Here is a 144,179-nt window from a genome sequence, read left to right as displayed (position 1 = left end):
CTCCACCTAATTTATCCACCTACTCTTTCACTACTCCCACTACTCCCACTACTCCCAGCTACTACTCACCTAACATACACCACTTACCTCCCTCAAAATAAGCTGTCACCCACTACCACCACTTTAAAGCAATCAAGTGCTCCATAACTCCTACTACCACCACTTTAACGCAATCAAGTGCTCCATAACTCCTCTGCATCCATAAGTATACCATATCCAAGCTCTCCTTTACTCAATTCATACAAATTATTTTTCTGAGCCAAGTTGAGACAGAAAGCAATTCATTCTCCTCACAAATCAAGCAATCGAACCATTTCAGCAATCGAACCATTTCAGATTTCAACGGCTCAACTCAAAGCCCTTCCTCAAACTAGTAGAACACTCAGGCATAACATCAAGAACAAGCTCAGCCTTTCCTATCAAGGTTTTTCTTCCATTCATAGCAGTAAACACACACATATACAGAAACTAATCCAGAGAATCCTTATAAAAGTTTCACTTCCAAATTCTACTCTATAAATTGTAATGTTTCCTTTCGTTCATTCACAGAGAAACACATATGCATACATTCATTTATATATATATACAAACTCATATATGTGTTTAAGCAAACATATCAAATGTTTTACAATGATTAAAATCGAAATGAATAAAAGAGAAGAAGAAGAATGCTATATGTTTGTTGGGTGTGTGAGCCGAGTCTGGGGAGTGATACGGCGGTCGGCGGCGGCTCATCGCTGTTGTCCGTCCGGCGCAGCAGAGCGATAGGGAGGTGGCGGCGCCCTCGCCGTTGCCAAGGAGGGAGGCGGACGAAGGGTGGTGTCTGGGCGTGAGCTCATAGTTGGTGTGTGCGTGAGATGATAGGGAGAGAGATGAAATGGGGGTGGACGGCGGCTGGACAGCGGGGCTGTTCAGTGGAGGGAGGCAGGGCACGGCGGCTGTGCCGCTGCTGCCCGGCCACGGTTGGAGAGAAGGAGGTGGGCTGGTCGGAGCTGGGTTTAGCAGAGGGAGGCCAGAGCTCGGCGGCCATGGCTGCTGTTGCTCGGCCACGGACGGAGGGAGAGATGGGAGTCGCGGTCGGCGGTAGCTTCCTGCTGCGGCCGCCGGAAGAGGATGTGCGGTGGTTTTGAAGGAACCGTGAGAGAGTGATTTGGGGAGAAGAAGAAATGAGAGTGAAGGTGTGTGTGCGTGAGGTGTTCGGCAGATGGGGGGGGGGAAAAAGAGGTGGAATGTTGGGCTAGGGCTTGGGGGTGTTGGGCTTTGGGGATGGGTTTGAAATTTCGAATTGGGCTTGAGCATATGGGTCGAAACATATTAAAGGTTGGGCTTTGCTTTTCTTTGGGTTGGGCCGAGTTTTGCATTGTTTTAAATTTCAGTTGGGCTCTTTAATTGGGCCGAGTTTTGTTTATATTTCAGTTGGGCCAATGTTTTTATTTAATGCTTTGGGCCTTTAATTTATTCATTGGGCTGTGCAGCTTCTCCATTTAATTGGACTGCACTATTTTAAATTAATTAGACTTATTAAGTTTGATTAATTATTTTAATTTGCATAATAATATCATATTATTATTATGTGAATATTTTAAGTTATTACTTATTATATGCTAAGCATGACATGAAATTGCATTATATTTTGCAATAAAAGTATTTATGATTTAATTGGTTTTATTTATAATTCCAATTATTAAAGAAAGATGAGTAAGAATATTGTTAGTGTTCTTAACTCAAGAGAAATGTTTTCAATTATTTATTCATTAAATTTTGAAAACCCGGCTAAGTGAATCATAGAATATTAAGCACTACACCATGACTTAAGATTAGAATTCAAGAAGACCTATTGAGAATAGATTTCTTGTAGGCTTTGTGATGACCAGGAGGATTAGCGCTACTTTTCCAAGACAGGTTTATATGTGTATGATCTTCAGGCTTTGCCTATCCAGGTGGGCTTACTTTCCAAATGTACAAAGTATGATTGAGTTATTAAGCTCTAAATGTTTCAATGAAATGCAAATTGTTTATTTAATGTAATGAAAACTGTTTATCCAATAAAATGTTTATGTGCACTCTGCTCTGTTTAAGGCTCGCAATTCATGGATCGATCGAGGTTCTCTTATGGCCTAACACGTTATTTGAGAATTGTGTACACTTGTTAGTTGTTTCGGTGGGTTGATCTCCATCGGGCACTAATTCATGTAAGAGGCGTTATAAGGGTGCTTGGCTGGATGTGTTCCGGAGCATGTATCATGTAAGGCCTGCCTGGGTAGCGTCCCGAGGTCAATTCAACTTGTCTGAGTTACGTCCTCAGGGCAAGTGCAATGGGAAAAATGGATCCGTCGGTGGCTAAAAGGTCCGGGATCACAGCGAGTAACAGAAAGGGAGTGTGACATGTGCGCACAAATGAAAGAAAATGTTTTAACATGCTTAGAAGTACTTCTTTCAATTTAAAACCTTCTAAGTCATGTCAAGTATGATTGGATAAACTGTCTTTAAGAAAATAATGAAATGTTTATGAAAATGCATGCCCACTAAGTACATTAGTACTTAGCCCAAAAATACTTTCAAATGTTTTCAGGTTGGCTGGCCGGTGCTGACGGGACGGAGCTGAGGCTAGAGATAAATTCCTATGTTAGACTTCCGCTATAGCAATTACTCATATCAGTCTTTTGTTTTCCCAACTTAAGATCTTCATGTTAAATTTCAAATGATATATCTGACCGAGCTTAGACTCTTCACTACTTAATTTATGCCAATGAATGTCGGTTGTCAGAAGCATGAAACAAAACTTGTGATCCAAAGGGGCATAGCCCGACTTTCTATCCTATTTCGGGTTTTTACAAGGTTGTTCCTTGTTTATTTCTATGAATTAGTTGCACCTCGATTATATTTATTCATTCAAGAATTGGGGTGTGACACAACCACACATCTCATAAAGTGGTGGAACCCTTTGTCCACTACATCAAAATCATCAACAATTTTATTAAATCCCGTGCCCAACCAAAGTAGTCTAGTTTTGGCGGACGGAGGGACTAGTATTTTCTATATTAGTAATCCTTAATTGAATATTTTTATCAAGGAGTTCTTCTTCGATTTTGAGATAAGGTAATTCTTCTTGTAGAGTTTTAATATGAAATTCTTTTCTTTGAATAGAATTTATTTGAAAAATATAGTGTTGTTGAAGTAGAGATATTTCTCTTTCTTTAATAGGTTTTATGAATTTAAAGGAGATAGAATTCCCTAAAATATTAGTGGTGATTCCTGTTCCGTTCACTTCGAAAGGATAAAGGATAGTAAGAAATGGGTTTCCAAGAATTATATCTTGATTGAGATCTTTGACTAATATGAATGGAGTTTTAAAACAATATCCTTCGTTGCATATATGAGCATTAGAAAGTTTATATTTTATATTAAGAGGAGTGGCATTTGCTGCAGTTAATTTTTCATTTGTTTTTTCATAATATTTGGAAGGAATAAGTCCTTCTCTAATACAATTCTGATATGCTCCACTATCAATTAAACAAGTAATATTAATTTTGAAATCATCTATAACTAAAGTGATAACCGAATACCATTTCTGAAAAGATATTTGCTCAATATTGAGTATAGAAGAGTCAAAATTATCAATAGTGTGATGTTCTGATGATTCAGAAATATCTTCTTGATTATCTTTGAGAAGGGATATTCTTGTTTCTAATTCGAGATCTTTTATATGTAAATTGTTGATTTCTTTATTAAGTATATTAACTTGTTGTTTTAAAAGATTATTTTCCATTTATAGATCATTAGTATTAATACTTTTATTGTAAATAGATGAAGAAGGAGTCTTTTCAAATAATTTTGAAATACTAAAGGGTTCAATAGATTGGATAATTTTATCTTCCTTAGGAATTTCTTCTTTCAAAATTATTTCTCTGAGTCTGTTTAAATATTTTTGTTTATCTTCTTGGTCAGGGATCTTTTCTATAAGGTCAAAAAGTAATTCTTTTTCATTTTTATTTTTTGTAATAACATTAATATTAAGAGGACAAAATCCATTACAAGGATCTTCATCTTCTTCTGACTCATCACTATCAAATATTTGATTTATGAAATTGTTTTCAGGATCAGTTGAGGAATTTTCATTCGAATATTCTTGATCTTCATCAGATGATATTTTTTCTGAAATTAATAGAGATGAGATTTTATTCTTAAGATCTTCATTGTCGAAAAATATTTCATCAATTTTGCTTTTGAGAGGACAGACGTCTGTTTTATGTCCTTGTTTATGACATTTCCAACAAGTAATTTTTGTTTTTTCAAATTCTTTAAAAGGTTTTTGTTTAGAAAAATTTCTGGATTTATTGAAAGGTTTTCTGAAGTATTTTCTTTTATGGGGTTTATATTCAGTGTTTTTTGAAAATCTTTTCTCTTTTTGTTTAAGTTTTGAGGATGGAGCTTGAATCTTTTGTAGACCAAAAGACTCACAAAAAGTCCCTATTTCTTTTTTGAATCTATTCTTTTCAGAACCATATTTGGATTGTATTTTAAGTTTTGTGCAAAGTAAAAGACTGTCACGACCGGCCTTAATTAAGGATAATTAATCCGGGAAAACCATGACTGGGGAAGGGAAATTAAGAAGCGGGTTTAGAAAGGGGCGCATAAAAGAATACTCAAAGAGTTTGAATACGCGTGAAATATTCCTTAAAAAGGAAAAAGGCATAGTTCGCATAAAAAGGGTACTAAAAAAAAAACTTGTATACGCGTTATATTCCTTAAAAGGAAAAAGGCATCGTTAGGGCTTGGCTAAAACATTATCAGAGTTTGCAACGGAAGGTGTAACTAAAATAATCAGTGTTTACAGCGGAATGCATAACTGAGATACATGTATGAAGACATGTATCCTTTCTGAGCCTACTTTAAGTTCGACAAAAACTCCACTCAGCAACAACACTTCATCGCCCATCACAACTCAACCTGCACAAACATAAACATCGAAGGGCTAAGTACAAGAGTACTTAGTGGGCAGTTGCCAAGCATATAACATAACATCATTAACAATTTCACAATATCGCATAAGAGGCATGAGTTTCTTTCATATCATTTGCTCATTAAACATTTCCAAATTCTTAAATAGTATAAGGGCATTCTTCATCATCAATCTTCATTAACAAACATCGTGTCGTGGAGAAGGCCTTCCCCAACGAACACGGGCATCGCGCCGTGAAGGGGAGCCTCCCTCAGCGGTCACGGCATCGTACTATTGAGGGAGGCCTCCCCCAATAGACGCTGTAACACTGGCATACTGGCATCGCGCCGCGAGAGAGGCCTCTCTCAGCGGACACGGGCATCGCGCCGTGAGGAAGGCTCTCCTCAGCGGACACGGCATCGTACTGTTGAGGGAGGCCTCCCCCAACAGACGCTGTCATCAAACATAGGCATAAACTTATCAGCGTAAAACATTCAAGCGTAAATAAGCGTAATCAAGCGTAAATCATTTAGCGTAAAGCATAATAAAGCATACCACACTTGAAGATCCAATTTGCATTTTAAAGCATAACACATGCATAGCATTTTATTTACGCGTAAGAAATTGCCCACCTGATAGCAAGGTTTTGCTAAGGTACTCTAACTCCTTGTGTAGTTCTTACTCTTGCGCTTGACCTTAATCACGATAATATAAAATAAGACATTGCCTCGAGGAAAATTCTCAATTAATGAGAAAGCGTAAAATAAATATGCATGACTCTCTTATGCATGATTTATTATTCCGGCTTAATAATCAGGGAATTTCTATTGTTAATCCAGGCTATCGGATTTAAACAAAAGCTAAGTCTCGTCTCATGATTCCGGGTAATTAACTAAAATTAATCCGTTCTCTTCAGGGTGTTCTAATCCGTCGATTAAATAAATCCCGCTCCTCGTAGTCGATAGAAAATAATTAAATAAATACTTCAACTTATTCGCCTTATAACCTCAAAAACTCAATCGGCTTAATAAATGGAAGAAAGTACTGTTGTGAGTTTAATTAATTAAAAGGCTCGACATAAGGCAGCCTAATAATTAATTAAGTAAAAGTGGGCCTGAATAATTTTATAAAAGGCCCAATTGAAATGAAGTAATAGAGGCCCATCTGAATAAAATAAATAAGGCCCAACTGAAATAATTTATTGGCTCAAGTAATTAAATAAATCTTGGCCCAAATGATTAAATCATGAATAGTTGGGCTCAAATAAATAAATCATGTAAGGCCCAGCTAAATAAAATATATCGGCCCAAACTAAAATAAAAGAAAGCCCAAATGATAAAAAAAACAAAAGGCCCAAAAGCTCTACTTCTCCTCCCCCTCTCGGTTATCTCTCTCTCAACTCCCAAACCAGTCGCTCGTCCTCCTTCTTCTCTCTCTCGCTGAAAATCCAATCGAGCTCTCTCTCTCGATTCACGGCTCCGACGAGGTTGCCGGCGTCGCCGCCGCCTAAGCCCGGCAAGGTCGTGCCTCCTCCCTTCCCTCTCTTCTTTTCTTACCCCTTTTCCCGTCTCTCTCTCTTTTTTTAAAACTGAACTCTAATAATCTCTCTCCTCTCCTCCCAATTTCCGACAGAAAAAGAAAAAGGCAGCGGCTTGCCGCCGAGCCGTCGCCGGCCGTGAGCAGCCCCCGGCTGTTCTCACCCACTTCTATTCCGGCGAGTAGCAGCGAAAGCCGCCGCCGATCCCTGTGTTCACGGCTCAGCAGCCTCACAATCTCAGCCCTCTCCTCGCCGATCGACTGCAACGAAGGTCGCCACCTTCGACGGCCTCCTCCAACAACTCACACATCCCGACTCACAACAACAACGACAACAGCTTCATCTCAACACTCACGCCCACACACAATGCATAGATACTCCCTTTTCTTTTCTTTAACCAATTTGTGATAATTCTAAAATGTAGTAGAAAGAACATTTTATGGAACTCATTTATCAGAAAAAGAACAAGGTATGCGTGCTGATTTCTGTGACATAATATGTGTGCGTATCCTCTGTGAATTGTGCAGTCCTAGTTAGTGTTGATTATGTACATGAACATGTCATCGGTGATGGTTTTCTTTATAAAATGAATGACTGATTTTGAGTGTATGTGTGAGTTGGTTTACCTCTTATGAAAATAAGTTGATTTCTCCAGGAGTAAGTTGCTGTAAATTGATGTTGGCTGCTGTGGTGTTTGAATCAGTGGATAGAAACTGAAATAAATTGCTTATTTGCTTAACAATTGCAGGATGAACTTAATCAAAGGAGAAGAAAGCATTGAAGCCAAGCATTACCTTGAGAGCTTCGGCTGAAACGAACTGGAATTGATCCTCTGAACTGTTGGATGAAAATGAAATGAGAGTGAATATTGCATTTGTTGGGTGGGGAGCAAGTGGTGGTGGAGTTGATAATTAAAGGTTTGGAGATATTGGAGATAGTGGTGGTGGTTGGCTGAGGGAGGAAAGCAAAAGGTTGGAGTGGTGTTGGTGGAGTAAATACGTGTACATCATTAGCAAAAGATGGAAATAAAAATTTTATCTAAACTTTAATTGATTGAAGAGCTTTTGCTTTTGTAATATACTAGACGATTTTCCCCAAGCTGGGAACTAGACTGTAATCTGTGAACTGTAAATAAATACTGGCTTCGATTTTAAATCATCGCATTTCTGTATCCGTTTAGTATCTGCTTCCTTGTTTCCAATATTGAAAAATTATAATATAACTTAAATTAAATCTGTAGATTTAATCTGCGTTGCAGTCGGAATAATTCCTCGACTTCTAGTAAATAATAGAAATAATATTTCTATCGCATATAAATTAATAACTTGACTTTGCTAAGTCAGTTATTAAACTGGATAATAAATTATTGAATGACTCAATAATCCTCGTCGCGTTTTTCTCATACTTTATAAAAGTATAAAGCTAAAATAATAACTCCGTTTCTGATAAAAAAAATCAGGACCATAAACTGGATTTATTTATAAAAATTTGCATTTACTAGTTTTAATCATAAATAAAAAAGCGGGCTACTACAAAGACCTTCTTTTTTAATAAAAGCAAAAAGTTGACCGTAAGTAATAGTAGTGAAATTGTCACGACCGGACCTAATTAAGGATAATTAAGTCGGGGAAACCGTGACTAATGGAGGGAGATTAGAAGCGAGGTAGAAAGGGGAATAATCAAACAAGAAAGGATCGCATTTCATCATTGTTAACAACATGGATATTTATAATATAACGGAGTTTTAGTCGTATAGACTCAAATAACTAGTAAGTTCAGATAACTCTGACTTAGCCAAAATAACATAAAACTTCTGAGTACGCAGCGGAATAAGGTTCTGATTACATGTATGAAGACATGTAACCCTAGAGTCTTTCATAGCATATAATATTGCGACAAAAGAGGATTCCACTCGTCACTTCATCACCATCGTCTACTGCTCAACCTGCACATTTAGAAATACATGCAGGGCTGAGTACAAAGGTACTCAGTGGGCACATATGCCTACTATGAAATATAACATGCTTCGTAAAAATTTAAATTGTCATGCCATCATAAACAGTACATCAAGGGGTTTTTCGCTAAAAAGGCCCAAGCTTACTAAATTCAGTTGTGATTCTTAAAGTTCGACTGATCAGTCTAAGTTCTCTTGTATTTTATCATATCTGAAGCTTGTGTGCCGGAGAGGTGGCCACCTCTCACGGTCACTTGACCGGCCAACCCGCTAGATGACTCACGGTCACTGGTGTACACTAGCCCTGGCAGGATAGCTATCAACTGCTCAGGACCCGAATTCGATTACATAACTGGCAAAGCCACATCAGATAGATATCATACCAAACATTGAAACATTTATGGCAAGACAACAGTTGAAATAATTTTCAGTTCAATGATTTTGCAATGAAATAACTGTTCAAACATAACATTAAACTCATTTGATATATATATGAAAGTAATGCCCACCTGATAGCAAAGCTTTGCTACATATTAGTGACTCCTTGACGAGCTCTTATTCTTGCGCTCGACCTTTAATCCGAGAAAATAACGTAAGACTTTAAATCGAGGGAAAATTCTCAATTAAATGAGAATGCGTAATTTAACTATGCATGAATCTCGTATGCATGAACTATTATTCTGAGATAATAATCAGGGAATTTCTATTGTTAATCCAGATTATCGGATTTAAACAAAAGCTAAGTCTCGTCTCATGAAGCCGGATAATTAACAAAAATCAATCCAATCTCTTAGGGTGTTCTAATCCGCCAATTAAATAAATCTCGCTCGCTATAGCTGAATAAAAGGCAGTTAAACTGAACATTCGACATATGATCACGTAAGAATTAATCAGGCTTAACGAATATGAATGGAAATAATAATATAATTTCAAATAATTAAAAGGCTCAACATAAGGCAGCCTAATAATTAATTAAGTAGAAGTGGGCTTGAATAATTAACATGAGAGGCCCAATTGAAATAATTCATCGGCTCAAGTAATTAAATAAATCTTGGCCCAATAAATAAATAATTTGATTAGCTGGGCTCAATTAAATAAATCAAACGAGGCCCAACGAAGATAATATAACAGCCCAATAAAATAGATGGGCTTCAATTTAAATAAATTCGGCCCAAAGAAATAATGTAATAGAGGCCCATCTGAGTAAAATAAATAAGGCCCAACTGAAATAATATAACAAAGGCCCAATGAATTAAACTAAAGCCCAATTAAAATAGAATGCAGTTGGGCTTTCATTAGTAAACTCGGCCCAAAGAGACACAATAAAGGCCTACATGAAAATAAATACAACAAGGCCCAAAGAAAATAAATAAAAGGCCCAATTTTCGGCCCAAATATTAAATAAAGCCCATACAAATCAAAACAACAAATAAAGTCAAAGCCCATTTCTCTCTCTCTCACTATCGGTCTCTCTCTCTTCACCAAAACAGACGACCCCCCTTTTTTTTTTCTTCTCAAAGCAGACGCCCTTCTCTCTCTATTTCTCCCTCTCGCTCCGCCTCTAACCGGCCTCAGCCGAGGCGCCTGCCGCCGCAGCTCCGGAGCCCGTCGAGGTCGACGCTTCGCCGCTTCTCCTCGTCAACGTCAATCCCTCAACGTCCTTCTTATCCTCTCCAAAACAGAGCTGTCACTCTCCCCTCCCAATTTAGAAATCGCCGCCGTCGCCGCTGCCCATGGAAGGACGGCGAACGGTCGCCGGTCGTTGCTCTGCCTGACTCGGACACTCCCTTCGCCCATCTCCTCTCGGCTTCAAACGTTCATCTCTCCCTCGAATCTATTGAAGGAACGAAGAAGAAGCCCTAATTTCTCCATCATCTGAATCTGCCACCTCCACTTTCGAAATCCGGCGAACGGCCGTTGTCGGTGAGTGAGGCCGCCCCTCCTTCGTCTGTCGACCTCTCCTCTCTGAACTCAGTTCTGGTCGAGCACTAGTCCCCTCAGCCCACTCTCAATCTCGTCGTTGCTGCTGCGTTCCTCCAGTGAGCAGGTAAAAGTTCGACGCCTCCGTCGATTCCCCGAGCCCCGACGCCGCTGCTGCTACTGGAAGGCCGACTTCGCCGTGCCGCTGCACTCCAGAATCGGCGAGATTCGCCGCTGAGGTCGGGAGTCTTCTACCCTTCACCGCTCGACGCCGCCGCCTGGGAGCGCCGCCAGCCGCTGTTGTTAACAGCAAGAGTCCGGCAGTCGCCTCTTCCGGAGCCGCCGTCGCCGTGAGTCGCAGAGCTCCGACAGTCCAGTACCACTCATCCTAAAGCTAAGTTCTCTAGTCTCGTTTGTTTTCGTTTACGCGATTGGTGTCGAGGAGTATGCATATTGATTCAGTTGAGTGAGAAAAGTCAGTGCTAACATCTAACAGTGTGAGGATGTCATAGCTAAAATTGTCCGATCACGAGCTAGGGTGTATCCTTTCTTATTAAACTGTGGAGCCTATTTTCATGTGTATACTGATCATACTTGGATGGAGAATATGCATTATAGGACATAGCATATTGAGCTCAGTAAATACCTCGAATGTGATCGAATTGATTGCTTGTTGTTGAATCGAATGAAGTGTGAAATAACTGAAATGAATTTGAAGGTGCTGTTGTTTTAATAAATGCAGGTGAATAAAGGAGGAATTGGGGAAAATTTAGCCAAGACTTACCTCCTTTGAAGTTGGCAGCAGTTTTACAAACTCTATCTCTTTCCTTCAAATTTTCTGGTTTCTGGTGTCAAAGGAAATGAGTGAAGGGAGTTTACTGACTGAAATGTTAAAGGACATGGAGGGAGTAAGTGGGAAGTTTGGTGGAGTGGAGAGCTAAGTGGAGGATGAAGGAATTATTGGCGTTGTAATGGTGGCAAAATGAAGTGGAGTTGGTGGCAAAATGATGTGGGGAGCAAAGGTAGTGGAAAGAAAAAGAAAGAAGAAAAAAATATATAGTATAGGATTAATGATGTATTTTCTATGTCTCGGTGATTCTGTAACTGTAAAGTGGATCGCGTGCTCATATCTGCTTGGTACTGTTTATTTAAATAAATCTCGATTTCGACATGTGATATCTCGCTAAAATCGATAAGTTATAAAATGAATCTAAATTAAATCCGTAGATTTAATTCGTTTGTTTTTTTAATATTTAAATTAAATCCGCAGATTTAATTAACTCACGAGTCAGAAATAATCCACGACTTGAGTAAAAATAAAATCTAATTCCATCTCGCTTAAAAATAATAACGTGACTTTGCTAAGTCAGTTATAACTCTGAAATAATATCATTGACTGCTTTAATAATATGAATTCAGGATCATAAGCTGAATTCATATCAGGATAATAACCGTTTTCATTTACTGATGAACAAAAATAAACACTCATTACTGGATTTAAAATATATAAAAGAGCGGGTCACTACATACTACCCCTCTTAACAAAAATTTCGTCCCGAAATTTGCATATTTCTTCTAAAACAGTTCGGGGTATTTCTCCTTCATTTTGTCTTCAAGCTCCCACGTGGCTTCCTCTTGTCCGTGGTGTCTCCATAAGACTTTCACTGATGTGATTGCCTTATTCCTGAGTTGTTGTACTTTTCGATCTAGAATGGCCTCTGGTCTCTCTTCATAGCTCAAGTCTGGGCAAAGGATCATCTCTTCTTGGTGGATTATGTGCTTTGGATCGAAAACGTATTTTCTGAGTTGTGATACGTGGAAAACATTGTGAACGTTTCCAAAGCTTGGCGGTAACGCCAACCTATAGGCTACTGGGCCTATTCTCTCCAAAATCTCATAAGGTCCTACGAATCGGGGCCTAAGTTTTCCCTTGACACCAAACCTAGTTATCCCCTTGGTAGGAGATACCTTTAGGAAGACCTTGTCTCCTATTTCAAACTGTAATTCGGTTCGGCGTGCATCAGCGTAAGATTTCTGTCTATCTTGCGCCTCCTTTATTCGCCCTCTGATTTGGCGGACTATCTCAACCATCTCATTGACCATGTCTGGTCCTAAAACTTTTCTCTCACCCACTTCATCCCAATAAAGCGGTGATCTACATTTTCTTCCATATAATGCCTCATATGGTGCCATATCGATAGTCGCCTGGTAACTGTTATTATAGGCAAATTCAATCAACGGCAGCACTGCTTCCCAACTTCCACCCCTGTCTAACACCACTGTTCTCAACATATCTTCGAGGGTCTGAATTGTCCTTTCAGACTGCCCATCTGTCTGCGGGTGGAAGGCGGTGCTGAAATTTAACCTCGTGCCTAACTCTTTCTGTAAGCTTGTCCAAAATCTAGATGTGAATTTTGAGTCTCGGTCTGAAGTGATTGACAAGGGTACACCGTGTAAGCGTACAATCTCTCGAACATATAACTTAGCTAACTTGTCTGACCCATGTGTGATCGGTATTGGTATAAAATGAGCACATTTTGTAAGTCGATCCACTATTACCCAAATGGCAGTGTTTCCTTTCTTTGTTTTGGGCAAACTGGTCACAAAATCCATTGCTATGTGCTCCCACTTCCATTCTGGGATTTCCAACGGTTGTAGTTTTCCATATGGCCTTTGGTGTAAGGCCTTCACCTGTTGGCATGCCAGGCATTTCTCCACAAATGACGCTATGTCTCTCTTCATGCCTTCCCACCAAAAGTGTTTCTTTAGGTCCTGATACATCTTAGTTTTCCCTGGGTGGGCAGTATAAGGGGTATCGTGAGCCTCACTCATGATTTGATCGTTAAGCTCATCATCGTGGGGAATGCATATTCTTCCCTCAAAGAGGATAGCATTATCTGCTGCTTCTTGATAATTCTTGACTCCTCCTTTCCTTACTGCTTCCCGTAGTTTCTCCATTTTCTCGTCTTTTCTTTGTGCTTCTACAATCATCTTTCTCAAGCTAGGTATTGTTGCAACAACGCTTGCTATCGTCCCTGGTGGTTTAACCACTTCTATGCTCATTTTTCCAAACTCTTTGATGAGCTCATTCTTTTGGGTGACGAGACATCCCAACCTAGATTGAGTTTTACGGCTCAATGCATCAGCTACTACATTGGCCTTACCCGGGTGGTAGTTAATACCGCAATCATAATCCTTCACTAGTTCGAGCCATCTCCTTTGTCTCATATTAAGGTCCTTTTGCTCGAAAAAGTATTTCAGGCTTTTGTGGTCTGTGAATATCTCACACCTAACTCCATATAGGTGGTGTCTCCAAATCTTCAGCGCATGCACCACTGCAGCTAACTCCAGATCATGAGTCGGGTAATTCAGTTCATGTGGCCTAAGCTGTCGTGACGCATATGCTATCACTCTTCCTTCTTGCATCAGCACACAACCAAGTCCATTTTTGGACGCGTCTGTGTAGATCACATATTCCTTGTCAGCTGCTGGGACGGCTAACACTGGTGCCGTAGTCAACTTTTCCTTGAGTTCTTGGAAGCTCTTCTCGCACTCCTCTGTCCAAGAAAATTTTATTCCCTTCCTGAGTAGTTGCGTCATTGGCCTTGCAATTTTGGAAAATCCTTCCATAAACCTCCGATAGTAACCTGCCAATCCTAAGAAACTTCTTATCTCATTAGGGTTAGTAGGCGATCTCCATTCGCGCACCGCTTGCACTTTCTCAGGGTCCACTTTAATCCCTTCTGATGACACAATATGTCCTAAAAACGTGACTTCGCTGAGCCAAAACTCGCACTTGCTGAATTTGGCATAAAGGCGCTCCGTCCTCAACGTTTCTAGGACAATTCTCAGATGTTCCTCATGGTCTTTCTCGTTCTTCGAGTAGATCAGAATGTCATCTATGAATACCAAGACAAATTTGTCTAAGTACGGATGGAATACTCGATTCATGAGGTCCATGAACACAGCTGGCGCATTGGTTAGCCCGAATGGCACAACTACAAATTCGTAGTGACCATACCTAGTTCGAAATGCTGTCTTAGGTACGTCTTCTGGTCGAATCTTCAGCTGGTGATAACCAGACCGCAAATCAATCTTTGAGAACACGCTTGCTCCCTTGAGCTGGTCGAAGAGGTCATCTATCCTTGGTAAAGGATATTTGTTCTTCAGTGTCACTTTGTTCAGTTCCCTATAGTCTATGCACATTCGCAATGTGCCATCCTTTTTCTTCATGAAAAGTACGGGTGCACCCCAAGGTGATACACTTGGTCTAATGAATCCAAGTTCCAAAAGTTCTTGCAGTTGTATCTTGAGTTCTTCCAACTCTTTAGGAGCCATTCGGTATGGTGCCTTCGAAATGGGAGCTGCCCCGGGCTCCAAATCAATGGTAAACTCAATTGGTCTGTCCGGTGGTGGCCCTGGCAGAATCTCTGGAAATACATCTGAAAAGTCCCGTACAATTGCTACATCTTCTATGCTCCTTTCAGTTCCCAGTTCTCCGTGCAAGTATACGAGGTAAGCTGGGTATCCCTTATTCATCATTTTCGTTGCTTGGAGGGCGGAGATGATCATCTTTCTTCTTCCCATACTAATTCCGTGGAAATGTGACGGCTCCCTTCCTGGGGATCGGAAGAATATCCGTCTTTTGTTACAAAGGATGGTGGCATAGTTCTCGGCTAGCCAGTCCATTCCTAGGATTATGTCCACATCTCCCATCGGTATAACATACGAGCTGTTCACTACAATCTTGAGTGACCCTATGTTCAGTTCTAGGTTCAAGCACACATGGTCTACTGTCGTCATCCCTCCTATAGGTGATGATATACTCAACTCCTGGTCAGCTCTTTCCATTTTAAGTTTTAAGGTGTCGACACATGTACTTGAAATGAAAGTATGCGATGCGCCCGTATCAAATAGAAGTACAACAGGAGTATTGAGTAGCATGCCCATACCTGCCAGGTTTCCCTGGTTGTTCTCGGGCTGCTTCTGCCTCATAGCATAAGCTCTAGCATGACGAGGCTTTTCATGTTGTTTCTGTTGTCGCTGCTGTTGTTGGTGGCCTGTTGCTGATACTGTTGTTGAGGTTGTGGTTGGTACGGTAGCTGTTGGTGCTGCTGTGGCTGCTGATACTGTGGTTGCTGCCTTGGGTATGGTTGGGGCAAAGCTTGGATTGCTCGCAGATGTGGAGCCTGGATAGGTGGGTTTGGTCTTGAACCCGTTCCATGTTGCTTATTCGGGCACCGGTTTGCATAGTGCCCCTTCTGGTTACAGATATAACAACTATCACTGCCGGCATTACAGATTCCCACATGATTTTTGTTACATTTGGGGCAATGTGGGGCTCTCTGTTGGTTATTTCCCATCTGTTTCGGTGCACTCTGGCCTCCATAGCCCTGTGACTGGAAGACCCGTCCCTGCCATGGCCTCTTCTCGCCTTGGTTCGGTTTACTGTTGTCCCATCTCCTTTTTCCGTTAAAATTCTGATTATGATTTTGATCCTGTGGAGGTGCTGGCGCAGGTACAATTGCAAGTCTTTCTCCAGGCATGGCTGCCTCAATGTCTAACTGTCACAGCCCGCCCTAACTAGGGATAGTTAGGCCGAGTGATCCACAACTAGGGATGGGGTTAAAGAAGAAGGGGAAGAAAAGGGGCGTCATTTATAGCCGTAAAACTTACTCATCTTAATAAAACTCGTCATTTTTATTCATTAATACTCAATTGAAAACAGTCTATGAAAGACAGCATAAAACTTAATTAATATCATTAATCAAGTTATACATCATATGAAACCATTCTCTTAAAACTCAAAGTATGACATAACATACTATAACATCAACAACATCTTGCAGCGGAAAGTAGCTAGACATATGTATGAAGACATATTCTAGACAGGTTAACTATTTATTAACAACCCTGGAGACTCCGCTCATTGCAGCACCATCATCACATCAGCTCAACCTACACATTTAGAAAACATATGCAGGGCTGAGTACAAAAGCACTCAGTGGGCACGTATGCCTAGGTATAAAAATACATGCTTCAAAACTGTAAATTGTCATGCCATCATAAACAGTACAGCAAGGGAGTTTTTCGCTAAAAAGGCCCAAGCTTACTAAGTTCATTTGTGATTCTTAAAGTTCGTCTGATCAGACTAAGTTCTTTTGTAATCTATCATATCTGAAACTGTGTGCCGGAGAGGTGGCCACCTCTCACGGTCACTTGACCGGCCAACCCGCTAGATGACTCACGGTCACTGGTGTACACTAGTCCTGGCAGGATAGCTATCAACTGCTCAGGACCCGAATTCGATTGCATCATTGGCAAAGCCAAAGCAGATAGATATCATACTAAAATTTAAACATTTTATGGCAAGACAATACTTGAAATAACTTTAACTCAAATATTTTGTAACGAAATAACTTGCTCAAATGTAACATTAAACTCATTTGATAGATATATATAAAACTGAAATTAACAGTCAAATCATCTCATGCATTCATTCGTATAAGAGGCCTACGACACGCAGGGGATCTCTATATACGTATAGTAAAAGTAATGCCCACCTCGTTGTGTCTCTGTATCAATGAGTAACGTCACTCTCTCCCTCAAGTCGTTACTTCCCAAAAGGACCTTCATCGTTATGAAGAATTGGTGAGAAGTTATAAAAGAAACCTCGATTAATAATCTAATCTCTTTTATGAAACATTAGTATCTCTAATGTTCATCTCTCTTGATTGTTAATCAATATAACAATTATTATCTCTCGTCATTACTCATTAATTATAACATCCTTATGTTATAATTAGCAGCGCTTCAATTAAAAGAAATATTTAACACATCGAAAAGTCCACTTTCTTAGCAGATCTATTCGCTCTCATCTCGTCTAATTAACCGATTAGAAAGTTAAACTTTCCATTAGGCATGTATTTGAGTCACGGGTCAACAAGAATTGACTATGCTCAAATTCTAATTTCACTAAAAATTTCGGCATGACCTATTCATATATAATGTCAGCCACGAGATTTCAACGCGTGAATCTCACTACGTGAACTCGTCTCTCGACTCAAAACTTAACATCTTGACATCTTTTCAACGCAAACCAAACAATTCAAAATCATCAAAACTCTTTATCAGTAAACTATCATTTATACTCGACACCAATTGTTCGAGTGTCAGATACCAACATTTATGTGCGTTAATCATAACTCTCACAACTCACACCATTTAGTCATATCGTATCATCCATCAAAACAAATATAATCAAGTTGTTTTCTAGAAAGTTTTGCTGTTTTTGTGTCATCTTTAAAAATTCATAACAACCAACTCAATAATCATAAACTCTCATATCAATTGATCTCAAAAACTTCATGAAGTGTAGTTCACTCTAAAAATGGTAGTTAACCAAAAAGGTTAAAGGTTTTTGGAGATATTGCTCTTTTAGTGCAGGCTGTCAAAGATTGACAGTTTCTGCCAATTTTGTTTAGGCCATTAGAAACCAAGGCAAACCTTAATAAAATTCCATCAAATTTAATCAGCCAAAACTAAAGGTATCCTTGAAGATTTGGTTAAAATTTCACAAGAGAAAACGTTCATATGATCTGCCAAATAAACAATGAAACTCATACACTTTTACTGTTGGAAAAATATGACAGCAGAACAGGGCATTTTTGAAATAATAAACTGCTCTGTTTCAGAGGTCATAAAAATCGAAATCTTATGTTTTTAGAAAAGTATTGAAGTATAGTTTCGTTTAAAAAAAACGGTGATGCAAAATCCTTCATGGATTAATAGATATAAACGTTTTTGTGAAGTCTACCAATAGTTGACAGATTCTGTCAAGGATTTTTCAAAATATCTTTAAAATAGCAAACATCATCCAAAAGACATGAAATTTTGCAGAAACGAAATACACATATCATAGATAAACATACTAAAATTTCAGAGCCATCAAGCAATGAAAACTCATCGAAACATAAGCTTGAAACTGCTGTAAAATTTTGACAGAATTCCAGTTTTAATTTCGTTCAACAATTATCATCCATAAATTGTAAATCAATTAGCATGCTCATGTGATATCGTAGAACACATATACGCAATAATATTCATTATGCAACGTCTCAAACTTCACGAATTTAAATAATCATACTCTAAAAATTTATACAATTTTCGTGCTTGGAAAAATACGAATTTAATATATATCGATTCTAGCATACCCCTAAGCACAAATATCAAGTCAAAACGATCAAACAAAAATCGAAAGACAAGCTAATATGTGAAAAACGGGGCTGCCCTCATGGGTTTCATAGCTACGGTTCGTTCCGTTCTTACTCCCTTCATTAAACATGCTCAACATCTACCCAAGAACAACATACTAAAATTTCACGACGATCCGACGTCGTTTCAAAATAAAGTCGAGAATCGACGTTTTTCGACGTCGACGAAAATCGAAAAGAAAACCATCAAAACGTAGGTAGAGATGTTACCTACTTAAATACGTGATCGAAAAGATGATCGGGGCTCGTCTCGGCACTCAAATCGGAGGTCAAAAGCTCCAACTCCTCAACAATGGTGTTATGCGTGAGTTTAGTGTGTGTTTTAGGTGTTGTGTGTGTGAGTTAAAAGTGTTTGGCTGAAACAAACGTGTAATATGTGTGAGTGAGTGAGTTTGGGCGGTTGGGGGGGTGGTTAGGGGTAGGGTAGGTTAGATATTTAGGATATTAACCCGTTAGTCGTTAAATATCTCGTTTCATCTCGTTTTAACGACTAACTACCCATATTATTCGTTACTCGCCCTCTCAACCTCTACTCACTTTCATTACACTCGTAATTCTATATAAATATAGAAAATACAAGCTCGTTCTCGAAATTCTGATAAACGAGCTCGGTTCGTTTATCGAGAAATCCCGGTTTACTATTCACTCATCGTCCAAAAATAAAAACTTTCATTATTGGACTCGTATCGAAAAACTAAGAATATTTCTCGACGAGTTGCACGTAAGATTTTGAAAGTCGACAAAAAGACGAAATAGCCGTATTTTACTATTCATCGTCAAAAAGTCAAAAATTTCAAAAACGTCTTAACGGACTCAGATTTCACTTCCGAGTTCACCGTTCTCATTCAAATAATTATCTAGAATTATTTGAATACTCAAACTCAAATACGGATATAAAATCCCACATCATTCTCACATCATCAAAAGAACATCTCAACATCTTTAAAATAATAAGAAAACTTCATATAACTCCTCATCTGTTTACAAAGTAAATCAAACAAGGGATCTAAACCCTAATTACTCAAACTTAAGCAATTAAACACGTCATCAAAAGCCCGGGTATTACATACCTTCCCCCTTAAAATAAATTTCGTCCCGAAATTTGTACCTCTTGTAAATGTTTCAGGTACTTCTCTCACATCTTATCCTCAAGCTCTCTTTCCACTTCTTTGTAACTATCATATCTCCATTGGACCTTATCCAATGCAATCGACTTATTACTCAATTGCCGAATTTTATGATCTAGCATCATCTGAGGTCTCTCTTCATAACTAAAGTCTGGTTCTAAGATCATTTCTTCTTAGTAAACCTCATGGTTTGGGTCGAAAATATATCTTCTCAAATATGACACGTGAAACACGTTATGCACGTTTCCAAAGCTAGGTGGCAAAGCCAACCTGTACGCTATTGGACCTATCTTTTGCTGTATCTCGTAAGGACTTATAACTCTGGGTCTAAGCTGTCCTTTAACTCCAAATCTATTCATCCCCTTTGAGGGTGAAACCTTCAAGAAAACTTTGTCTCCTATCTCGAAACTTTGTCTCACATCTTATAGGCAAACTCAATTAGTGGCAACACATTCTCCCAATGTACTCCTCTATCAAGGATAGTAGTTCTTATCATATCTTCTATCGTCTGCTATGCTAAAATTCATCCTTGTACCCAACTCTTTTTGTAACTCATCCAAAAACGTGATGTAATATTTTTTTTTTTGATCTCTCTCTGAGGTGATCTACATCGGTACTCAAAGCAATCTTATAATCTCACGAACGTACAATTGTGCTAACTTATCTGGTCTATACGCGATTAGGATCGGTATGTAATGGGCAGATTTTGTTAGTCGATCTACAATCACCCAAATTGTTGTATTTCCTCTTTGACTTTTGGGTAAAGTTGTCACAAAATCCATCTCTATGTGATCCCATTTCCACTTGGGAATCTCCAACGGTTTTAACTTCCCATAGGGTCGTTGGTGTAATGCTTTCACTTGCTGACAAGCTAAGCATCGTTCTACAAACGAAGCTATGTCTCATTTCATTCCGTCCCACAAAAATCTATTTTTCACAACCTGATACATCTTTGTGCCTCCTGGGTGGGCGGTGTAAGGCGTGTCATGAGTCTCACTCATGATCGTATTCTTAAGTTCATCATCGCGGGGAATGCATCTTCTCCCCTCAAATAAGATAGCATTGTCTGATGTTTTTTTTTTTTTTTGTAACTCTTGAGATCTCCTGCTCTTATCCTTTCTCGTAACTTGTTCATTGTCTCATCTTTCCTTGTGCTTCAATCACCATTTTCCTCAAACTAGGCATCGTCGCAACAATACTCGCTATCGTCTCTGGTGGTTTTATCATCTCTATCCTCATGTTGTCAAAGTCCTTTATAAGCTCATCCTCTCTCGTGAGAAGACATCCTAACTTTGACGAGACCTTTCGGCTCAATGCATCGGCTACTACATTGGCCTTGCCAGGGTGATAATTAATGTCGCAGTTAATATCCTTTACTAATTCGAGCCATCTCCTTTGCCTCATGTTAATATCCTTATGCTCGAAAAAGTATTTCAAAGTTTTGTGGTTCGTGAAAATCTCACATCTAACTCCGTAGAGATGATGTCTCCAAATTTTCAGGGCATGCACAACGGCTGCAAGCTCTAAATCATGCGTTGGATAATTTATCTCGTGGGGTCTAAGTTGTCGTGATGCATAGACTATAACTCTTCCTTCTTGCATCAAAACACATCCTAGCCCACTCTCTAACGCATCTGCGTAGATGGTATACTCTTTATCCATTTCTAGGACTATCAGCACTGGTGCTGTAGTCAATTTCCTTTAAGCTCTTAAAAACTCTCTTTACACTCCTCTTTCCAATTGTACTTAACTTCTTTTCTCGGTCTTGCTATCATGGAAAATCCTTTAATAAACCTCTGATAGTATCCTGCTAAACCTAAAAAGTTGCGAATCTCGTTAGGCATAGTTGGTGATCTCCACTCATGTACAACTTGTACCTTGACGGGGTCAACTTTAATTCTTTCGGATGATACAATATGTCCTAGAAAAGTTACTTCGTTCAACCAAAACTCGCACTTGGTGAATTTGGCAAAAAGCTTCTCAACTCTTAGCGTTTCCAACATCGTTCTCAAATGTTTTGGCGCTCCTGCTCATTCTTCGAATAGATGAGAATATCATCTATGAAAACTAGGATAAATTTATCCAGTTATTGATGGAACACTCGATTCATGTGATCCATGAAAACTACTGGTGCCTTCGTCAAACCGAATGGCATAACTATGAACTCATAGTGCTCATACCTCATTTGAAAAGTTGTCTTAGGTGTATCCTCCTGTCAAAATTTGAACTAGTGGTATTATGATCTCAAGTCAACTTTCAAGAAAAACTCGCTCCTCGTAATTGATCAAACAAGTCATCTATCCTCGGCAAAGGATATTTGTTCTTGAGTGTCAATTTATTCAGCTCTCGATAATCTATGCACATTCTCAACGTGTCATCCTTCTTTTTTGACAAAAAAAGACTGGTGCTCCCCACGGGGATACACTACGTCTAATAAAACCTAACTCGAGCAATTCTTGTAGCTGAATCTTCAGCTCTTGTAGCTCCTTAGGCGCCATTCTATAGGGTGCCTTCGACACTAGTGCTGATCCAGGTTCTAGGTCGATAGTGAACTCCAACTATCTTGTTGGTGGCAATCCTGGTAAGACCTCGGGAAATACATCTCTATATTCCCTTACCACTACTACATCCTCAAAGTTTTTACTTGATTCTCCTTCATCATTCAAGTAAACTAGGTAAGCTTGTGCTCCTTTCTTCTTTACCAATTTCGACGCCTGAAGTGCCGAAATGATTGGAATTCTCTTCTTTCTATCAATGTCGTGAAAACATGTCTGTTCCTTCCCAGGTGGTTGGAAAGTTATTTGTCTCTTCTTACAATCAATCGGGGCAAAGTTCTCTGCTAACCAGTCCATCCTTAGAATAATGTCTACGTTCCACATAGGCATTAAGTGCAAGGTTCCTATTTTCATCTTTAGTGATCCTAACTCAAACTCTAATTTAGAAATCATGTGAGAAACTGTAGTAGCTCTTCCTACAGGAGTGATTACTCTCAACTTGGGACTAGCTCGTTTTGGTTCGAGTTTGAAGGTAACATGCTTCAAACACTTAAAGAATGCGAGGCTCCTGTATTAAACAGGATTCTAACTGATGCATCCAATAACTTGCCCAATACTACCTTAAAGTCCTGCCTTGAACCGGCACATAAAACTCAGACATCTCATCATCAGTATCCATCTTCTGATGAGCAAATCGGGATAGCTCACAGAATTCTCGGTTATACTCTACAACCGATTTCTTTCCTTGCATCAAACTTCGATAGTCAGCCTCTTGCTGCTTACTGTACTCCTTGGTACATATTTCTCAAGAGTAGCCTTGAATTGTTCTCAGGTGTAGTTTACCAGTTGCTTGGGTGTTAAAGTCTTCTGACGTGCCTCTCACTAGTCTTATACATCAAAAGAATCTACTAGGATAACTCAAAAGTTGTAAGGGTTCAACACTAGAACGACATCAAAACAAATTGTTCAAGAGACTCAAATGAATGACCAGAGGGTAGAATGAAGTAACTACCAGGTCGAACAAAAATGACCTAGAGTAAGAACCCATCTGGCTTTTCAACCGAAAGTTGAAACACATGGGTTTATAAACCCAAAACACGTCTACTGATATTTGGATCATGCGGACTGGCCAGGTCCAACATAATCACTCCCCAGTCACACGGGATATACTATCCCGAACTTGGAAATTCTGTGTCTTCTAAACCCTCAACATACTATACATAACAAAACTTAAGTTCACACCAGCAAGCTAAAAGCTTAAACTCAGGGTCCTATGTTCTAGACTCTTGTTTCGAAAGTTCAATATTTTTCGACTCTCCTCTCATGTTGCGGTGGTGGTGGCGGAGTATTATCCCGCCTATCCTTCACATCACACTCTTGATGACATCTTTGAGGCATTTTTGAAATCACAAAAGGAAAACTCAACTCGACCAACGCTCTAAGCATCCTCAAAACTCAAGTTCAATTTACTAACTCAACTTTAAGGAAACCCTCACGGTCACCTTAACATTCATCTGTAAGGCAATAAGCACTCACGAAATGCTAACAAAAAGACCACTCTGGTCAACCTAATATATCCATCAGTAGAATGCCTCTTTTTAGAGGGCTTACATAAAGGGGTTATTTAAACCCTACAAAAACCATAGTATCTATCGTAATGTCCCTTCTAAATCGACACCATTAATAGTACTATGTCTCGGTCTGGACCTCCTACGGTAATTGCTACCAGTTAACTCATCTAGTTGCTACTTTAGCACACTAGGAACATCCATCTATTTAACATCAGTAGGGTACTAAATTCGCATGCTTATCTATCATCATGTCAAAATCTCAAGTACCAGTATCTCCTAAGTAAGTTATATACATCGCAATGTAATTGCAACTAATCAAAAACGAGGGTGTACCGCGCATACTCTCAAGATCATCCTTAGCTCTAGCCTACATCGACTTCTCTTCTCATCCTCATCAACTCTAGCCCTCCTCGGCTACTTCTCGTCCTCATTATCGTTTATCATTTTATCATCTTTGGTAACTGATACTCAAGGATCGACTCGATATCTACTACACTCTTCTAGAGTCCCTGGTAGAAAACAGGCATCCGGTCAGTAGATCCGCATAGAAAATCTGGGTATCTGTAACAAATCCCATCTCCTGTGGGTCCAATGCTCAAGACGACATGTCCCATCATATTGAGTGGCTTTCTTCCTTGCTCAATCCTACCACTCAATTGGTAGCACGGGGACTAGGTGCACGATGCCATCCAGTCTAGTAACAACCATAAGGCTTTCATCCTTTCATAGTCTATGAACATGTGTTTGAAAATCTGCTAGGGTATCTCTGTACCACATACTGTACGCCTCGTCCTCGTATCCGATCTTTCCTGAGTTCGATCTCACAACAGTCCACTTTCGTGCAGTGCCAACAGTCCTGGCCAACCTATAAGGAGAACTTAAAGGTGACTCTAGGAACTAACTCTACTTGGCTCCAGCAACAGAAATAAACAAAACATAACTTAGCAAAACTCATATTAAGTAGTACTGTTATCTTAAAACTCAAGCTCAAAACATCTAAATTCTCATCTCGTCCCGTCTTTACTTAGTAGGGAATCTCTCTAAACAATGATATTAGATCCCTTAATCTAAATCATCGTGACTCAGTAAGACAACTCAACAATTCTCTCTCAAAGCCATCTCCAAAGACTATGGCTCATGATACCTCCTCAAGTACCATTAAGGTTGCGTGAGCAAAACTCGCGTCACAAAATAACTCAACATATCGTACAATATCTCATTGCAGCATGCTAATAACTCATCATTAATCATGCTATTATACTCAAGCTCATAACTCAAACTCATAACTCAAACCAACAAGTACTTAAAGCAATTGCTAATTCTCTCAAGCTTTAGCTCTAAGTTCTCATTTCATCCTTCTACTTAGTAAAAAAAATCTCTCTTAACAATGACATTAGATTCCTTCATCTAAATCATCGTGACTTATCACAACTGCTCAAACAATTCTCATCACAAAACATCTCAAATACATCACATCATAACTCATAATTATGCATCCTCAATCATATAACATCATATGATATAAACGCTCTCATGATTCATCATGTAACATCAACATATGCTCTTACAACATAATAACTCATTATTAATCATGTTGTCATCCTCAAACTCAAACTATGCACCTTTAAAGTGTAACATCATAACTCATCATATAACCTCAACATCATGCTCTTCAAAATTTAACGTCAAATAAACTTTGAAATTTTACATACCTCGTTGAGCCTGGTGTGATGGTGCGCTGAGCTCACGGTTGTTAATAACTATTAGTCTAGTGACTCATTCTAGACTAAACTCAAGACTTCTAATTCAGAGCTTTCCTTCGCTCTGATACCACTCTGTCACAGCCCGCCCTAACTAGGGATAGTTAGGCCGAGTGATCCACAACTAGGGATGGGGTTAAAGAAGAAGGGGAAGAAAAGGGGCGTCATTTATAGCCGTAAAACTTACTCATCTTAATAAAACTCGTCATTTTTATTCATTAATACTCAATTGAAAATAGTCTATGAAAGACAGCATAAAACTTAATTAATATCATTAATCAAGTTATACATCATATGAAACCATTCTCTTAAAACTCAAAGTATGACATAACATACTATAACATCAACAACATCTTGCAGCGGAAAGTAGCTAGACATATGTATGAAGACATATTCTAGACAGGTTAACTATTTATTAACAACCCTGGAGACTCCGCTCATTGCAGCACCATCATCACATCAGCTCAACCTGCACATTTAGAAAACATATGCAGGGCTGAGTACAAAAGCACTCAGTGGGCACGTATGCCTAGGTATAAAAATACATGCTTCAAAACTGTAAATTGTCATGCCATCATAAACAGTACAGCAAGGGAGTTTTTCGCTAAAAAGGCCCAAGCTTACTAAGTTCATTTGTGATTCTTAAAGTTCGTCTGATCAGACTAAGTTCTTTTGTAATCTATCATATCTGAAACTGTGTGCCGGAGAGGTGGCCACCTCTCACGGTCACTTGACCGGCCAACCCGCTAGATGACTCACGGTCACTGGTGTACACTAGTCCTGGCAGGATAGCTATCAACTGCTCAGGACCCGAATTCGATTGCATCATTGGCAAAGCCAAAGCAGATAGATATCATACTAAAATTTAAACATTTTATGGCAAGACAATACTTGAAATAACTTTAACTCAAATATTTTGTAACGAAATAACTTGCTCAAATGTAACATTAAACTCATTTGATAGATATATATAAAACTGAAATTAACAGTCAAATCATCTCATGCATTCATTCGTATAAGAGGCCTACGACACGCAGGGGATCTCTATATACGTATAGTAAAAGTAATGCCCACCTCGTTGTGTCTCTGTATCAATGAGTAACGTCACTCTCTCCCTCAAGTCGTTACTTCCCAAAAGGACCTTCATCGTTATGAAGAATTGGTGAGAAGTTATAAAAGAAACCTCGATTAATAATCTAATCTCTTTTATGAAACATTAGTATCTCTAATGTTCATCTCTCTTGATTGTTAATCAATATAACAATTATTATCTCTCGTCATTACTCATTAATTATAACATCCTTATGTTATAATTAGCAGCGCTTCAATTAAAAGAAATATTTAACACATCGAAAAGTCCACTTTCTTAGCAGATCTATTCGCTCTCATCTCGTCTAATTAACCGATTAGAAAGTTAAACTTTCCATTAGGCATGTATTTGAGTCACGGGTCAACAAGAATTGACTATGCTCAAATTCTAATTTCACTAAAAATTTCGGCATGACCTATTCATATATAATGTCAGCCACGAGATTTCAACGCGTGAATCTCACTACGTGAACTCGTCTCTCGACTCAAAACTTAACATCTTGACATCTTTTCAACGCAAACCAAACAATTCAAAATCATCAAAACTCTTTATCAGTAAACTATCATTTATACTCGACACCAATTGTTCGAGTGTCAGATACCAACATTTATGTGCGTTAATCATAACTCTCACAACTCACACCATTTAGTCATATCGTATCATCCATCAAAACAAATATAATCAAGTTGTTTTCTAGAAAGTTTTGCTGTTTTTGTGTCATCTTTAAAAATTCATAACAACCAACTCAATAATCATAAACTCTCATATCAATTGATCTCAAAAACTTCATGAAGTGTAGTTCACTCTAAAAATGGTAGTTAACCAAAAAGGTTAAAGGTTTTTGGAGATATTGCTCTTTTAGTGCAGGCTGTCAAAGATTGACAGTTTCTGCCAATTTTGTTTAGGCCATTAGAAACCAAGGCAAACCTTAATAAAATTCCATCAAATTTAATCAGCCAAAACTAAAGGTATCCTTGAAGATTTGGTTAAAATTTCACAAGAGAAAACGTTCATATGATCTGCCAAATAAACAATGAAACTCATACACTTTTACTGTTGGAAAAATATGACAGCAGAACAGGGCATTTTTGAAATAATAAACTGCTCTGTTTCAGAGGTCATAAAAATCGAAATCTTATGTTTTTAGAAAAGTATTGAAGTATAGTTTCGTTTAAAAAAAACGGTGATGCAAAATCCTTCATGGATTAATAGATATAAACGTTTTTGTGAAGTCTACCAATAGTTGACAGATTCTGTCAAGGATTTTTCAAAATATCTTTAAAATAGCAAACATCATCCAAAAGACATGAAATTTTGCAGAAACGAAATACACATATCATAGATAAACATACTAAAATTTCAGAGCCATCAAGCAATGAAAACTCATCGAAACATAAGCTTGAAACTGCTGTAAAATTTTGACAGAATTCCAGTTTTAATTTCGTTCAACAATTATCATCCATAAATTGTAAATCAATTAGCATGCTCATGTGATATCGTAGAACACATATACGCAATAATATTCATTATGCAACGTCTCAAACTTCACGAATTTAAATAATCATACTCTAAAAATTTATACAATTTTCGTGCTTGGAAAAATACGAATTTAATATATATCGATTCTAGCATACCCCTAAGCACAAATATCAAGTCAAAACGATCAAACAAAAATCGAAAGACAAGCTAATATGTGAAAAACGGGGCTGCCCTCATGGGTTTCATAGCTACGGTTCGTTCCGTTCTTACTCCCTTCATTAAACATGCTCAACATCTACCCAAGAACAACATACTAAAATTTCACGACGATCCGACGTCGTTTCAAAATAAAGTCGAGAATCGACGTTTTTCGACGTCGACGAAAATCGAAAAGAAAACCATCAAAACGTAGGTAGAGATGTTACCTACTTAAATACGTGATCGAAAAGATGATCGGGGCTCGTCTCGGCACTCAAATCGGAGGTCAAAAGCTCCAACTCCTCAACAATGGTGTTATGCGTGAGTTTAGTGTGTGTTTTAGGTGTTGTGTGTGTGAGTTAAAAGTGTTTGGCTGAAACAAACGTGTAATATGTGTGAGTGAGTGAGTTTGGGCGGTTGGGGGGGTGGTTAGGGGTAGGGTAGGTTAGATATTTAGGATATTAACCCGTTAGTCGTTAAATATCTCGTTTCATCTCGTTTTAACGACTAACTACCCATATTATTCGTTACTCGCCCTCTCAACCTCTACTCACTTTCATTACACTCGTAATTCTATATAAATATAGAAAATACAAGCTCGTTCTCGAAATTCTGATAAACGAGCTCGGTTCGTTTATCGAGAAATCCCGATTTACTATTCACTCATCGTCCAAAAATAAAAACTTTCATTATTGGACTCGTATCGAAAAACTAAGAATATTTCTCGACGAGTTGCACGTAAGATTTTGAAAGTCGACAAAAAGACGAAATAGCCGTATTTTACTATTCATCGTCAAAAAGTCAAAAATTTCAAAAACGTCTTAACGGACTCAGATTTCACTTCCGAGTTCACCGTTCTCATTCAAATAATTATCTAGAATTATTTGAATACTCAAACTCAAATACGGATATAAAATCCCACATCATTCTCACATCATCAAAAGAACATCTCAACATCTTTAAAATAATAAGAAAACTTCATATAACTCCTCATCTGTTTACAAAGTAAATCAAACAAGGGATCTAAACCCTAATTACTCAAACTTAAGCAATTAAACACGTCATCAAAAGCCCGGGTATTACACTAACGCTCGGCTGAGCGACTCAGTGTAAGACAATCTTCCATGGCTTGCCAAAGCCATCCTAATCTCGTGCCTCAGTCCGGCACAAAACTTTTCAGCCATCTTCTCATCTGTGTCAACTTGTTCCGGCGCATATCTAGACATATCGCAGAACATCCTGTCGTATTGAGTTACCGACATCTTCCCTTGTTTTAGATTGTAAAATTCAGCCTCCTTTTTCTTGCGGTAGCTCTTGGGTATATACTTGTCATATATACCGGCTTTGAATTGTTCCCAAGTCAGGTTTTCTAACTGCTCTGCTGTCATCGTTTTCATCCTTGCTTCCCACCAGAAATCAGCTGACCCAGTCAACTGAAAGGACATACAAGTCAGACGTTCTTGGTCGGTGCAACGCAGGAAATTGAAAATGCGTTCAATAGCGCGAACCCAAGTTTCAGCTTCTGTCGGGTCTCCTGTCCCGTTGAAGGTAGGTGGGTTCTGTCGTAAGAATAATTCTTCAATCCGTCGTTCTGGCTGAACAGGTGGTTGAACTATTTCGGGTTCTGGTTCTGGCCCTGTTTCTGGGCCTCTTCTTTCATTTCGGGGAATCCTGCCCCCTCCTCTTGGTTGTTCTCGTTTTGGCGGCATTCTATTAGGTCAAAACACAAGTTGTCAGCGCATTAAAATACAATAAGGACATACTATCATTTCTATGGTTACTCCTTAACTCATCGAGTTCTGCTCTTGCTAAAACTTAAGCGAATATATAAATAAAACATAGCGGGATGACTTGCCGCGAAAGACCAATAAGGTCACCATATATAACATAGGAAAATTGCCTCAATGAGGACTTTACATCATCATAAAAGTCTAGATTCAAAGATCTATTTAAGTACCACACATGATGAACTGGCTACCTAGCGAAGCCATCACAAAAAGTACTCAGTCACGGAACGCCCCAAGGTTTCACGTCTCCGTACTTAATACTAGTCAAAATAACTAAGCCAACATAGGGGCATACGAAAACATCGAAATGATCATCGTTTTCGAAATATACAAATAAGATCCTACTAAATGCACAAGAGATTGTTTGTATGCATTACGTGCTTGACCCTTGGGTTGAAGCATACGTGTTTGACTGATTTAATCTGATGAGTATCTGTTTGTCCTTGGGTCACAAAAAATCTACCAACAGCTAGTAGATCGCAATTATTCAAATCAAAAATGGCAATTAGGCAAAGTGTTTCAATAATTTGCCAAACAATTGAAAATGAATAACCATAGGATAGAAATGAATTGACTGTAAGGTCGAAACGAAATGACCTAATAGTCTGAACTCGTTTGGCTTTTCAGATGAAGGTTTAAAATATATAGGTTTAAAGACCCATATATGACGACTACTGAGATTTTGGCCATGTGGACTGGCCAGGTCCGACACAACTACTTCTCAGTCATTCGGAAATACTTTTCCGAACTTGGCAACTCTTGTTCCTTGGCTGCAAAAGGTATATTTGGTCTAAAATCACCACTTTCTTCTTAATATCTTGAACATGTCCTTGAGAATATTCTAGAGCTTCTCAAACTTGGAGTCTACCTCCTAGTTTAATGCAATCCTTAAACATCTTCTATAGGCGAAATAAGGTAGGCTCGACCTTACTCAACAATGTTCCTCTATATGATCTTAATGTATAGTACTTCTAGTACTTAGTGTTTCTTCACATAGCGCTTGAATGCAACCATATAATTTGAAGCACTCTTTCATTTTATTGAAAAAAATCGTTTGAATCATCACACATTCAATAAGGAAATAGCTTTTGCTCATCTGAGCACCTTTATAGGGTATGTGTCTCCATGTGTAATGCTAAGTCATAAAATGACCTTAGTCAATGCTCTCATTGCGGCTACCAGACTAAATGCATAATCCAAGACGTTCTAACTGAGGCGATGTCCTCGATAGGTTAAGGTATATATATTTATATTGAGTATATCCTTAAGGTCTCATTAGAATCTTAATTCTTTTGTTTCAGCATTGATCCACTGTCGGCGCTTCTAGCTATTATTAAACTCTAAACCATCTTCGAGAACTTCTCTCGTCTTACACACTTGCGTAAACTTTTATGATCAATCATAATGGTTGGTAACTACTAGTACCCATATCACATCTCGTCTTTCTAATTCGTAGTAAGTGATCGTAATCAATAGGGATTCTCAGTCATGTCCTTATCTATTGCGATAGGTACTGTAAGTAGAATGGTTCCGAATATCTGAAACTATAAGCTGATAGCTTTAATCGTAATATTATAACATCATATACAAAGCATTTTGACCCCTCGTAAGTCTAACTCTGAAGTTCATACATGAATCATGAAGGTTATCCTCAAGCCATAGCTAGTGATAATCGAGGCTAGAAGCGAGTCTCAGCTTATTAGGAATTAGCTAACTGATTACATCAGTCGCACTCATCACTTATAATCAATATTGTACTTAAACTATCATCGAAGGCAATAGTCGATTAGGTGTTCCGTCTCGCGTGAACAATCTGAATGAAGAACTATGCCTGCTTCAGTGATTCGTGCGTGGCACTCTGCTTGCACTGCTTTCATTGAATTCTCTTCCTCTTTCTTAGCTCTTCACCATGGCTATAGTGAAATATAACTGAGTTTCTAGCTTCTATTGTTCTTCTCGTAACAGTGATCATGCATTCTTAACGCATCTAAGTTCATTGAGATATCTAATCAATCAATAAAGCATAAAACTTGAATGTAAGCATCAGTACATTCATATAGAACGTGAACTTCTCAATGTTTTAAAATCATTACCACCTTCTTTCTTGCTGAGCATGACGATGTGATGAAGTGATGAGCTTTGGTCGACTGACTCTTTCATAGCAGTGATCATACTAGAAAAATTGGTTAACTCTAGGGTTCAGAGCAAATAAACTGCTCTGATACCACTCTGTCACGACCGGACCTAATTAAGGATAATTAAGTCGGGGAAACCGTGACTAATGGAGGGAGATTAGAAGCGAGGTAGAAAGGGGAATAATCAAACAAGAAAGGATCGCATTTCATCATTGTTAACAACATGGATATTTATAATATAACGGAGTTTTAGTCGTATAGACTCAAATAACTAGTAAGTTCAGATAACTCTGACTTAGCCAAAATAACATAAAACTTCTGAGTACGCAGCGGAATAAGGTTCTGATTACATGTATGAAGACATGTAACCCTAGAGTCTTTCATAGCATATAATATTGCGACAAAAGAGGATTCCACTCGTCACTTCATCACCATCGTCTACTGCTCAACCTGCACATTTAGAAATACATGCAGGGCTGAGTACAAAGGTACTCAGTGGGCACATATGCCTACTATGAAATATAACATGCTTCGTAAAAATTTAAATTGTCATGCCATCATAAACAGTACATCAAGGGGTTTTTCGCTAAAAAGGCCCAAGCTTACTAAATTCAGTTGTGATTCTTAAAGTTCGACTGATCAGTCTAAGTTCTCTTGTATTTTATCATATCTGAAGCTTGTGTGCCGGAGAGGTGGCCACCTCTCACGGTCACTTGACCGGCCAACCCCCTAGATGACTCACGGTCACTGGTGTACACTAGCCCTGGCAGGATAGCTATCAACTGCTCAGGACCCGAATTTGATTACATAACTGGCAAAGCCACATCAGATAGATATCATACCAAACATTGAAACATTTATGGCAAGACAACAGTTGAAATAATTTTCAGTTCAATGATTTTGCAATGAAATAACTGTTCAAACATAACATTAAACTCATTTGATATATATATGAAAGTAATGCCCACCTGATAGAAAAGCTTTGCTACAGATTAGTGACTCCTTGACGAGCTCTTATTCTTGCGCTCGACCTTTAATCCGAGAAAATAACGTAAGACTTTAAATCGAGGGAAAATTCTCAATTAAATGAGAATGCGTAATTTAACTACGCATGAATCTCGTATGCATGAACTATTATTCTGAGATAATAATCAGGGAATTTCTATTGTTAATCCAGATTATCGGATTTAAACAAAAGCTAAGTCTCGTCTCATGAAGCCGGATAATTAACAAAAATCAATCCAATCTCTTAGGGTGTTCTAATCCGCCAATTAAATAAATCTCGCTCGCTATAGCTGAATAAAAGGCAGTTAAACTGAACATTCGACATATGATCACGTAAGAATTAATCAGGCTTAACGAATATGAATGGAAATAATAATATAATTTCAAATAATTAAAAGGCTCAACATAAGGCAGCCTAATAATTAATTAAGTAGAAGTGGGCTTGAATAATTAACATGAGAGGCCCAATTGAAATAATTCATCGGCTCAAGTAATTAAATAAATCCTGGCCCAATAAATAAATAATTTGATTAGCTGGGCTCAATTAAATAAATCAAACGAGGCCCAACGAAGATAATATAACAGCCCAATAAAATAGATGGGCTTCAATTTAAATAAATTCGGCCCAAAGAAATAATGTAATAGAGGCCCATCTGAGTAAAATAAATAAGGCCCAACTGAAATAATATAACAAAGGCCCAATGAATTAAACTAAAGCCCAATTAAAATAGAATGCAGTTGGGCTTTCATTAGTAAACTCGGCCCAAAGAGACACAATAAAGGCCTACATGAAAATAAATACAACAAGGCCCAAAGAAAATAAATAGAAGGCCCAATTTTCGGCCCAAATATTAAATAAAGCCCATACAAATCAAAACAACAAATAAAGTCAAAGCCCATTTCTCTCTCTCTCACTATCGGTCTCTCTCTCTTCACCAAAACAGACGACCCCCCTTTTTTTTTTCTTCTCAAAGCAGACGCCCTTCTCTCTCTATTTCTCCCTCTCGCTCCGCCTCTAACCGGCCTCAGCCGAGGCGCCTGCCACCGCAGCTCCGGAGCCCGTCGAGGTCGACGCTTCGCCGCTTCTCCTCGTCAACGTCAATCCCTCAACGTCCTTCTTATCCTCTCCGAAACAGAGCTGTCACTCTCCCCTCCCAATTTAGAAATCGCCGCCGTCGCCGCTGCCCATGGAAGGACGGCGAACGGTCGCCGGTCGTTGCTCTGCCTGACTCGGACACTCCCTTCGCCCATCTCCTCTCGGCTTCAAACGTTCATCTCTCCCTCGAATCTATTGAAGGAACGAAGAAGAAGCCCTAATTTCTCCATCATCTGAATCTGCCACCTCCACTTTCAAAATCCGGCGAACGGCCGTTGCCGGTGAGTGAGGCCGCCCCTCCTTCGTCTGTCGACCTCTCCTCTCTGAACTCAGTTCTGGTCGAGCACTAGTCCCCTCAGCCCACTCTCAATCTCGTCGTTGCTGCTGCGTTCCTCCAGTGAGCAGGTAAAAGTTCGACGCCTCCGTCGATTCCCCGAGCCCCGACGCCGCTGCTGCTACTGGAAGGCCGGCTTCGCCGTGCCGCTGCACTCCAGAATCGGCGAGATTCGCCGCTGAGGTCGGGAGTCTTCTACCCTTCACCGCTCGACGCCGTCGCCTGGGAGCGCCGCCGGCCGCTGTTGTTAACAGCAAGAGTCCGGCAGTCGCCTCTTCCGGAGCCGCCGTCGCCGTGAGTCGCAGAGCTCCGACAGTCCAGTACCACTCATCCTAAAGCTAAGTTCTGTAGTCTCGTTTGTTTTCGTTTACGCGATTGGTGTCGAGGAGTATGCATATTGATTCAGTTGAGTGAGAAAAGTCAGTGCTAACATCTAACAGTGTGAGGATGTCATAGCTAAAATTGTCCGATCACGAGCTAGGGTGTATCCTTTCTTATTAAACTGTGGAGCCTATTTTCATGTGTATACTGATCATACTTGGATGGAGAATATGCATTATAGGACATAGCATATTGAGCTCAGTAAATACCTCGAATGTGATCGAATTGATTGCTTGTTGTTGAATCGAATGAAGTGTGAAATAACTGAAATGAATTTGAAGGTGCTGTTGTTTTAATAAATGCAGGTGAATAAAGGAGGAATTGGGGAAAATTTAGCCAAGACTTACCTCCTTTGAAGTTGGCAGCAGTTTTACAAACTCTATCTCTTTCCTTCAAATTTTCTGGTTTCTGGTGTCAAAGGAAATGAGTGAAGGGAGTTTACTGACTGAAATGTTAAAGGACATGGAGGGAGTAAGTGGGAAGTTTGGTGGAGTGGAGAGCTAAGTGGAGGATGAAGGAATTATTGGCGTTGTAATGGTGGCAAAATGAAGTGGAGTTGGTGGCAAAATGATGTGGGGAGCAAAGGTAGTGGAAAGAAAAAGAAAGAAGAAAAAAATATATAGTATAGGATTAATGATGTATTTTCTATGTCTTGGTGATTCTGTAACTGTAAAGTGGATCGCGTGCTCATATCTGCTTGGTACTGTTTATTTAAATAAATCTCGATTTCGACATGTGATATCTCGCTAAAATCGATAAGTTATAAAATGAATCTAAATTAAATCCGTAGATTTAATTCGTTTGTTTTTTTAATATTTAAATTAAATCCGCAGATTTAATTAACTCACGAGTCAGAAATAATCCACGACTTGAGTAAAAATAAAATCTAATTCCATCTCGCTTAAAAATAATAACGTGACTTTGCTAAGTCAGTTATAACTCTGAAATAATATCATTGACTGCTTTAATAATATGAATTCAGGATCATAAGCTGAATTCATATCAGGATAATAACCGTTTTCATTTACTGATGAACAAAAATAAACACTCATTACTGGATTTAAAATATATAAAAGAGCGGGTCACTACAGAAATTTATTTCATTTGATCCAGTGGCCTCTGTTAGGTCCCGGGGGTCTCGAATAGGTGTATGGGGGGGAATACATGTAATACCCCGTTTCCTCGAGCTAAATTTAAAATTTATTTTCGAACTTAGAAGTAAGATGATTCACGCCGGATATAAAGAAAATGAATTTATTTTTAATTCCAACAAAAATAATGTACAAAAACATTTGTAAATTTAGTTATTGAATTAATATGCATTGCATATTTATTTAATTTAACATTTAGCATCTACACGAGCTATTTGTTTAAACGAACACTGAACGATTATTACAGTTTTCATAGTACAAACCGGAAGACTTTTTATTATATTTTTATTTCACTTTCACTCACACTTTTCACTCTCCCCACTCACACTTTTCACTCCCACCCACTCACACTTTTCACTTCCACTCACCCTTTCCACTCTCCCCACTCACACGATACCTTGCCCCCCTTTCCCTTCCACTCACCATTTCTCCTACATACCAAGGAACTAAGTGCGGAGCTACACCCACAGAAGTTCAGCTATACCACACGGACTCCACAAACTCAGCTGAAAGCTCTAAAGACTTCATCTACAAATCACTCTGCCCATTTTACCTCCATTCACGGTTAGCACCCCAAATTCAGTTTCAGTGATTTCCTCCAGTACTCAAACCTCTAATGTACAGCAGACAACAATTCATGTTTTTGTGTATGCACGTCACTTACTCTCACTTATAAATTGAATGAAGACTTTTGAACAAAGCATTCATATACATGTGCATACCATCTGTGTTTATATACTACATATGAAACATGTTTTTCTTTAATAAAATGAAAAGAAAGGATTTAGTCTTGAAGCCCTGTTTTAAATCTTTGGTCTTGAGCGAATGGGAAGGGCGCCGGTGGCAGCCCGCCTCATCTGCTGCTGCTGTCGACGGTGGCGTGGTGGCTGCGACGCCGAGGGTGGCGCGGCTTGTCGCTGCTGCTCCTCCGGCGAGCACCACGGAGGGCGGCTGTTACCAGCCGAAGAGAGAAAGGCAGAGAGGGCGATGGAAGAGAGGTGTGCTGACGGTGGTGGCGTGGAGCCACTGACCGCGGCTGCCGAACCTAGAACAGGGGGAGTTGAGAGAGCTGGGGTTGAGAATCGAGGGAGGACGGAAGAGGGAGGATTGGCGACGGCGGCGGTGGCTTGATGCTCCTGCTTCACGTCGATTCAGAGAGAGTCGGAGTCACCGGTCGGCGGCAGCTTTTGTTGTTGCGTCGCCGGAGAATAGAGAGAGTATGAGGGATGGCGTCTGTGGGTGTTGGTGCGATGAGGGAGATGAGAGAGGGGAGAGCCGAGCGTCGTCAGCGGCTGCCGCTGTTGCTCCGGCAAGCTTCGGCGGCGATGGTGGCGGCATGAAGCTGCTGCCGTCGGCCAGAGTTGAGCAAGGGCTCGGCGAGCCTGAATCCGAGAGGGAGACAGAGACGGTGGTTGGTTCCAGATGCTGCGGCTGTCGGGTTGTGCAGGTAGAGGGAAAACGAGGGAGAGGGAGAGGTCCAGTCGCCGGCTCTTCGCCGGAGGAAGGCTGCGGCGGCGGGTTGGCGTGAACCGTGAGAGAGAGAGAGAGAGAGGTTCAGCTTTTGTGTGAGTGTGTGCGTGTGTTTTTCGTGAAGAAGAGTGAGCGGCGTGAGTTTGAGGAAGAATAGATGTAGGTTTTGGTTATTGGGCTTGAAAGTTGGGTTTGGGTGATGGGCTCTCATTTGGGCCGATTTATTTCAATGATTTGGGCCGAGTATTTGGGCCGATTTTTTTGTGAGTGATGGGCCGATTTTTAAATAGATTTGGGCTGCGATTTTTAAAAGCCTGGGCCGATTTTAATTTTATTTAGCTGGGCTCGATTTATTTTATTCAGTTTGGGCCATTCCTATTTTATTGAGTTGGGCCTCATCTTTTAAATTTATATGGGCTATTATTTATTTAAGCATGGGCCCTATTTCATCTATTTAAATGGTTTCCTATTTTAATTAATTGAACTATTAATTAGTTTAATTAATTTATTTCAAAGACTAGTTTTCATAATAATATTAAATTATTATTATGTGCATATTTTAAGTAAATTACTTATTATATGTTAAGCATGACATGAAATTGCATTTTTACTTGCAATAAAAGTATTTAATTGGTTTTAATTATAATTCCAATTATTAAAGAAATATGAGTAAGAATATTGTTGGTGTTCTTAACTCAAGAGAAATGTTTTCAATTATTTATTCATTAAATTTTGAAAACCCGGCTAAGTGAATCATAGAATATTAAGCAACTCACCGTGACTTAAGATTAGATTCAAGGAGACCTATTGAGAATAGATTTCTTGTAGGCTTTGAGCATCAGAAGGATTAGCACTGCTATTCCGATTCAGAGATAAGGTTAAACGACAGGCTTTGCCTATTCAGGTGGGCATTACTTTCATATATATCAAATGAGTTTAAATGTTACGTTCAAGCAAGTTATTTCATGACTAAATTAATTGAAGTTATTTCAAATATTGTCTTGCCATAAAATATTTAAATTTCAGTATGATATCTATCTGATGTGACTTTTATTATGCAATCGAATTCGGGTCCTGAGCAGTTGATAGCTATCCTGCCAGGGCTAGTGTACACCAGTGACCGTGAGTCATCTAGCGGGTTGGCCGGTCAAGTGACCGTGAGAGGTGGCCACCTCTCCGGCACAAAGTTCCAGATATGATAGATTACAAGAGAACTTAGACTGCAGTCGAACTTTAAGAATCACAAATGAATTTAGTAAGCTTGGGCCTTTTAGCGAAAAACTCCCTTGCTGTACTGTTTAATTATGGCATGACAATTTACAGTTTTGAAGCATGTATTTTATACTTAGGCATACGTGCCCACTGAGTACTTTTGTACTCAAGCCCTGCATATATTTCTAAATGTGCAGGTTGAGCAGCTGCCGATGGTGATGAAGTGACGAGCGGGATTCTTTTGTCTTATTATGTATTAATGAACTCTAGGGTTACATGTCTTCATACATGTAATCAGAATCATATTCCGCTGCGTACTCAGAAGTTTTATGTTTATTTGGCTAAGTCAGAGATATCTGAACTTATTAGTTATTTGAGTCTATACGACTAAACTTCTGTTATATTATAAATATTCCTTTTATTAAATGATGAAATGTGATCCTTTCTTGTTGGATTATTCCCCTTTCTACCCCGCTTCTAATCTCCCTCCATTAGTCACGGTTTCCCCGGCTTAATTATCCTTAATTAGGACCGGTCGTGACAGAGTGGTATCAGAGCAGTTCATTTGCTCTGAACCCTAGAGTTAGCCCATTTTTCTAGTATGATCACTAGTATATACGAGTCAGTCAACCAAAGCTCATCACTTCATCACATCATCATGCTCAGCAAGAAAGAAGGTGGTAATGATTTTAAACCATTGAGAAGTTCACGTTTTATAAGAATGTACTGATGCTTACATTCAAGTTTTATGCTTTATTGATTGATTAGATATCTCAATAAACTTAGATGCGTTAAGAATGCATGATCACTGTTACGAGAAGAACAATAGAAGCTAGAAACTCAGTTATATTTCACTATAGCCATGGTGAAGAGCTAAGAAAGAGGAAGAGAATCCAATGAAAGTAGTGCAAGCGGAGTGCCACGCACGAATCACTGACGCAGGCATTGTTCTTCATTCAGGTTGTTCACGCGAGACGGAACACCTAATCGACTATTGCCTTATTCAATGATAGTTTAAGTGTGATATTGCTTATAGCGATGAGTGTGACTTATGTAATCAGTTAGCTAATCCCTAACAAGTTGAGACTCACTTCTAGCCTCGATTATCACTAGCTATGGCTTGAGGATAACCTTCATGATTCATGTATGAACTTCAGAGTTAGACTTACGAAGGGTCAAAATGCTTTGTATATGATGTTATAATATTACGATTAAAGCTATCAGCTTATAGTTTCAGATATTCGGAACCATTCTACTTACAGTACCTATCGCAATAGATAAGGACATGACTGAGAATCCCTATTGATTACGATCACCTACTACGAATTGGAAAGACGAGATGTGATATGGGTACTAACAGTTACCAACCATTATGATTGATCATAAAAGTTTACGCAAGTGTGTAAGACGAGAGAAGTTCTCGAAGATGGTTTAGAGTTTAATAATAGCTAGAAGCACCGACAGTAGATCAATGCTGAAACAAATGAATTAAGATTCTAATGAGACCCTAAGGATATACTCAAGATAAGTATATATACCTTAACCTATCGAGGACATCGCCTCAGTTAGAACGTCTTGGATTATGCATTTAGTCTGGTAGCCGCAATGAGAGCATTGACTAAGGTCATTCCATTAGCATTACACATGGAGACACATATCCTATAAAGGTGCTCAGATGAGCAAAAGCTATTTCCTTATTGAACGCGTGATGATTCAGACGGTCTTTTGCAATAACACGGAAGAGTGCTTCAAATTATATGGTTGCATTTCAAGCGCTATGTAAAGGAACACTAAGTACTAGAAGTACTACATTAAGATCATATAGAGGAACATTGTTGAGTAAGGTCGAGCCTACCTTATTTCGCCTATAGAAGATGTTTAAGGATTGCACTAAACTAGGAGGCAGACTCCAAGTTTGAGAAGCTCTAGAATATTTTCAAGGACATGTTCAAGATATTAAAAAGAAAGTGGTGATTTTAGACCAAATATACCTTTTGCAGCCAAGGAACAAGAGTTGCCAAGTTTGGAAAAGTATTTCCGAGTGACTGAGAAGTAGTTGTGTCGGACCTGGCCAGTCCACATGGCCAAAATCTCAGTAGTCGTCACATATGGGTCTTTAAACCTATATATTTTAAACCTTCATATGAAAAGCCAAACGGGTTCAGACTATTAGGTCATTTCGCTTCGACCTTTCAGTCAATTCATTTCTACCCTATGGTTATTCATTTTCAATTGTTTGGCAAATTATTGGAACACTTTGCCTAATTGTCATTTGTGATTTGAATCATTGCGATCTACTAGCTGTTGGTAGATTTTCTGTAAACCGAGGACAAACAGGTACTCATCAGATTAATCAGTCAAACACATATGCTTCAACTCAAGGGTCAAGCACGTAATGCATGCAGACAATCTCTTATGCATTTAGTAGGACGTTAGTTGTGTATTTCGAAAATGATGATCATTTCGATGCTTTTGTATGCCTCAATGTTGGCTTAGTTACTTTGACTAGTATTAGTAGGGAAACGTTGGTTCATAGGGCATTTCGGACTGAGCTCGTTCATGATAACCTTGCTAGATAGCCAGTTCATCATATATAATGCTTGGATTGATCATCAGATCTATATTCAATTGTTGATAAAATAGTCTTCATTGATACTAATTTCCCATGTCTATGTAGCAACCCTATCAGTCTTTTGCGGCAAGTCACTTCCGCTATGTTATTTTTATACTTTCATGAGGAAGAGTATGAGCGAGATTTGAGAATCAAGAAAACAATTTACAGAATCGATGATACGCATATGTGTATTACATTGTTGACTATATGTCGACTCATCGAAATGCCAACAAAGCAAAGGCGTCCAAGAGAAGGGGAAAGAATTCTTTGAGATGATGGAAGAGGCCAGTACCAGGGCTAGAACAAAACATGGCCTCACCACCCATACAACCAGAACATAGAATAGATGAACTATTCCTATAACAAAGTCCACTTGTCTTCAGTGGGACAAGAGATCCAGCCAAGCTGAGACATGTGTGCGAAAGATTTAGTGCATTTTCAGCTTTTTCGCTGCACTGACCAAGAGCGCCTAACTTGTGTGTTCTTTTCAGTTGACTGGGTCAGCTGATTTCTGGTGGGAAGTAAGGATGAAAACGATGACAGCAGAGCAGATAGGAAACCTGACTTGGGAACAATTCAAAGCCGGTATATATGACAAGTATATACCCAAGAGCTACCGCAAGAAAAAGGAGGCTGAATTTTATAATTCTGAAACAAGGAAAGATGTCGGTAATTTAATACGACAGGATGTTCTACGATATGTCTAGATATGCGCCGGAACAAGTTGACACAGATGAGAAGATGGCTAAAAAGTTTTGTGCCGGTCTGAGGCACGAGATTAGGATGACTTTGGCAGGCCACGGAGGATTGTCCTACACTGAGTCGCTCAGCCGAGCGTTAGACATTGAGGCAGCCATGCCAGGAGAAAGACCTGCAACTGTACCTGCGCCCGCACCTCCACATGATCAAAATCATAATCAGAATTTCAAAGGAAAGATGAGATGGGACAACAGTAATCTGAGCCCTTAACGATAAGATGAGTTAAAGTCGTGTTTAGGACTATCGAGCCTTTCACGAATACCAGATGTATGGTCGAGTTAGATTCTTTGAATCTTTTCGGCACAAGCAAAGTTTTCATGAAAGGGACTTTAAATGTCCATATATGTTAAGGTTTCAAAAGAAACAGAAGTATGTATGTATGTATGAATGAAAGAGAAAGCTTTATGCTGTCGTTTTAGGCTAGCTGCCTATACGATTAGAATGATGGGTCCTCTTACAAACCGTTTGAGTATCATCCAATAATGCTTTGAGAATGTTAATCGTGATAGCACCGTTTGATCGATTTAACCGTTTGAGTAAAGACTGGTAAGATAAAAATGTTTAACATAGAGATGTTACAACATAGAGGCACTGTCTTAAGACTAAGGATTCATTTGAGCTATTTCAATAGCGGTGAGATTAAGTTTTTCACATAAGAACTTATGTTGCTTATGATTATGATGTCAGTCGTGATAGCTTTGCTAGAACGGCATAGAATGGACTTTCATGGTATCAGTGACTTATGATGAAGTACTTACTAGTAAGTTTTAAGTTAGAAGTTTGATCAGAGACTTACATGAATAAGAAGTTGACATGATTGGGGGCGAAGCTCCCATTTGACTGAGTGATTCGTTTTGTTGGGTCTGGCCACATGACTAAGATCTCAGTGATTGTCAATTAAGATTTTTGATCTCGAGGTAGAGCATCACTACAATATATATAGACTCGCACTATATAGTTGTCACAATAGAATATTTTTATCACGATAAGTATAGTAGCGATTAGAATTACTCAGTTTGTCATTAGTTTTCAACCAGCTGTCAATATGTGGTCCACATGGTGGACAATAATGAGAAATGCGTAAAGGTGTTCGTAAATGAATCGCGGCATGAGATATTCAATTTTCTTAGTGAACCAGAGAGACATTACGAAGGAACAAGCAATTAACGAGACTCTCACCACCGAGTCACCACAACAATTGGAGAAGGAGAAAGTTCACGCACAAACAAGATATGTACACCACCTCAAGAGGGAGGTAAAGAAAATGAAATGGAATGAAAGAAATAGAGGAAACCCTGAAATAGAAGGAAAACACTGGAACTAAACTTAAGATATAACCAACCCCAAGGCTAGTAGGCTCAAGCTAAGAGAGTGAATGCTTTGGCTAAAGTGCCGGAAGCTACAACAAGAATAAAGTTGGAACGCCACCACAATGGAAACTTAGAAACCCCCATTAAATAACCATTTGGAAATGGGAAAATGAGTTTACATGGCAGAAGGAGTGCCATTAATCCTCGAAGTGAAAGTTACGAAGACGATGAGAAAAGTTTGATGTTAGAATTCCCTAGTCAATCTGAGAAGGTGACTTAGGACGAAGGAAACAATTAAGGAAGTTCAACAGATTTGAGAGTACAAAGATATTTTTCCCAATGAATTACCAAATTTTCACCAGACCTAGTTTCATGCAACATAGTATGTCACTATGGGGAGCACTAATTAAAGATGTCAAAGAAAAGATGATACACTAAGGATGTGTATTGATTATAAGAAGTTGAAGCAAGCTCATAAGAATAGATATCCTCTTCCGAGGATAGACGACCTGTTAAATCAGTTGAGAAGAGCCGGTGTGTTTTCCAAGATTGACCTAAGATCTGATTACCACCAACTCAGGATGAAAAGAGAAGACATTCCAAAGACAGCGTTTCGAACGCGTTATGGACTTTACGAGTTCACAGTGTTGCCCTTAGATTTAACGAATGCCCCAGCAGTTTTCATGGACCTAATGAACAGAGTTTTCCATCAGTATCTCGATGGTTTTGTCTTAGTGTTTAATGACGACATCCTCGTATACTCTAAGACCGAAGAACAACATGAAGAGCACTTACGCATCGTACTCAAAACCCTGCGCAATGAGAAATGGTTTACCAAATTCAACAAGTGTGAATTTTGGTTAAAGGAAGTTATGTTTCTCGGTCACATAGTGTCGACTGAAGGAATCAAAGTAGACCCCGCCAAGGTCGAAACAGTCAAGGAATAGAAGGCACCATCAAATGTCAATGAGATTAGAAGTTTTATCGGTGTAGCAGGTTACTACAGAAGATTTATCGAAGGATTCTCGAAATTGGCTAGGCCAATGACTCAACTTTTGAGAAAAGGGACTAAATACGTTTGGTCTGAAGCGTGCGAACAAAGTTTTAAGTAATTCAAGACTAGGCTGACTACTGCACCAGTGTTAGCAATACCAGGAGAGAATGAAGAATTTGAGGTGTACACTGATGCCTCGAAACTAGGAATGGGTTGCGTGTTGATGCAAAATCAGAAAGTGATAGCATATACGTCTCGTCAATTGAAGCCCCATGAGCTGAACTACCCGATTCATGATTTAGAACTAGCAGCCGTTGTGCACGCGCTGAAGATTTGGAGACACTACCTCTATGGAGTTAAGTGTAAGATCTTTACAGATCATAAGAGTTTAAAGTACTTTTTCGAGCAAAAATGATTTAAACATGAGACAACGAAGATGGCTCGAATTAGTAAAGGATTACGATTGCACCATCAGTTACCATCCAGGAAAAACAAATGTAGTAGCTGACGCCTTGAGTCGAAAGACGAAGGCTAAGCTAGGGTATTTCATTACCCAACAGAAGGAGCTGATTCGTGAGTTCGCCTCACTCAGTTTAGAGATTGTTTATTCCCCAGATTCAGTATCGGGTTAAGTAGTTGCGCTGACAACTAAACCTGATTTGAGAGAAAGAATTGTGCAAAGCACAAAGAGAAGATTGGTTCTTGGAGAAGATGCGTCTCGCGGCAAGAACGAATGAAACGAAAGGATTCACTGAAGCAAATGATAACTCACTTATGGTTGGTGAAAGATTGTGTGTGCCACACAAAGAAGAATTAAAGAACGAGATTATGAGCAAGGCTCATGATACTCCATACACTGCACATCCAGACAGTAGAAAGATGCACCAGAATTTAAAGAAAATTTTCTGGTGAACAAGAATGAAAAGAGATATAGCGTCATAGTAGACCGATTATCAAAGTCAGCGCACTTTCTACCAATTCAAATGACATTTGGATTGGAGAAATTTGCAAAGTTATATGTCAAAGAGATAGTACGCCTTCACGGTGTACCTGTATCTATCACGTCAGATCGCAATTATCGCAGACAAAGGTAGAAGTTAGGAGAATTTGTTACCTCTCGAAGAATTTGCTTATAACAACAGTTATCAAGCAACATTTGGAATAATCCAGATGAGGTCTTGTATGGCCGAAAATGTAGTTTACCACTTTACTAAGATGAAGTGGGTGAAAGAAAACTGTTAGGTCCTGAACTGGTCCAACAGATGGTTGAGAAAGTCGACCACATCAAGCAAAGAATCAAAGAAGCTCGAGATAGACACAAGTCTTACGCCGATAAACGCCGATCGAAGTTAGAATTCAATGTTGGGGATCGATTTTTCCTCAAAGTTCCTCCCTCAAAGGGAGTTATACGTTTCGGACAGAGGGGCAAGTTGCAACCCCGTTATATAGGACTTTTTGAGATCCTAGATAAGATAGGCCCTGTAGCCTAAAGGTTGGCATTGCCACCCAGTATTGGAGACGTGCACAATGTGTTTCATGTCTCTCAGTTAAGAAAATATGTGTTTAATCCAAAGCATGTGATTAAGCACGATAAAGGAGTCCTAGCCAGGACCTAAGTTATGAAGACAAATCAGTCCAGATACTTGATCGCAAGGTTCAAGTTTTACGAGGCAATAATATTGTTCTCGTCATGTAGTGGAACCATCACAGGATGGAAAATGCCACAAAAGAGATGAATGAAACGAATGACTAGTATCACAAGCTAGAATACCAGATATGCAATTCCGAGGACGGAATTTTTTTTAAGGAGGGAGGAATGTAATACCCCGTTTCCTCGAGCTAAATTTAAAATTTATTTTCGAACTTAGAAGTAAGATGATTCACGCCGGATATAAAGAAAATGAATTTATTTTTAATTCCAACAAAAATAATGTACAAAAACATTTGTAAATTTAGTTATTGAATTAATATGCATTGCATATTTATTTAATTTAACATTTAGCATCTACACGAGCTATTTGTTTAAACGAACACTGAACGATTATTACAGTTTTCATAGTACAAACCGGAAGACTTTTTATTATATTTTTATTTCACTTTCACTCACACTTTTCACTCTCCCCACTCACACTTTTCACTCCCACCCACTCACACTTTTCACTTCCACTCACCCTTTCCACTCTCCCCACTCACACGATACCTTGCCCCCCTTTCCCTTCCACTCACCATTTCTCCTACATACCAAGGAACTAAGTGCGGAGCTACACCCACAGAAGTTCAGCTATACCACACGGACTCCACAAACTCAGCTGAAAGCTCTAAAGACTTCATCTACAAATCACTCTGCCCATTTTACCTCCATTCACGGTTAGCACCCCAAATTCAGTTTCAGTGATTTCCTCCAGTACTCAAACCTCTAATGTACAGCAGACAACAATTCATGTTTTTGTGTATGCACGTCACTTACTCTCACTTATAAATTGAATGAAGACTTTTGAACAAAGCATTCATATACATGTGCATACCATCTGTGTTTATATACTACATATGAAACATGTTTTTCTTTAATAAAATGAAAAGAAAGGATTTAGTCTTGAAGCCCTGTTTTAAATCTTTGGTCTTGAGCGAATGGGAAGGGCGCCGGTGGCAGCCCGCCTCATCTGCTGCTGCTGTCGACGGTGGCGTGGTGGCTGCGACGCCGAGGGTGGCGCGGCTTGTCGCTGCTGCTCCTCCGGCGAGCACCACGGAGGGCGGCTGTTACCAGCCGAAGAGAGAAAGGCAGAGAGGGCGATGGAAGAGAGGTGTGCTGACGGTGGTGGCGTGGAGCCACTGACCGCGGCTGCCGAACCTAGAACAGGGGGAGTTGAGAGAGCTGGGGTTGAGAATCGAGGGAGGACGGAAGAGGGAGGATTGGCGACGGCGGCGGTGGCTTGATGCTCCTGCTTCACGTCGATTCAGAGAGAGTCGGAGTCACCGGTCGGCGGCAGCTTTTGTTGTTGCGTCGCCGGAGAATAGAGAGAGTATGAGGGATGGCGTCTGTGGGTGTTGGTGCGATGAGGGAGATGAGAGAGGGGAGAGCCGAGCGTCGTCAGCGGCTGCCGCTGTTGCTCCGGCAAGCTTCGGCGGCGATGGTGGCGGCATGAAGCTGCTGCCGTCGGCCAGAGTTGAGCAAGGGCTCGGCGAGCCTGAATCCGAGAGGGAGACAGAGACGGTGGTTGGTTCCAGATGCTGCGGCTGTCGGGTTGTGCAGGTAGAGGGAAAACGAGGGAGAGGGAGAGGTCCAGTCGCCGGCTCTTCGCCGGAGGAAGGCTGCGGCGGCGGGTTGGCGTGAACCGTGAGAGAGAGAGAGAGAGAGGTTCAGCTTTTGTGTGAGTGTGTGCGTGTGTTTTTCGTGAAGAAGAGTGAGCGGCGTGAGTTTGAGGAAGAATAGATGTAGGTTTTGGTTATTGGGCTTGAAAGTTGGGTTTGGGTGATGGGCTCTCATTTGGGCCGATTTATTTCAATGATTTGGGCCGAGTATTTGGGCCGATTTTTTTGTGAGTGATGGGCCGATTTTTAAATAGATTTGGGCTGCGATTTTTAAAAGCCTGGGCCGATTTTAATTTTATTTAGCTGGGCTCGATTTATTTTATTCAGTTTGGGCCATTCCTATTTTATTGAGTTGGGCCTCATCTTTTAAATTTATATGGGCTATTATTTATTTAAGCATGGGCCCTATTTCATCTATTTAAATGGTTTCCTATTTTAATTAATTGAACTATTAATTAGTTTAATTAATTTATTTCAAAGACTAGTTTTCATAATAATATTAAATTATTATTATGTGCATATTTTAAGTAAATTACTTATTATATGTTAAGCATGACATGAAATTGCATTTTTACTTGCAATAAAAGTATTTAATTGGTTTTAATTATAATTCCAATTATTAAAGAAATATGAGTAAGAATATTGTTGGTGTTCTTAACTCAAGAGAAATGTTTTCAATTATTTATTCATTAAATTTTGAAAACCCGGCTAAGTGAATCATAGAATATTAAGCAACTCACCGTGACTTAAGATTAGATTCAAGGAGACCTATTGAGAATAGATTTCTTGTAGGCTTTGAGCATCAGAAGGATTAGCACTGCTATTCCGATTCAGAGATAAGGTTAAACGACAGGCTTTGCCTATTCAGGTGGGCATTACTTTCATATATATCAAATGAGTTTAAATGTTACGTTCAAGCAAGTTATTTCATGACTAAATTAATTGAAGTTATTTCAAATATTGTCTTGCCATAAAATATTTAAATTTCAGTATGATATCTATCTGATGTGACTTTTATTATGCAATCGAATTCGGGTCCTGAGCAGTTGATAGCTATCCTGCCAGGGCTAGTGTACACCAGTGACCGTGAGTCATCTAGCGGGTTGGCCGGTCAAGTGACCGTGAGAGGTGGCCACCTCTCCGGCACAAAGTTCCAGATATGATAGATTACAAGAGAACTTAGACTGCAGTCGAACTTTAAGAATCACAAATGAATTTAGTAAGCTTGGGCCTTTTAGCGAAAAACTCCCTTGCTGTACTGTTTAATTATGGCATGACAATTTACAGTTTTGAAGCATGTATTTTATACTTAGGCATACGTGCCCACTGAGTACTTTTGTACTCAAGCCCTGCATATATTTCTAAATGTGCAGGTTGAGCAGCTGCCGATGGTGATGAAGTGACGAGCGGGATTCTTTTGTCTTATTATGTATTAATGAACTCTAGGGTTACATGTCTTCATACATGTAATCAGAATCATATTCCGCTGCGTACTCAGAAGTTTTATGTTTATTTGGCTAAGTCAGAGATATCTGAACTTACTAGTTATTTGAGTCTATACGACTAAACTTCTGTTATATTATAAATATTCCTTTTATTAAATGATGAAATGTGATCCTTTCTTGTTGGATTATTCCCCTTTCTACCCCGCTTCTAATCTCCCTCCATTAGTCACGGTTTCCCCGGCTTAATTATCCTTAATTAGGACCGGTCGTGACAATACACCTATGGGCTATTTTTCTTTTCTTCAAAGAAAGAGATCTCAAGATAGAGATCTAAACGAAACTTTTCATGCAAACAGGGTTTACGACTGATACTGAAAGCTCTTCAGTAAGGAGTTATCAGTTAAGTTGCTGGAACTTAACTGATGCACTTATGGGCTTCAGTCGAGTTTGCTAAAACAGAGATGATAACACTCTTCCTGACTATCAAAAGATAGATCAGTCAGACTGATATCATACACAGCAGAAATTAAACTTAGTTTCGCAATAGCCTCGGTTGAGCACGTTGTTGGTCTTAGGTTTCTCTTTGCAGTTATTCAGTATTCAGTTTATCAATTGAAATAACACAAGTAGGAAAGTAAAACTGAAAGCTATAAACAACACAGAGACTTTTACGTGGTTCGGAAAAACCCTTTCCTACATTCACGGTCGGTTGATCAGACCAACAATCCACTCCGCAAGTGCTTAACAGGTGCACTGCAAACCAAACCGTGTGCTTGCCGGGTGCACACAACCGTACCACTGAAGAAAACCCTTCTTCAGTACCCACACTTCACTCGTGTCGGATTTCTCTTGCTTAGCACAACCCGCGCTAAGACTCTCAGAGACAGAAAACCTTTCTGAACTCCGAATCACTCAAAACACTCAAATCTTTCTTTTGGAAATGAGGTTTGAACGAGTGCCAACTATACTGCAAAGAACAAGTTCTTTGTAGCAAGTTTGACCTTAGCTTCTGGGTAAACAAAGGTTTGCTTAAGGTCTAAGAGAATGTATGTAATCAGCAGTGACTGATTTTGGCTTTGGAATTCTCTTCTTCGATTCAAGCTTTGGGGAGGTTGAGCTTTAGGCTGAGTAGCGATTTTGGCAGAGCTTCAGCTTATGTCGTTGAATCGGTGAAGGTTGAAGTGATCCTCGAGCGCTATTTGTAGGAGAACTCTTGCATAGATCCGTTGGCGTAGAACGTCCTCAAGATTTCTTCCGTTGGAGAGCAATTCGAATTTAGGTTGAGGCTTCAATCATCGAGGTTCCTTGTCTGGCGGAAACGACTCTCTTGAGGGACAGGAGATGTGACGTCTCTAAAAAAGTAACCACCAAATAGGAATGAACTCTGCAGAGATAAGATCCTGAGATCTCTGCATTTAATGCGGCTGTACTCTTGTGAGTACGTGGCTTCCTTTGAACGTTGGAAGATCAGTCCGAGGAAGAATGTTCAACTGATACTTGACTTTAGTATCAGTCTGTGGCACGCATTAAGTAATCAGTTCCAAACTGATTCTTCAACTGATACTTCAATTGGTATCTTCAGTCTTCAGTCTTCAGTCCTTCGTCCTTCAGTTTTCAGTCTTCAGAACCGCATACTAAACTTGAAACGAACTCTAACACTTGAGTTCAAAACTGTTCTAGTCTATTACAATTAAGACCAATGAATTTTGGTATCATCAAAACAAGGATTAGGATTTTCCACAAGGTTCCCAACAGCCTCTTTGAGTTTTTGATGTATTCTTTCCCCAAATAATTTGGGGAGTCCTGCTATGAATCTTTCTTTCCATAATGAAGCATTGCAATCACTTCTTTTAAGGATATGAGTTAAAAAGGCATCTTTATACCATCTATAATCAGATAGGGTAGGACATCTGAGATTAGATAGAACTATTTGAGTAGAATCTAATTCTTCTTTAGGATTTCCTATGAAATACATACGTATGGTGATTATTAAGAAATCACAAGCATTGTTTTTATCAACAAAGGTACCGTCTTCTTCTTCAAATGTGGTTACGTGTTGAAGTATTTGTTGCTTATCATTGATGTCTAATGAATTATCCCACCAATTTTTAAGTTGTTCGGTAAAACCCGTGACTATTAATGCTGCAGCATTTTCTTCAGTTAAATTTTGAACTTTATAAGCAATTCTGCCCATGCCCATTTCTTGAAGTATATTAAGAATTTCATATTCTGATCTGCCATCTATATTCCATTCGTGAATGGAGTGACCATCATATTTGGAATTATTTTTGAATTGAGGTCTTTCCTCGAATTGAATATCTGGAGGAGTATATCTATTATTATAATAGTTTTTTGTTCCAAATTTAAAATGTATTCTATTGATTTTATTATTATCAGAATTATTTTCTTGATTTTCTAAACAATTAATATTTTTTGTTCCAGAACTAGAAGGACTTTCTAATTTTTTAGAGATTCTATCAATAAGATTATGAGTAGTAGATAATTTGAGTTTGTTTTCTATTTTCTCATGAAGACTTCTAGGAATAAAATGAGGATTTGAAGTATTATGTGGAAAATTATTTATTTGTTTTTGTGAATCATTTTTTGTTGAAATATGATCTATTTGTTCGGCGATGGTATGTAAGATTTGATTTGAATAATTATTTTGTTCGTGGAGTTTTTTGATATCGCTCATTTTTGGACCATCCTCTCCGTCTCTTCCAGTACGAAATGGAGTAGCAGATATTTCTCCATTGGGAATTTGTATTTTGATATTTTGTAGAGGTGGATGAATGGAAGTCAATATTGAACCAGTAGCTAATTTCTATTTTTTATAAATGTTTGTTTGAACATTTATTTGATCCAGAATGTAGACATTATTAATATCATTAAGCTGACAGTATCCTTGAAACCAATCTAAAATTGGAATATTAGATTTTAATTTATGTAATCCTTTTATCCATTCAATTTGAAGTTTATCTCTTAAAGGTTTTTCTAGTTTTAAAAACCATTCTTTTCTTTCAATTTCTTCTGGATCATTGAATTCTTTTTCAAGGTAATTGAAATTAATAGAGAAATTCATATTAGAAATCATATTGATTTGATCTTCCATTTGAGAAATAGTAGGAGATCCTACTTGAGGTGTTTCTTCTTCAGTTTGATAACTAGTCGAAGGAATTGGAGATTTGTAATTAACTTTAATATTAGGATAATTAAATTTAGAACTTTCAGAAAATGAATTCCTTGAAGAGACTTCTTGAATGTGTATTGAGGGTTTTCTTTGTTCTCAATATGAATTAAATCTTAGAAGAATTCTCCCGTCATCATCTTCTTCATTCTCAGAGACTTCTCGTTTTTCAATTCCTTTTGGTATTTGAGGATTTTGAATTATGAATTCATTAGGAATTGTTGTTTCATTCCATTTAAGTCTTTTAGGAACGAAAGATGTTGAATTGTCTGCTTCAATTTGAAGTATGACAGTTTCATCTTTTAAAGTTGGAGTGAATCTAAATTATGGATTTAAATGAGATGACATAACTCTAAAGTAAACTCGATATATGACAGCAAAATTTTTACAAAGATTTTTAAATTCATCTCCTTGAAGATGAATATCAAGAATCAAAGAATCTAGAATTAAAGGATTCGTGAGATCTATGGAATAATTAGGAGCACAGTTGAAATTATAAATAGGACCATTACAAACATTGGTTTGAATCATTGCTAATAGAGATGATTTATACTTCTTTAATATATTATCTCTAAGGGCAAGATAAACAGGGGCATCAACTCCAATATGAACTAAGGGTTTGACTGCTACTAGAATTAACCCGAAATGAATATATCTATAGCCTTTTTCTATGTATTTTCTTATAGAAACTTTTGAAAGTAATTGCATACTTTGGAATTCTTCTTGAAGAGAAATAGTTTCTTCATGAGTTTTAATAGAAAAGGCAATTTTGAAATCAAATGCATCGATTTGATACATAGATTCTATTGGTTGTTCAGGAATAGTCCAATTTGAATAATTGTTTGGTATGCCAATCTCACTAGAGTGAACAATACCAGAATTATTCGCATTATTATTTTTAGAAAATAGAGTTCTTATTCTAGACGCCATAAATACTGATGAAATTTCTTAGGCTTTAGTGAACCGATTCAATTTTAACAGGGACCACCTAATCGGGACCACCTCACTTGGGCTGACCAAACGAAACAAGGCTGACCAAACCGTTAAATTGATAGACCAAATAAAGCTTTGAAATTAGAAATTCCCTAATTTAGAATAATATCATCATTTTAGTGTAAGAGATGGTGACTAATAAAACTCTTTGTCGTGGTAAATTTGTAATCGAATAATGATTACTCTAATAAATCCTATATTTGATATCCGATTTCTTGCTTTACTAAAATGCGGAGACTCGTAACACAAATCTAAATTAAATTCGCAGATTTAATTTGCTTTAACGAGTCGAAAAAAAAATCCATGACCTAAGTATCAATAATAGATGGAAATAATATTTCCATTTGCAATTAATGTATAACATGACTTTGCTAAGCCAATTATTAAACTGCAAAATAAATTATTGACTGCTTCAATAACTCAATCATTGTCTGTCAATAATTTAATTGCGATTATCTGACGCGAAAACATTTAATTAAAAAATTTGAGCTGAATAAACTGAATACTAAGCATTGAGCTGATATAACTGAAACATGCAATAATTAAATATCACATTTATTGGTCTTAATTATAAAATAAAAGGGCGGCTATTACAATTCCTGCGAATGAATCCACCACCAAGGTATCCACGTGTATGTCGATTCGATGCAGGAACAATTCCAAGTGCACGATTCAATCTTCGACAGCTAGGAAATCTCCGATTGAAACTATAGTGCTCTTTATTGTTTTTGTAAGCCAAAGTCACCTTTTATAAGCCAAAAGAATTGTCTTCCTAAGGGAGCCAATCTTGAATTGTCTTACTAAGGAAACCAATCTTGAATTATCTTACTTAGTCTAATATTTCAACTAAGGAAGCCAATCTTGAATTGTCTTTCTTAGTCTAATATTTCAACTAATTTCTAAATAATTAAGTGTTATTGGAATATATCATAATCTAGTCCATAATATCTTTCACAATAAATAAATATCGCATTTATTGATCTTAATCATAAATAAAAGAGCGGGCTACTACATAAAAATTATGGGTATTACAATCTCACTCGTCAAGATATAATCGTAGATCTTTTATATAGCAATAGACCCGCGCGGTTCTATACTAAGAGCATCTCCATCGCTAGTGTGAAGGTCAGCTCGAGCTGATACCATGGGAAGGGTGGCGGGCTGACGTGCCGCTGCGACTCGAGCGCAGCAGAGCCCATCACGTGGGGCTGTAATAGCCGCCATTTTTCTTTATTTTTCGATATTTTATATATATTAATTATTTAGTAGAAATTTAAAACTTTTGAAATTTTCTAAATTAGGGGATTTCTAGTTGTATTTAAAGGTATTCTACCTCCACTGAGAATGTAGTAGCCCGCTCTTTTATTATATTTAAATCTAGTAATATAATAATTATTATTTCATCTTTCAGTAAATCAAGCCCAGTAATTATTTATGATTTAAATTCAGCTTATGACACTGGATTATTTTCTAATTGAAGCAAGGTTATTATTTTATTTCTACGCCAGTTAGCTTCGCGTGAGTAAAACCACGATGAGAATTATTGAGTAAGCCAATAATGATTCAGTTCAGATTCATAACTGACTTAGTTAAGTCATGTTATTTATTAATCACAATAGAATTATTTTTCTATTTTTATTTCTCGAGTCGTGAATTTATTCCGGCTTGTGAAGAATTAAATCTACGTTATTAATTTAGATATTATTCCGTGTATTAAATCTAGCACGCCATGCTCCCTCAGCCACTCTATTCTCACCCGTGCTTAGCTTTTCTTTTTCCACTCCTACATAGTCAAAAAGAATTCAGCAAACAAATCTCAAGAATGTCGACAGCAAATCTCATCTTTAATTCTTCAACCACGCTCTACAATTTAGCCGTACTATTCATCATCTTTTCACACTAATCAGCTCTCCATAAGTTCAGTATAAAGTCATCCTCATTCACCTTCTTCATCACAGCAGCAAATCTACTCCTTCCATCGAGGAATCACCAAGCATCATTCAAGGTAATTATCATCTCAGTTATTTCAAGTTCCATTTACATGCTTCACGTTCCATCAGCATGAGTTCAACCTTAGAAATACTAGATATGCATTGATTAGCATGATCATTTCAAAAAGAGAAATGCATAAACAGTTTACTTCTATATAGAACCAACAGCATAACCTTGCACAGACTCATGATTTAGAACCACAGCAAGAGGCATGTAAGTATCATGCTTTTAACAGAACCACAGACCTCACAAAATTGTGTATGAATGTTTAAGAGATTGAATGAATCATACAACTTAGAACATAGCTCCCTTGTATCTCCTACATAACTAAAACTTCAAGTAGACAAGTGTAACAACCCGCTCTTTTATTATATTTAAATCCAGGAATACGATAATTATTATTTCATCTTTCAATAAATCAAGCCCAGTAATTATTTATGATTTAAATTCAGCTTATGACACTGGATTATATTCAATTAAGCAGGATTATTATTTTATTACCAAGTCAGTAGCTTCGCGTAAATAAAACCGCGATGAGAATTATTGAGTAAGCCAATAATTAATTATTTCAGATTCATAACTGACTTAGTAAAGTCATGTTAATTATTAATCACAATAGAATTAATTTTCTATTTTTTTGAGTCGTGAATTTATTCCGGTTTATGAAGAATTAAATCTACGGGTTTAATTTAGAATTTATTCTAGCTAAGAAAGGAAGCAGATATCGAGTAGTTTCATAAACACGCGATATTAACAAAACCCGGTAGTTGGATTTTATTTAAAAAAAAAAATGCAATACAATATTACAGATATAGGAATTCCAAGACAAGAATTATTGCTTCTGTTTATACTTCACTTTACAAACCCCTATTTTTCTATCTATCTATCAACGCTTAAAAAAAAAAGGAATAGTGTATGTGTGTGAAAAAAATCTGCATCTATCCCTTAAGCGCATGCTCAGCCATCTATTCTGGACATTTTTTACTCCAGCTCCACGCCTATGTAATATTCTTTTTTGACTCCAGCTCCAGCAGCATATTTGCAAAATTTTCACACCCGAACACCTTCATTGGGTTTCAGATTTCAAGCATATAAATTACTCATTTCATACCCATTCCATACTTAAACGTTTTCATCATTCTCTGCCAAAGAAATTTTCAAGTATCAGTTAATTCTTGCTTCATTCAACTGCAACCTTCAACCAAAGCAAACATTAAGGTATTCTGTTTCTTTTCAATTTACTTCCTCCTGTTACATGATGCACACCCACAGAAATCATATTCATTAGATTGAAATGCATCATACGAAGGGAGTAGCATAACTAGTTACTTCTATAGAATCAAACACACTATGACTTACACATGAAACTCAAATCGTGAATCACCATTTACGACGAAGTTAATGATGTCAAAAAGGAGACTAGTATATGACTTAGCTTATAGGGAAGCATCGAACTCTGTCCTGCCCTATCGAGTCGAGGAGATGACGGAGGTGAGCTTCTCCAGCACGATGGAACCAGACCTTGACAGCAGCGGCATCGACGGAGGGACGCGGCCCTGTTCAGTCGAACCGAGACGACGACGCGACGATGGAGTTCTCACCGTCTTCGGAACTCGGAGAAACGCTGGAAACGGCGGACTCCCCGGCTCGCCTTGGTGCTCCACGAACAGCAGTCGGCCCGACTCCATGAACAGCAGCGGTCGGCGCGACTCCGTGAACAGCAGCAGTCGGCGGTTTCAGGCGAGAAGCTCACCTTGGTGCTCCACGAACAGCAGCAGCCGCGACTCCGGGCGAGCAGCAGCAGTTCCAGGCGGCTGAGCGGGACGGCGCGGCCAAAGGCCAAGCGCCGCTGGTCGCGAGCAGAGAGAAGCAGCGGCAGCCGACGACGGTGGTGGCTGTCGGAGCTCTGCAACAACAGCCCGCGACTCCGGCGAACAGCAGCAGTCTGCGGCAACGGGAGAAACAGCAGCCGCTCCAGACGTCGGCGATGACTCCCAGTCGACGATGTTCGCTGGAACTGTCCGCGGTGGAGCTCGTGAGGAGGCGGCCGGAGGAGATTCGAAAGAGAGAGAGTGAGAAACGTTGTTGCAGCGTTTGTTTTTCTTATTTTTGAAGAGAGAATCAGTTGAGAATGAATAAAGATATAGACAAAGGTTTGAAAAAGATATGGATAGAAAGAACCGACAACTTTAAAAAAAGGGGCTTTTGTTGATTAATTAAAAAAAAAAAAGTGTGTTAGTGATTGATTTTGAAAGAAAAGGGAGTCGGGTTTGGGCCGGGTTTCAGCCGGGTTTGAGCCGGGTTTGGGCCGAAAATTTTGGGCTTTCTTATTGGGTCTGGTTCAGTTTAATTGTTGGGCCGGATACCAATTCATTTGGGCTTGTTTTTTTTATTTCTCAATTGGGCCTAGTTCATTTAATCTGTTGGGCTTTAGAATTTAATTGATGTTGGGCTTAATGTTATTTATGCATTGGGCTTTGAATTTATTCATTTAGGCTCGAATTAAATTCCTATTGGCTCGAATTAAATTCCTATTGGGCCTTGATTATTTATTTAGGCCTTCATATTATTCTATTAAGTTTAATTAGAGAAGATTTTAAGACTTACTAATTATTAATTAGTAAGTGAATTAGATTATTTTAAGATGAGTAGATTATTAAAGATTAATAATCCGACCTCATAAGACGAGCTTTAATTCCTTAAATAGGATTAGCATCTCATAATTTAATTAAAGGAATATGAGTCATGCATAATCATTTCACGCATTCTCATTTATTGAGATTTTTTTTCGAGAATTAGAATCTTATTTTGTTTTCTCGGATTAAAAGGTCAAGCACCAGAGTTAGAGCTAAATCACGAGTCTGCTATTCAGGTAGGCTTTCTATGTATAAACTAAAATTATATATTAGAATTGTTAAGACTTTATGCTTATGAATTTAAATGATATTGTCAATGCCTAAATGCTTTATGTTTTATTATTAATTGCCTATCTGATGTTAATCGAATTCGGATTCTGGATGGGACCGCAAATCCCTTCGGAATTAATGTACACCTTGTGATCGTGAGTCATCTAGCGGGTTGGCCGATCATAGTGTCCGTAGAGGGAGGCCTCCCTCTCGGTACGAGTTACTGATATGGTGATTAATGATATAAAATACCTGCGCGGGTTATTGATGAAAGAAATGATATTATGTTTGGTAAATACGAGTCTTTAAAGGAAAACCCTCGTATATTACTACTGTTGAAAGGCTTGACAATAAAATATTATGCATATATGTAAATTTCGGCAAGTGTCCACTAAGTACTTTTGTACTTAGCCCTGCATGTATTTTTAAATGTGCAGGTTGAGCTGTGATCGAGGATGTAGTGTGCAAGCGGAGCTTTTGTCGATCTAGGATGATTACCTCATAGTAGAGTATATGTCTTCATACATATACTCAAATTGTTATTCCACTGCGAACACTGATTATGTTAAGATATTATGTCATTTGTCAAACAATATGTATTATTTAATAATGTACTAAAACCATTGAGTACCCCGTTTTGGGATAATATTATGTACGGTCCCCTTGTGGCCTTCGTTGAATTCTAGTTAATTTCAATTGTTTTCCTTATACAAGTCGAGTCATCAAGAAACCGAATATGCCCCTTTCTAACTCCCGCTCCTAAATCCCCTCCCTTAGTCGCGGTTTCCCGAATTTGCTATCCTTAGCAAGTGCGGTCGTGACAGAATGGTATCAGAGCATTTCTTTTGCTCTGAGTACTACTCATTCCTTCTAAGTTGAGTCTAGATTAAGTAAGTAAATACACTTTGAACTAGTTGACAAAAGCTTGGCACTACATCTCGTCACGCTCAACGGAGGTTATGGTAAGTACTTTCAAGTTTTAATTAAGTTAATTTCTTGAAATGTATGAAGCAAGAATAAGTATGACTATGGTATGAATCACAAGAACTTAGAACTGTTAAGTCATATATGCTCACTCTCACGACGGAACATAGAAGAGAACTTAGGGAGATGCCTTAACTTTTTCTTCATGTTACGATGACATCGACAATGATGGTCGAAATAGAGAAAGAAGAATCACACGAAGGGTCGCATGATGAAACCACGAGCATGAAGATTGAGCAGCGTAACGAACGCCAATAGTACGTTGATGGCATGGGCATAGCTTAAATATTCGAGTGTTTTTCTACGATGAGATCTCGAATTTGGCTTGGCCTTTTGAATATATTTTGTTGAAACTTTTATTGCTCGTTGCTAGATCTAAGAAAATATCATCATCACATAACAAGCCCTAAGTTCGGAAAACAACGACACTAGAACTATATGATAGTCGAATTGGTAATCTGTGATTAAGTATTAAGAACCTGTATGGCTTGTGTAAATGTTAGATTTAGATGATGAGGTGTTTTTGCACGTTATGGTTATTGAACCGAACTTGTTTTCCGATTTTAGATATTTAGAACCTTATCCCCTTAAGTTACTTGTCGTGTGCTACTTTTGACGATAGAATTTCCTTTGTTAGATGGCGAGGACTGTTTTCACCCGACGACGACCACTGCCCCCATGGGCTAGTCCAGAGGAGGTCGAGCGGTCCTACCGCACCTATGCTCCATGTCACGGGGATAACCTCGGACAGTTCCTCGCAGGTTTTCACAGACACTGGGTCGAGGCGAGTGCACATGGAGTATCAGGATATGACGGTATCCAGAGGTTGATCTTACTGTTACCTTCCGAGTGGCAGGGATGGGCTAGACAGATTTCTGCCCACTACATCTTCCGCCGAGAAGATTACCACGACCTCATGGGAGACTTCCCTAGCTTTATTGCGGAGCTTCAGATCTGTTTCACTTTGTGGGGCCGCGCCCCTCTAGGGCCCTACATCCTTCCGGGAGACTACGTACAAGTGGGGACGCCTTTGCCAGCGGAAGCACCCACTACTGCTCCCGAGCCCTCGATGGCCTTGCCCCGAGATCCTCCACCACGAGCCTCAGTTCTAGGGCGCCGTGGTAGGCACGATGACGAGGCAGGCCCTTCTCGTCCACGGGCTCGCAGGGATTTCCCATCGCCTCCTGACTCATCAGCCCGGGCTGCTACTCCTCCACCACCAATGATACCTACAGCAGAAGCAAGGCTTTCGACTGCCATGGCCAACGCTGACAGGGTCATGTCCAACCTGAGGGAGTTCATAGATAGGGGCAAAGCCCCTATGCAGGAGGATGATGGTACAGTACCGTATGGTACGATGAGGAGTACTCATCCCGAGCCCGTGCCAATTCCAGCTCCGATCAAGCCTCGTGCCACGGCCAGGATCAGCACCAGAGACGATCCGATCCGTGAGATTGTGGACGATATCTTCCGCTCAGCCCAGATCATGCAGGAGACAGGCGAGGGCCAGGGAGAGACTCCGTTGCCCAGCTGGGAGCCGGGCGAGGATGAGGAGGAGGACCCCGAGGAGGATGAGGAGGAGGACCCCGAGGAGGATCCAGAAGAGGACCCCCTGGCGTCACCGAGGAACAGTCGTACCGCGACTCAGAGTTCACAGAATTGATAGTTTTAGCTTGTGGATGTACTCCGAAAACGATAATTCGTTCCAATGACTATGTTTTTATTTATGTTGTTTCTAGCTAGCATTAGTACGGAAACGTTGGTCTCTAGGACGTTCCGTGAATAAAAAAAAAAACCCTTTTGTGATTGCTTAACTAGTAAGCCGGTACATCATAGGGAGTACTGGATAGACTTTACTTACATTTTGGGTTGACAATGTAAAAGCCCTCGATGAGGCAATTTTCCATGAGATATAAATGACCCTAGCATGGGTTTTCTACGACGATCTCGTGTATGTTTTATGTTTCTCTACGGGTTTTATTCTTCACGAGTCAGTTAAGAATGTAGTAACTTTGAATAATGTGACTTGTGTATGCAACGGTTCCTGTTAATATCTTAGTTTTGGAGTTATGATAAGTTAAATTTAACAAACAGTTCTTTATTAATTGCCTTAGAGATTCCTGTATAGAATGTATTAAAAAGGGTGTTTGTAATTTGCAGAATACCGCCTAAACGAGGTCGCCCCCCTAGGAGAAACGTTAACAATGATGGAAATCGCGATGAAATACCTGAAGGGCGGCGAAACGACAGGGAACCTACCCCACCCCCTCCACCCCCTGCTAGAAGGACTGAAGAACTATTTCTTCGACAGAATCCGCCCACATTCACTGGGACAGGCGACCCAGCCGAGGCCGAAGCTTGGATACGCGCCTTGGAGCGTATCTTCACCTTCCTACACTGCACAGAAGAAGAGCGACTCTCGTGTATGTCTTTCCAACTAGCCGGATCGGCTGACTTTTGGTGGGAAGCCCGCCGAAAGACTCTGACTCCCGAACAATGGGCAGCATACACTTGGGAAGACTTTAAGACGGGATTATATGATAAGTATATTCCCAAGAGCTACAGAAAGAAGAAGGAGGCTGAGTTCTATAGCCTGAAACAAGGGAAGAAGACGGTGACAGAGTATGACAGAGAGTTCTGCGATCTATCGCGTTATGCTCCACAACAGGTGGATACTAATGAGAAAATGGCGGAGAAATTTTGTGCCGGTCTGAGGCACGAGATTCGGATGACTCTAGCTAGTCATGGTGGACTCTCATACACTGAATCTTTGAACAGGGCACTGGACATCGAAGCTGCGATGCCAGTAGAAAGGTTGGCTCCATCACAGACCTCAGCGCCAGCCAACCCACCTGCACGCCCTCAGAACTTTAAAGGGAAGCGCAACTGGAACGACCATAGAGGAAATGAAAACCAGACTAACAAGAGGCCATGGCAAGGAAATGCGCCGTTGGGACAATATCAGCAACAAGGACAAGGGAAGCAACAGGGTCCTGCCCCGGCTGGAGGCAGCCAAAGACAAAATGAAGTTCCCCTTTGTCCAAAATGCCACAAACCACATCGTGGTGTCTGTAAGGCTGGAACTGACAGTTGCTACACGTGTGGCCAGAAGGGCCACTACTCCTCACAATGCCCCAACAAACAGCAGGGCGCGGCAATCAGGGCCACTTATGCCCAGCCCCTGCAAGCAGTTCAAGGGCAACACCAGCCCCGCCAACAACAGCCATACCAGCAGCAATACCAATACCAGCCCCGCCAACAACAGCCATACCAGCAGCAATACCAACACAGGAACCAACAACGCCAACAACAACTGAGGCGGCAACAACCATTGCCGCAGCAGGCGAGAGCCTTTGCTCTCACCCAAAACCAGCCCGAGAAAAACCAAGGAAACCTGGCAGGTATGGGCAAGCTTAAAGGTTTTTCCATAATGATTCTGTTCGATACTGGTGCCTCGCATTCTTTTATATCTGCCCCTTGCGTAGATACCGTAGAAATCGAATCAGAACGAGCTAAGTGTGCCTTAAGAATCACTACACCCTCAGGAGAAAGATCTACCACCACACATGTTTGCTCGAACGTAGAATTTGAAATAGGAGAACTTAAGATGGTAGCGAACAATCTTAATATTCTGCTCATGTGGGACGTAGATATGATCTTAGGAATGGACTGGCTAGCTGAGAATCACGCCACCATCCTTTGTAGTGAACGAAAAATTTCTATTCGACCACCTGGAAAGGAACCGACGGAATTTCACGGCATAGGTATGAAGAAAAGAGTACCAGTGATATCCGCATTACAAGCCAGAAAAGAGATGATGAAGGAAGGGAGCACAGCTTATCTCGTCTACCTAAACGGGGAAGCTAGTGAAGACAAGAAGGTGGAAGATGTGGCAATAGTACGAGACTTTCCAGAAGTTTTTCCTGAAATATTGCCAGGACTACCTCCAGACAGGCAACTAGATTTCACCATTGATCTAGAACCTGGATCTGCCCCAGTATCAAAGGCACCGTACAGGATGGCCCCAAAGGAACTACAAGAATTAAAGGTGCAACTACAGGAACTCTTGGACTTGGGTTTCATCAGACCCAGTGTCTCGCCTTGGGGAGCGCCTGTACTCTTTGTCAAGAAGAAAGATGGAACCATGAGAATGTGCATTGATTATCGAGAGTTGAACAAACTGACGCTTAAAAACAAATACCCTCTTCCAAGGATAGATGATTTGTTCGATCAACTCAAAGGAGCCAGTGTATTCTCAAAAATAGATTTAAGGTCTGGTTATCATCAACTGAAGATCAGACCAGAGGATATATCTAAGACCGCTTTCCGCACAAGATATGGTCACTATGAATTCATTGTCATGCCATTTGGTCTAACCAATGCACCGGCAGTATTCATGGACCTCATGAATCGAGTTTTCCATCCATACTTAGACAAATTTGTCTTAGTGTTTATAGATGATATCCTCATCTATTCTAAGAATGACCAAGAGCATGAAAATCATTTAAGAATCATCCTGGAGACATTAAAGACGGAGAAGTTGTTCGCCAAATTCAGCAAGTGCGAATTTTGGTTGAAAGAAGTAATGTTTCTAGGGCACATCGTATCAGCAGATGGAATCAAGGTGGACCCCGCCAAGGTGCAAGCCGTGCGCGAGTGGAAATCACCAACCACACCTAATGAAATCCGGAGTTTCTTAGGTTTGGCAGGATACTACCGGAGATTCATCGAAGGATTCTCTAAAATAGCGAGACCAATGACGCAATTACTTCGCAAAGGAATCAAGTATAAGTGGAACGAAGAGTGTGAAGCCAGCTTCCAAGAGCTGAAGAAGAAATTGACAACGGCACCAGTGCTAGCAGTTCCAGCAGCCGATAAAGAATACGTGATCTTCACGGACGCGTCCAAAAATGGGCTAGGTTGTGTGTTGATGCAAGAAGGAAAGGTCATTGCCTACGCCTCGCGACAACTAAGGCCACATGAATTGAACTACCCCACTCATGATCTGGAACTGGCAGCAATTGTGCATGCTTTGAAAATTTGGAGACACCATCTATACGGAGTTAGATGTGAAATCTTCACTGATCACAAAAGCCTTAAGTATTTTTTCGAGCAGAAAGACTTGAATATGAGACAGAGGAGATGGCTCGAACTCGTAAAGGATTACGACTGCGGTATCAACTACCACCCGGGAAAAGCTAATGTAGTAGCTGATGCTTTAAGTCGTAAAACTCAATCCGAGTTAGGACTTCTTCTCACTCAAGAGGACACGCTTGTAAGGGATTTTGACAAATTGAAGATAGAAGTGGTTCAGCCACCGGCAACGACAAGAGCAATTATTGCAACTCTAGTAGCCGTCCCAGACCTCAGAGAAAGGATCGTCAGTGCCCAGAGAGCGGATGAGAGCTTGGAAAAAGTTCGTCTCAAGATCCGAACAGGCACGCCAGGAGGCTACCAAGAGGCAACGGATAACGCAGTTCTTTTTGAAGGAAGATTGTGTGTTCCCCATAATGAGGAACTGAGAAACGAGATCATGAGTGAAGCTCATGACACGCCCTATACCGCTCATCCCGGAAGTACCAAAATGTACCAAGATCTAAAACAGAAATTTTGGTGGGACGGGATGAAACGAGATATAGCCTCGTTTGTAGAGCGTTGCCTTGCATGCCAGCAAGTGAAAGCTTTACATCAACGACCATATGGGAAATTACAGCCATTGGAAATTCCAGAATGGAAGTGGGAGCACATAGCGATGGATTTCGTGACGGGTCTACCCAAGACAAATAGGGGCAACACATCTATTTGGGTAATAGTAGACCGTCTCACAAAGAGCGCTCATTTTATACCGATTCCAATTACCCATGGATCGGAGAAACTAGCCCAACTGTACATTCGTGAGATTGTACGGCTACATGGAATACCAATATCCATTACTTCAGATAGAGATTCAAAATTTACTTCTAGATTTTGGATCAGTTTGCAGAAAGAGTTGGGAACGAGATTAAACTTTAGCACCGCCTTTCACCCTCAAACAGATGGACAATCAGAAAGGACAATTCAGACCCTTGAAGATATGTTGAGGACAGTGGTGCTAGACCGAGGAGGAAGTTGGGAATCAGTGCTGCCGTTAATCGAATTCGCCTACAACAATAGTTACCAGGCAACCATTGATATGGCACCTTATGAGGCGCTGTATGGAAGGAAGTGTAGATCACCACTTTACTGGGATGAGGTGGGTGAAAGAAAAATCCTTGGGCCAGATGCAGTAAGCGAGATGATTGAGACCATCCGCCAGATTAGAGCAAGAATTAAAGAGGCTCAGGACAGACAGAAGTCTTATGCTGATACCCGACGAACTGAACTACAATTTCAGATTGGAGACAAGGTTTTCCTTAAAATATCACCCTCGAAAGGGATCGTTAGATTCGGTGTTAAGGGTAAGTTGAGACCCCGTTTTGTAGGACCTTATGAGATCCTTGAAAGAATAGGTCCCGTAGCGTATAGGTTGGCACTGCCACCTAGCTTTGGAAACGTCCACAATGTGTTCCACGTGTCACAGCTGAGACGGTACGTGTTTGACCCCAAACACGTGATTCACCAAGATGAAATGATTCTTAACCCAGACTTGACGTACGAGGAAAAACCTGAAGCCATTTTGGACCGAAAGGTGCAAGAGTTAAGGAATAAATCGATCGCGTCAGTCAAAATACTGTGGAGACACCATGGACCGGAAGAAGCAACGTGGGAACTTGAGGACCAGATGAAAGAAAAATACCCAGAACTTTTCACATAGGTATGCAAATTTCGGGACGAAATTTTTGTTAAGAGGGGTAGTATGTAACAACCCACTCTTTTATTATATTTAAATCCAGGAATACGATAATTATTATTTCATCTTTCAGTAAATCAAGCCCAGTAATTATTTATGATTTAAATTCAGCTTATGACACTGGATTATATTCAATTAAGCAGGATTATTATTTTATTACCAAGTCAGTAGCTTCGCGTAAATAAAACCGCGATGAGAATTATTGAGTAAGCCAATAATTAATTATTTCAGATTCATAACTGACTTAGTAAAGTCATGTTAATTATTAATCACAATAGAATTAATTTTCTATTTTTTTGAGTCGTGAATTTATTCCGGTTTATGAAGAATTAAATCTACGGGTTTAATTTAGAATTTATTCTAGCTAAGAAAGGAAGCAGATATCGAGTAGTTTCATAAACACGCGATATTAACAAAACCCGGTAGTTGGATTTTATTTAAAAAAAAAATGCAATACAATATTACAGATATAGGAATTCCAAGACAAGAATTATTGCTTCTGTTTATACTTCACTTTACAAACCCCTATTTTTCTATCTATCTATCAACGCTTAAAAAAAAAAGGAATAGTGTATGTGTGTGAAAAAAATCTGCAGCTATCCCTTAAGCGCATGCTCAGCCATCTATTCTGGACATTTTTTACTCCAGCTCCACGCCTATGTAATATTCTTTTTTGACTCCAGCTCCAGCAGCATATTTGCAAAATTTTCACACCCGAACACCTTCATTGGGTTTCAGATTTCAAGCATATAAATTACTCATTTCATACCCATTCCATACTTAAACGTTTTCATCATTCTCTGCCAAAGAAATTTTCAAGTATCAGTTAATTCTTGCTTCATTCAACTTGTAGTGACCCGCTCTTTTATAAATATTAAATCCAGTAATGAGTGTTTAATTATGTTCATCAGTGAATGAAAACGGTTATTATTCTGATATGAATTCAGCTTATGATCCTGAATTTATATTGTTTAAGCAGTCAATGATATTATTTCAGAGTTATAACTGACTTAGCAAAGTCACGTTATTTATTTAAGCGAGATGGAATTAGATTTTATTCTTACTCAAGTTGTGGATTATTTCAGACTCGTGAGTTAATTAAATCTGCGGATTTAATTTATATATTAGGACAACGAACGAATTAAATCTACGGATTTAATTTTTATTCATTTTATAACTTATCGATTTTAGCGAGTTATCACATGTCGAAATCGAGATTTATGTAAATACAGTATCAAGCAGAATCGAAGCCAGTATTTTATTTCAGTTACGGAATCACCGAGACATAGAAAATACATCATTAATTCTTCTCTATATTTTTTCTTTTTCTTCCCATCAATCTTTGACCACTCATTTTTCACCCCAACCATTCACTCTTTCCCAACCACTTTCCCCCATCACTCATCATTTTTCCCACCACTACTCAATTTTTTTTCACTACAATAATTCTTCCACTTAGCCTACATCAACTCACGTAAACCAAATACACTTAGTTGACTCCATCCAAGAACACCATATTCTTCATCTTTCACTTAACAATTTCAGAAGAACAAAGATCCTTCTTCATTGCTCCTACCAACATTAAGGTAAAGATTTATATTGATTCATCATCTTCTCCATGTTTTCACCTGCATTTTTAAAGCAATAACACCTTGATCATATTTCAGTTATTCCTCATCTCAATCATCAATATCACAACAGTCAACCAACACAAATATTCTCAAGGTATTACTGTTGTACCACATATTCAATCCAGTTTGCATTCATACCATTAAGCATGATCCGATTCAAATGATAGATGGCAATAAGCTTGATAAACTTAGCAAAGTTACATACTCTATATGAAATAGCATTAGTTACTTTCCTGTTGTATTCATATCTATAGAGCTCATAACAAACCACATATGCGAACTCATGATTTATGGCATTTCACGAAAGTAGTATGATTCATACATTGAGATATTACCACTGTACAACCAAAGCCATAAGAGCTCCCATCATGTAGCAACATGAATCGAAATACAATAGCAGAGAATCGAACTTAGCTTTGGGAAAATGGGCCGACTGCCCAAGCAACTGCCGAGCCTAACTGCCGGAGAAAGAGGAGGGCGACTGTCCTTGGCGGTGGCAGCCTCTGGCTTGCTACCTGCCGGACGAACACAGTGAGGAGAGCACGGAGATCTCGCCGATTCTAGAACCCGGCGGCGGCGGCAAAGGTGCTAGCGAGACTTGAAGGCGACAGCTACGGCGTTAACCAACTAGAGGGGAAGAAGCTGACCGACTCCAGAAATCGGAGCAACGCCGGGAACAACGATAGCAACGGTGAAGCCGGCCTTCCAGTAGCAGCAGCGGTGTCGGGGCTCGGCGGAAATCAGTGACAGCACGGCGGCGCTGGAAGGCTTAAGCAGCGGGCGGCGGCAGCGCTCCTCCAGCAGGCGCTGACCACCGGACGAGCAGCAGCAACTCCAGCCGGCGACGACTCCAGGCGAAGCAGCAGCCACTTCCAGACGACGACCGACGCCATTTGAATCGTCGGATCCCAGACGGAGGTGCGGCAGCAAGCTTTCCCCTCCACTCGCCGATTTCGGAGAAGCGACAGCGGCGACAACAGATCGAAGAACAGGCGAGAATTTCCTTAAGAGATGTGAAGTGAGAGAGGGAGCGAAGCAGCGCCGCTCGCCGGCCTTCACAAGGCGGCGGCGGAACTTCAGCGTGAGGGAGAGAGATCGAAGCCGGCCAGATTTTACCGAAGGAGGAGGGGCCGATCGACTGGTCTAAGAGAAAAAGAGAAGCATCGACTGGTTTGGGGAAGAAGGAGTGCTCGACTGATGCTTGAGAGAGGGGAGAGAGGCGACTGATTTGGGGATGAGAGAGAGAACCGAGAGTGTTGTGGAGATGGGCTTCTATTTTTTTTAAATTGGGCTTCTTTCATTTATATTAAAGTTGGGCTTAATTATTTTAATTGGGCTTAATTATTTAATTCTTTGGGCCTTGTTGATTTATTTTTAGTGGGCTTGAGTTGGGCTGGCTTATTTATTAATATTGGGCTTCTGATTTTATTTAAATGGCCGATTTTAATTACTGATTGGGCCTCCGATTTTATTTATATGGGCTTTGATTTAATTGTTGTTTTGATTTGTATGGGCTTCAATTAATTGAGTTGGACTTTATTTATTTTAATAATTGGGCCATTACATTGGGCCATTTCATTGGACCGGAGTTTATTTAATTATGTTGGACTCCTTATTTGGGCTTCGTTTCAGTGGGCCGATTTTATTTTAAATTACAGTGGGCTTGAGTTGGGCCGAAAATTTGGGCCTTTATTTTTTTCTTTGGGCTTCATAATTATTTATTTTTGGGCCTTGTTGTATTTATTATAATTGGGCCTAATTCAATTATTTTGCTTGGGCTTTAGTTTAATTCATTGGACCTAATTTAATTAATTCATTGGGCCTAATTTAATTAATTCATTGGGCTTTGTTATTTTATTCTGATTGGGCCTCCTAATTATTTTCTTTAGGCTTTGGTTATTTATTCAACTGGGCCCTAAAATTTTTTTTTAATTACTTGAGTCCATGAATTACTCCAACTAAACTTTTCAATTTAATTATTAGAATGCCACGATTTATTTAATTCAAGCCCACTTTTCTTAATTAATTATTAGGCTGTATTATGTTGAGCCTTTTAATTATTTGACTTATATTATTACTTCAAGTCATATTTGTTTGGCCCGGTTAATTAGACGCAGCTGCCCAATTACGATTAATTCTTACGAGATTACGAAGCGAATGAGCCGACTTAGTTATTTTCTTTTAATCGATTAAATAGAGCGAGATCTTTTAATCCCATTTAAGTTAGAACACCCTAAGAGAACGGATTAATTTTTATTAATTATCCGGCTTCATGAAACGAGACTTAGCTTTTGTTTAAATCCGATAGCTTGGATTAACAATAGAAATTCCTTGATTATTATTTCAGAATAATAATTCATGCATATAGATCATGCATAGTTAATTCTGTATTCTCATTATTTGAGGATTTTACTTGAGCAGTATCTTATTTATATTCTCGTAATAAAGGTCAAGCACGAGATTAATAATCAGTCAAGGAACTACTGTACCACAGAAAGTTTATATCAGGTGGGCATTACTTTCATATATATCAAATGAGTTTAAATGTTACGTTCAAGCAAGTTATTTCATGACTAAATTAATTGAAGTTATTTCAAATATTGTCTTGCCATAAAATATTTAAATTTCAGTATGATATCTATCTGATGTGACTTTTATTATGCAATCGAATTCGGGTCCTGAGCAGTTGATAGCTATCCTGCCAGGACTAGTGTACACCAGTGACCGTGAGTCATCTAGCGGGTTGGCCGGTCAAGTGACCGTGAGAGGTGGCCACCTCTCCGGCACAAAGTTCCAGATATGATAGATTACAAGAGAACTTAGACTGCAGTCGAACTTTAAGAATCACAAATGAATTTAGTAAGCTTGGGCCTTTTAGCGAAAAACTCCCTTGCTGTACTGTTTATTATGGCATGACAATTTACAGTTTTGAAGCATGTATTTTATACTTAGGCATACGTGCCCACTGAGTACTTTTGTACTCAAGCCCTGCATATATTTCTAAATGTGCAGGTTGAGCAGCTGCCGATGGTGATGAAGTGACGAGCGGGATTCTTTTGTCTTATTATGTATTAATGAACTCTAGGGTTACATGTCTTCATACATGTAATCAGAATCATATTCCGCTGCGTACTCAGAAGTTTTATGTTTATTTGGCTAAGTCAGAGATATCTGAACTTATTAGTTATTTGAGTCTATACGACTAAACTTCTGTTATATTATAAATATTCCTTTTGTTAAATTATGAAATGTGATTCTTCTTTGTTTAATTATCCCCTTTCTACCCCGCTTCTAATATCCCTCCATTAGTCACGGTTTCCCGGCTTAATTATCCTTAATTAGGACCGGTCGTGACAGAGTGGTATCAGAGCGAGGTTCATTTGCTCTGAACCCTAGAGTTAATAAATTTTTCTAGTATGATCACTAGTATGAAAGAGTCAGTCGGCAAAAGCTCAGCACTTCATCACATCGCTATGCTCAACAGAAAGAAATGCAACAGAAAGTTTTGAATGTTGAAGTTTATATTTCGCCTTGATGCAAATGTTAATTTTACTTATGCCTTTTTATGGAGATGTTACTCAATGAACTTAGATGCGCTAAGGATGCATGATCACTGTTATGAACACAACAATAGAAGGAATTTAGCAAGAACATTTTTGTTTTTCTCTGTAAATTGAGGCGATAAGTAAGTTACAAAGTTAGTGAACCAGACGAGAAATCAACAAACAAAATACAATGGGGAGTAAAGAAAAGTGTCACACACGAGATAGTGACACGGGCATAGATCTTCGTTCGGATTATTCACGCGAGGCGGATACCGAATCAACTATCGCCTTAGTCAGAGTATAGTGGGAACACTTTTCATAGTAATAAGAATACCCTACATAGTTTGGAAACTGCAACATAGCGGAGTTATCTATTTTCAAAAACCTAGTTAGTACTAGTTGCAGCATATTTAAGACTTCACGAATTATATTCGAGTCTAGTGTTAGGCTATTATGATTATAATACTGTGGTTTGAATTTCGAGACCTCAAGTAGAATTATTACCTTACTGTTGTAGATATGTTTGAACCTTACTGTTTTTGCCACCTATTTTGATATTCGTGAGTTTGATTATACGACCTTCATGTATAGATGGCAAGGATGCGCTTTACCAGACGACGGCCGTTGCGTCGAGATGCTAGTCCGGATGCTATCAGGAACTCATATTTTACTTATCGTCGATGCCACGGTGATGACTTAGGCCAATTCTTGGCCGGCTTCCATCGACACTGGGTCGCTGCAAGAGACCATGGGATATCGGACTATGACGGAATGGAGCGGCTAATGGATTTGCTGCCATCAGAATGGCAGGGATGGGCGAGGATGATTTCCGCTCACTACATCACTCGTTCTGGCAGGTCCTATGACTTGCATTATGACTTCTCTGGATTTACTGCTGAGATCCAGGCACAATTCACTCGTTGGGGAAATGCTCCTCGAGGGCCGTATATACGTCCGGGAGACCTTGCTCGAGTCGGAGTACCTTCGCCCGACGAACTACTGGACCCACTTCCGGAGCCGACTCCACCAGCAGCCCCTATCTTAAGGCAACCCAGGAGGCACGACGCTGAGGCAGGCCCCTCTAGGCCTCAAGCCTACAGAGATTTTCCACCTGGCACGGGTTCAGTGCCATTAGTCTGTGAGCCACCATTGTCATCGAGGCAGTTGAGCAAGGCAGAGATAGCAGCCGCTATGGCCGACGTTGACAGAGTCTTAGCCGATACCATTGATTTCCTCAATAAGGGAAAAGCCCCGGCCATGGACGACCGCCCAACTCTTCGAGTCACCTTGAAGATGATTCGCTCAGCCATCATTGGCCAGGCAGCAGGTGAAGGAAGGGGTGAGTCGCACCCATCTGGCGGAGAAACAGATGAGGACCCAGAGGAAGATCCGGAAGAGGATCCAGAGGAAGATCCGGAAGAGGATCCAGAGGAAGACAGCCATGCCCCGACCCAGGGATCTTGTACCCGATCTTCTTAGACCGGTTTATATATATATCTAATAGGATGATATTTAAATATTCCAGAAACATAGATTGTTCTGATGCTTTTGTATGCCATGTGTCGGCATAGACTTTTGACTAATATTAGGACGGAGACGCGAAACCTTGGGACGTTCTGTGATTGAGTACTTTTTGTAATGGCTTCGCTGGATAGCCAGTTCATCATGTGTGGTACTTACATAGATCTTTGAACCTAGATTTTTTTTATGATGATGTAAAGTCCTCATTGAGGCAATTTTCCCTATGTTATATATGGTGACCTTATTGGTCTTTCGTGGCAAGTCATTCCGCTATGTTTTATTTATATGTTCGCTTAAGTTTTAACAGGAGCAGAACTCGATGAGTTAAAGAGTAACTATAGAAATGATAGTATGTCCTTATTGCATTTTAATGCGCTGACAACTTATGTTTTGACCTAATAGAATGCCGCCAAAACGAGGACGACCAAGAGGAGGGGGCAGGATTCCCCGAAATGAAAGAAGAGACCCAGAAACAGTGCCAGAACCAGAACCCGAAATAGTTCAACCACCTGTTCAGCCAGAACGACGGATTGAAGAATTATTTTTGCGACAGAACCCACCTACTTTCAACGGGACAGGAGACCCGGCAGAAGCTGAAACTTGGGTTCGCGCTATTGAACGCATTTTCAACTTCCTGCGTTGCACCGACCAAGAACGCCTGACTTGTATGTCCTTTCAGTTGACTGGGTCAGCTGATTTCTGGTGGGAAGCAAGGATGAAAACGATGACAGCAGAGCAGTTAGAAAATCTGACCTGGGAACAATTCAAAGCCGGTATATATGACAAGTATATACCCAAGAGCTACCGCAAGAAAAAGGAAGCTGAATTTTACAATCTGAAACAAGGGAAGATGTCGGTAACTCAATATGACAGGATGTTCTGCGATATGTCTAGATATGCGCCGGAACAAGTGGACACAGATGAGAAGATGGCTGAAAAGTTTTGTGCCGGTCTGAGGCACGAGATTAGGATGGCCTTGGCAAGCCATGGAGGATTGTCTTACACTGAGTCGCTCAGCCGAGCGTTAGACATTGAGGCAGCCATGCCAGGAGAAAGACTTGCAACTGTACCTGCTCCAGCACCTCTACATGATCAAAATCATAATCAGAATTTCAAAGGGAAGAGGAGATGGGACAACAGTAACCCGAACCAAAGCGAGAAGAGGCCATGGCAGGGACGGGTCTTCCAGTTACAGGGCTATGGAGGTCAGAGTGCACCGAAACAGATGGGAAATAACCAACAGAGGGCCCCACATTGCCCCAAATGTAATAAAAATCATGTGGGAATCTGTAAGGCCGGCAGTGATAGTTGCTATATCTGTAACCAGAAGGGGCACTATGCAAACCGGTGCCCGAATAAGCAACATGGAACGAGTTCAAGGCCAAACCCACCTATCCAGGCTCCGCATCTGCGAGCAATTCAAGCTTTGCCCCAACCATACCCAAGGCAGCAACCACAGTATCAGCAGCCACAGCAGCACCAACAGCTACAGTACCAACCACAACCTCAACAACAGTATCAGCAACAGGCCCGCCAACAACAGCAGCGACAACAGAAACAACATGAAAAGCCTCGTCATGCTAGAGCCTATGCTATGAGGCAGAAGCAGCCCGAGAACAACCAGGGAAACCTGGCAGGTATGGGCATGCTACTCAATACTCCTGTTGTACTTCTATTTGATACGGGCGCATCGCATACTTTCATTTCAAGTACATGTGTTGACACATTAAAACTTAAAATGGAAAGAGCTGATCAGGAGTTGAGTATATCATCACCTATAGGAGGGATGACGACAGTAGATCATGTGTGTTTGAACCTAGAACTGAACATAGGGTCACTCAAGATTGTAGTGAACAACTCCTATGTTATACCGATGGGAGATGTGGACATAATCCTAGGAATGGACTGGCTAGCCGAGAACTATGCCACCATCCTTTGTAACGAAAGACAGATATTGTTTCAACCCCCGGGAAGGGAGCCGTCACATTTCCACGGAATTAACATGGGAAGAAGAAAGATGATCATCTCCGCTCTACAAGCAACGAGAATGATGAAGAAGGGATACCCAGCTTACCTCGTATACTTGCACGGAGAACTGGGTACTGAAAAGAGTATAGAAGATGTAGCAATTGTACGGGACTTTTCAGATGTATTTCCAGAGATTCTGCCAGGGCCACCACCGGACAGACCAATTGAGTTTACCATTGATTTGGAGCCCGGGGCAGCTCCCATTTCGAAGGCACCATACCGGATGGCTCCTAAAGAGTTGGAAGAACTCAAGATACAACTGCAAGAACTTTTGGAACTTGGATTCATTAGGCCAAGTGTATCACCTTGGGGTGCACCTGTACTTTTTGTGAAGAAAAAGGATGGCACATTGAGAATGTGCATAGACTATAGGGAACTGAACAAAGTGACACTGAAGAACAAATATCCTTTACCAAGGATAGATGACCTCTTCGACCAGCTCAAGGGAGCAAGCGTGTTCTCGAAGATTGATTTGCGGTCTGGTTATCACCAGCTGAAGATTCGACCAGAAGATGTACCTAAGACGGCATTTCGAACTAGGTATGGCCACTACGAATTTGTAGTTGTGCCATTCGGGCTAACTAATGCGCCAGCCGTGTTCATGGACCTCATGAATCGAGTGTTCCATCCGTATTTAGACAAATTTGTCTTGGTATTCATAGATGACATCCTGATCTACTCGAAGAACGATAAAGACCGTGAGGAACATCTGAGAATTGTTCTAGAAACGTTAAGGACAGAGCGCCTTTATGCCAAATTCAGCAAGTGTGAGTTTTGGCTCAGCGAAGTCGCGTTTTTAGGACATATTGTATCATCAGAAGGGATTAAAGTGGACCCTGAAAAAGTGCAAGCAGTGCGTGAATGGAAATCGCCTACTAACCCTAATGAGATAAGAAGTTTCTTAGGATTGGCAGGTTACTATAGGAGGTTTATGGAAGGATTTTCCAAAATTGCAAGGCCAATGACGCAACTACTCAGGAAGGGAATAAAATTTTCTTGGACAGAGGAGTGCGAGAAGAGCTTCGAAGAACTTAAGGAGAAGTTAACTACGGCACCAGTGTTAGCCGTCCCAACAGCTGATAAGGAATACATGATCTACACAGACGCGTCCAAAAATGGACTTGGTTGCGTGCTGATGCAAGAAGGAAGAGTGATAGCATATGCGTCACGACAGCTTAGGCCACATGAACTGAATTACCCGACTCATGATCTGGAGTTAGCTGCAGTGGTGCATGCGCTGAAGATTTGGAGGCACCACCTATATGGAGTTAGGTGTGAAATATTCACAGATCATAAAAGCCTGAAATACTTTTTCGAGCAAAAGGACCTCAACATGAGACAGAGGAGATGGCTCGAACTAGTGAAAGACTATGACTGCGGTATTAACTACCACCCAGGCAAGGCCAACGTAGTGGCTGATGCATTGAGTCGTAAGACCCAATCTAAATTGGGAGCTCTCATCACTCGAGAGACGGTGCTCATAAGGGAATTTAGTAAAATGAGCATAGAAGTGGTTAAACCACCAGGGACGATAGCAAGCGTTGTGGCAACAGTACCTAACTTGAGGAAGATGATCGTAGAAGCACAAAGAAAAGACGGGAAGATGGAAAAACTACGGGAAGCAGTAAGGAAAGGAGGCGTCAAGAATTATCAAGAAGCATCAGATAATGTTATCCTCTTTGAAGGAAGAATATGCATCCCCCACGATGATGAGCTTAAGGATAAAATCATGAGTGAGGCTCACGATACCCCTTATACTGCCCACCCAGGCAGTACTAAGATGTATCAGGACCTAAAGAAACACTTTTGGTGGGAAGGAATGAAGAGAGATATAGCGTCATTTGTGGAGAAATGCCTAGCATGCCAACAGGTGAAGGCCTTACATCAAAGGCCATATGGAAAACTACAACCGTTGGAAATTCCAGAATGGAAGTGGGAGCACATCGCAATGGATTTTGTGACCAGTTTGCCCAAAACAAAGAGAGGAAACACTGCCATTTGGGTAATAGTGGATCGACTCACAAAATGTGCTCATTTTATACCAATACCGATCACATATGGGTCAGACAAGCTAGCTCAGTTGTATGTTCGAGAGATTGTACGCTTACACGGTGTACCAGTGTCGATCACTTCAGACCGAGACTCAAAATTTACTTCTAGATTTTGGATGAGCTTACAGAAGGAGTTAGGCACGAGGTTAAATTTCAGCACCGCCTTCCACCCGCAGACAGATGGGCAGTCTGAAAGGACAATTCAGACCCTCGAAGATATGTTGAGAACAGTGGTGTTAGATAGAGGTGGAAGTTGGGAAGTAGTGCTGCCGTTGATTGAATTTGCCTATAATAACAGTTACCAGGCGACTATCGATATGGCACCATATGAGGCATTGTATGGAAGAAAATGTAGATCACCACTTTATTGGGATGAAGTGGGTGAGAGAAAAGTTTTAGGACCAGACATGATAAATGAGATGGTTGAGATAGTCCGCCAAATCAGAGGGCGAATAAAGGAGGCGCAAGATAGACAGAAATCTTACGCTGATGCACGCCGAACCGAATTACAGTTTGAATTAGGAGACAAAGTCTTCCTAAAAGTATCTCCTACCAAGGGGATAACTAGATTTGGTGTCAAGGGAAAACTTAGGCCCCGATTCGTAGGACCTTATGAGATTTTGGAAAGAATAGGTCCAGTAGCCTATAGATTGGCATTACCGCCAAGTTTTGGAAACGTTCACAATGTTTTCCACGTATCACAACTCAGAAAATACGTTTTCGATCCAAAGCACATAATCCACCAAGAAGAAATGATCCTTTGCCCAGACTTGAGTTATGAAGAGAGACCAGAGGCCATTCTAAATATTAAATCCAGTAATGAGTGTTTAATTATGTTCATCAGTGAATGAAAACGGTTATTATTCTGATATGAATTCAGCTTATGATCCTGAATTTATATTGTTTAAGCAGTCAATGATATTATTTCAGAGTTATAACTGACTTAGCAAAGTCACGTTATTTATTTAAGCGAGATGGAATTAGATTTTATTCTTACTCAAGTTGTGGATTATTTCAGACTCGTGAGTTAATTAAATCTGCGGATTTAATTTATATATTAGGACAACGAACGAATTAAATCTACGGATTTAATTTTTATTCATTTTATAACTTATCGATTTTAGCGAGTTATCACATGTCGAAATCGAGATTTATGTAAATACAGTATCAAGCAGAATCGAAGCCAGTATTTTATTTCAGTTACGGAATCACCGAGACATAGAAAATACATCATTAATTCTTCTCTATATTTTTTCTTTTTCTTCCCATCAATCTTTGACCACTCATTTTTCACCCCAACCATTCACTCTTTCCCAACCACTTTCCCCCATCACTCATCATTTTTCCCACCACTACTCAATTTTTTTTCACTACAATAATTCTTCCACTTAGCCTACATCAACTCACGTAAACCAAATACACTTAGTTGACTCCATCCAAGAACACCATATTCTTCATCTTTCACTTAACAATTTCAGAAGAACAAAGATCCTTCTTCATTGCTCCTACCAACATTAAGGTAAAGATTTATATTGATTCATCATCTTCTCCATGTTTTCACCTGCATTTTTAAAGCAATAACACCTTGATCATATTTCAGTTATTCCTCATCTCAATCATCAATATCACAACAGTCAACCAACACAAATATTCTCAAGGTATTACTGTTGTACCACATATTCAATCCAGTTTGCATTCATACCATTAAGCATGATCCGATTCAAATGATAGATGGCAATAAGCTTGATAAACTTAGCAAAGTTACATACTCTATATGAAATAGCATTAGTTACTTTCCTGTTGTATTCATATCTATAGAGCTCATAACAAACCACATATGCGAACTCATGATTTATGGCATTTCACGAAAGTAGTATGATTCATACATTGAGATATTACCACTGTACAACCAAAGCCATAAGAGCTCCCATCATGTAGCAACATGAATCGAAATACAATAGCAGAGAATCGAACTTAGCTTTGGGAAAATGGGCCGACTGCCCAAGCAACTGCCGAGCCTAACTGCCGGAGAAAGAGGAGGGCGACTGTCCTTGGCGGTGGCAGCCTCTGGCTTGCTACCTGCCGGACGAACACAGTGAGGAGAGCACGGAGATCTCGCCGATTCTAGAACCCGGCGGCGGCGGCAAAGGTGCTAGCGAGACTTGAAGGCGACAGCTACGGCGTTAACCAACTAGAGGGGAAGAAGCTGACCGACTCCAGAAATCGGAGCAACGCCGGGAACAACGATAGCAACGGTGAAGCCGGCCTTCCAGTAGCAGCAGCGGTGTCGGGGCTCGGCGGAAATCAGTGACAGCACGGCGGCGCTGGAAGGCTTAAGCAGCGGGCGGCGGCAGCGCTCCTCCAGCAGGCGCTGACCACCGGACGAGCAGCAGCAACTCCAGCCGGCGACGACTCCAGGCGAAGCAGCAGCCACTTCCAGACGACGACCGACGCCATTTGAATCGTCGGATCCCAGACGGAGGTGCGGCAGCAAGCTTTCCCCTCCACTCGCCGATTTCGGAGAAGCGACAGCGGCGACAACAGATCGAAGAACAGGCGAGAATTTCCTTAAGAGATGTGAAGTGAGAGAGGGAGCGAAGCAGCGCCGCTCGCCGGCCTTCACAAGGCGGCGGCGGAACTTCAGCGTGAGGGAGAGAGATCGAAGCTGGCCAGATTTTACCGAAGGAGGAGGGGCCGATCGACTGGTCTAAGAGAAAAAGAGAAGCATCGACTGGTTTGGGGAAGAAGGAGTGCTCGACTGATGCTTGAGAGAGGGGAGAGAGGCGACTGATTTGGGGATGAGAGAGAGAACCGAGAGTGTTGTGGAGATGGGCTTCTATTTTTTTTAAATTGGGCTTCTTTCATTTATATTAAAGTTGGGCTTAATTATTTTAATTGGGCTTAATTATTTAATTCTTTGGGCCTTGTTGATTTATTTTTAGTGGGCTTGAGTTGGGCTGGCTTATTTATTAATATTGGGCTTCTGATTTTATTTAAATGGCCGATTTTAATTACTGATTGGGCCTCCGATTTTATTTATATGGGCTTTGATTTAATTGTTGTTTTGATTTGTATGGGCTTCAATTAATTGAGTTGGACTTTATTTATTTTAATAATTGGGCCATTACATTGGGCCATTTCATTGGACCGGAGTTTATTTAATTATGTTGGACTCCTTATTTGGGCTTCGTTTCAGTGGGCCGATTTTATTTTAAATTACAGTGGGCTTGAGTTGGGCCGAAAATTTGGGCCTTTATTTTTTTCTTTGGGCTTCATAATTATTTATTTTTGGGCCTTGTTGTATTTATTATAATTGGGCCTAATTCAATTATTTTGCTTGGGCTTTAGTTTAATTCATTGGACCTAATTTAATTAATTCATTGGGCCTAATTTAATTAATTCATTGGGCTTTGTTATTTTATTCTGATTGGGCCTCCTAATTATTTTCTTTAGGCTTTGGTTATTTATTCAACTGGGCCCTAAAATTTTTTTTTAATTACTTGAGTCCATGAATTACTCCAACTAAACTTTTCAATTTAATTATTAGAATGCCACGATTTATTTAATTCAAGCCCACTTTTCTTAATTAATTATTAGGCTGTATTATGTTGAGCCTTTTAATTATTTGACTTATATTATTACTTCAAGTCATATTTGTTTGGCCCGGTTAATTAGACGCAGCTGCCCAATTACGATTAATTCTTACGAGATTACGAAGCGAATGAGCCGACTTAGTTATTTTCTTTTAATCGATTAAATAGAGCGAGATCTTTTAATCCCATTTAAGTTAGAACACCCTAAGAGAACGGATTAATTTTTATTAATTATCCGGCTTCATGAAACGAGACTTAGCTTTTGTTTAAATCCGATAGCTTGGATTAACAATAGAAATTCCTTGATTATTATTTCAGAATAATAATTCATGCATATAGATCATGCATAGTTAATTCTGTATTCTCATTATTTGAGGATTTTACTTGAGCAGTATCTTATTTATATTCTCGTAATAAAGGTCAAGCACGAGATTAATAATCAGTCAAGGAACTACTGTACCACAGAAAGTTTATATCAGGTGGGCATTACTTTCATATATATCAAATGAGTTTAAATGTTACGTTCAAGCAAGTTATTTCATGACTAAATTAATTGAAGTTATTTCAAATATTGTCTTGCCATAAAATATTTAAATTTCAGTATGATATCTATCTGATGTGACTTTTATTATGCAATCGAATTCGGGTCCTGAGCAGTTGATAGCTATCCTGCCAGGACTAGTGTACACCAGTGACCGTGAGTCATCTAGCGGGTTGGCCGGTCAAGTGACCGTGAGAGGTGGCCACCTCTCCGGCACAAAGTTCCAGATATGATAGATTACAAGAGAACTTAGACTGCAGTCGAACTTTAAGAATCACAAATGAATTTAGTAAGCTTGGGCCTTTTAGCGAAAAACTCCCTTGCTGTACTGTTTATTATGGCATGACAATTTACAGTTTTGAAGCATGTATTTTATACTTAGGCATACGTGCCCACTGAGTACTTTTGTACTCAAGCCCTGCATATATTTCTAAATGTGCAGGTTGAGCAGCTGCCGATGGTGATGAAGTGACGAGCGGGATTCTTTTGTCTTATTATGTATTAATGAACTCTAGGGTTACATGTCTTCATACATGTAATCAGAATCATATTCCGCTGCGTACTCAGAAGTTTTATGTTTATTTGGCTAAGTCAGAGATATCTGAACTTATTAGTTATTTGAGTCTATACGACTAAACTTCTGTTATATTATAAATATTCCTTTTATTAAATTATGAAATGTGATTCTTCTTTGTTTAATTATCCCCTTTCTACCCCGCTTCTAATATCCCTCCATTAGTCACGGTTTCCCGGCTTAATTATCCTTAATTAGGACCGGTCGTGACACAACTGCAACCTTCAACCAAAGCAAACATTAAGGTATTCTGTTTCTTTTCAATTTACTTCCTCCTGTTACATGATGCACACCCACAGAAATCATATTCATTAGATTGAAATGCATCATACGAAGGGAGTAGCATAACTAGTTACTTCTATAGAATCAAACACACTATGACTTACACATGAAACTCAAATCGTGAATCACCATTTACGACGAAGTTAATGATGTCAAAAAGGAGACTAGTATATGACTTAGCTTATAGGGAAGCATCGAACTCTGTCCTGCCCTATCGAGTCGAGGAGATGACGGAGGTGAGCTTCTCCAGCACGATGGAACCAGACCTTGACAGCAGCGGCATCGACGGAGGGACGCGGCCCTGTTCAGTCGAACCGAGACGACGACGCGACGATGGAGTTCTCACCGGCTTCGGAACTCGGAGAAACGCTGGAAACGGCGGACTCCCCGGCTCGCCTTGGTGCTCCACGAACAGCAGTCGGCCCGACTCCATGAACAGCAGCGGTCGGCGCGACTCCGTGAACAGCAGCAGTCGGCGGTTTCAGGCGAGAAGCTCGCCTTGGTGCTCCACGAACAGCAGCAGCCGCGACTCCGGGCGAGCAGCAGCAGTTCCAGGCGGCTGAGCGGGACGGCGCGGCCAAAGGCCAAGCGCCGCTGGTCGCGAGCAGAGAGAAGCAGCGGCAGCCGACGACGGTGGTGGCTGTCGGAGCTCTGCAACAACAGCCCGCGACTCCGGCGAACAGCAGCAGTCTGCGGCAACGGGAGAAACAGCAGCCGCTCCAGACGTCGGCGATGACTCCCAGTCGACGATGTTCGCTGGAACTGTCCGCGGTGGAGCTCGTGAGGAGGCGGCCGGAGGAGATTCGAAAGAGAGAGAGTGAGAAACGTTGTTGCAGCGTTTGTTTTTCTTATTTTTGAAGAGAGAATCAGTTGAGAATGAATAAAGATATAGACAAAGGTTTGAAAAAGATATGGATAGAAAGAACCGACAACTTTAAAAAAAGGGGCTTTTGTTGATTAATTAAAAAAAAAAAGTGTGTTAGTGATTGATTTTGAAAGAAAAGGGAGTCGGGTTTGGGCCGGGTTTCAGCCGGGTTTGAGCCGGGTTTGGGCCGAAAATTTTGGGCTTTCTTATTGGGTCTGGTTCAGTTTAATTGTTGGGCCGGATACCAATTCATTTGGGCTTTTTTTTTTTATTTCTCAATTGGGCCTAGTTCATTTAATCTGTTGGGCTTTAGAATTTAATTGATGTTGGGCTTAATGTTATTTATGCATTGGGCTTTGAATTTATTCATTTGGGCTCGAATTAAATTCCTATTGGCTCGAATTAAATTCCTATTGGGCCTTGATTATTTATTTAGGCCTTCATATTATTCTATTAAGTTTAATTAGAGAAGATTTTAAGACTTACTAATTATTAATTAGTAAGTGAATTAGATTATTTTAAGATGAGTAGATTATTAAAGATTAATAATCCGACCTCATAAGACGAGCTTTAATTCCTTAAATAGGATTAGCATCTCATAATTTAATTAAAGGAATATGAGTCATGCATAATCATTTCACGCATCCTCATTTATTGAGATTTTTTTTCGAGAATTAGAATCTTATTTTGTTTTCTCGGATTAAAAGGTCAAGCACCAGAGTTAGAGCTAAATCACGAGTCTGCTATTCAGGTAGGCTTTCTATGTATAAACTAAAATTATATATTAGAATTGTTAAGACTTTATGCTTATGAATTTAAATGATATTGTCAATGCCTAAATGCTTTATGTTTTATTATTAATTGCCTATCTGATGTTAATCGAATTCGGATTCTGGATGGGACCGCAAATCCCTTCGGAATTAGTGTACACCTTGTGATCGTGAGTCATCTAGCGGGTTGGCCGATCATAGTGTCCGTAGAGGGAGGCCTCCCTCTCGGCACGAGTTACTGATATGGTGATTAATGATATAAAATACCTGCGCGGGTTATTGATGAAAGAAATGATATTATGTTTGGTAAATACGAGTCTTTAAAGGAAAACCCTCGTATATTACTACTGTTGAAAGGCTTGACAATAAAATATTATGCATATATGTAAATTTCGGCAAGTGTCCACTAAGTACTTTTGTACTTAGCCCTGCATGTATTTTTAAATGTGCAGGTTGAGCTGTGATCGAGGATGTAGTGTGCAAGCGGAGCTTTTGTCGATCTAGGATGATTACCTCATAGTAGAGTATATGTCTTCATACATATACTCAAATTGTTATTCCACTGCGAACACTGATTATGTTAAGATATTATGTCATTTGTCAAACAATATGTATTATTTAATAATGTACTAAAACCATTGAGTACCCCGTTTTGGGATAATATTATGTACGGTCCCCTTGTGGCCTTCGTTGAATTCTAGTTAATTTCAATTGTTTTCCTTATACAAGTCGAGTCATCAAGAAACCGAATATGCCCCTTTCTAACTCCCGCTCCTAAATCCCCTCCCTTAGTCGCGGTTTCCCGAATTTGCTATCCTTAGCAAGTGCGGTCGTGACAACAAGCTTCGAACTTAGCTCTTTAGAAGAGAAAAGGCTGACCGCCCTGTCTAGTCGAGTCCAAGGAAACAGCTGACTGCTCTACTCGACTCGGCTTCGAGTCAGCGGCGGCGAGTGAGCGAGATCAATCGACGATATACATAGGCAGCAGATCCGCTGCTCGTCGGAATTAAACAGCAGCGTCGACCTTCGGCTTCGCCGAAGGAAGCCTCGGACTCGAGTCGAGGAAGGAGAAGGCAGAGGCCGTGGCGACTCGCGGGTGAAGCAGCAGGCGTACGCCGGTCCCCCAACGACAGCGGCGCCAACTTCGGAGCGGGGCGGCGCGGCCGAAGGCCAAGCGCCGCTGGTCGCGACCCAGACCAGAAAACAGCAGTAGACCACAGCGAACTCACCGGCTTTAGGCAACGCGGCGCCGGATTTAAGCGAAGATTGAGCGAGAGAGAAAGAGATGTTGAGCAGCGTGTGTTTCTTGATTTTAGAGAGAGTGCGGTTTAGATAAAAGAAAGAGAAAGAATGTTACACTTTAATAAAGAGAGAGAGAACCGATAAAAATTTGAGAGAGAGAGAAATGCTTTACTTCCACTTTTGACTAGCATTGAGAGAGAACCGAGAATTTGGGAAAATGTGGGTCTCTGCCACCTTTGTGTAAATTGAGAAAGAAAAATAAAAAGTTGATTGGGGGGGGGGGGGGGCGATTAATATATATATATATAAAAGGGAATGTGCGGTGTTTTATTGTAGGAGTGAAAATGATGAGTAGTGCTTTATTTTAAAGAAAGTGTCGATTTTTTTGTGGGTTTACATGAGTGCTATAATTTTTTTTAAAATTTCATAATGATGTGTCGATTTTGTTGTTTATGAGGATTTAAAATTTCTGATCAAAAAGAAAAAGAAAATAGAGTATTAATTATGTTTTAATTGTGGGAGTATTATTACGAGAGAGATGAGCCTACCGAGTTTTGTGGAAAATAGGGAGTACCGATTTATTTTTGAGGATCTAAGAGGTAATGAGAAATACAAGAATTGAGCCTTGATATATTTTTATTTTGGACTCATATTTTATTAATTGGGCCTAATGTTATTTATGTATTGGGCTTCGAATTTATTTATTTGGGCTCGAATTAAATTCCTATTGGGCCTTGATTATTTTATTGGGCCTTCATAATTATTCTATTAAGTTTAATTAGAGAAAATTTTAAGACTTACTAATTATTAATTAGTAAGTGAATTAGATTATTTTAAGATGAGTAGATTATTAAAGATTAATAATCCGACCTCATAAGACGAGCTTTAATTCCTTAAATAAGATTAGCATCTCATAATTTAATTAAAGGAATATGAGTCATGCATAATCATTTCACGCATCCTCATTTATTGAGATTTTTCGAGAATTAAAATCTTGTTTATTTTCTCGTATTAAAGGTCAAGCACAAGAGTTTAAGGCTTAGTCGTGAGTCTCTACTATCAGGTGGGCATTTCTTACGCGTAAAATAAAAATGCTATTGAAGAACTATGCAACTTTCATGCTTTAAAATGCAAAAATTTGATTTTTAAATGAGTTATGCTTTATTATGCTTAAATGAGTTAAAACTTTATTTCTCTTTATTATCTACGCTTGTCACGCTTTAATAATTTACGCTATGCTATTTACGCTTAATTACGACTTAAATTTTTATAATTTATTATTTATGCTTTGTTACGCTTTTAAGTGATTTACGCTTAAGGGAGTTACGCTTTGTTATGCGCCTATGTGGTTCACGCTTTGTTACGCTTTAATGCTTTACGCTTATTATTTAACGCCTATGTGAGTTACGCTTTAATGCTTTATGCTTATTATCAAATGCTTATGTGATGATGTTAACGAATTTGATTTCTGAGCGAATAGCTATCTTGCCAAGGATATATATATATATGCAACGCGACCGTGAGTCAATGAGAGGGTTGGCCGGTCAAACGTCCGTTGAGGGAGGCCTCCCTCAACGGTACGATGCTAGCGTCTGTTGGGGGAGGCCTCCCTCAATAGTACGATGCCGTGTCCGCTGAGGGAGGCCTCCCTCACGGCGCGATGCCTGTGCTCGTTGAGGAAGGCCTTCCTCACGACACGATGCTTCTTAATAGGACTTTTGATGATGAGGAATGCACTTACGCTATTTATGAATTTGAAAATGATAGTATGCAAAGAACTGGAAAGAAGATTCATGTCGCTTATATGATGATGTGGTTTGATGATAAAATGTTAAGCTTATAATTTAGTTTTTGGCAACTGCCCACTAAGTACTTTTGTACTTAGCCCTGCATATGTTTATGAATGTGCAGGTTGAGCTGTGATGAACGATGAAGTGTTACTGAGTGGAGCTTTTGTCGAACTTAGAATAGGCTCAGAAAGGATATGTGTCTGCATACATGTATCTCAGTCTTGCCTTCCGCTGCAAACACTGATTATGTTTTAGTCAAGTCTATAATTATGTCAATTACTCTTCAAGAAATATTTAACGCTTACTCGGGTTCATCGAGTATCCTTTTTAACTATATGCGTCAATCTTTCAATGTCTTAAATTTTATTTCAAGAATTAATGCTAGATATAAATGTCTATAATCGAGTTGTAAATGAGTCAAATGTGCCCTCTCTAACCCCGCTTCTTAAATCCCTTCCCTAGTCACGATTTCCCGGATTAGCTATCCTTAGTTAAGGCCGGTCGTGACAGAGAACGTGAGATTTACCAATACCTTTTAAAACGTACACACACACACACACACACATATATATATATAGGGTGGAGATCTACAAATAATCCCCTTAGTCTAAAGATTAAATAATTAATCTTAATCGTACAATCTGAACAGATTAATGGCCAGGATTACATCTAATTAATTATTAGTTTTTTTTAATTTTTTCTGAATAAGCTAAAAAATCAGTAAAAAGTACGTTTAGGGGTGTATATGTCAATTTCAATATTCATTGAACTGTAGCTCCTACCAGTCCAAGAAAGAATCATTCCAGATATTCCTTTAAAAGAAAAGAAGCAAGAAAAAGAAGCAATCTCTCTTTCTCAAAAGCAGGTCAAAATGTTTCAGCTCTTTGAAGAAGATCCTGAAACAGCAAAAGAATATCTTCAATTCATCAAGATGAAGAGAGAATCAGAAACCGAAGATACCACATCTGAAGGATCATGTGCAGACTATGGAGGACCATGCGAACAAGATCCTTTCGATTTCTGACTATCTACTCATAAAAAAGAAAAGAAAAAGAAAAAAGAAAGAATTCAAAACAACAAAAAAGAGAAGGAAAAAAGAAGCAAAAGAAAAAAGAAAAAGAAAAAAGAAGCAAAAGAAAAAAGAAAGAAAAACAAAAAAATTTCAATTAACCTTTCTCAATGCAGGAAATTCAAAGCTGGCATAATTCCAAAAGCTCAATCACTGTTGGTAGCAGGTAAAGTGCTCAATCACTGTTGGTAGCAGGTGAAGTGGCCGACAGACGTATCAAATTTTCAAAAGGTGAAATGGCCGACAGAGTACCAAATTTTCAAAAGCAAATGAAGACTTTCATAGCACGATTACATAAAATGGCCGACAAACGTACCAAATTTTCAAAAGCAGATGAAGACTGATGATCCACTTTCGTATTCATTGATACTGATGTCCCAAAGAATTCTCTATATAAGAAGACTCTCATTCATTTCAACATTCAGACGAAAATTGACGGAGCAAGTCATTTTCCAAAACCTCTAAACCATTCCCTCAGTTTATAAAGCCTAGTTCTTTCAAAATTATTTCTCTGAGTCTAATTAAATATTTTTGTTTATCTTCTTGATCAGGGACCTTTTCTATAAGGTCAAAAAGTAATTCTTTTTCATTTTTATTTTTTGTAATGACATTAATATTAAGAGGACAAAATCCATTACAAGGATCTTCATCTTCTTCAGATTCATCACTATCAAATATTTGATTTATGAAATTATTTTCAGGATCTGTTGAGGAATTTTCATCTGAATATTCTTGTTCTTCATCAGAAGATATTTTTTCTGAAATTAATAGAGATGAGATTTTATTCTTAAGATCTCCATTGTCGAAAAATATTTCATCAATTTTTCCTTTGAGAGGACAGACATCTGCTTTATGTCCCTGTTTATGACATTTCCAACAAGTAATTTTTGATTTTTCAAATTTTTTAAAAGGTTTTTGTTTAGAAAAATTTCTAGATTGATTGAAAGGTTTTCTGAAATATTTTCTTTTATGGGGTTTATATTCAGTGGTCTTTGAAAATCTTTTCTCTTTTTGTTTAAGTTTTGAGGATGGAGCTTGAATCTTTTGTAGACCAAATGACTCACAAAAGGTTCCTATTTCTTTTTTGAATCTATTCTTTTCAGAACCGTATTTGGATTGTATTTTAAGTTCTGTGCAAAGTAAAAGGCCTTCTTTTTTAATAAAAGCAAAGAGTTGACCATAAGTGATTGTTGTGAAATTTATTTCATTTGATCCAGTGGCTTCTTTGAGTTTTTGATGTATTCTTTCCCCAAATAGTTTGGGGAGTCCTGCTATGAATCTTTCTTTCCAGAATGAAGCATTACAATCACTTCTTTTAAGGATATGAGTTAAGAAGACATCTTTATACCATCTATAATCAGATAGGGTAGGACATCTTAAATTAGATAGAACTATTTGAGTAGAATCTAATTCTTCTTTTGGATTTCCTATGAAATACATACCTATGGTAATTATTAAGAAATCACAGGCATCATTTTTATCAACAAAGGTACCGTCTTCATCTTCAAATGTGGTTACGTGTTGAAGTATTTGTTGCTTATCATTTATGTCTAATGAATTATCCCACCAGTTTTTAAGTTGTCCGGTAAATCCCGTGACTATTAGTGCAGCAGCATTTTTGTAATGACCCGCATTTTTATTTTTATTTAATATGGTATCGCGATAGTTAATATCGCATCTTTCAGTAAATGAAACCCAACTGCCAGTTATATATGAATCCAGTTTATGGTCCTGATTTTTTTTTTATCAGAAACGGAGTTATTATTTTAGCTTTATACTTTTATAACGTATGAGAAAAACGCGACGAGGATTATTCAGTCATTCAATAATTTATTATCCAGTTTAATAACTGACTTAGCAAAGTCAAGTTATTAATTTATATGCGTTAGAAATATTATTTCTATTATTTACTAGAAGTCGAGGAATTATTCCGACTGCAACGCAGATTAAATCTACGGATTTAATTTAAGTTATATTACAGTTTATCAAGTTAGCAGGCAAGGAAAAAGATATCAAGCAGATACAGAAATGCGATGATTTAAAATCGAAGCCAGTATTTATTTACAGTTCACAGATTACAGTCTAGTTCCCAGCTTGGGGAAAATCGTCTAGTATATTACAAAAGCAAAAGCTCTTCAATCAATTAAAGTTTAGATAAAATTTTTATTTCCATCTTTTGCTAATGATGTACACGTTTTTACTCCACCAACACCATACCAACCTTTGCACTCTACCAACTCCATCACCCTTTTTCTCCACCAAACTTTCCACTTATTTCCTTCCCCACCACACGCAATAATGCAATACTCACTCTCAGCTCATTCACAGAGTACCAAAGAACAAGATTCCTGCCAAGTTCTCAAGGTAATGCTTGGCTTCAATGCTTTCTTCTCCTTTGATTAAGTTCATCCTGCAATTGTTAAGCAAATAAGCAATTTATTTCAGTTTCTATCCACTGATTCAATCACACAGCAGCCACCCAAACACAAGGATCCACAGGTAAATACTAAGCACTATTATTTCGAATCCAGTACGCATATCATCCAACAAGCATGAAGTGAATGGCATAACACTAGAATTTTTTTTATGTGAGACAAGCACCTTAAGTTCAGTTTAGCAGATTGACTCTTGAACGCAAACACCCAATACAGCAATATCATTTATGAGATTCATAGAATACTAGTTTCCAAGAGATTGACTTTCGCACCGAACTAGAAATCATAGCTTGCTTCTTCACGATTATATACTAAGAGTTAGGACCGAACCTCAACTGCTGGAACTAAGAAGGAAAACGGCGAACTCTCGTCGTCTTGCCTGCATCGGAAAGAAGGGCTGACAGCCCGACGAGGACGACGACGACGGTGGGGACTGAGTGACGATAACGGTGACAGGGGCGAACTCTCTCGGCCTCACCGAGACTTGAAGGCGACAGCTACGGCGTTATCGATTTAGGGGGAGAAGAAGAAGACCGGTACCAGGACCGGAGCAGCAGCAACTCCAGTCGGCGGCGACTCCAGGCGAAGCAGCAGCCACTCCCAGACGACGACCGGCGCCGTTTGAGTCGCCGGATTCAGACGAGGATGTGACCGCGGCGCTGATTCTAGAGATAGGGCTCGACTGAGTTCTGCGCGGAGAGAGATAGAGGACGTCGCCGGGGTTCGACGCGTCGGCAGTCGACGCTGACCGGAGAAGGCGGCCGGAGAAGGAGGGCTGATCGGGCGCCGAACGAACAGATCTTGAGAGAGGGGCTGGGCGGCGTCTGGTTCGAGTTTTAGAGAGAGGAGAAGAGCGCGGGCTCAGGCGCAGCGCCGACTAGAATGGCCGAAATTGGAGGCGACGTACTCCTCGACTGGGGGCTGATCGGGCAAGAGAGAGGGAGAGAAATTGGTTTTGTGAAGGCGAGCGGCTCCTTGAAGAGAGAGAGGACCGAGGGTTGGGAGAGAAAGAGAGTTGGGCTCTCAAATTTTAAATGATTGGGCCTTGTTTTTTTTCAGTTGGGGCGAAAATTTTTAGATTTGGGCCTCTTCATTTATTTTACTTGGGCTTTTAATTATTTTGGGGTCCTATTTTGGGCCGAATTAAATCATCTGGGTCGTGTTATTTCTTTATTTTGGGCCGAGTCTTGGGCCGATTTTTAATAAGTAATGAGCCGATTTTTAAATGGAATTTGGGCCTATTCATTTATTTTAATTGGGCTGATGCATATTTTATGATGGGCTATTATTCTAGTCCCATTTATATTTCGTTGGGCCAGTTTAATTCATCATTTTGGCCGATTAAATTGCCTTTTTGGGCTAAGATTAATTCTTTTCAGTCCACATTAATTATTATTTGGACCCCTATTTTAATTGTTTTGGGTCGAAGACTTTTTAAGTTGGGCTTTAATTCTTTTAAAGCTTGAGCTGAAGTTACTCCTTTGAGCTAAGCCTAGCAGTATCAATTTTTGATGGAGCCCAATTATTTATCAGTAATGAGCCGCCCAGTTTATTAATTAATGTTTTGGACTTCCGACTTTAAAGCAAGCCATTATTGTTTATTTCATTTAAGCCACTGGTTTATTTAATTAATTGGCTACTCTCTTTTGAGCCTATTAATTATTTGAGGTTACGCTAGTAATGATGCTTCTATCGAAAAGCCCGATAATTTCTACAAGGTCACACCTCGTTTAAAGCCGAGTTAGTCCTTTTTCAATCAAGTACAAATGCGAGGTTTATTTCACGACTAGAATATTCCGATGAGGAAGGAAGAATCACAATTTTATTCGACCGCGCTAGACGAGAATTAGCTAAATCTATTAACGAGGATTAATAGTAGAATTCCCGATTATCGCTCAGAGTATTAGTTCATGCATACCAGATTCATGCATAGTTAAATTACGCTTTCTCATTAATTAAGAATTTTCCTCGAGGCAATGTCTTATTTTATATTCTCGTGATTAAGGTCAAGCGCGAGAGTAAGAACTACACAAGGAGTTAGAGTACCTTAGCAAAACTTTGCTATCAGGTGGGCAATTTCTTACGCGTAAATAAAATGTTATGCAAATGTTATGCTTTAAAATGCAAATTGGATCTTCAAGTATGGTATGCTTTATTACGCTTAAATGAGTTAAGCTTTATTATGCTGCACGTTAAATGATTTACGCTATGCTGTTTATACTATTTACGCCCTATGTAATTTACGCTTGATTACGCTTATTTACGCTTGAATGCTTTATGCTGATAAGTTTATGCTTATGTTTGATGCTTGCGTCTGTTGGGGGAGGCCTCCCTCAACAGTACGATGCCGTGTCCGCTGAGGAGGGCCTTCCTCACGGCGCGATGCCCGTGTTCGCTGAGAGAGGCCTCTCTCGCGGCGCGATGCCAGTATGCCAGTATGCCAGTATGCCAGTGTTACAGCATCTATTGGGGGAGGCCTCCCTCAATAGTACGATGCCGTGACCGCTGAGGGAGGCCCCCTCTCACGGTGCGATGCCCGTGTTCGTTGGGGAAGGCCTTCTCCACGACACGATGTTTGTTAATGAAGATTGATGATGAAGAATGCCCTTATACTATTTAAGAATTTGGAAATGTTTAATGAGCAAAGGATATGAAAGAAACTCATGCCTCTTATGCGATATTGTGAAATTGTTAATGATGTTATGTTATATGCTTGGCAACTGCCCACTAAGTACTCTTGTACTTAGCCCTTCGATGTTTATGTTTGTGCAGGTTGAGCTGTGATGGGCGATGAAGTGTTGTTGCTGAGTAGAGTTTTTGTCGAACTTAAAGTAGGCTCAGAAAGGATACATGTCTTCATACATGTATCTCAGTTATGCATTCCGCTGTAAACACTGATTATTTCAGTTACACCTTCCGTTGCAAACTCTGATAATGTTTTAGCCAAGCCCCTAACGATGCCTTTTTCCTTTTAAGGAATATAATGCGTATACAAGTTCTTTGAGTACCCTTTTTATGCGAACTATGCCTTTTTCCTTTTTAAGGAATATTTCACGCATATTCAAGTTCTTTGAGTATTCTTTTATGCGCCTCTTTCTAAACCCGCTTCTTAATTTCCCTTCCCCAGTCATGGTTTTCCCGGATTAATTATCCTTAATTAAGGCCGGTCGTGACAGAGTGGTATCAGAGCAGTTCGTTTGCTCTGAGCCTAAGAGTTTATTTAAGCCAAACTTAGAATGGATCACTAAAGTGTCTAGATTTCAATCGACAAAGCTCAGCACTTCATCGCATCACACTCAACGAAGCAGAATGGTAAGCTATTCCAAGTTTTGAGTTAATGTTTACAAAAAGTGAGAACTCTCGTAATAACAAAGTGAGTAACTGTCAATAGCTTTGTTATGTTGTTATTGAATGAAATGATTTACGCAAGCGCGATTAAGTATGCCTATGGAATGAATCCATATGAACATAGAGCTATTAAGTTATGAGATCACCACTACTACAGAACATAGAAGTAAACATAGAAGAAATTAGATTGTATCTTTTGGTGGCTATAGTGAAGGCAGCAAGATAAGTGATGCGTATAGAATAATTTTTAAGCTCATGATTTTATAGCCGCTATAAATCTCCATGACTTATGCCTAAGTATCCAGTTTAGATGATGAGATATTATACGCTTAAGAATTGATATGACTCATGGAAATGAGATGCTAAGGACCCTTAAAGCTTACTACATCAATGTTGTCATTGGAGTTATGACTTGTTTACAAGTTAGAATAAGTTAACCTGTACAAGAATTCTTTAGAGGCTTGTATTAGATTATGCTAGAGTGTACTAATTGGCACATCTTTGCTACCAGAATGCCGCCTAAGAGAGGACGCCCTGCGAGAAACAATAACAATCGCAGAAACCGTAACGCTGTACCCGAAGAACCACAAGATGCTCGAGGACATAACCCACTCCCTTCGCCCCCGACTAGGAGAGTCGAAGAACTCTTTTTAAGGCAGAACCCACCTACGTTTGACGGAACGAGTGAACCGGCTGAAGCTGAGATTTGGGTGCGTGCAATGGAATGCATTTTCAACTTTCTACGTTGTACTGATGAGGAACGCCTATCTTGCGTCTCATTCCAACTAACAGGATCGGCTGACTTCTGGTGGGAAGCACGACGAAAAATTCTGACACCTGAACAATGGGCAAGTTATACTTGGGAAGATTTTAATACAGGATTATATGATAAATATATTCCGAAAAGCTATAGGAAGAAGAAAGAAGCTGAGTTCTACGAGTTGAAGCAAGGAAAGAAATCTGTGGTTGAATACGATAAGGAATTCTGCAACCTGTCGAGGTTTGCTCCACAACAAGTGGACACAGAGGAGAAGATGGCAGAGAAATTTTGTGTCGGACTGCGGTACGAAATTAAGATGGCTCTAGCAAGCCACGGAGGACTCTCATACACGGAGTCTCTGAACAGGGCACTTGACATTGAAGCTGCAATGCCGTCAGACAAGTCAGCACCACCATTGATCTCAACGCCAAACGATCCACCAGTAGCCTCACATACTCTCAAAGGGAAGTGCAAGTGGGACAACAACGAAGACAATATCAATCAGACTAGTAAGAAAGTGTGGCAAGAAAAGGAACGGGCCGAACAGTTTATTCAACCAAGGTACGAGGCACAGACTAACCTCGAGTCAACTAGGGGTAACCAAGGTCAGAAAGGAGTTTTACCGTGCCCAAATTGCGGTAAGATGCATATGGGTATCTGTCGGGCTGGGCCTAACTCCTTACGGGCTCAACCGGGCCTAGGCCGGGCCGGGCTGGCCCAGCCCAATTGACAACTCTAGTGATAGTCTTATGGAGACATCACGGTCAAGAAGAAGTCACGTGGGAACTAGAAGATAAGATGAATGAGAAATACCCCGAACTGTTTTAGCAGAGATATGCAAATTTCGGGATGAAATTTTTGTTAAGAGGGGTAGTATGTAATGACCCGCATTTTTATTTTTATTTAATATGGTATCGCGATAGTTAATATCGCATCTTTCAGTAAATGAAACCCAACTGCCAGTTATATATGAATCCAGTTTATGGTCCTGATTTTTTTTTTATCAGAAACGGAGTTATTATTTTAGCTTTATACTTTTATAACGTATGAGAAAAATGCGACGAGGATTATTCAGTCATTCAATAATTTATTATCCAGTTTAATAACTGACTTAGCAAAGTCAAGTTATTAATTTATATGCGTTAGAAATATTATTTCTATTATTTACTAGAAGTCGAGGAATTATTCCGACTGCAACGCAGATTAAATCTACGGATTTAATTTAAGTTATATTACAGTTTATCAAGTTAGCAGGCAAGGAAAAAGATATCAAGCAGATACAGAAATGCGATGATTTAAAATCGAAGCCAGTATTTATTTACAGTTCACAGATTACAGTCTAGTTCCCAGCTTGGGGAAAATCGTCTAGTATATTACAAAAGCAAAAGCTCTTCAATCAATTAAAGTTTAGATAAAATTTTTATTTCCATCTTTTGCTAATGATGTACACGTTTTTACTCCACCAACACCATACCAACCTTTGCACTCTACCAACTCCATCACCCTTTTTCTCCACCAAACTTTCCACTTATTTCCTTCCCCACCACACGCAATAATGCAATACTCACTCTCAGCTCATTCACAGAGTACCAAAGAACAAGATTCCTGCCAAGTTCTCAAGGTAATGCTTGGCTTCAATGCTTTCTTCTCCTTTGATTAAGTTCATCCTGCAATTGTTAAGCAAATAAGCAATTTATTTCAGTTTCTATCCACTGATTCAATCACACAGCAGCCACCCAAACACAAGGATCCACAGGTAAATACTAAGCACTATTATTTCGAATCCAGTACGCATATCATCCAACAAGCATGAAGTGAATGGCATAACACTAGAATTTTTTTTATGTGAGACAAACACCTTAAGTTCAGTTTAGCAGATTGACTCTTGAACGCAAACACCCAATACAGCAATATCATTTATGAGATTCATAGAATACTAGTTTCCAATAGATTGACTTTCGCACCGAACTAGAAATCATAGCTTGCTTCTTCACGATTATATACTAAGAGTTAGGACCGAACCTCAACTGCTGGAACTAAGAAGGAAAACGGCGAACTCTCGTCGTCTTGCCTGCATCGGAAAGAAGGGCTGACAGCCCGACGAGGACGACGACGACGGTGGGGACTGAGTGACGATAACGGTGACAGGGGCGAACTCTCTCGGCCTCACCGAGACTTGAAGGCGACAGCTACGGCGTTATCGATTTAGGGGGAGAAGAAGAAGACCGGTACCAGGACCGGAGCAGCAGCAACTCCAGTCGGCGGCGACTCCAGGCGAAGCAGCAGCCACTCCCAGACGACGACCGGCGCCGTTTGAGTCGCCGGATTCAGACGAGGATGTGACCGCGGCGCTGATTCTAGAGATAGGGCTCGACTGAGTTCTGCGCGGAGAGAGATAGAGGACGTCGCCGGGGTTCGACGCGTCGGCAGTCGACGCTGACCGGAGAAGGCGGCCGGAGAAGGAGGGCTGATCGAGCGCCGAACGAACAGATCTTGAGAGAGGGGCTGGGCGGCGTCTGGTTCGAGTTTTAGAGAGAGGAGAAGAGCGCGGGCTCAGGCGCAGCGCCGACTAGAATGGCCGAAATTGGAGGCGACGTACTCCTCGGCTGGGGGCTGATCGGGCAAGAGAGAGGGAGAGAAATTGGCTTTGTGAAGGCGAGCGGCTCCTTGAAGAGAGAGAGGACCGAGGGTTGGGAGAGAAAGAGAGTTGGGCTCTCAAATTTTAAATGATTGGGCCTTGTTTTTTTTCAGTTGGGGCGAAAATTTTTAGATTTGGGCCTCTTCATTTATTTTACTTGGGCTTTTAATTATTTTGGGCTCCTATTTTGGGCCGAATTAAATCATCTGGGTCGTGTTATTTCTTTATTTTGGGCCGAGTCTTGGGCCGATTTTTAATAAGTAATGAGCCGATTTTTAAATGGAATTTGGGCCTATTCATTTATTTTAATTGGGCTGATGCATATTTTATGATGGGCTATTATTCTAGTCCCATTTATATTTCGTTGGGCCAGTTTAATTCATCATTTTGGCCGATTAAATTGCCTTTTTGGGCTAAGATTAATTCTTTTCAGTCCACATTAATTATTATTTGGACCCCTATTTTAATTGTTTTGGGTCGAAGACTTTTTAAGTTGGGCTTTAATTCTTTTAAAGCTTGAGCTGAAGTTACTCCTTTGAGCTAAGCCTAGCAGTATCAATTTTTGATGGAGCCCAATTATTTATCAGTAATGAGCCGCCCAGTTTATTAATTAATGTTTTGGACTTCCGACTTTAAAGCAAGCCATTATTGTTTATTTCATTTAAGCCACTGGTTTATTTAATTAATTGGCTACTCTCTTTTGAGCCTATTAATTATTTGAGGTTACGCTAGTAATGATGCTTCTATCGAAAAGCCCGATAATTTCTACAAGGTCACACCTCGTTTAAAGCCGAGTTAGTCCTTTTTCAATCAAGTACAAATGCGAGGTTTATTTCACGACTAGAATATTCCGATGAGGAAGGAAGAATCACAATTTTATTCGACCGCGCTAGACGAGAATTAGCTAAATCTATTAACGAGGATTAATAGTAGAATTCCCGATTATCGCTCAGAGTATTAGTTCATGCATACCAGATTCATGCATAGTTAAATTACGCTTTCTCATTAATTAAGAATTTTCCTCGAGGCAATGTCTTATTTTATATTCTCGTGATTAAGGTCAAGCGCGAGAGTAAGAACTACACAAGGAGTTAGAGTACCTTAGCAAAACTTTGCTATCAGGTGGGCAATTTCTTACGCGTAAATAAAATGCTATGCAAATGTTATGCTTTAAAATGCAAATTGGATCTTCAAGTATGGTATGCTTTATTACGCTTAAATGAGTTAAGCTTTATTATGCTGCACGTTAAATGATTTACGCTATGCTGTTTATACTATTTACGCCCTATGTAATTTACGCTTGATTACGCTTATTTACGCTTGAATGCTTTATGCTGATAAGTTTATGCTTATGTTTGATGCTTGCGTCTGTTGGGGGAGGCCTCCCTCAACAGTACGATGCCGTGTCCGCTGAGGAGGGCCTTCCTCACGGCGCGATGCCCGTGTTCGCTGAGAGAGGCCTCTCTCGCGGCGCGATGCCAGTATGCCAGTATGCCAGTATGCCAGTGTTACAGCGTCTATTGGGGGAGGCCTCCCTCAATAGTACGATGCCGTGACCGCTGAGGGAGGCCCCCTCTCACGGTGCGATGCCCGTGTTCGTTGGGGAAGGCCTTCTCCACGACACGATGTTTGTTAATGAAGATTGATGATGAAGAATGCCCTTATACTATTTAAGAATTTGGAAATGTTTAATGAGCAAAGGATATGAAAGAAACTCATGCCTCTTATGCGATATTGTGAAATTGTTAATGATGTTATGTTATATGCTTGGCAACTGCCCACTAAGTACTCTTGTACTTAGCCCTTCGATGTTTATGTTTGTGCAGGTTGAGCTGTGATGGGCGATGAAGTGTTGTTGCTGAGTAGAGTTTTTGTCGAACTTAAAGTAGGCTCAGAAAGGATACATGTCTTCATACATGTATCTCAGTTATGCATTCCGCTGTAAACACTGATTATTTCAGTTACACCTTCCGTTGCAAACTCTGATAATGTTTTAGCCAAGCCCCTAACGATGCCTTTTTCCTTTTAAGGAATATAATGCGTATACAAGTTCTTTGAGTATTTTTTTATGCGCCCCTTTCTAAACCCGCTTCTTAATTTCCCTTCCCCAGTCATGGTTTTCCCGGATTAATTATCCTTAATTAAGGCCGGTCGTGACAATTTTCTTCAGTTAAATTTTGAACTTTATAAGCAATTCTGGCCATGCCCATTTCTTGAAGTATATTAAGAATTTCATATTCTGATCTACCATCAATATTCCATTCGTGAATAGAGTGACCATCATATTTGGAATTATTTTTGAATTGAGGTCTTTCCTCGAATTGAATATCTGGAGGAGTATATCTATTATTATAATAGTTTTTTGTTCCAGATTTAAAATGTATTCTATTGATTTTATTATCATCAGAATTATTTTCTTGGTTTTCTAAACAGTTAATATTTTTTGTTCCAGAACCAGAGGGGCTTTCTAACTTTTTAGAAATTCTATCAATAAGATTATGAGTAGTAGATAATTTGTAATACCCGGGCCTTTGATGACGTGTTAATTGCTTGAGTTTGAGTAATTAGGGTTTAGATCCCTTGTTTGATTTACTTTGTAAAGAGATGAGGAGTTATATGAAGTTTTCTTGTTATTTTTTTTAAGATGTTGAGATGTTCTTTCGATGATGTGAGAATGATGTGGGATTTTATATCCGTATTTGAGTTTGAGTATTTGAATAATTCGAGATAATTATTTGAATGAGAACGATGAACTCGGAAGTGAGATCTGAGTCCGTTAAGACGTTTTTCAAAATTTTGACTTTTTGACGATGAATAGTAAAATACTGCTATTTCGTCTTTTTGTCGACTTTCAAAATCTTACGTGCACGTCGTCGAGAAATATTCTTAGTTTTTCGATACGAGTCCAATAATGAAAGTTTTTATTTTTGGACGACGAGTGAATAGTAAATCAAGATTTCTCGATAAACGAAATGAGCTCGTTTATCAGAATTTCGAGAACGAGCTTGTGTTTTCTATATTTATATAGAATTACGAGTGCAATGAAAGTGAGTAGAGGTTGAGAGGGCGAGTAACAAAGAGTATGGGTTGTTAGTTGTTAAAATGAGACGAGACGAGATATTTAACGACTAACGGGTTAATATCTTAAATATCTAACCTACCCTACCCCTAGCCACCCCCAAACCTCCCAAAGCCCCTTTCCCTATTAAAGTGTTGGCTGCTACAACCAAACACTCTAAACTCACGCACAACACACAAACTCACACACACAACACCCAAAACACACACTATATTCAACGTTAATACCATTTAAGCTTTTGACCTCCGATTTGAGCACCGAGACGAGCGCCGATCATCTTTTCGATCACGTATCTAAGTAGGTAAGATCTCTACCTACGTTTTGATGGTTTTCTTTTCGATTTTCGTCGACGTCGAAAAACGTCGATTCTCGACTTTATTTTGAAACGACGTCGGATCGTCGTGAAATTTTAGTATGTTGTTCTTGGGTAGATGTTGAGCATGTTTAATGAAGGGAGTAAGAACGGAACGAACCGTAGCTATGAAACCCATGAGGGCAGCCCCGTTTTTCACATATTAGCTTGTCTTTCGATTTTTGTTTGATCGTTTTGACTTGATATTTGTGCTTAAGGGTATGCTAGAATCGATATATATTAAATTCGTATTTTTCCAAGCACGAAAATTGTATAAGTTTTTAGAGTATGATTATTTAAATTCGTGAAGTTTGGGACGTTGCATAATGAATATTATTGCGTATATGTGTTCTACGATATCACATGAGCATGCTAATTGATTTACAATTTATGGATGATAATTGTTGAACGAAATTAAAACTGGAATTCTGTCAAAATTTTACAGCAGTTTCAAGCTTATGTTTCGATGAGTTTTCATTGCTTGATGGCTCTGAAATTTTAGTATGTTTATCTATGATATGTGTATTTCGTCGCTGCAACATTTCATGTCTTTTGGATGATGTTTGGTATTTTAAAGATATTTTGAAAAAAATCCTTGACAGAATCTGTCAACTGTTGGTAGACTTCACAAAAACGTTTATATCTATTAATCCATGAAGGATTTTGCATCACCGTTTTTTTTAAACGAAACTAGACTTCAATACTTTTCTAAAAACATAAGATTTCGATTTTTATGACCTCTGAAACAGAGCAGTTTATTATTTCAAAAATGCCCTGTTCTGCTGTCATATTTTTCCAACAGTAAAAGTGTATGAGTTTCATTGTTTATTTGGCAGATCATATGAACGTTTTCTCTTGTGAAATTTTAACCAAATCTTCAAGGATACCTTTAGTTTTGGCTGATTAAATTTGATTGAATTTTATTAAGGTTTTCCTTGGTTTCTAATGGCCTAAACAAAATTGGCAGAAACTGTCAATCTTTGACAGCCTGAACTAAAAGAGCAATATCTCCAAAAACCTTTAACCTTTTTGGTTAACTACCATTTTTAGAGTGAACTACACTTCATGGAATTTTTGAGATCAATTGGTATGAGAGTTTATGATGATTGAGTTGGTTGTTATGAATTTTTAAAGATGACACAAAAACAGCAAAACTTTCTAGAAAACAACTTGATTATATTTGTTTTGATGGATGATACGATATGACTAAATGGTGTGAGTTGTGAGAGTTATGATTAACGCACATAAATGTTGGTATCTGACACTCGAACAATTGGTGTCGAGTATAAATGATAGTTTACTGATAAAGAGTTTTGATGATTTTGAATTGTTTGGTTTGCGTTGAAAAGATGTCAAGATGTTAAGTTTTGAGTCGAGAGACGAGTTCACGTAGTGAGATTCACGCGTTGAAATCTCGTGGCTGACATTATATATGAATAGGTCATGTCGAAATTTTTAGTGAAATTAGAATTTGAGCATAGTCAATTCTTGTTGACCTGTGACTCAAATACATACCTAATGGAAAGTTTAACTTTCTAATTGGTTAATTAGACGAGATGAGAGCGAATAGATCTGCTAAGAAAGTGGACTTTTCGATGTGTTAAATATTTCTTTTAATTGAAGCGCTGCTAATTATAACATAAGGATGTTATAATTAATGAGTAATGACGAGAGATAATAATTGTTATATTGATTAACAATCAAGAGAGATGAACATTAGAGATACTAATGTTTCATAAAAGAGATTAGATTATTAATCGAGGTTTCTTTTATAACTTCTCACCAATTCTTCATAACGATGAAGGTCCTTTTGGGAAGTAACGACTTGAGGGAGAGAGTGACGTTACTCATTGATACAGAGACACAACGAGGTGGGCATTACTTTTACTATACGTATATAGAGATCCCCTACGTGTCGTAGGCCTCTTATACGAATGAATGCATGAGATGATTTAACTGTTAATTTCAGTTTTATATATCTATGAAACGAGTTTAATGCTACCTTTGAACAAATATTTCGTTACAAATCTTTGAACTGGAAAATATTACAACTGTTGTCTTGCCATAAAATGTTTAAATTTTAGTATGATATCTATCTGCTTTGGCTTTGCCAATGATGCAATCGAATTCGGGTCCTGAGCAGTTGATAGCTATCCTGCCAGGGCTAGTGTACACCAGTGACCGTGAGTCATCTAGCGGGTTGGCCGGTCAAGTGACCGTGAGAGGTGGCCACCTCTCCGGCACACAGTTTCAGATATGATAGATTACAAAAGAACTTAGTCTGATCAGACGAACTTTAAGAATCACAAATGAACTTAGTAAGCTTGGGCCTTTTTAGCGAAAAACTCCCTTGCTGTACTGTTTATGATGGCATGACAATTTACAGTTTTGAAGCATGTATTTTTATACCTAGGCATACGTGCCCACTGAGTGCTTTTGTACTCAGCCCTGCATATGTTTTCTAAATGTGCAGGTTGAGCTGATGTGATGATGGTGCTGAAATGAGCGGAGTCTCCAGGGTTGTTAATAAATAGTTAACCTGTCTAGAATATGTCTTCATACATATGTCTAGCTACTTTCCGCTGCAAGATGTTGTTGATGTTATAGTATGTTATGTCATACTTTGAGTCTTAAGAGAATGGTTTCATACGATGTATAACTTGATTAATGATATTAATTAAGTTTTATGCTGTCTTTCATAGACTGTTTTCAATTGAGTATTAATGAATAAAAATGACGAGTTTTATTAAGATGAGTAAGTTTTACGGCTATAAATGACGCCCCTTTTCTTCCCCTTCTTCTTTAACCCCATCCCTAGTCGTGGATCACTCAGCCTAACTATCCATAGTTAGGGCGGGCTGTGACATAATTTGAGTTTGTTTTCTATTTTCTCAGGAAGACTTCTAGGAATAAAATGAGGATTTGAAATATTATGTGGAAAATTATTTATTTGTTTTTGTGAATCAATTTTTGTTGAAATATGATCTATTTGTTCGGCGATAGTTTGTAAGATTTGATTTGAATAATTATTTTGTTCGTGGAGTTTTTTAATATCACTCATTTTTGGTCCATCTTCTCCGTCTCTTCCAGTACGAAATGGAGTAGCAGATATTTCTCCATTAGGAATTTGTATTTTGATATTTTGTAAAGGAGGATGAATGGAAGTTAATATAGAACCAGTAGCTAATTTCCATTTTTTATAAAGGTTTGTTTGAACATTTATTTGATCTAGATTGTAGACATTATTAATATCATTAAGCTGACAGTATCCTTGAAACCAATCTAAAATTGGAATATTAGATTTTAATTTATGTAATCCTTTTATCCATTCAATTTGAAGTTTATCTCTTAAAGGTTTTTCAAGTTTTAAAAACCATTCTTTTCTTTCAATTTCTTCTGGATCATTAAATTCCTTTTCAAGGTAATTGAAATTAATAGAGAAATTCATATTAGAAATCATATTGATTTGATCTTCCATTTGAGAAATAGTAGGAGATCCTACTTGATGTGTTTCTTCTTCAGTTTGATAACTAGTCGAAGGGATTGGAGATTTGTAATTAACTTTAATATTAGGATAATTAAATTTAGAACTTTCAGAAAATGAATTTCTTGATGAGACTTCTTGAATACGTATTGAGGATTTTCTTTGTTCTCTATATGAATTAAATCTTAGAAGAATTCTCCCGTCATCATCTTCTTCAATCTCTGAGACTTCTCGTTTTTCAATTCCTCTTGGTATTTGAGGATTTTGAATTATGAATTCATTAGGAATAGTTATTTCATTCCATTTAAGTCTTTTAGGAACGAAAGATGTTGAATTATCAGCTTCAATTTGAAGTATGACAGTTTCATCTTTTAAGGTTGGAGTGAATTTAAATTTTGGATTTAAATGAGATGACATAACTCTAAAGTAAACTCGATATATGACAGCAAAATTTTTACAAAGATTCTTAAATTCATCTCCTTGAAGGTGAATATCAAGAATTAAAGAATCAAGAATTAAAGGATCTGTGAGATCTATGGAATAATTGGGAGCACAGTTGAAATAAATAGGACCATTACAAACATTTGTTTGAATCATTGCTAATAAAGATGATTTATACTTCTTTAATCTATTATCTCTAAGGGCAAGATAAACAGGAGCATCAACTCCAATATGAACTAAGGGTTTAACTGCTACTTGAATTAACCCGAAATGAATATACCTATAACCCTTTTCTATGTATTTTCTTATAGAAACTTTTGAAAGAAGTTGCATGCTTTGAAATTCTTCTTGAAGAGAAATAGTTTCTTCATGAGTTTTAATAGAAAAAGCAGTTTTGAAATCAAATGTTCCGATTTGATACATAGATTCTATTGGTTGTTCAGGAATAGTCCAATTTGAATAATTGTTTGGTATGCTGATTTCACTGGATTGAACAATACCAGAATTATTCGCATTATTATTTTTGGAAAATAGAGTTCTTATTCTGGATGCCATTAATACTGATGAAATTTCTTAGGCTTTAATGGATCGATTCAATTTTAATAGGGACCACCTAATCGGGACCACCTCACTTGGGCTGACCAAACGAAACAAGGCTGACCAAACCGTTAAATTGATAGACCAAATAAAGCTTTGAAATTTAAACAGTAAAACAGAGTCTAGGCAAAGTCCTACTATTTTCCTAGATAATATTGGAATGGCTCTGATACCAATCCTAACCCAGGGAATTAATAATGGTATTGAGTGCAATATAAAAATTGAAAATGAGTGCTATAATAAAATCTAGGACTATATAGAGAAATTTTGAATTCGTAAAGAGAAATTATACAAGAAAGTAGGCTTTATAAACTGAGGGAATGGTTTGGAGGTTTAGAAAATGACTTGCTCCGTCAATTTTTGTCTACCTCTTGAAATGAAATTCAATCCTGTTATATAGAGGATTTCTTTTAGATGTCTTTGTCGACTGATGAGTGGAGATTGGCTGGAAATACCTCAAAGTCTCTAATTGAATAGTTGAGTGGACCATCTGCTTTGAAAAATGTGTTTATGTGCCTTGAAAGTTTTTTGATTGGAGTCAAAAGTTGTCGTGTGCCTTGAAAGTCTTTGATTGGAGTCAAAAGTTGTCTGCCATCTGCTGCTTTTGAAAAGAGTGCCACAGTCTTGAGTGAGACTCATGATGGGAAAAAGATGTCGGCCAACGTCAATTATCCCATGGTTTTGCTCCGAAAGTCTTGAACTTCCTGCATTGAGATAGGTTAGTTGAAATTTTTTTATTTTTCTTTTTCCTTTTTTCTTTTGTTTCTTTTTTCTTTTCTTTTTTGTTCTTTTGAATTTTTCTTGTTTTCTTTCTTTTTCTTTTGCTTCTTTTTCTTTTTATTTTTATGAATAGGATGAACAGGTAGTCAGAAATCAAAGGGATCTTGTTCACATGGTCCTCCATAATTTGCACAAGATCCTTCAGAGGTGGTTTCTTCTGTTTCTGATTCTCTTTTCATCTTGATGAATTGTAGATATTCTTTTGCTGTCTCGGGATCTTCTTCAAAGAGTTGGAACATCTTGACTTGTTTTTGAGAAAGAGGAACTGATTCTTTCTTCTTTTCTTTGGAAGGAAGATCTTGAATGATATTTTCTTGAACTGCTTTCTCCCATTTGGGTTTTTCACCTGTCTGGAGAAACTTCTGGACAACATTGAAATTGCAGAGCTTGGTGGAGAAGTTTTTCCACCATTTAATTTTGAATTCCCTAATAATTGACATGGGTAATGGTTATGGATGGAATTGTGCAATAGCATAACTCCAGCAAAAGATCCAGGGAACTTTGAATTCCGAATAGAATTGAATATCTTTGAGGTACATAGGACCTGGGGCTTTTGAAATGTAATGATCGTATCCTTGATGGACGTCTGCTGGGAGGATATTGGGTAATGGACCGAAATCCATCCACCATTCAAGAAACCAAATTGGATATGAAGTTTTTGAAAATTCCGAATGGAAAGTAAAGAACCATGAATGATCAAAGGGTCTGAGGAAAAAGGTTTTGAACCACGCCATTTTGTAGTCTGGATAGGAATATCCTTTTGGTGAATTTTTTTTGGAAAATCCTCTTTCAGAATGAGGAAAAGTCCATTCATCAGAACGGACGATCTTTTTGATGATACATTTCGAGAATGAAATTCTTTCTGGATTTTTGGGATCATATGTATGAACAAGTTCGATAGAATTTGAATCAACAAGGATGAATTCATAGAAAATTTGAGTCTTTTGAGTATTGTCAGAATACCATTGGCATCCTTTTGGAAAGTACCTTAAAATAATATCTTTGAGTTTTGCAAAATCTGGAGTTGTAGTGAATTTTGTCAAGGTAATATTCTGAGCATTTGGTTTGGTAAAATAAGTATTGGAAGGGTTGAATTTTGAAATAGTTGTCTTTGAAGTTGAAGCTTTAACGGGAGTAGTAGGTGCGGGAACTTTGACTATTTGAGAGTATGGGAGTTCTGGGAATTCAACAAGGGCTTGGAATTGATTCGGATTATTTGGATTGTATCGACTCATGCTTTTCTGTAGAATTTTGAAGAAATTCTCTGGTTAGAAAATCAGGTAAAGAATTATTTTCTCCTTTGATATATTCTATGTCAAAATCAAAACTTGAAAGTATAGCTTGCCATCTGGCAAAGATTTGTTTTGAAACAATATTTTTAACATCCTTTTGTAAAACTTCTTTAGCAGATTTGCAATCGATTCTTAAAAGAAATTTTTTATTAAAAATATCACTTTGAATTTTTGAAATACAAAGAACAATGGCAATAATTTCCTTTTTGATTGTAGAATAATTCTTTTGTGGTCCAAGCCAAATTCCAGAATGGAATCTAACAAGTTGTTCATTTTTCTTTGAAAGGGATGTAGATGCATGAGATGCATGAGATGAGATGTTTTGTTTAAGGATCCCCCATATCCTATGTCTGACGCATCAGTTTCTATAATCATGAAAGCATCTGGTTTAGGAATGCCTAGACAGGGTAAAGATTTAACTTGTATTTTTATTTTCTTGATAATGTCAGTATGGATAGAAGTCCATGGAGGAGGGTTTTTTTGAAGTCCTTGAAATAAAGGTTTGCAGATTATTCTTAATTTGGGAAAGAAATCAGATATATAATTGAGACATCCAAGAAACCTTTGTAATTGAGTTTTTTCTTTAATTTCATTAGGAAATTTGTCTGCGAATTCAATAGCCCTAGTAATAGGTTTAATAGTTCCTTTATGAATATCATGTCCTAAGAATCTTATTTTAGTTTGAAATAGTTTTACTTTTGAGGAAGAAATGGCTAATCCGTTTCTTTTAACTACTTGTATAAATATTTTTAGATGTTTGAAGTGTTGTTCAATGTTTTGAGAAAATATAAGGATATCATCAATATAAACAATTGAAAAATCTGAATAATCATTAAAAAATTCATTCATAATATTTTGAAATTTTGAAGGAGCATTTTTTAATCCAAATGGAATTACATTCCATTCATAATGTCCAAAAGGAACTGTGAAAGCTGTTTTATATTTGTCTTTTTCAATAATTTGGATTTGCCAAAATCCTGACTTGAGGTCAAATTTTGAGAATATTTTTGCTTTATATAATCTATTAACAAGATCTCTTTTATTGGGTATTGGATATCTAATCCATTCTAAAACTTCATTAAGAGGTTTGTAGTTAATGACTAATCTAGGAACTCCTCGTTCCTTTTCTGCTTGATTGTTAACATAAAATCCAGCACAAGACCAAGGAGATTTTGAAGGTCTAATTAATTTTTTCATAAGAAGAGAATTTATTTCTTCTTTGCAAGTATTAAGTAATTCATGATTCATTTGAATAGGTCTAGCTTTGGTAGGAATATTCTTTTCATCGAATTTAGGAATGTATGGAAGGGAAACAATATGTTTATTTCTTTCCCAGAAAGCACTTGGTAAATCTAAACAAATACTTTATTTAATACTCCCTCCGTCCGCCAAAAGTAGACCATTTTTACTATATTGGGCGTCCGCAAAGAGTAGACCACTTTCCTTTTATGGAAATTGTCACACCCCAATTCTTGAAGGAATAAACTATAATCGGGGTGCGACTAAAATCATAGAAATAAACAAGGGAAGAACCTTGTGAAATTCAGATAATAGGGTAAAAGGTTGGGCAACGCCCTTTGAATGAAGAAAGATAGAAATCAAGTGATACTAATCAATCAACAACATTCTAAACTTCAGGATCACAAGTTTGGTTTCATGCTTCTGATAACCAACATTAAATATCATAGAGCTAGAAGTTGAGAGTCTACACTCGATAAGAAACATAATTCAGAATTTAACATAAAGGTCTTAAGATCGAGAAACATAAGACAAATAAGAGCTAATGCAACAGCGGAAGACAAAATACGGAGTTGAACCCTAGCCTCAGCTCTGCCCCGTCAGCACCGACCAATCAACCTGAAAACATTTGAAAGTAATTTTGGGCTAAGTACTAATGTACTTAGTGGGCTAGCATTTTTATAAACATTTCATAATCATAAGAGCAGTTTATCCAATTATACTTGACATGACTTAGAAGGTTTTAAATTGAAATAACTTCTAAGCATGTTAAAACATTTTATTATATTGCGCGCAATTGTCACACTCCCTTTCCGTTACTCGCTGTGATCCCGGACCTTTTAGCCACCGACGGATCCATTACTCCTGCTTACTTGAACTGAGGGCGTAACCCAGTCAAGTTCCCATTTGGGACCCAATGCTCCGGAACACATCCCGTCGAGCACCCTTATAACGCCTCATACATGATTAGTGCCCGAATGGAGATCAACCCACCGAGTCAGCTAATAGGTGTACACAATTCTCAAATAACGTGTTAGGTCAAGAGAGAACCTCGATCGATTCATTGTTACGAGCCTTAAACAGAGCAGAGTGCACAAAAATATTTTATCGGATAAACAGTTTTCATTTCATTGAAACATTTAAGCTCAATAGCTAAATCATACATTTGGAAAATAAGCCCACCTGATTAGGCAATGCCTGTCGTTTATTCTTAACTCTGAATCGGAATAGCAACGCTAGTCCTCACGATCCACAAAGCCTACAAGAAATCTATACTCTTAATAGGTCTCCTGAATCTAATCTTAAGTCATGGTGATGTGCTTAACATTCTATGATTCATTTAGCCGGGTTTTCAAAAATAAATATTTGAAAACTAAATTCTTGAGTCAAGGACACCAACAATATCCTTGCTCGATTTTCTTAAATAATTGGATTTATAAATAAACCAATTTAATCAAAATGATTTTATTTGCAAAATATTTTAATGCAAATTTCTTTCATGCTTTTAAAACACATAACTAAGTAAATACATTCGACATATGCACATAATACAAATAATATTATTATGCAACTATTCTTTAAAAATAATTTATTTAAACTCTATTTAAAGAGTCAAATTAATAAATCAATTAAAGAAGTCTAACAATTAAATGGAGCCTATGTTTTATTTTAAAATTCGCAGCCCAATTGAAAAAAAAATGCAGTCCATCACTTAAAAATAAACAGGCCCAACACTTAATAAATAAATCAGCCCAAACCCAACGAAAATAAAGTAAGCCCAACATCCTAGCCCTAAATCCCTCATTTTAATCTCACGCACACACACATTCACACACAACTCACACATCACACGAACACACAGCGGCGCAGCAGCAGCTGCCCCCCCCCCCCCTTCGCCCTCTTCTCTCCTCCGGCGGTAGGCGTCGCCGGCCACGCCGCCGCCCCCGACAACCCTCTCCCTCTCCTCTGTTCTCCTATCTCCCTCAAACAGACGCCCATCCCTCTTCTTCTTCAACGGCGAGGAGTGCCGCTGTTCCTGCTGCTCCGGCGACCGCACAGCCGTAAGCCGCGCCACCACCCCTTTCTTCACCGAACCCAGAACTCCCTCCGACGACTGCACCAGACCAGCCGCCGCTGCCTGAACTCCCTCACTCCTCACTTAAATCGGCCGACAGCAGTAGAAGAAGCGGACTGCCACCGCGCCCTCCACCTCCATCGTCTCTCTCTCAATCCTCCCCTGTTTACAGATCCGGCGGCCGCAGCAGCGGAAACTAACCACCGCCGCCCTTCTCACCCTCTCTCTCTCCATCCTCGACAGCAGCGGGCAGAGCCGCCGTGCCGTAGCTCCTGACTTCCTCTTCCCTTTCCTCGGCCGGACAGCAGCTTGGAGCCACCGCCGACCGTACCGTCCCCATCTCCCTCTGACTTCCGGCGAACGACAGCGAGAAGCCGTCGCTGCCCTCCCCTCTACTCTCGACTCTCATGACCAGCAACAAACACACCACAAGTCGACATAACAAGACACAAGTTTGGATTTTTTTCTTTTCAATTTACCGATCTTGTTTTATCATCTTTTGAATGTATAACATTGTAAAAGCACAAATGTGTAGTAGTATCCAAGTTATGCAGTTTATTCTCATGCTTTGTTGGTTTGATAAGTTGTAGAAGTAAAACAGCATACATAGATAGGATGCATCGTATTGTCATTTATGCAGAGGGAATAAGTTGGAGTTTAGAAGGTAAAACCTTGATTGAATGAATTCTGATATGTTATGCGGTGATCTTGTTTGTTTGAACTTCGTTGCTGGGGTGAGGAATTAGATGAATAAGGGGGATATTTAAGGGAGTAGGATGAACATGTTAAGGTAAGAAGCGTGGGTGAAGGAGTCAAAAATGGTAGGAAGCGTGCAAAAGAGTGGGCGCATGGTTGAGATGGGTGAAGGAGTCAAAATGGTAGGAAGCGTGCAAAAGAGTGGGCGCATGGTTGAGATGGGTGAAGGAGTCAAAATGGAGGTGCTGTACTTGGCAGCTAGGAAGCGTGCAAAAGAGTGGGCTTCTCTTTTTGGGCTTAATTATTAACAAGGAAGACTTAATTAAAACTAGGGCCCAAAATAATATTTGTCAAAGCCCAACACATTCAAAAATTAAAGCTTAACATAGACCTAAATTAAATCATGTGCAAATAAATACTAATCATATAGAATAATCACATATTCATATAATTCAATTTATGAAATGCACAAAATTTCAAAAGACTAAATTTTTATTAAGGCTTCTGAAAATAAATTTTGTTGGAATTTAAAATATAAATCATTTTTCATTTTTCCGGTGTAAATCATCCTAATCTAAGTTTAAAATAAATTCTAAACTTAATATAAATAGGCGGGGTGTTACAGAAATGGTCCCACCACCCACTTTAATCTTTTATCCTTACAAACACTCTTTATTTACAAAAACCCCACCCCAAATTCAATATCAACCACACATCTCATAAAGTGGTGGGACCCTTTGTCCACTACATCAAAATCATCAACAATTTTATTAAATCCCGTGCCCAACCAAAGTAGTCTAGTTTTGGCGGACGGAGGGACTAGTATTTTCTATATTAGTAATCCTTAATTGAATATTTTTATCAAGGAGTTCTTCTTCGATTTTGAGATAAGGTCATTCTTCTTGTAGAGTTTTAATATGAAATTCTTTTCTTTGAATAGAATTTATTTGAAAAATATAGTGTTGTTGAAGTAGAGATATTTCTCTTTCTTTAATAGGTTTTATGAATTTAAAGGAGATAGAATTCCCTAAAATATTAGTGGTGATTCCTGTTCCGTTCACTTCGAAAGGATAAAGGATAGTAAGAAATGGGTTTCCAAGAATTATATCTTGATTGAGATCTTTGACTAATATGAATGGAGTTTTAAAACAATATCCTTCGTTGCATATATGAGCATTAGAAAGTTTATATTTTATATTAAGAGGAGTGGCATTTGCTGCAGTTAATTTTTCATTTGTTTTTTCATAATATTTGGAAGGAATAAGTCCTTCTCTAATACAATTCTGATCTGCTCCACTATCAATTAAACAAGTAATATTAATTTTGAAATCATCTATAACTAAAGTGATAACCGAATACCATTTCTGAAAAGATATTTGCTCAATATTGAGTATAGAAGAGTCAAAATTATCAATAGTGTGATGTTCTGATGATTCAGAAATATCTTCTTGATTATCTTTGAGAAGGGATATTCTTGTTTCTAATTCGAGATCTTTTATATGTAAATTGTTGATTTCTTTATTAAGTATATTAACTTGTTGTTTTAAAAGATTATTTTCCATTTGTAGATCATTAGTATTAATACTTTTATTGTAAATAGATGAAGAAGGAGTCTTTTCAAATAATTTTGAAATACTAAAGGGTTCAATAGATTGGATAATTTTATCTTCCTTAGGAGTTTCTTCTTTCAAAATTATTTCTCTGAGTCTGTTTAAATATTTTTGTTTATCTTCTTGGTCAGGGATCTTTTCTATAAGGTCAAAAAGTAATTCTTTTTCATTTTTATTTTTTGTAATAACATTAATATTAAGAGGACAAAATCCATTACAAGGATCTTCATCTTCTTCTGACTCATCACTATCAAATATTTGATTTATGAAATTGTTTTCAGGATCAGTTGAGGAATTTTCATTCGAATATTCTTGATCTTCATCAGATGATATTTTTTCTGAAATTAATAGAGATGAGATTTTATTCTTAAGATCTTCATTGTCGAAAAATATTTCATCAATTTTGCTTTTGAGAGGACAGACGTCTGTTTTATGTCCTTGTTTATGACATTTCCAACAAGTAATTTTTGTTTTTTCAAATTCTTTAAAAGGTTTTTGTTTAGAAAAATTTCTGGATTTATTGAAAGGTTTTCTGAAGTATTTTCTTTTATGGGGTTTATATTCAGTGTTTTTTGAAAATCTTTTCTCTTTTTGTTTAAGTTTTGAGGATGGAGCTTGAATCTTTTGTAGACCAAAAGACTCACAAAAAGTCCCTATTTCTTTTTTGAATCTATTCTTTTCAGAACCATATTTGGATTGTATTTTAAGTTCTGTGCAAAGTAAAAGACCTTCTTTTTTAATAAAAGCAAAAAGTTGACCGTAAGTAATAGTAGTGAAATTTATTTCATTTGATCCAGTGGCCTCTGTTAGGTCCCGGGGGTCTCGAATAGGTGTATGGGGGGGAATACACCTATGGGCTATTTTTCTTTTCTTCAAAGAAAGAGATCTCAAGATAGAGATCTAAACGAAACTTTTCATGCAAACACATACGCCTGTTAACTGAAAGCAGTTTTGACCAAACAGGGTTTACGACTGATACTGAAAGCTCTTCAGTAAGGAGTTATCAGTTAAGTTGCTGGAACTTAACTGATGCACTTATGGGCTTCAGTCGAGTTTGCTAAAACAGAGATGATAACACTCTTCCTGACTATCAAAAGATAGATCAGTCAGACTGATATCATACACAGCAGAAATTAAACTTAGTTTCGCAATAGCCTCGGTTGAGCACGTTGTTGGTCTTAGGTTTCTCTTTGCAGTTATTCAGTATTCAGTTTATCAATTGAAATAACACAAGTAGGAAAGTAAAACTGAAAGCTGTAAACAACACAGAGACTTTTACGTGGTTCGGAAAAACCCTTTCCTACATTCACGGTCGGTTGATCAGACCAACAATCCACTCCGCAAGTGCTTAACAGGTGCACTGCAAACCAAACCGTGTGCTTGCCGGGTGCACACAACCGTACCACTGAAGAAAACCCTTCTTCAGTACCCACACTTCACTCGTGTCGGATTTCTCTTGCTTAGCACAACCCGCGCTAAGACTCTCAGAGACAGAAAACCTTTCTGAACTCCGAATCACTCAAAACACTCAAATCTTTCTTTTGGAAAGGAGGTTTGAACGAGTGCCAACTATACTGCAAAGAACAAGTTCTTTGTAGCAGGTTTGACCTTAGCTTCTGGGTAAACAAAGGTTTGCTTAAGGTCTAAGAGAATGTATGTAATCAGCAGTGACTGATTTTGGCTTTGGAATTCTCTTCTTCGATTCAAGCTTTGGGGAGGTTGAGCTTTAGGCTGAGTAGCGATTTTGGCAGAGCTTCAGCTTATGTCGTTGAATCGGTGAAGGTTGAAGTGATCCTCGAGCGCTATTCGTAGGAGAACTCTTGCATAGATCCGTTGGCGTAGAACGTCCTCAAGATTTCTTCCGTTGGAGAGCAATTCGAATTTAGGTTGAGGCTTCAATCATCGAGGTTCCTTGTCTGGCGGAAACGGCTCTCTTGAGGGACAGGAGATGTGACGTCTCTGAAAAAGTAACCACCAAATAGGAATGACCTCTGCAGAGATAAGATCCTGAGATCTCTGCATTTAATGCGGCTGTACTCTTGTGAGTACGTGGCTTCCTTTAAACGTTGGAAGATCAGTCCGAGGAAGAATGTTCAACTGATACTTGACTTTAGTATCAGTCTGTGGCACGCATTAAGTAATCAGTTCCAAACTGATTCTTCAACTGATACTTCAATTGGTATCTTCAGTCTTCAGTCTTCAGTCCTTCGTCCTTCAGTTTTCAGTCTTCAGAACCGCATACAAAACTTGAAACGAATTCTAACACTTGAGTTCAAAACTGTTCTAGTCTATTACAATTAAGACCTATGAATTTTGGTATCATCAAAACAAGGATTAGGATTTTCCACAAGGTTCCCAACAGCCTCTTTGAGTTTTTGATGTATTCTTTCCCCAAATAATTTGGGGAGTCCTGCTATGAATCTTTCTTTCCAGAATGAAGCATTACAATCACTTCTTTTAAGGATATGAGTTAAGAAGGCATCTTTATACCATCTATAATCAGATAGGGTAGGTGTAGTGACCCGCTCTTTTATAAATATTAAATCCAGTAATGAGTGTTTATTTATGTTCATCAGTGAATGAAAACGGTTATTATTCTGATATGAATTCAGCTTATGATCCTGAATTTATATTGTTTAAGCAGTCAATGATATTATTTCAGAGTTATAACTGACTTAGCAAAGTCACGTTATTTATTTAAGCGAGATGGAATTAGATTTTATTCTTACTCAAGTTGTGGATTATTTCAGACTCGTGAGTTAATTAAATCTGCGGATTTAATTTATATATTAGGACAACGAACGAATTAAATCTACGGATTTAATTTTTATTCATTTTATAACTTATCGATTTTAGCGAGATATCACATGTCGAAATCGAGATTTATGTAAATACAGTATCAAGCAGAATCGAAGCCAGTATTTTATTTCAGTTACGGAATCACCGAGACATAGAAAATACATCATTAATTCTTCTCTATTTTTTTTTTCTTTTTCTTTCCATCAATCTTTGACCACTCATTTTTCACCCCAACCATTCACTCTTTCCCAACCACTTTCCCCCATCACTCATCATTTTTCCCACCACTACTCAATTTTTTTCCACTACAATAATCCTCCACTTAGCCTACATCAACTCACGTAAACCAAATACACTTAGTTGACTCCATCCAAGAACACCATATTCTTCACCCTCACTTAGCAATTTCAGAAGAACAAAGATCTTTCTTCACTGCTCCTACCAACTTCAAGGTAAGGTTTGGCTCAATACTTTCATTCTCCCTCGACTAAATTCACCTGCATTATACAATGAACCATCATTTATTTCAGTTAATTCCTCAGTGGAACTAATCAACTACAACGAACAATACATCAATCAAACCAAACAATTGCAAGGTAAGCTTTGTCCTTAACTTTGCTGTTTTCAGTTCAAGTCTCCTTCATTCATTAAACAATGGCAACTTCAATCCATTTCAGTTATTTCACCCTTCACTACACTCCAGCAACAACCAATCAATTGAATACAAGCGAGGTATTCTACTATCTTGAATATTCAATCCAGTTCACATCCATGCTTAGCATAATCACAGTTTATCTACACGATATAGTCAAGATATGTTGTACAATAGGGAAATACTTTACAACAGAGGATTTTACATGCTTCATTTCCACTGCACCCCAGAGTAGCAATCACAAGAACTCACACCCTCAGAAACTAGATAAGCGTTTGAATTGGAGAGAGAGATTAGACTTAGCTTTAAGGGAGGGAAGGGCCGACTGCCCAAGGCAACTACCGAGCCCCAACTGCCGGAACGGAGAGAGAAGGCGGCGACTTCTAGTCGTCTCGCCTGCATTCGAGTAACGACGACGTCGGAGCTGGGGAATCGCTGAGGCCGACCGGAACCATGGCCGAGCAGAGGATCGTGCGCAGCAGCGGCAAATCTCACCGATTCTGGAGTGCAGCGACACGGCGAAGCAGAAGATTCCAGTAGCAGCAGTGGCGTCGGAGCTCGAGGGAGCGACGCTAGCGACTTTACCGAACCTTCGAACGGCAGCAGCAGCGGCGTACTCTTCTCGCCGGTTGCTCAGTGACAGCACGGCGGCGCTGGAAGGCTTAAGCAGCGGGCGGCGGCAGCGCTCCTCCAGCAGGCGCTGACCACCGGACGAGCAGCAGCAACTCCAGCCGGCGGCGACTCCAGGCGAAGCAGCAGCCACTTCCACGCGACGACCGCCCGCCGGATTCCAGACGGAGGCGCGACCGCGACGATGATTTCCAGAATTAGGGCTCGTTTGAATTCAGCGTGGGGAAGGAAGAAGAAGGAGGACGTCTGTCATATCCCAGTTTTTAATCACTGATTAAAGACTTAATAATTAGGGTTCGGCATCCATTAATAATAAAACTGATTTGATTTATCTGATGTGATTTAATTGTTATATATGTATTTTGATGTGCTAAATTCTTATTATTATTTGAATCCGTTTGAGATTTAAAGAATTATTGAAGCAGTCAATAATTTATTTTCTAATTTAATAATTGACTTAGCAAAGTCAAGTTATTAATTTATATACGATAAAAATAGTATTTCTATTATTTAATTGAAGTCGTGATTAATTTTCGACTTATAAAACGAGTTATAAAATATGTAATTTGTAGAGAGTTATAACGAAGCTTTGTTATATGGAAACCCGAAATTAGTATTACAAATACGTTATCATATACTTTTCATTTCCACATACATCTATCTCTTAAATAAATTGATGGTATTGGAAACACTCATCATATGCAAATTATTCCACTAATTCCACTAATTCCACTAAACACTCTTTACACTCATCATTGCCGGCCATCTTCTACACTCATTCCACTAAATAATCATTATTCCACTACCTCCCCACTACTACACCCTTTTTCCCCACCAATACACCTAACTCTCCACACACTTCATTTTTTTATTTCTCCACCACTATATTCCATATTCAGCACTACATCTTGCAGATTCCTCATTAAGAAATCCTCTCTCTCTAATCTTCTAAATTACCATTTTCTTTCCTCCTACTCCTCACGGGTCCTTCAAAGAAATTATCAAGTTTGTTTCAAGTTCCAAATCAAGAATCAAGGTGTGTAAATTTTGTTTATTTCCTCCATTTAATTTTTCGAGGATTACATTCTAACACCTAGCATCATTTATGCAGAAGCCACAAATCCTCATCTGCCTCTTCAAGGTTATTTCCAGCATAAACAACTTCTTTTAGATTATTATTGCTTCAATTACATCATCTTATCAAGCATCAGAGGACCACCAACAAACAAACACACACTCATAATCATTATTTTCACCTAACTATTACAATTACAAGAATTTCAAGATCTGATAAAAAGAAATGATGAAAGAACAGAATTTCTAAACAAAACCCTAACTTTCTATATGTGAATCTGGACTGAAATTGAGCCTTCTTGTGTCTTTATTGTGTGTGACCGGGGACGGAGGGAGGAGTGAGAGCAGCCGACGGCTGCTCAGGGCCGGCGACGGCGACGGCTCGGCGGCAAGCCGCCGCCTTTTCTTTTTTCTGTCAGACATTGGGAGGAGAGGAGAAAGATTAATTGAGTTTTAGATTTAGAAAAGAGAGAAAAGGGGAATAAGTAGGAAAGGGGAAAGGACTTATCTTCTCCGGCAGAGACGGCGGCGACGCGGCGGAAGCAGCGGCACGAGCGGCGGCCCTTCGGGATGCCGTTGCTCGACCGGCCGAGGGGGAGAAAGAAGAGCAGGCAGCGGTGCTGTTGAGGTCGTCGCGGCGGCACTGTGGTCGCCGGGGTGACTGCCCACCGCGAGCAGGAAGAGAGAGAGAGAGATACCGAGAGGGGATGGGCCGTGAGGAGGCGCGGCTGCCGTCGATTCACCGGGACAGGAGCAGGACGACGGCGATATGCCGGACCTTCGCCGATCTCGGGCGGCGGCGGCAGAAACGAGGAGAGGGAGAGAGATGAGATGTGCTGTGTGTGTGCGTTTCTTGAAGAGAGAGGGAGGCGGACGGAGGAGGTCAGAGAGATGAGAGGGGGAAGGGAGGTGCTCGGCGAGGTGGCGCGCCGGAGACGGCGCCGCACTCGACCGAGCAGAGAGAGAGTCGGGAGAGAGAGAGAGAACAGACTGAGTGAGAGAGAGAGGCGAGATGTGCTGTGTGTGTGCGTGTGTTATGTGTTTGTGTGTGTGATATATGTGTGTATATTTAGGGTTAGTGTTTAGCTTGGGCTCAAGGTTTTGGACTTGTATATGGGTCGAAATTTTTTAAAAAAAGAGAGAGTGGGCCGATTTTTTTTTTTAAAATCTGTTGGGCTAAAATTTTTAATGGGCCGATTTTTAATTAACTGATGGGTTCAGTTCATATATTTTTACTTGGGCTCATTAAATTAGGCAAGCCTATTACATTATTTCTTTGAACTTTTATTATTATTTTGGCCTTATTTATATAAAAAAAATGTTTGATTTTTCACTAAATTATTTAGTGAATTTAAATCTCTTAATTTAAATTTTAATATTGGGAGTTTGGATTATTTATTCTACATGAAGTCCATTCTATTATTTAAATTATTAATGGACTTTAAAGCAAATATTTTGGGATTAAGCCCCATTTATTACATGATAAAATTATTTTCAAAGCTTACGAGTATGGATTTTTTTTAAATGGTTAAAATGTTTTATTTCATCTCAATGGATTTTAAAATGTTTTATTATTTATAAATGAATAATGGAATTTCTTATTTATTTACATAAAAAAAAAATGAAATGTATAGAATATTATAAATATGGTTTCTTTTAAAAGAAAAAGGATTAAATTATTTTATGAGTAATTCCATTATAATGGAATTAAAATGTCCTATTAGAATGGCTTCATGTTTTAAAAAAATATATTGAGACTATTTATGTGGAATTGTGTTATAGAATGATTAAGTATATGATTTACTTTATCAAATGAGCTTGGGATTTAATTGAGATATTAAATTGCTAAGCATATGTTTATAAATGATTTATTTATTTAAGTGATGAAAATGTGCGAAGTATGAGAAAGCATGATTTATAATGATTAAATTTTCAGGGTAATAATATATAGCTTGTTCTTAATTGATGGAGTACTTGACTAAATGACGGGTGTAGAAGAAAGTTATGGATTATGTACATGTTGATGTTCGAACAATTGGGTTCGAACCTATATGATAGTTACATGATAAGTGATTACATTTTATTGATTGAATGAAACGAGATTAATATGGATGCTGTTAGAACCCTAAAACTTTAAAAGATACCCTAGGCACGTAGAATTAGACTTTGTCTTATGACAATTTCTTCACGAACTTATCGACTCTTCATCAATGAAGGTCCGGGCGACAGAAAGTGAAGCAGAAGAAGAAACGATTCCACGCCAGCTTTAAGAACAATTGAGGTGGGCATTATTTTATTATTACGTATATAGAGATCCCCTGCGTGACGTAGGCCTCATATGCGAATATATATGCATGATATGTTTTGACTATTTATTCAGTTCTTATAAAATGCTTATATGTTCAATGCCCTTTATGAAAATGAAAATGTTATGAAAATGAAATGTTTATGAAATGATTGACTGCCAAAATTTTTATTTTTTTTATATGTATCCTATCTGTGTTGGTTCGCCAACTTTAAAGGAAATCCAATTGGGATCCTATGCTAGACAAAGGTCGCTAGCTAGGGTTAACGTGTACACTCATGGAGACCGCGAGTCGCTTGCGACCGGTCTTGGCGTCCGTGGTAAGGAGGCCTCCTTCCCGGCGCGTGACAGAAAGGACAGATATGGATCATATAGACTGAAAATGGGATGCATCCACCTTTATGAAAATGAATGAAATGTTTTAGTAAGCGCAGGTCATTTATGAAAACCCCTGTGTGTTACTGTTATGGCAGTTCAATTTATATATGTATGCATGTTGTATTTTCGGCTTATGTCACTGAGTATTTTTATACTCAGCCCTGCATGTATTTCTAAATGTGCAGGTTGAGCAGGCGATGGAATGGATCGGTGTTGAGCGGATTTCCCTTTTGATGTTATGTAATGAAACCTTGAGTATGCATCTCCATATGCATAACTCACACGTTTTTCCGCTGCAAACACTCTGAATTTGTTATCGTATTGTGGAACTTATTACTCCTTCATTTTGTTTAACTTTCATTTGGGGTTTAGTCGTTATGGCTGGCTCGTTTGTTAATTACCCAAGTGGTGATATATATATATATACCACTAGTTTGTTGTTATTAATGTTGGTTATTTAGTAAATCCCTTTTAATTTCCATTTCTTATTGTTCACCCAAGTCATAACCCCGGTTAACCCGTCATTGGGATAGTGGGCTGTGACAGAGTGGTATCAGAGCAGTTCGTTTGCTCTGGCCCTAGAAACCATTTTCTAAAAAGTCATGTCTAGATTGATTCACTTGACATATGTGGGTTCATACGACACCGCTCAACACTCCATTGCATCGTGCTCAATCAAGAAAAAAGGTAACTGCAGTTACAATGTTTTAAAAATGTTATTATTCTAAACTGTTTCATGAAAATGTTTATGTAAAGAGCATGCTATGATGAAATGTTTAATGTTTTGCCTTTCATTGAAATGTTGAATGTTTTGCCTTTCATGGCATATCATTGCAGTTATGATGTTATGATAAGAGAAGAATGATAGAGAATTGACACATGCAGCTTTCCCCAGAAAACATAGATTGCTATAAGTTGCATGATCACTATTCTAAAAGAACATAGACTGCTGGATTAGTAGGATATCTCTACAATCTAGATTCTTAAAGTGATGATATAGAAGAATGAAAGAGAACTTAGATCATTTCAGCTCCACAATGAAAACAATGGTTCTTTTGAACTACAAAGAGGAATGAAAAGACATGTACACGTTGAAGGAAAAATACGGGATGATGATACAAGACGAATTCAAGGCAAACGCTGCATCAAGGGTTTGAGCATAGTCTCTACGTTCAAATGTTCACATGCGATGGAACACCGAATCGACTTTTAGTACACGATAGATTTTAAGAACAGTATGCTTTGCCTATATATATGTATATATTTGTGTACATGTTATACGCGGGGGTTTGGGTCCAATAGGACATAGAACTTTAAATTAAGCTTTTGGTTTGCCAGTACGAACTTGAGTTTTATTATGAATAGTTGTCCACGGCTTTCTAAGTTTGGGATGATGTTTTCCGTGTGATTGGGAGGTGATGATGATTGGACCTAGCCAGTCCACATGATCCAAATATCAGTCGACGTCTTTTGGGTTGAAGACCCATGTGTTTCAACTTTCGGTTGAAAAGCCAGATGAGTTTTTACTCTAGATCATTTTGTTCGACCTAGTAGTTACTCCTTTCTACCATCTGGTTATTCGTCTGAGTTTCTCAACAAATTTTTCTGCACCACTTTGTTTTGATATCGTTCAAGAATTGAGCCTTACAATTGTTGAGTTGTCCTAGTACCCTCTTGTGATCAATAAGGATTTAGATGTTTTGTTATGATGCTTTCATGATTAAATCAAGAGGAATATGTTATGAATTTGAGGTAAGGAATATACTGAGGATCTTTTATCTTTGAATCACAGAATGCCTCCCAGAAGAGCCCCAAGAAACAATGTGGGAAGTCGCAAACGAACCCCCACGAAGAGTTGAGGAACTTTTTCTTAAACAGAGCCCGCCAACATTCAACGGGACCGGCAACCCGACTGATGCCGAAATCTGGATTAGAGCAATGGAAAGGATTTTCGACTTTCTTTACTGTTCTGACCAAGAGAGACTCTCTTGTGTTGCATTCCAACTAACTGGGTCGGCAGATTTTTGGTGGGAAACCAAGAAGAGGGCAATGACCCTCGAACAATTGGAAAACCTGACTTGGGAAGACTTCAAGACGGAGATCTACGATAAATACATTCCCAAGAGCTACAGAAAGAAGAAAGAGACGGAGTTTTTCAATCTGAAACAAAACAAGATGTCCGTGACGGAATACGATCGCGCTTTCTGCGACATGTCTCGCTATGCCCCTCATCTGATCGACACTGATGAAAAGATGGCCGAGAAGTTTCGTTCAGGCCTTAGGCATGAGATCAAGATGGCGCTTGCTGGTCATGGTAATCTCACCCACTCTGAGGCACTTAGCAGAGCCCTGGATGTTGAAGCAGCCATGCCTGAAGACCGCCCAACCCAGACTCAAGCTCCGGGAAACAACGATCGTGGGAAGAGAAAATGGGATGGCAACAACAACAATAACAGGGGTTACTACAACAACCAAGATAACAAGAGGCCATGGCAAGGGAACATGATGCCACAAAGGGCAATGGCAAGGACGACCAGTCAATCCAGGATCAGCTGGAAACAATCAGGGCCAGCTCAGGGCACCTTTGTGTCCCAAATGCTCCAAGTCACATCACGGCATATGCTTGGCTGGCAGCAATACCTGCTTTAAGTGTGGCCAGAAGGGCCATTTTGCCAGAGACTGCCAAGGAAAACCACAAGGAGGAATGAGAGGGCCGAATCAGCCGGGCCAAGTACAACCACTCAGGGCTATCCAAGGCCAACAGTTACTCTACCCACCACCACAGCAGCAGTATCGACCTGCGGCACGTCCACCGCAAATTCCACAGGCAAGAGCCTATGCCCTGCACAAGAATAAACAAGGAAACAACCAAGGGAATTTGGCAGGTATGGGCACATTACTTGACACACCTGTTATACTTCTGTTCGACACGGGTGCCTCGCATTCTTTTATTGCAAGTGTATGTGTAAAAACTTTAAAGCTCCAACCTGAAAAGACTAATCAGGACTTGAGAATTTCTTCACCAATAGGAGGAATAGCAGTAGTAACACATGCTTGCTCGAACCTAGAACTGACCATAGGATCGTTTAAGGTTATAGCAAACAACTTGCATGTTATATCGATGGAGGACGTTGATATAATCCTGGGAATGGACTGGCTAGCGGAGAACTATGCCACGATATTGTGCCAAGAGCGGAAAATCGGTTTCAACTTTCCAGGAAGGGACGCTTTGAGTTTCCTACTGGAATATGCAGGAGGAACAGAGTGCCGACTATTTCAGCCTTTACAGGCAAGGAAGATGATGAACAAGAAAGACTTGCCAAGCCTTCCTCGTATACCTGAACGGGGGAAGTTGAGACCGAAAAGACAATGGAAGATGTAGAGATCGTAGCGGGATTTTCAAGATGTTTTCCCAGAAAATTTGCCAGGATTACCACCTGACAGACAAGTAGAATTCACCATCGATCTAGAGCCAGGAGCGGCGCCGGTATCAAAAGCACCGTACAGAATGGGCCCGAAGGAATTGGAAGAGTTGAAAATCCAGTTACAAGAGTTACTGGACCTAGGCTTCATCAGGCCTAGTGTGTCCCCATGGGGAGCGCCGGTGCTGTTTGTCAAGAAGAAAGATGGAACCTTGAGATTGTGCATCGATTATCGAGAGCTGAACAAGCTAACGCTTAAGAACAAGTATCCATTGCCCAGAATTGATGATTTATTCGACCAACTCAAGGGCGCGAGTGTTTTCTCCAAAATCGATTTGAAGTCTGGGTATCATCAGTTAAAGGTTAGACATGAAGATATACCCAAAACGGCTTTCCGAACAAGATATGGTCACTACGAGTTCGTAGTTGTACCGTTCGGACTAACAAATGCACCAGCTGTGTTCATGGACCTCATGAACAGAGTATTTCATCCTTATTTGGATAAATTCGTCTTGGTGTTTATTGATGATATCCTCATTTACTCCAAGAATGAAGAAGAACACAGGGAACATCTGAGAACTGTTTTGCAAACTCTTAGGGATGAACGCCTTTTTGCCAAATTCAACAAATGTGAGTTTTGGCTCAAAGAAGTTACATTTCTGGGACATATTGTATCTTCAGAAGGTATTAAGGTGGACCCCGCCAAAGTGGAAGCAGTACAAGGATGGAAGTCGCCAACTACCCCAAACGAGATCAGAAGTTTCTTGGGATTGGCTGGCTACTATCGAAGATTCATTGAGGGATTTTCCAAGATAGCAAGGCCGATGACGCAATTACTCCGAAAGGGAATTAAATACACATGGACTAATGAGTGTGAAGAAAGTTTTCAACTGCTCAAGGAAAAGCTAACTACAGCGCCAGTGCTAACAATTCCGGAACCAGACAAGGAGTATGTGGTCTACACGGATGCATCAAAGAACGGACTAGGATGCGTTTTGATGCAGGAAGGCAAAGTGATTGCATATGCATCGCGGCAACTTAGGCCACACGAATTGAATTATCCGACCCATGATCTAGAGCTAGCGGCGGTAGTGCACGCACTAAAAATCTGGAGACATCATCTATATGGTGTCAGGTGTGAGATTTACACCGATCACAAAAGTCTAAAATACTTTTTCGAGCAAAAGGATCTCAACATGAGACAGCGAAGGTGGCTCGAATTAGTAAAAGATTATGACTGTGGTATAAATTATCACCCGGGGAAGGCCAATGTAGTAGCCGACGCATTGAGCCGCAAGGTCCCATTGAAACTGGGATACATCCTTACAAAGGAAGAAGAGCTCATACGAGATTTTGATAGGATGAAATTAGAGGTGATAAACCCACCTGCTACAATAGCGGGGGTGGTCGCGATTATACCGAATTTGAGGAAATTGGTGGTAGAAGCTCAAAGGAAGGATGATAAATTGGAGAAATTACGAGCTAAGATAAGAGAAGGAAATCTCAAGAACTATCACGAAGAAGCCGACAATGCTATTTTCTTTGAGAAGAGAATATGCATCCCTCATGACGATGAACTCAAGAACAAGATCATGAGCGAAGCCCATGACACTCCTTATGTCGCCCACCCAGGAAGCACTAAGATGTATCAAGATCTAAAAGAAAATTTCTGGTGGGAAGGAATGAAACGAGACGTGGCTTTATTCGTCGAAAAGTGTCTAGTTTGTCAGCAAGTAAAGGCTTTACACCAACGACCTTACGGCGAGCTACAACCTTTGGAAATTCCAGAATGGAAGTGGGACGATATTGCAATGGACTTTGTTACAGGATTGCCAAAAACAAGACGAGGTAACACGGTAATATGGGTCATTGTAGACAGACTCACAAAGAGTGCACACTTTCTGCCTATTCCTATCACGTATAGATCAGATAAGTTAGCCCAACTCTACATCAAGGAGATCGTGCGTTTACATGGGGTGCCGAAGACAATCACGTCCGACAGAGATTCTAAGTTTACCTCCAGATTCTGGATAAGCTTGCAGAAGGAATTGGGAACAAGGTTGAATTTCAGCACAGCTTTCCACCCGCAGACCGACGGTCAGTCCGAAAGGACAATTCAAACGCTAGAAGATATGTTAAGGACTGTTGTGCTAGATAGAGGAGAAGATTGGGAGCGTGTGTTGCCACTAATCGAATTTGCTTACAACAACAGCTATCAAGCAACTATCGCCATGGCACCTTATGAGGCGTTATACGGGAAGAAATGTAGATCGCCGCTTTACTGGGATGAAGTCGGCGAAAGAAGAATCTTGGGGCCAGATACAGTAGGCGAGATGATTGAGATCGTCCGTCAGATTCGACAGCGTATTAAAGAGGCCCAAGATAGACAGAAGTCTTATGCCGACAAACGTCGAACCGACTTGCAGTTTGAGTGTGGGGATAAAGTCTTTTTGAAGATTTCTCCTTCTAAAGGGATTACAAGATTTGGCGTAAAGGGTAAGCTTAGACCCCGTTTTATAGGACCCTATGAGATCCTAGAAAGGGTGGGCCCGGTAGCTTACAGGCTGGCGTTGCCGCCAAGCCTTGGGAATGTGCATAATGTGTTTCATGTGTCGCAGTTGAGAAAATATGTTTATGATCCAAAACACGTGATCCAAAGAGACGACGTTATCCTTAGCCCAGATATGAGCTATGAAGAGAGACCCGAATCTATTTTAGATCGGAAGATTCAAGTACTAAGGAATAAATCGATACCCTTAGTAAAAGTCCTTTGGAAGCACCATGATCAAGAAGAGGCGACATGGGAACTCGAGTCTAGCATGAAGGAGAAATACCCAGAATTATTTCCTGAGGTACAAATTTCGGGACGAAATTTATTTTAAGGGGGATAGTATGTCATATCCCAGTTTTTAATCACTGATTAAAGACTTAATAATTAGGGTTCGGCATCCATTAATAATAAAACTGATTTGATTTATCTGATGTGATTTAATTGTTATATATGTATTTTGATGTGCTAAATTCTTATTATTATTTGAATCCGTTTGAGATTTAAAGAATTATTGAAGCAGTCAATAATTTATTTTCTAATTTAATAATTGACTTAGCAAAGTCAAGTTATTAATTTATATACGATAAAAATAGTATTTCTATTATTTAATTGAAGTCGTGATTAATTTTCGACTTATAAAACGAGTTATAAAATATGTAATTTGTAGAGAGTTATAACGAAGCTTCGTTATATGGAAACCCGAAATTAGTATTACAAATACGTTATCATATACTTTTCATTTCCACATACATCTATCTCTTAAATAAATTGATGGTATTGGAAACACTCATCATATGCAAATTATTCCACTAATTCCACTAATTCCACTAAACACTCTTTACACTCATCATTGCCGGCCATCTTCTACACTCATTCCACTAAATAATCATTATTCCACTACCTCCCCACTACTACACCCTTTTTCCCCACCAATACACCTAACTCTCCACACACTTCATTTTTTTATTTCTCCACCACTATATTCCATATTCAGCACTACATCTTGCAGATTCCTCATTAAGAAATCCTCTCTCTCTAATCTTCTAAATTACCATTTTCTTTCCCCTACTCCTCACGGGTCCTTCAAAGAAATTATCAAGTTTGTTTCAAGTTCCAAATCAAGAATCAAGGTGTGTAAATTTTGTTTATTTCCTCCATTTAATTTTTCGAGGATTACATTCTAACACCTAGCATCATTTATGCAGAAGCCACAAATCCTCATCTGCCTCTTCAAGGTTATTTCCAGCATAAACAACTTCTTTTAGATTATTATTGCTTCAATTACATCATCTTATCAAGCATCAGAGGACCACCAACAAACAAACACACACTCATAATCATTATTTTCACCTAACTATTACAATTACAAGAATTTCAAGATCTGATAAAAAGAAATGATGAAAGAACAGAATTTCTAAACAAAACCCTAACTTTCTATATGTGAATCTGGACTGAAATTGAGCCTTCTTGTGTCTTTATTGTGTGTGACCGGGGACGGAGGGAGGAGTGAGAGCAGCCGACGGCTGCTCAGGGCCGGCGACGGCGACGGCTCGGCGGCAAGCCGCCGCCTTTTCTTTTTTCTGTCAGACATTGGGAGGAGAGGAGAAAGATTAATTGAGTTTTAGATTTAGAAAAGAGAGAAAAGGGGAATAAGTAGGAAAGGGGAAAGGACTTATCTTCTCCGGCAGAGACGGCGGCGACGCGGCGGAAGCAGCGGCACGAGCGGCGGCCCTTCGGGATGCCGTTGCTCGACCGGCCGAGGGGGAGAAAGAAGAGCAGGCAGCGGTGCTGTTGAGGTCGTCGCGGCGGCACTGTGGTCGCCGGGGTGACTGCCCACCGCGAGCAGGAAGAGAGAGAGAGAGATACCGAGAGGGGATGGGCCGTGAGGAGGCGCGGCTGCCGTCGATTCACCGGGACAGGAGCAGGACGACGGCGATATGCCGGACCTTCGCCGATCTCGGGCGGCGGCGGCAGAAACGAGGAGAGGGAGAGAGATGAGATGTGCTGTGTGTGCGTTTCTTGAAGAGAGAGGGAGGCGGACGGAGGAGGTCAGAGAGATGAGAGGGGGAAGGGAGGTGCTCGGCGAGGTGGCGCGCCGGAGACGGCGCCGCACTCGACCGAGCAGAGAGAGAGTCGGGAGAGAGAGAGAGAACAGACTGAGTGAGAGAGAGAGGCGAGATGTGCTGTGTGTGTGCGTGTGTTATGTGTTTGTGTGTGTGATATATGTGTGTATATTTAGGGTTAGTGTTTAGCTTGGGCTCAAGGTTTTGGACTTGTATATGGGTCGAAATTTTTTTAAAAAAAGAGAGAGTGGGCCGATTTTTTTTTAAAAATCTGTTGGGCTAAAATTTTTAATGGGCCGATTTTTAATTAACTGATGGGTTCAGTTCATATATTTTTACTTGGGCTCATTAAATTAGGCAAGCCTATTACATTATTTCTTTGAACTTTTATTATTATTTTGGCCTTATTTATATAAAAAAAATGTTTGATTTTTCACTAAATTATTTAGTGAATTTAAATCTCTTAATTTAAATTTTAATATTGGGAGTTTAGATTATTTATTCTAAATGAAGTCCATTCTATTATTTAAATTATTAATGGACTTTAAAGCAAATATTTTGGGATTAAGCCCCATTTATTACATGATAAAATTATTTTCAAAGCTTACGAGTATGGATTTTTTTTAAATGGTTAAAATGTTTTATTTCATCTCAATGGATTTTAAAATGTTTTATTATTTATAAATGAATAATGGAATTTCTTATTTATTTACATAAAAAAAAAAATGAAATGTATAGAATATTATAAATATGGTTTCTTTTAAAAGAAAAAGGATTAAATTATTTTATGAGTAATTCCATTATAATGGAATTAAAATGTCCTATTAGAATGGCTTCATGTTTTAAAAAAATATATTGAGACTATTTGTGTGGAATTGTGTTATAGAATGATTAAGTATATGATTTACTTTATCAAATGAGCTTGGGATTTAATTGAGATATTAAATTGCTAAGCATATGTTTATAAATGATTTATTTATTTAAGTGATGAAAATGTGCGAAGTATGAGAAAGCATGATTTATAATGATTAAATTTTCAGGGTAATAATATATAGCTTGTTCTTAATTGATGGAGTACTTGACTAAATGACGGGTGTAGAAGAAAGTTATGGATTATGTACATGTTGATGTTCGAACAATTGGGTTCGAACCTATATGATAGTTACATGATAAGTGATTACATTTTATTGATTGAATGAAACGAGATTAATATGGATGCTGTTAGAACCCTAAAACTTTAAAAGATACCCTAGGCACGTAGAATTAGACTTTGTCTTATGACAATTTCTTCACGAACTTATCGACTCTTCATCAATGAAGGTCCGGGCGACAGAAAGTGAAGCAGAAGAAGAAACGATTCCACGCCAGCTTTAAGAACAATTGAGGTGGGCATTATTTTATTATTACGTATATAGAGATCCCCTGCGTGACGTAGGCCTCATATGCGAATATATATGCATGATATGTTTTGACTATTTATTCAGTTCTTATAAAATGCTTATATGTTCAATGCCCTTTATGAAAATGAAAATGTTATGAAAATGAAATGTTTATGAAATGATTGACTGCCAAAATGTTTATGTTTTTATATGTATCCTATCTGTGTTGGTTCGCCAACTTTAAAGGAAATCCAATTGGGATCCTATGCTAGACAAAGGTCGCTAGCTAGGGTTAACGTGTACACTCATGGAGACCGCGAGTCGCTTGCGACCGGTCTTGGCGTCCGTGGTAAGGAGGCCTCCTTCCCGGCGCGTGACAGAAAGGACAGATATGGATCATATAGACTGAAAATGGGATGCATCCACCTTTATGAAAATGAACGAAATGTTTTAGTAAGCGCAGGTCATTTATGAAAACCCCTGTGTGTTACTGTTATGGCAGTTCAATTTATATATGTATGCATGTTGTATTTTCGGCTTATGTCACTGAGTATTTTTATACTCAGCCCTGCATGTATTTCTAAATGTGCAGGTTGAGCAGGCGATGGAATGGATCGGTGTTGAGCGGATTTCCCTTTTGATGTTTATGTAATGAAACCTTGAGTATGCATCTCCATATGCATAACTCACACGTTTTTCCGCTGCAAACACTCTGAATTTATTATCGTATTGTGGAACTTATTACTCCTTCATTTTGTTTAACTTTCATTTGGGGTTTAGTCGTTATGGCTGGCTCATTTGTTAATTACCTAAGTGGTTATATATATATATACCACTAGTTTGTTGTTATTAATGTTGGTTATTTGGTAAATCCCTTTTAAATTTCCATTTCTTATTGTTCACCCAAGTCATAACCCCGGTTAACCCGTCATTGGGATAGTGGGCTGTGACAGATGGTCAAACTGAAGTTGTTTATGGTTTTAATCCATTGAGTCCACTTGATCTAATTCCAATACCAATTGAGGAGCGTGCAAGTCTTGACGGGAAAGCCAAAGCTAATATGATCCTGGCCGATCAAATCGAATACGCAAGCGGAAGACTGAAAACACGAACAGAAGATGGAATCCCAAAACCTCTGAATCTAACCCACGGAATGATTTAGGCGAGCGAATCCCTAAACCCCAACGTGAAGTTGACGCAGCAACTCGGGGATGATGAATGACACGCGACGAGGGATGGTTGACTCGCCGTTACGCCGGATAAATGAACTCTCTTGGAATATACAAGAGAAAATTCGAAACTCTCAAGGAGAAGTGATAACTCACGAAATTTGATATAAAATTGATTGATAATCCGTTCATAACAAGAGGCCTATATATAGGCAACAATAAAGAGACCTAGTCTAATAAGGAAACAACTAAACCTAATCTAAACCCTAATTTTCGTCCATCATAAAGACTACAAATAAGGTATGCGAAAACCTAACCAAACTAGGAGAATAAACATGGAAAATAACTCCTAATCTAATAAGGAAACATATCCTTAGTCAAAACAAGGTATAAAACTCAAAATTGACTCAACTAAGGCCTAATTTCAGCCACCCTAACATAACGCACGAAAATTATAAGATAAAACAAAATAAAAGACTCTATTAAATCAGCCCACATATACAACGTAACTTGGGCCTCCATGGCATGCATCATTCCCCTCCTCTTGAAAGGGATTTGTCCTCAAATCCAAGTCATCAATCCAAATGCCGGGATCAAAAATCAAATTTTCGTTCCTTGCATTAATTGACTGTTGGACCATAGCTTTTTTCCCTTGTGCATTATTCTTCTTCTTCGGCTCTAACTCTGACTTCTCTTGAACCTTGAACCGCAACACAATGATCAACCTCTCCTCATTCACGGCCCACATCCAATCACAAGCCCTTGCAAGAAATGACTTCTGCATAAACCAAATCTCCTTTTTATCTATGGGCTGCTCCTTTTCAACGCCCTTAGCTTGCGCCAAAGCCTTTGCTTCCAAAGTAGTTGGAGTAGATTCCTCAAGCACTTCGTCACTTGAATCCTTCAATTTTAGCAACTTAGGAGTAGACTCATCATCTTTGACATCAACCTCTCTATCAACTTCCACCAACTCCTTTGGATTCAAACATGCTTCTTCATTGATATACGCCACGACTTCCACTTCAACATTCATCTTCTTTGGATTCAAACGGTGGCTTGTCTGGTTGAGAGTGACGGTGTCTTCTAGTTGTTGCATTGGCAATGACTGATTCTCTTCATAGATCCAATTATCCCACTCCCCTCCAAGATACGATTTATGATCGTGTTTCTTTTGGATTGATGGAATATTTTTCAACTTGATATTCTCATGATCCCTTGCTTCATCTCGCCTTTTCTTGCAGCTATAAAATTGTCGAGAAGCATTCTTGAACTCTTCCTCGTAAGATTTTTCTTCTTTCATAAGACCCCTTCGAGGACGCCTAATTGACTAAAGAAAATTCTGATCCGGTCTCCGTTGAGATTGCTCAATTTGATCTAACCTCTCATGAATAGGCTTAAACGCATTCTCTATGATTCTCTGTAGCTCTTCCACCACATATGTAGGCAAATCGACTCTAGTCATACTCCTGAAGAATTCCTAGGACTTTATCAATTCGTCGCTGAACAGGTCAGCCAACTTCAACCCTTCGTTTTAAGCATCAAACGTTCTCCAATCGTATTTTGCCCAGATATACGACTTCTTCGTCTTCGAGAGAGCTTTCTGTGGCCACCTGTTTCGCCTTAATCCGAGCTCTGTACAGAAAGTTATGGCCGTTTTTCGGAGACTGCCAGAACTTGATTTCCTGCGAAAATCTGGATACGAAACGCGGCTCTGGTGCCAAATGATATGATCCTGGCCGATCAAATCGAATACGCAAGCGGAAGACTGAAAACACGAACAGAAGATGGAATCCCAAAACCTCTGAATCTAACCCACGGAATGATTTAGGCGAGCGAATCCCTAAACCCCAACGTGAAGTTGACGCAGCAACTCGGGGATGATGAATGACACGCGACGAGGGATGGTTGACTCGCCGTTACGCCGGATAAATGAACTCTCTTGGAATATACAAGAGAAAATTCGAAACTCTCAAGGAGAAGTGATAACTCACGAAATTTGATATAAAATTGATTGATAATCCGTTCATAACAAGAGGCCTATATATAGGCAACAATAAAGAGACCTAGTCTAATAAGGAAACAACTAAACCTAATCTAAACCCTAATTTTCGTCCATCATAAAGACTACAAATAAGGTATGCAAAAACCTAACCAAACTAGGAGAATAAACATGGAAAATAACTCCTAATCTAATAAGGAAACATATCCTTAGTCAAAACAAGGTATAAAACTCAAAATTGACTCAACTAAGGCCTAATTTCAGCCACCCTAACATAACCCACGAAAATTATAAGATAAAACAAAATAAAAGACTCTATTAAATCAGCCCACATATACAACGTAACTTGGGCCTCCATGGCATGCATCAAAAGCTGAAATGGTGAAAAAGTTGCATGAAAAGGTAAGACTCAATATTGAGAAAAGAACGGAGCAATACATCAAGCAAGCCAACAAGGGCCGAAAGCAAGTCATATTTGAGCCGGGAGATTGGGTGTGGCTACATTTGAGAAAGGAGAGATTTCCTTCAAAAAGAAAATCTAAGTTGCAGCCAAGAGGAGATGGACCATTCCAAGTGGTTGCAAGAGTGAATGATAACGCTTACAAACTAGACCTTCCAGGTGAGTATAATGTAAGTGCTACTTTCAATGTTGCTGATTTGTCTCCTTATTTTGGTGAATTAGATTCGAGGACGAATCCACTTGAAGAAGAAGGGAATGATGGAGACGCGTCCAAGCTGGCCAAGGACAAGATGGATCCTTTGATTATTCAAAGTGGGCCAATCACAAGAGCTAGAGCCAAAAGAATAAAGGAGTCCATGATGCTTTTAGTTGGTGAAATTAAAGCCCAAGTCCAAGACAATTCTACATTGGGCCAAATGGTGAATATTATTCAAGTTGGTGGGCTTGATGCTACTTGAAGTTTGGGCTCATTAAGCTATCATATTTTGGAGGCCCAAATTGAAGAATAAAGTCCACATTTTCGTCCAAATGGGTGCAGCCCACAAAATACTCATTTTAAGTTACTTTTTTTTTTATGTTTAATAAGTGACTTTTGGTGTCCAAGAGACATACCAAGTGTTTTGGAGTTACATTTGTGTTTTTATGTGCCTTTTTAATGGTTTTAAGTAGTGGCAAGGGAGTGGGGCTCTCAAGAGACCTTTTTGAGCCTATAAATAGGCATGTAATCACTTGTATTAGGACACCATTGATATAAACGAAAATTAGCATTCTTGCTTAGTGAGTTGAATTCTCTTTGTTGAGTTTTTCACTTGTTTTAGAACTTATCAAGACACTTGAGCAAGGTCTTGTGGCGTTCATCCATACCGAGGTTCTTGGCTGATTATATAGCCAACGGGTCGAGGTTTCTACGCTCTTAGGGGTTGATCAAACTAGATTCTCGATCTAGGGAGTCCGCTGCCTACTCACATACGTCGGGTTCTTGGGTCATTATATCCAACGGGTCCTTCGTCCACTTCTATCCATATCACTTCGTCCACTTCTATCCATATCAGTTAGTAAGACTTTATGAATTATTTGAGTATTTATGAGATGAGCATGATTAGTAAGTTATCGAGGTTTTTGAGTTGCATGAGAAATGCATATAAAATGGCTAAGTATGAGAAATTAGCATGGATTAGATTTATTAGTTTAAATGAGATAAATAAGTTAGAGAAGCATGTTAATTAATTAAAGTTGGAATTTAGTATTTTATTATGAGCATGATAAATTGTTAAGATATAATTTATTATTTGAGTTTGATATCGATTATGTGTCTAAATGGAGTGAGTGTGAGAGTTATGATTAACGCACATAAATGTTGGTATCTGACACTCGAACAATTGGTTTCGAGTATAAATGATAGTTTACTGATAAAGAGTTTTGATGATTTTTGAATTGTTGGGTTGCGTTGAAGAGATGTCAAGATGTTAAGTTTTGAGTTGAGAGACGAGTTCACGTAGTGAGATTCACGCGTTGAAATCTCGTGGCTGACATTATGTATTGAATAGGTCATGCCGAAATTTTTAGTGAATACTTTGATATATCATCAAATAATCATTATAATTTCTTAGTGAAATTAGGATTTGAGCATAGTCAATAGAGAGATGAACATTAGAGATACTAATGTTTCATAAAAGAGATTAGATTATTAATCGAGTTTTCTTAAGTTGAGTAAATTTTACGGTTCCAAATGACGCCCCTTTCTTCCCCTTATTCTTTAATCCCATCCTTAGTCGTAGATCACTCGTCTTAACTATACTTAGTTAGGGCGGGCTGCGACAGAGTGGTATCAGAGCGAAGGAAAGCTCTGAATTTGAAGTCTTGAGTTTAGTCTAGAATGAGTCACTAGGCTAATAGTTATTAACAACCGTGAGCTCAGCGCACCATCACACCAGGCTCAACGAGGTATGTAAAATTTCAAAGTTTATTTGACGTTAAATTTTGAAGAGCATGATGTTGAGGTTATATGATGAGTTATGATGTTACACTTTGAAGGTGCATAGTTTGAGTTTGAGGATGACAACATGATTAATAATGAGTTATTATGTTGTAAGAGTATGATGTTGATGTTACATGATGAATCATGAGAGAGTTTATATCATATGATGTTATATGATTGAGGATGCATAATTATGAGTTATGATGTGATGTATTTGAGATGTTTTGTGATGAGAATTGTTTGAGCACTTGTGATAAGTCACGATGATTTAGATGAAGGAATCTAATGCCATTGTTAAGAGAGATTTTCTACTAAGTAGAAGGATGAAATGAGAACTTAGAGCTAAAGCTTGAGAGAATTAGCAATTGCTTTAAGTACTTGTTTGTATGAGTTATGAGTTTGAGTTATGAGCTTGAGTATAATAGCATGATTAATGATGAGTTACTAGCATACTGCAATGAGATATTGTACAATATGTTGAGATGTTTTGTGACGCGAGTTTTGCTCACGCAACCTGAATGGTACTTGAGAAGGTATCATGAGCTATAGTCTTTGGAGATGGCTTTGAGAGAGAATTGTTTGAGTTGTCTTACTGAGTCACGATTATTTAGATTAAGGGATCTAATATAATTGTTTAGAGAGGTTACCTACTATGTAAAGATGGGGTGAGATGAGAATTTAGATGTTTTGAGCTTGAGTTTTAAGAGAACAGTACTACTTAGTAGGAGTTTTGCTAAGTTATGTTTTGTTTATTTCTGCTGCTGGAGCCAAGTAGAGTTAGTTCCTAGAGTCACCTTTAAGTTCTCCTTATAGGTTGGTCAGGACTGTTGGCATTGCACGAAAGTGGACTGCTGTGAGATCGAACTCAGGGAAGATCGGATACGAGGACGAGGCATACAGTATGTGGTACAGAGATACCCTAGCAGATTTTCAAACACATGTTCATAGACTATGAAAGGATGAACGCCTTATGATTGTTACTAGACTGGATGGCATTGTGCACCTAGTCCCCGTGCTACCAATCGAGTGGTAGGATTGAGCAAGGAAGAAATCCTCTCAATATGATGGGACGTGTCGTTTTGAGCGCTGGACCCACAAGAGATGGGATTTGTTACAGATACCCAGATTTTCTATGCGATTATATTGACCGGATGCCTATTTTCTACCAGGGACTCCAGAAGAGTGTAGTAGATATCGAGTCGATTCTTGAGTATCAGTTACCAAAGATGATAAAATGATAAACGATAATGAGGATGAGAAGTAGCCGAGGAGGGCTAGAGTTGATGAGAATGAGAAGAGAAGCCGATGTAGGCTAGAGCTAAGGATGATCTTGAGAGTATGAGCGGTACACCCTTGTTTTTATTAGTTTTCAATTACTTTGCGATGTATATAACTTACTTAGGAGATACTGATACTTGAGCTTTTGACATGATGATAGATGAGCATGCGAATATAGTACCCTACTGATGTTAAATAGATGGATGTTCCTAGTGTGCTAAAGTAGCAACTAGATGAGTTAACTGGTAGCAATTACCGTAGGAGGTCCAGACCGAGACATAGTACTATTAATGGTGTCGGTTTAGAAGGGACATCACGATAGATACTATGGTTTTTGTAGGGTTTATATAACCCCTTTATGTAAGTCCTCTAAAAAGAGGCATTCTACTGATGGATATATTTGGTGGACCCGAGTGGTCTTTATGTTAGCATTTCGTGAGTGCTTATTGCCTTACAGATGAATGTTAAGGTGACCGTGAGGGTTTCCTTAGAGTTTGAGTTGTTGAGTTGAACTTGAGTTTCGAGGATGCTTAGAGCGTTGGTCGAGTTGAGTTTTTCTTTTGTGATTACAAAATGCCTCAAAGATGTCGTCAAGAGTGTGATGTGAGGGATAGGCGGGATAATACTCCGCCACCACTACCGCAACATGAGAGGAGAGTTGAAAATGTTGAGCATTCGGAACACGAGTATAGAACATAGGACCCTGAGTTTAAGCTTTTAGCTTGCTGGTGCGAACTTAAGTTTTGTTATGTATAGTATGTTGAGGGTTTAGAAGATACAGAATTTCCAAGTTCGGGATAGTATATCCCGTGTGACTGGGGAGTGATTATGTTGGACCTGGCCAGTCCGCATGATCCAAATCTCAGTAGACGTGTTATGGGTTTATAAACCCACGTGTTTCAACTTTCGGTTGAAAAGCCAGATGGGTTCTTACTCTAGGTCATTTTTGTTCGACCTGGTAGTTACTTCATTCTACCCTCTGGTCATTCATTTGAGTCTCTTGAACAATTTGTTTTGATGTCGTTCTAGGGTTGGACCCTTACAACTTTTGAGTTATCCTATTAGATTCTTTTGATGTATAAGACTAGTGAGAGGCACGTCAGAGGACTTTAACACCTGAGCAACTGGTAGACTATACTTGAGAACAATTGAAGACTACTCTTGAGAAGTATGTACCGAGGAGTACAGTAAGCAGCGAGAGGCTGATTATTGAAGTTTGATGCAAGGAAAGAAATCGGTTGTAGAGTATAATCGAGAATTCTGTGAGCTATCACGATTTTCTCATCAGAAGATGGATACTGATGAAGAGATGTTTGAGTTTTATGTGCCGATTTAAGGCAGGACTTTAAGGTAGTATGGGCAGGTTATTGGATGCACCAGTTAGAATCTTGTTTAATACAGGAGCCTCGCATTCTTTAATTGGTTGAAGCATGTTACCTTCAAACTCGAACCAAAACAAGCTAGTCCCGAGTTGAGAGTAATCACTCCTGTAGGAAGAGCTACTACAGTTTCTCACATGATTTCTAACTTAGAGCTTGAGTTAGGATCACTAAAGATGAAAGAAAGAACCTTGCACTTAATGCCTATGTGGAACGTAGACATTATTCTAAGGATGGAATGGTTAGCAGAGAACTTTGGCCCGATTGATTGTAAGAAGAGACAGATAACTTTCCAACCACCTGGGAAGGAACATACATGTTTTCACGGCATTGATAGAAAGAAGAGAGTTCCAATCATTTCGGCACTTCAGGTGTCGAAATTGGTAAAGAAGAAAGGAGCACAAGCTTACCTAGTTTACTTGAATGATGAAGGAGAAAAAAAAACTTTGAGGATGTAGTAGTGGTAAGGGAATATAGAGATGTATTTCCCGAGGTCTTACCAGGATTGCCACCAACAAGACAGTTGGAGTTCACTATCGACCTAGAACCTGGATCAGCACCAGTGTCGAAGGCACCCTATAGAATGGTGCCTAAGGAGCTACAAGAGCTGAAGATTCAGCTGCAAGAATTGCTCGAGTTAGGTTTTATTTGACCTAGTGTATCCCCGTGGGGAGCACCAGTACTTTTTGTCAAAAAGAAGGATGACACGTTGAGAATGTGCATAGATTATCGAGAACTGAATAAATTGACACTCAAGAACAAATATGCTTTACCGAGGATAGGTGACTTGTTAGATTAATTAAGAGGAGCGAGTTTTTTTTTCTTAAAAGTTGACTTGAGATCAGATTACCACCAGTTGAAATATTGACAGAAGGATATACCTAAGACAGCTTTCAAATGAGGTATGAGCACTATGAGTTCATAGTTATGCCATTCGGTGTGACGAAGGCACCAGTAGTTTTCATGGATCACATGAATCGAGTTTTCATCAATAACTGGATAAATTTGTCCTAGTTTTCATAGATGATATTCTCATCCTATTCGAAGAATGAGCAGGGGCGCCAAAACATTTGAGAACGATGTTGGAAACGCTAAGAGTTGAGAAGCTTTTTGCCAAATTCACCAAGTGCGAGTTTTGGTTGAACGAAGTAACTTTTCTAGGATATATTGTATCACCCGAAGGAATTAAAGTTGACCCCGCCAAGGTACAAGCTGTACATGAGTGGAGATCACCAACTACGCCTAACGAGATTCGCAGCCTTTTAGGCTTAGCAGGATACTATCAGAGGTTTATTGAAGGATTTTCCACGATAACAAGACCGATGACACAATTACGTAGAAAAGAAGCTAAGTACAATTGGAAAGAGGAGTGTGAAGAGAGTTTTTAAGAGCTTAAAGGAAATTGACTACAGCACCAGTGCTGCTAGTCCCGGAAATGGATAAAGAGTATACCATCTACACAGATGCGTCAAAGAATGGGCTAGGATGTGTTTTGATGCAAGAAGGAAGAGTTATAGTCTATGCATCACGACAACTTAGACCCCACGAGATAAATTATCCAACGCATGATTTAGAGCTTGCAGCCGTTGTGCATGCCCTAAAAATTTGGAGACATCATCTCTACGGAGTTAGATGTGAGATTTTCACGGACCACAAAACTTTGAATTACTTTTTCGAGTATAAGGATATTAACATGAGGCAAAGGAGATGGCTCAAATTAGTAAAGGATGTTGGCAATGTAGTAGCCGATGCATTGAGCCGAAAGGTCTAGTCAAAATTAGGATGTCTTCTCACGAGAGAGGATGAGCTTATAAAGGACTTTGACATGATGAGGATAGAGATGATAAAACCACCGGTGACGATATCGAGTATTGTTGCGACGATGCCTAGTTTGAGGAAAATGGTGATTGAAGCACAAGGAAAGATGAGACAATGAACAAGTTACGAGAAAGGATAAGAGCAGGAGATCTCAAGAGTTACAAAAAAAAAAAACATCAGACAATGCTATCTTATTTGAGGGGAGAATATGCATTCCCCGCGATGATGAACTTAAGAATACGATCATGAGTGAGACTCATGACACGCCTTACACCGCCCACCCAGGAGGCACAAAGATTTATCAGGTTGTGAAAAAAGAGATTTTTGTGGGACGGAATGAAACGAGACATAGCTTCGTTTGTAGAGCGATGCTTAGCTTGTCAGCAAGTGAAAGCATTACAACCAACGACCCTATGGGAAGTTAAAACCGTTGGAGATTCCCGAGTGGAAATGAGATCACATAGCGATGGATTTTGTGATAGCTTTACCCAAAAGTCAAAGAGGAAATATAGCAATTTGGGTGATTGTAGATCGACTAACAAAATCTGCACTTTTCATACCGATCCTAATCGCGTATGGACCAGATAAGTTAGCACAATTGTACGTTCGTGAGATTATAAGATTGCTTTGAGTACCGATGTAAGATCACCTCAGAGAAAAAAAAAATAAAATAAAAAAAAATCATCACGTTTTTGGATGAGTTACAGAAAGAGTTGGGTACAAGGATGAATTTTAGCATAGCAGACGATAGAAGATATGATAAGAACTACTATCCTTGATAGAGGAGTACATCGGGAGAATGTGTTGCCACAAATTGAGTTTGCCTATAAGATGTGAGACAAAGTTTCGAGATAGGAGACGAAGTTTTCTTGAAGGTTTCACCCTCAAAGGGGATGAATAGATTTGGAGTTAAAGGACAGCTTAGACCCAGAGTTATAAGTCCTTACGAGATATTGCAAAAGATAGGTCCAATAGCGTACAGGTTGGCTTTGCCACCTAGCTTTGGAAATGTGCATAACGTGTTTCACGTGTCACAATTGAGAGGATATACATTTTCGATCCAAACCATGTGGTTTACTAAGAAGAAATGATCTTAGAAATTGACTTGAGTTATGAAGAGAGAGAGACCTCAGATGATGCTAAATCATAAGATTCGACAATTGAGAAATAAGTCGATTGCACTGGTTAAAGTCCAGTGGAGACGTTATAATTAGAAAGAAGTGGAAAGAGAGCTTGATGATAAGATGTGAGAGAAGTACCCGAAACATTTACAGGAGGTACAAATTTCGGGACGAAATTTATTTTAAGGGGGAGGGTATGTAATACCCGGACTTTTGATGACGTGTTTAATTGCTTGATTTTGAGTAATTAGGGTTTAGATCCCTTGTTTGATTTACTTTGTAAAGAGATGAAGAGTTATATGAAGTTTTGTTGTTATATTTTAAAGATGTTGAGATGTTCTTTTGATGATGTGAGGATGATGTGGGATTTTATATCCGTATTTGAGTTTGAGTATTTGAATAATTCTAGATAATTATTTGAATGAGAACGGTGAACTCGGAAGTGAAATCTGAGACCGTTAAGACGTTTTTGAAATTTTTGACTTTTTGATGATGAATAGTAAAATACGGCTATTTCGTCTTTTTGTCGACTTTCAAAATCTTACGTGCACGTCGTCGAGAAATATTCTTAGTTTTTCGATACGAGTCCAATAATGAAAGTTTTTATTTTTGGACGACGAGTGAATAGTAAATCGGGATTTCTCGATAAACGAACCGAGCTCGTTTATCAGAATTTCGAGAACGAGCTTGCGTTTTCTATATTTATATAGAATTACGAGTATAATGAAAGTGAGTAGGAGTTGAGAGGGCGAGTAACGAAGAGTATGGGTAGTTAGTCGTTAAAACGAGACGAAACGAGATATTTAACGACTAAATATCTAACCTACCCTACCCTTAACCACCCCCCAACCGCCCAAACCCATTTCCCCTCACTAACTCACGTTGATATCAGCCAAACACTCTAAACTCACACACACAACACCTAAAACACACACTATTTACACGCATAACACCATTTTAGCTTGAGCTCAAGCTTTTGAGCTCCGTTTTGAGCACCGAGACGAGCGCCGATCATCTTTTCGATCACGTATCTAAGTAGGTAAGATCTCTACCTACGTTTTGATGGTTTTCTTTTCGATTTTCGTCGACGTCGAAAAACGTCGATTCTCGACTTTATTTTGAAACGACGTCGGATCGTCGTGAAATTTTAGTATGTTGTTCTTGGGTAGATGTTGAGCATGTTTAATGAAGGGAGTAAGAACGGAACGAACCGTAGCTATGAAACCCATGAGGGCAGCCCCGTTTTTCGTCCGTTAGCTTGTCTTTCGATTTTTGTTTGATCGTTTTGACATGATATTTGTGCTTAGGGGCATGCTAGGATCGATATATATTAAATTCGTATTTTTCCAAGCTCGAAAATTGTATAAGTTTTTAGAATATGATTATTTAAATTCGTGAAGTTTGGGACGTTGCATGGTGAATATTATTGCATATATGTGTTCTACGATATCACATGAGCATGCTAGATTAATTTGGGAATTTTCAAGGAATGTTAGAAACGAGAAGCATGAGGACCGAATGGTTTGATGCCCGTATGTGAATATTTGATTTTTATTTGAATGATTTGAGTTTATATGTGTATATATTTATTAAATATTGCACGTATAATTTACTTAGATTAATTTGAACACCGAGGTTCAAATTTGATGAAGGCCGTGAGTCATAAGGCCAGAGACGAGCGATGCTCGATTTTAAGTTGAGATATGTGGCGTATGTGAAGTCATGTAAGTGAACTAGCAGTGCATATGAGTTAATGCAATGTTAGTAAGACTTTATGAATTATTTGAGTATTTATGAGATGAGCATGATTAGTAAGTTATCGAGGTTTTTGAGTTGCATGAGAAATGCATATAAAATGGCTAAGTATGAGAAATTAGCATGGATTAGATTTATTAGTTTAAATGAGATAAATAAGTTAGAGAAGCATGTTAATTAATTAAAGTTGGAATTTAGTATTTTATTATGAGCATGATAAATTGTTAAGATATAATTTATTATTTGAGTTTGATATCGATTATGTGTCTAAATGGAGTGAGTGTGAGAGTTATGATTAACGCACATAAATGTTGGTATCTGACACTCGAACAATTGGTTTCGAGTATAAATGATAGTTTACTGATAAAGAGTTTTGATGATTTTTGAATTGTTGGGTTGCGTTGAAGAGATGTCAAGATGTTAAGTTTTGAGTTGAGAGACGAGTTCACGTAGTGAGATTCACGCGTTGAAATCTCGTGGCTGACATTATGTATTGAATAGGTCATGCCGAAATTTTTAGTGAATACTTTGATATATCATCAAATAATCATTATAATTTCTTAGTGAAATTAGGATTTGAGCATAGTCAATAGAGAGATGAACATTAGAGATACTAATGTTTCATAAAAGAGATTAGATTATTAATCGAGTTTTCTTAAGTTGAGTAAATTTTACGGTTCCAAATGACGCCCCTTTCTTCCCCTTATTCTTTAATCCCATCCTTAGTCGTAGATCACTCGTCTTAACTATCCTTAGTTAGGGCGGGCTGCGACAAGAACCGACTGGGCAGAGAATTCACGTCGAGTCTGCCGAGCAGAGAAATCAAGTGGAGTCTGCCCGAGCAGAGAAATCAAGTGGAGTCCGCCCGAGCAAAGAGTTCAAATGGAGTCTGCCCGAGCAGATTCAACCCGCCAGAGAAGACTTGATTCCTCTGGCTTTGCCAGAGCAGACTCGATTCCAATGCGCTTTTCAGAGGAGTCCTCGCTGGGGATTCTTTTGACTTGTTGAACAAGTTCCGTTATTTCTGTAATTTCTGTTTATTTCCTTTTTACGTAGGGTTTCCCGTCCCCTATAAATAGGGCTGTTATGTGTTTGAAAAGGGAGACAATTTTGATATTAAAAATAGTGAGTTTAATTCTCTCTCAAGTTTCGAATTCTTCTTGATAAACAAGGATTCAACCTATCGACGAATCGACGAGATCTCCATCCCTCGCCGTGTGTCATTCAGCGTCTCCGAGTTCCTGCGTCAAATGCACGTTGGGGTTTAGGGAATTATTCGCCTAGATCATTTCGTGGTTTAGATTCAGGGGTTTTGAGGCATTCCATCTCTTATCTGTAATTTCAATTTGTTCCATTCAATTTCAGTCTTTCACATACAAATCAATTAGATCGGTGAATTCCAT

At 39.1% G+C, this 144,179-nt stretch overlaps 10 long non-coding RNA genes across 10 annotated transcripts; 8 read left to right on the top strand and 2 right to left on the bottom strand.

The window, feature by feature from the left end:
- The first annotated feature begins 1,759 nt into the window (after positions 1-1,759).
- On the top strand, positions 1,760-2,859 carry LOC131004609 (uncharacterized). The gene is made up of 2 exons (XR_009095077.1): positions 1,760-1,940; positions 2,573-2,859. It is a non-coding gene; the product is annotated as an uncharacterized LOC131004609 (long non-coding RNA).
- A 3,509-nt stretch (positions 2,860-6,368) lies between these two features.
- LOC131004608 (uncharacterized) lies at positions 6,369-7,650 on the top strand. The gene is made up of 2 exons (XR_009095076.1): positions 6,369-6,462; positions 6,575-7,650. It is a non-coding gene; the product is annotated as an uncharacterized LOC131004608 (long non-coding RNA).
- Positions 7,651-16,037: 8,387 nt separating this feature from the next.
- LOC131004607 (uncharacterized) lies at positions 16,038-16,985 on the bottom strand. Its single transcript, XR_009095075.1, has 2 exons — positions 16,917-16,985; positions 16,038-16,311 (listed from the first exon to the last, which is right to left on the bottom strand). It is a non-coding gene; the product is annotated as an uncharacterized LOC131004607 (long non-coding RNA).
- An 8,851-nt stretch (positions 16,986-25,836) lies between these two features.
- On the bottom strand, positions 25,837-26,722 carry LOC131004606 (uncharacterized). The gene is made up of 2 exons (XR_009095074.1): positions 26,654-26,722; positions 25,837-26,048 (listed from the first exon to the last, which is right to left on the bottom strand). It is a non-coding gene; the product is annotated as an uncharacterized LOC131004606 (long non-coding RNA).
- A 9,540-nt stretch (positions 26,723-36,262) lies between these two features.
- On the top strand, positions 36,263-39,368 carry LOC131004605 (uncharacterized). Its single transcript, XR_009095073.1, has 2 exons — positions 36,263-36,799; positions 38,534-39,368. It is a non-coding gene; the product is annotated as an uncharacterized LOC131004605 (long non-coding RNA).
- Positions 39,369-46,412: 7,044 nt separating this feature from the next.
- Positions 46,413-49,521, top strand: LOC131004604 (uncharacterized). The gene is made up of 2 exons (XR_009095072.1): positions 46,413-46,961; positions 48,696-49,521. It is a non-coding gene; the product is annotated as an uncharacterized LOC131004604 (long non-coding RNA).
- Positions 49,522-90,175: 40,654 nt separating this feature from the next.
- On the top strand, positions 90,176-93,180 carry LOC131004603 (uncharacterized). The gene is made up of 3 exons (XR_009095071.1): positions 90,176-90,240; positions 92,182-92,244; positions 92,949-93,180. It is a non-coding gene; the product is annotated as an uncharacterized LOC131004603 (long non-coding RNA).
- A 2,795-nt stretch (positions 93,181-95,975) lies between these two features.
- On the top strand, positions 95,976-98,975 carry LOC131004602 (uncharacterized). Its single transcript, XR_009095070.1, has 3 exons — positions 95,976-96,040; positions 97,982-98,044; positions 98,749-98,975. It is a non-coding gene; the product is annotated as an uncharacterized LOC131004602 (long non-coding RNA).
- A 1,198-nt stretch (positions 98,976-100,173) lies between these two features.
- LOC131004601 (uncharacterized) lies at positions 100,174-103,052 on the top strand. Its single transcript, XR_009095069.1, has 3 exons — positions 100,174-100,302; positions 102,158-102,224; positions 102,827-103,052. It is a non-coding gene; the product is annotated as an uncharacterized LOC131004601 (long non-coding RNA).
- Positions 103,053-117,250: 14,198 nt separating this feature from the next.
- Positions 117,251-120,847, top strand: LOC131004600 (uncharacterized). Its single transcript, XR_009095068.1, has 4 exons — positions 117,251-117,683; positions 117,759-117,788; positions 119,938-120,002; positions 120,590-120,847. It is a non-coding gene; the product is annotated as an uncharacterized LOC131004600 (long non-coding RNA).
- Positions 120,848-144,179: the final 23,332 nt, after the last annotated feature.

Source organism: Salvia miltiorrhiza, unplaced genomic scaffold (assembly GCF_028751815.1).
Source record: "Salvia miltiorrhiza cultivar Shanhuang (shh) unplaced genomic scaffold, IMPLAD_Smil_shh original_scaffold_441:::fragment_1, whole genome shotgun sequence".
Lineage (NCBI taxonomy): Eukaryota > Viridiplantae > Streptophyta > Magnoliopsida > Lamiales > Lamiaceae > Salvia > Salvia miltiorrhiza.
This window is presented reverse-complemented; position numbering and strand designations above follow the sequence as displayed.